A 144,179-nucleotide genomic window follows, 5' to 3' on the forward strand; every position below is an offset into this window, starting at 1 on the left:
GCTTGAAGGATTTTGAGCATTACTTTGCTAGCATGTGAAATGAGTGCAATTGTGTGGTAGTTTGTACATTCTTTGGCATTGCCTTTCTTTGGGATTGGAATGAAAACTGACCTTTTCCAGTCCTGTGGCCACTGCTGAGTTTTCCAAATTTGCTGACATATTGAGTGCAGCACTTTATAATAGCATCATCTCTTAGGATTTGAAATAGCTGAGCTGGAATTCCATCACCTCCACCAGCTTTGTTTGTAGTGATGCTTCCTAAGACACACTTGACTTCACACTCCAGGATATCTGGCTTTAGGTGAGTGATCACACCGTCGTGGTTATCTGGGTCATAAGATCTTTGTACAGCTCTTCTGTGTATTCTTGCCACCTCTTCTTAATATCTTCCTCCTCTGTTAGGTCCATACTATTTCTGTCCTTTATTGTGCCTATCTTCGCATGAAATGTTCTCTTGGTATCTCTAATATTATTCAGTCCTAAAAAGGAATGAAATATATATATCGCAACATAGACGAAACTTGAAAACATTTTGCCAAGTGAAAGAAGTCAGATAACAAAATATTATATATTGTGTGATTCTATTTCTATGAAATGTCCAGATGAATCAAATCCATAGACACATAAAGGAGATTATTATTTGTCAGCAGTTGGGGGGTGGAGCAATTGGGAATGACTGCTAATGAATAATTTTTGGGGGGAGTGGATAAATATGTTCTAGAATCAGATAGTGGTGATGGTCACACAACATTTCATATATACCAAAAAAAAAAAAAAACCCACTTAATTGTACTCTTTGAAACAGTGAATTTTGTTACATGTGAACTATATGTCAATAAAAAACAAAACAAAAACAAGAACAGAAAAAGCTGTGTAAGTGAAGTATTGGAGATATGGAAGGATTCATGGAAAGGCAGACTTCAAAGTAATTTTTTATTAGGAGCATGAGTAAGAAACAATTGCTTTTCATTATTAGACCTTCTGTATCTTTTTTTTTTTTTTCTTAACATGTTCGTGTTACTTTGGTACAAGAAAATTTAAAGGAAAAAAGTGGCATAAGAATATTTCTTTCTTTATAGACTTGGCTAAGCTAGTGACTCGAGTAAGGAAGAATTTTCTCATTTCCAGGCAGGTTGCCAATTTACATCCCTTTCCTTTCCCTCTGGTCTCTGCCAATATGGTGTCAGACACTGAAAACTAGCTTCAAATTAAGAAAGCGTCTAAGAAAAATAAAAAGCACATGCTTAACTAAAATCACACACTTGTAATTCTTCAGGTCCATGACGATCACAATGTTTTTCACAATGGAGAAAAAGTGAGTCCCTAACTCAAAAATAAACTCCACATCTCTTTAAAAGCTTTACACAAAAATTTAAAAAAGAGCATGTTGAATAGCAAAAACCTGTCACCCCAATCCAGAGCTCAGTTCCAAACCAGTAAGGACCAGTGTACATGGACATTAAAGACAGACCTCTGCAGATGTCAAAGCAAAAATGCAGGCTCCTCCTGGGCGATCTATTTTCCTGAAGAAGGTACTTTGCCCCTGCAAATAACTATGAAAGTTGTATAATCCAAGGCTTTTAATCAATTGATCCTTAATGAATTCACAGCCTCAACTTCTTACAAGCTGCAATTCTAGAAGGAAAAAAAAAAGACACACTTTCATAAGATACCCTATGATTTCAGCAGCTGATTGAATGCTTGATGGCTGGGAGTGACCATGGAGTGGGATGATGTGTTTCTCCTCACCCCTCACCCCTGATTCTGTCTCCCTGTGAGTTCTGCCACATCCATAAGTAGAACCTAAAGCAAATGGATTCAAATGTAGATTTAGTTTCTCCTGGCTACTTCTGGTGTTTGCCCAACCCAGAAGCACAAACGACTCCCTGCTTAGAGTGAGGAGCAAAAATCTCTGGCTTCTAACATGGATGAAGACTCCCCCGAAGTCAGTCTGTGCCATTTTAAATTTTCAGGCCCAGCAAGATTTTTTTTTCATTCAACCCGCTTTTTATATCACAATCTCACATTTTCTCTCTACTTTCTTTAAGCATCCTGACTCTCATGTGCCTTTGCCACCCGCACCCACCCAAGGGAATTTTTCATATTCTCAAGGAGTTACAGGGGATAGACCGAGGAACTCGGATGCTGTCAATCGGTCCCTCATCTGCCAACCTCACTGCCTGCCTTGGTCTTATTTTCATCACACACCACAGCAAGCAGGCCCAGATTGGAGGATTCTGATTTATTTTAGTCACTAACCCATATAATGCTTCCCGAGGGCATCGCCATTTTGAGTCTAGAAAGCCTATATGAGGCACAGGAAAAATGATGGTAGAATGTCCCATGGTGTGGTTAACAGTCGGGCAGAATTTGGCTCCCATTTCGCACAGCAGCCCTCATAATGAGGAAGAGGGTAACCCCCCTACACACACACCTGGAATGAGTGTCAGGTTGGCTGCAGACAGCACCAGGCTCACCTGCTAGCTTTGTAACAACTGTGAAAACAAGCCTCTCTTTCCCAACGAAAGTGAAAAAGAAAGTGAAAGTCGCTCAGTCGTGTCTGACTCTTTGCGACCCCGTGGACTATAGAGTCCATGGAATTCTCCAGGCCAGAATACTGGAGTAGGTAGCCTTTCCCTTCTCCAGGGGCTCTTCCCAAGCCAGGGATCAATCTAGGTCTCCCGCATTGCAGGTGGATTCTTTACCAGCTGAGACACAAGGGAAGTCCTACAGAAGCCCTCTTTCCCAATAGTTTCAAAATCGAATCCCCTTGGCTTAGTTCAAGTCATATGAACTAATCACTGTGGCCAAGTCAGAGGATCCTGATTGGCCGTGCCCAGGTCACGTGCCTGGAATACAAGTACTGATTGAGTGGGAGGGAAACCAGGGTTGAGTTATCAAAAAGGGTGGGGATGAATGTCAGACTAGAACATTGGCTTTATATATATCTACTTAAAAAACAAGAAGGAGAAGAACTGAGGACATGCTGGGAACATGAAAGACATTCATGGTCCCTAGACAGATGTATCTTTGGGAACAGTCTCTATATACCTTTTTGTAACATGGTCTTTTTCACATATTTATTGAACATTGAGTGTATGCAGTAATCTAAGCCTAGCAAGAAGTGTTGCACAGAATTGGTCTCTTCCCAGGAAGCCATTTTCAGGAGTCTCTACCTTCACCTCACATCTCTGAGGCTGACAAGTTGGGGAGGCTGGAACAAGAGCCTCTCACACCCTTTCACCTCTTTGTGGGAGGTAGCAGGTCCCCTTCTGGTGACCTTCCCTCCTGCTCCCCATCCCAGGTTGGCTGGGAATGGTTTAAGGGGGACCTTTCCAGGGCCATTTACATTTTAATCACAAGACCTGAGAAAGCTAACTCGTGGAATTTCAGACATCAGAACTGCCATGGAGGAAACCCGATCATTTGATGTTAGGCAGCCCTGAGTTTGAGTCTTAGCTTTGCCACTTTTTAAAAGTTTGTGTCTTTGGGAGAAATGTTTAATCTCACCAAGCCTCCAGTTATTCTGAGGATTAATTTAAAAGAATGGCTGTATTTCAAATACTCATCAGAAGATTTGGTTTAGACTAGGCACCCAGTAAGAATGATGTTCTTTTCTCATTAATAGTATTTATTTACAGTGGAGTACACTGGGATCTGAACCTGCTTTGCTGATTGACCTCTGCCAAGTACCTGCCCGTCTCTGGGCAATGAGGCTTGAGCTAGATGTATTGCCTCCTCTGAGAACCTGGGACTGCCAAGTGCAGGGCGTGATGGAAGCCCAATGCCAGAGGATGGCATGGTGCACGTGTGTGTGTGTGTATGTGTGTGTGTGTGTTTTCGGGGATAATGAGTATATGTGGGTCCTTTTGCACTGGGTGGATGGAGCTGTTACTCCCAGAAACCCCCAAATCAGTGTAGACAGAGAGCCATGGCAATCACTTCAGAGTTTGGGAAAACCTGGGAGGCAGGCAGGGAGACCAGTCTGCAGAAGACAAAGGTTGAGTTGCCAGTGAGTGCTGGTTGCTCCCTTTCCTTCCCTGGGCTGCTGGGAAGGTGCAAGGCGGCTAGGTGGGTCAGGGTGAACCCTCAGCAACTCTATCTCCGTGGAAAAGGGAATGGCAGGCTCAGGCCTCCTGCGGGATGCTGGCAGGCAGCCAGGCCTCGCTGTTGATGTTCCACAGCTAAATTGGGTCCAGCTGTTGCCCTGGAATCTGATATTAACAAATGTGTTCCCAGGGCAGCCCTGAGCTTGCAGCCCAGTTTTGGTAGTTTTAGAGGGCCCTGGGCCCACTGGACCCCATGTGGGTCATTCCTTCTGTGGGCAGTGTTCCCCAGCTGGGCTGGTATATGGCCAGGTTATCATATTCATCAAGTATCTGGTCAAGATGATGGGCTGGTCTCTTTCAAAGGTGATTGAATCTCACTTCCTCATCTTGGGAGTCAGCTCCAGACCAGCTTGATTTCTTATTTCTTTTTTTAAAATTCCACTATATTTATAATATTATATATATTACATATATAATATGTATTTTTTCTTAATTTTTATTTATTTATTTTTGGCCACACTGGATCTTCGTTGTTGGTCAGTCTTTCTCTAGTTGCAGAGATTAGGGGCTACTCTCTAGTTGCAGTGCTCGGGCTTCTCATTGTGACGGCTCCTCTTATTTCAGAACACAAGATCTAGGTGTACCGGCTCAGCAGTTGCAGCACACAGGCTTTGTTGCTCTGTGGCATGTGGGATCTTCTCAAACCAAGGATTAAACCCATGTCTCCCACACTGGCAGATGGATTCTAAACCACTGGACCACCAGAGGAGTGCAACTAGCTTGATCTCACGTGTCATTCAATGTGCTTTCTTTCACGCAAGGCTCTCTCTCCACCAAGCTTGGGAGGGTCAGGCTGCTTAGAGCCAGGGATTTGGAGTGGGAGTGTGTGTGAATCCAGGAGCCCTGAGGTGGTCAGGGTTGACACTCCATTGCATGCCTAGGTTCTGAGCTCTACTGGGCATCCTTCTTCTTTCTCACTCCCTCGAATCCTCCCTCCCTTTTTTATTTCCTGCCTTCCTTCCAGGCTATTATGTGCCAATACCTAAGTCAATACTCACAGTGCTCCTGCAGGGTAGGCTGTATTATCTGCTCAGAGCTACTGCTGAATAACCTGATGGAGGGCATGACGGCAGAGGCTGGTGGGTCCACAGTTTAAACCCAGGTCTGGCTGACTCCAGGTAGGTGTTTCTTCTACTCTTCTTGATGTGCTTCTCAAGCTCTGGTCTGGCAGTGGGGATAACAAGATGACTCAGATCCCTGCCCTGGGGAACTGGCAGTGCAGGGAATAGTGAATAACCATGAGATAGAGAAGGGGGCAAAGCAGGGCCAGAGATCATGGCACAGGTTCAAACCCAGGGCCGTCCACACATCCATGTGACTGAAGCCACTGCTGGGCTGCCCTCGGTGTTGATGGCTCTCTGAAGAGGAGCAGGACATGATAGCTCAGTGCAATGTGAGGATCCAGGTTGGCTGTTGGATCAGGAAAAAAATGTTTCAAAGGACATGAATTAGGGCAATTAATGGTTTTCCCAGTAGTCATGTATGGATGTGAGAGTTGGACCATAAAGAAAGCTGAGCGCCAAAGAATTGATGCTTTTGAACTGTGGTGTTGGAGAAGACTCTTGAGAGTCCCTTGGACTGCAAGGAGATCCAACCAGTCCATTCTAAAGGAGATCAGTCCTGGGTGTTCATCGGAAGGACTGATGTTGAAGCTGAAACTCCAATACTTTGGCCACCTGATGCGAAGAGCTGACTCATTTGAAAAGACCCTGATGCTGGGAAAGATTGAGGGCAGGAGGAGAAGGGGATGATAGAGAATGAGATGGCTGGATGGCATCACCAACTCAATGGACATGAGTTTGGGTAGGCTCCGGGAGTTGGTGATGGACAGGGAGGCCTGATGTGCTGTGGTTCCTGGGGTCGCAAAGAGTCAGACACGACTGAGTGACTGAACTGAACTGAATGACATTTAAATTTGGACTGTAGTTTCAATGATAGTAAAGTTTCAATATCAAATTCCCTTAATTAATATTTAAATTGTGATTACATAAGAGAATTTCCGCTCTTAGGAGATACAGCTGAAGCATTTCAGGATGGTGGGTCATGATGGCTCTAACCTCCTCTCCAATGGTTCAGCACATACTAGTAGTAAGTATACACATGTAGAGATAAAGCAAAGAGGCAAAATGTTAACAATTGGTGAATTTAGATGAAAGATATACAGGTATTCACTGTACTGTTCTTGCCACTTTTCTGTAGACTTGAAATTCTTCCAAATGAAAAGTTAAAGAAAAGAAGGGGGAATAGTGAGAGGAGGCAGCAAAGGAGAAGAGCAGCAGGGAGAGGGCCGGCTCCTGGCAGCCAAGAGGGGACGTGAGTCCACAAAGGCAGCAAAGGCTGCAGGTAGGTGGGAAGGTGGGGGGCAACTGGAGAGCAGACTGAGGGACTGCGGAAAGGACGCTGCAGTCTCGGAGATTAGGGAATGTAGGAGAACCGGAGGCACCAGGAGTCGTGAGCATGTTCTCAAGGGTTTCTCCAGAGATGGGATGGTGGATGGCTGGGCAGGCAGGATTGGGCAAAGAACTTCTTAGATTGGGAGAGTCTTAAGCCATTTGTTCAGGAGAGGCTAAGGGCTGATGGGGAGAGAAGTGATGAAGAGCCAAAGGAGTCCACATTTTATTGCCTTCAGAGCTTTCATCAGTATGGAATTATTTCATCTTAAGATATGTATTATCTTCCTGTGTAAGCCTCATGAAATGTAAGCCCCTTGAAGGCAACCCCTTCACGTTATCTATCATCTGCCCCTTATGTTAATCTTCACTGCTGTATCCCTTGCAAACGTCAGGGGCTCAGTGTTTTTGAATAAATGAATGACAGGGTGTGTTTGTGTCTGCAGTTACCATAGCAAGGACCACACTGGGAGTTTAAACAGCAGGAACATAGTCCACTCCTGGAGGCTGGAAGCCTGAGGTCAAGTCCGAGTCGGAGGGCTGATTCCTTCTAAGGCCAGTGAGGAAGCAGTGCTCCGGGCCTCTCTCCTTGCCTCACAGATTGGCGTCTTCTTCCTGTGAATCTTCGCAGCCCCTTTCCTCTATGTGTGTTCTCCTCTGGGTCCAAATCTCCCCTTTATATAAGGCCACCAGTCATATTGGATTAGGACCACCCTAATGATTTTGTCTTAACTCACTTTCTCTACTACCACCCTATTCCCAAATAAGGTCACACTCTGAGGTACTGGTGGTTGGGACATCACTATATCAGTTATGTATTAGTTGCTCAGTCATGTCTGACTCTTTGTGACCGCATGGACTGTAGCCAGCCAGGCTTCTCTGTCCGTGGAATTCCCCAGGCAAGAATACTGGAGTGGGTTGCCATTCCCTTCTCCAGGGGATCTTCTTGACCCAGGGAATGAGCTGGGACCTCCCAGAATTGCAGGCAGATTCTTTTACTGTCTGAGCCACCAGGGGAGCCCAAACAGCGAACAGAGGATGGTTATGGGAGGATGCAATTCAGCCTGTAAAGGGAAACGGGAAGGACGGGGGAGGGAGGCGGAAGTGCGTTAGGGTGAGAGGACAGGGGGAAGGCGAGGCCTGGAGGGGAAGGCGGGGCCTGGAGAGGAAGCCAGGGAAGCTGGGGGTGAAGCTGGGGCACCCACCTGAGCCTTAAAAGAAAAGACCTTTTTGTTGTGTGTGGCTCCAGAAAGTTGAACTAAAGCCGAAGGGAGAATGTTTGGGTTCAATTAAAGGGAAACCTGTAAGTTAAGAGGTGTGTATGTGAGCTCAGTCGTGTCCGACTCTTTGCTATTCCAAGGACTGTAGCCCACCAGGCTCTTCTGCTCATGGAATTTTCCAGGCAAGAACACTGGAGCAGCTTGCCACTTCCTTCTCCAGGGATGTTCCCGACCCAAGAATCAAACCTGTGTCTCTTACGCCTCCTGCATTGGCAGGTGGGTTCTTTACCACGAGCGCCATCTGGGAAGCCCAAGTTAAGAGACCGGACCCTGCAAAAGCAGAGGCAGGTGCTCTGAGAGTGGGAAGCGAGCACCCCATCTCTAGGAAGGAGGAGGGATTGGTGGCACACCGGGGCCAGGGAAGCTGGCATTCCAGCCTGCAGGCAGTGGATTGACTTGTTCACGCCTCAGTACTGTGCGCACTGCTTTGCGCCAGGCTCGGGCTGTGCTGAGGGAGCAGCTGCGGACTGACACCCCTAGGCTCTCCGGGGTCTGGGGAGAGGTGACTGCAAAGGTCCTTTCTGGTTCCTTTGCTGCTGAGGTGTGGCTGGTAACGCTGATCGCACTTGGGCAGCCCTGCAGGGAGCAGAGGGACAGGACCACCAAACTAACGAGGCTCCACTCACATATGCCTTGCCCATGAATGCCACCTGGTGGGCCGCTTGCCAATTGCCCCTCAGACCACACCCCAGTGCCCCAACACTGACCCTGGGTGGATCAGGACACCTGGACTCTGTCCAGGTCTGTTGGTAAGGCTGTGAGCCTGGGCTTCTTTATCTGTATACATGAGACCAGTGGTTGTAAGTTAATGTGCATAGGGGGCTGTGTAATAGAGAAAGCCTGGAACTGAGTCAGGTCATATCTGGATTCTGAATCTCCATTTTCTCATTTCTCAACCTTGTGACTGCATGAGTCACTTAGCGTCAGTAAGCCCGTTTCTCATCTGTGAAATGGGCATGTATTGGCCTGCGCCGGGGCTACTCACAATAGCTACTTGACCTCAGTGCTGGGCTCTGGGGCAGCTTTTCTAGTGATTCATTTTGTTATTAATAAGAATCCTTTGTAAGTTCTGAAGGGCTGCACGCATGCCATCCATTGTTATTAATAATCAACTTAAGGTCATGAACTTGAGTCGCTTGGGAAGGAAGTGTGGGGGGCAGATGTTGCCCTGGGGGATCTCCAGTCTGGCAGCATCCTTTTTTCTCTTCTCTGCTGGTCTGAGAAATCAGCTGGTACCAGGAGTGTCAATAGGAACCAGACAAGCTCCTTCTCTTAAAGGAAGTCCCAGTTCTTGGTTTTCCTCTACCTACTAGATGTTGCCTCTTCCAGAGGGGCTCAACCCCCACCCCATAGCCTCAGCCTCATCATGAGAAAAACTTGAGGCAAATCCCAGCTGATGGACATTGTATAATTAGTATGGCCAGTTCTCAGAACTCTCAAGTTAATTGAAAACAAGGGAAGTCTTGAGAAATTATCATAGCCAAGAGGAACCTAAGGAAACGTGGCAGGTAAATCCTGGATGGGATCCTAGAATGAAAAAGGAGTTAGGGAAAACTAATGTGAATCTGAGGGAAGTATAGGCTTTAGTTAATCATGCGTTGGCTCATTAGTTGTAACAAATGTGTGAAACATACAAGTTAGATGTTAACGATAATAGGAGCAATTGCTTGTGGGGGTGTATAGACTGAATATTTGTGTCCTCCCCAGATGGGATGATATTAGAAGGTGGGGCCTTTGTGGGGATTAGGTCATGGGGGTGGAGCCCTCCTGAAGAGGATTAGTGCCTCATAAGAAGACACAGCTTGTTTATAGTCTCTGCTCTCCTCCAGCTCTAGTACTCTTGCCTGGAGAATCTTATGGGCGGAGGAGCCTGGAAGGCTGCAGTCCATGGGGTCGCAAAGAGTCAGACACGACTGAGCGACTTCACTTTCACTTTTCACTTTCATGCATTGGAGAAGGAAATGGCAACCCACTCCAGTGTTCTTGCCTGGAGAATCCCAGGGACGGGGGAGCCTGGTGGGCTGCCGTCTATGGGGTCACACAGAGTTGGACACGACTGAAGCGACTTAGCAGCAGCAGCAGCAGCTCTGCTACAAGGGGAAGACAGCTGTCTGCAACCTGGAAGAGGGCCCTCATCAAGACACTGGATCTGCCAGTACCTTGATCTCAAACTCTTCAGCCTCTAGAACTGTAAGATATAAATGTTTATTGATTAAGCTACTGGTCTATGATATTTTTGTTATACCATCCCAGACCAAGACAGGGGCAATATATAGGAACTACCTGGATTATCGTTACAGACTTTCTGAATATCTAAATCCATTTTTGAACAATTTATTTTAAAAAAATGCTGGTTTTTAAAAGAATAAGATTGTCACCAGAATGGTAATTATCTCAGGGAGGGTGGGTATTAAGAGATTTTTATTTTCTTCCTTATTCTTTTGGATTGTTTTTTTGTGTGTGTATTTTTTATACTAAATTTTTAAAACTTAAAGAAAGAAAGGGAGGGAGGGAGAAAGAGCAAGGGAAGCAGAGAGGGAGAGAAAGAGAGGAGGGGGGATGGAAGAAAGAAAGGGAAGGAGGGGACAGATGAAGGAAGACAGAAGGGAGGAAGGAAATCTAAAGTTAATGCAGTGGCAAACACCAGCCAGCTCACCCATCAGCTGTCTCAGGTGAGAGGCAGGGAGGCTCAGGTCCCTTCCTGCCAGATGAGTCCTCAGAGGTTCAGAGGTGCCTCAGCTGTCCTGATCTTGGGCTCTCACCCCAGGGCAGGTGTGCTCAGGGGCCTGATGAAGCCTTAACTCAGCATGTCCATCCTAACTACAGCAGCATCCTGGGCGTTCTCCTTCACCTTGCCTGGGAAAGCTGCACCCCCAGCGCCCAGAGGGCTGGGGGTCCAGCCAGTGCAGGTAGATGACTCAGTAGTGCTGAGAGGACCAAATGCTCCATCAGTCTGGCCCCGGGGCTTTTCAAGTTTTCCTAAATCCCTCTCCCAGCCAGTGACTCACCCTTAACCCCCACCTAGTAGACAGGCAGCTCAGAGCTGCATCACCGACTGTGAGCGGCGAGGGGGCATCTGGCCTCTGAGGTCCAGACAAGCCAGTTCACAGCCCCACCGTGCTCTGGGGAGTCCAGTGTTCTCGAGTCTGGGGCAGATTCCCAGAGGCCTCACTTTCTTGTGGTTGGTTTTGGCCTTGGCTGTCCCTTCTGTCTGTTGTCTCTCTTCTGCACTTTGGGGACCTCAGAGAAGCCCTTTGTCAGTTTCTGTGAGAAAAGATAAAAGGACAATCTCACCAAGGGCTCAGGAGTGAGAGCTTGTCCGAGGCATCAAGAGAAAGGGTCACACGGGGCCACAGCCCAAGCCCTTAAAGTGACCAAGGGCCTTCCTGGCCCTCTCCCCACTCCTCCCCTTCGCCTCCTCCAGGCCTGTCCTCTTCATGCTCTGATGTCTTCCCCTCACTCTGCTGGGCTGGGGCTCTCCTGCACCCCAGTTCTCCTATTAGCATCCCATCCTCGCAAAACACACTGCAGACAGCCTGGCTGCTGCGCGCACACCATGCGCCGCTTTCCAGGGACTGTCCTCCATATTGCTTTGAGGAGCAACACTGCCTTTGCAGTGGCTGGTGTGGTCTGGCCCTGCCTCGCCTCACATCGGGCGGTCCCAGCTCTGCCCGTGGCCTCCCTGTCCCTCTTCTACGGCCCCTCCTGCCGCAGGGTGTTTCTTTATGCTGCAACCATCTTCAATTCTCCCCTTGCTGGTGAATTGTCTCACCCTTCAGATTGCTGCTTCCGTGTGGTTTCCTCAGAAACCATGCATTGTCCACCCTCTGGGCACATTTGTACTTCTCACTTCTGTGTGTGCTTTTCTCATTGTTTCTGGCCTCCACCAGACCAGAAGCTTCAGGAGGGAAGGGGCTGCATGCAGTTCTACTTTGTTTTATCCCCAGTGCAGAGTCCTAAGTCTGGTGTGTAAATGGCTCTCATGTCAACTAGGATTGGGTTTAGCAGTGAGTGACAGAAAACCCAGAATAATAGTGACTTAAAGAAATACACACTGATTCTTGTCTCATGTAATCAAAGGCTGCTGGTAAGGAGTCCCATTGCTTACACCATGGTTGTGGAATGGTGACCCCATGATGGTCAGGAACCCAGGCACCTTCTACCTTGACTTCAGTGCCATGGTCCATGGTGGTCACTGTAGCTATCACGGCCAAATTCTAGCCAGCAAGGAGGAGGGAATGCAAATCATGCTCTCTTGTCAGGCTTCTCAGAAGTTTCATACACCACTTCCACTTACCTTCCTAAGTCTCATCACCACACATGCCAGGGAAATGTAATCTATGCCAGGCAGCTGTGTTCCCAGCTAAAAGAGGGGTTCTGTCTAGGAAGAATAACTAGCAGAATCTGCCATGCTGCTGCTGCTGCTGCTAAGCTTCTGTCGTGTCTGACTCTGTGCGACCCCAGTAAATACTTATTGAATGGGGGAATCATTTGATACAGTAGTCCTCTAAGGTAGATATTATTATTCCCATTTTATAGATGAGTGCACCGAGGCTCAGAGAGGTTAGGGCAACCTTCTAAAGATAGTAAGTGGGTGGCCCTGGTGTCCTGGGACATTGGTCCCAGGTTCAGATTACCTGCTGCCTTCCTGTGGCACCCTGGACATTGTCTTACTCACTCTAGGCCCGTTTTCCCATCTATACATTGAGCATGTGGGTCTCTGGGCTTCTGTGTTGCCACAACAAATCTGAGGTCTCATACATGGAAAGAGCCAGAACCTTGCAGTCCACAGCATGGGGCTCCATCCACCGGCTGGCAGAAGCCTAAGACTAGCTCCTTGAGAGCCTGGCCTCTATTCCTCCCCCTGAGGGCTCTGACCCCCCAAGGAGGACCTGCCCCTGACCTCAGCCTCCCCCACCAGGATCCTAAGGCCCCCATGAGCCTTCATCATCCTATCAACGTTTGCTTCCTACAGCCAACTAGGATACGAAACTCCCCACCAAAGCAGGCCCCAGACGCTGGGTCTACAGGGCCCATTTCTGCCCCTTGCCTAGAGGCTGCCCATGAGTCAGTGGCTGCTGGGAACACTGACTGGTTTCTCGGTGTTTGGTCCCAACAAGCTTTCTTCCCACCCGGGCCTGCCTTTGACATGAGCTGCAGACTGGGGTAAAACACTTCCTTTCTCCACCACCCCAACACATCCACCAAAAAATGCTTTTGCATAATCCACAAGGTATTTGGCCTCCAGGTGCAAGCTTGTCTTGCTGACAGTCTCCCCAGAATACCAGTGAGTTCATCCCCACACAGTGCTTTCCCACCCCTGCTGCCGTGTATGTGACATCGCCTCCCAAACACGTTTAAACCCCTCTGTTCAGTGAGGGCTCAGTTCATCTCTCATCATTTATCCACCCATCCACTCATGAACTATTTGTTGATTGATTACTATTAATACATATTACATTGGGCTAAATGTAGGGAGTTCAATGATGAAAAAATAAATCTCATGGCCTAAAGGGAAAGATGGACATTATATATAATAGCCTCAGTGAATGTTTGATTACAGCAGGAGCTACACCCACTAAAGGAAGGAAACACAGTTCTATGCACTCATTTCTACCACAAAGAATTTTTAAAAATATTTATTTATTTATTTTGGCTGTGTCAGGTCTTAGTTGGGCTTCCCTAGTAGCTCAGCTGGTAAAGAATCTGCCTGCAATACGGGAGGTCCCAGTTCAATTCCTGGGCTCTGAAGAACCCCTGGAGAAGGGATAGGCTACCCACTCCAGTATTCTTGGGTTTCCCTGGTGGTTCAGATGATAAAGGATCCACCCACAGTGTGGGAGACCTAGGTTCAAAAGATCTCTTGGAGGAGGGTATGGCAGCCCACTCCACTACTCTTGCCTGGAGAATCCCCTGGACAGAGGAGTGTGGCAGGCTATGGGGTTGCAAAGAGGTGGACATGACTGAGCGGCAGCATAGCGCAGCAGGTCTTGGTTGCGGTACACAGGATCTTCGTTGTGGCAGGCGGGCTCCAGAGCGCATGGGCTCTGTTAGTTTGAGGCACATGGATTCTCATGCTGAGGCATGGGCTCAGAAGTTGTGGTACATGGACTCAGTTACCCTGCCACATGTGGAGTCTTAGTTCCCTGACCAGAGATCGAACCCATGTCCCTTGCATTGCACAGCGGATTCTTAAGCACTGGACCACCAGGGAAGTCCCTCTGCCACTAAGATTTATTGAAGGCCTTCTACAGTCAGGCTTTGTTCCGTGACAGTGTATCAGAAAATCCCAAACTAGACTGGGGTCCAATCTGAGTTATTCTGGAGGCTGAGTCAGAGCTAATTAGGAAAGTTAGGAGGGAGCCTGGGGTGGGTGAGTGTGTGTGCAGAGTACTTTAAACTGAGAATGTACAGGTCCTAGAACTTAGTTACCTCCCAGAGGAAGGCAGTGGAGCCCAAGGATGGAGAGTGGAATGGGATTGGGCGTGGTGCTTGTTCTGTGTACCACCTGCCGGTCCATCTCCCTGGTCAGATGTAACCTCCCCAGAAAGTGCTCTTCCCTTTTATGCTTCAGACCCCAAAGATTCACCTGCATGGGCCTGTCCATGAGTGGGGAGGAGTTGCTGGAGGGCAGGCATTGGAAAATTCTGAAAGAGATGGGAATACCAGAGCACCTTACCTGCCTCCTGAGAAACCTGTATGCATTTAAAGAAGCAACAGTTAGAATCAGACATGGAACAATGAACTGGTTCAAAATTGGGAACGGAGTACATCAAAGCCATATATTGTCACCCTGCTTATTTAACTTATATGCAGAGGATATCATGCAAAATACCAGGCTAGATGAAGCTCAGGCTGGAATCAAGATTGCTGGGAGAAATATTAATAACCTCAGATATGCAGATGACACCACTCTAGTGGCAGAAAGTGAAGAGGAACTAAAGAGCCTCTTGTTGAAGGTAAAAAAGAAGAGTGAAAAGGCTGGCTTAAAGCTCAACATTCAAAAAACTAAGATAATGTCATCTGGTCCCAATCGCTTCATGGCAAATAAATGGGGAAACAACAGAAACAGTGACAGACTTTATTTTCTTGGACTCCACCTGCAGAGGGTGTCTGCAGCCATGAAATGAAAAGATGCTTGCTCCTTGGAAGAAAAGCTATGACAAACCTAGAGAGGATGTTAAAAAGCAGAGACATTACTTTCCAACAAAGGTCTGTCTAGTTAAAACTATGTTTTTTCCAGTAGTCATGCATGGATGTTCAAGTTGGACCATAAAGAAGTCTGAATACCAAGGAATTGATGCTTTCAAATTGTGGTGTTGGAGAAGACTGTTGAGAGTCCCTTGGATGGCAAGGAGATCAAACCAGTCGATCCTAAAGAAAATGAACCCTGAATATTCAATGGAAGGACTGATGCTGAAGCTGAAGCTCCAATATTTTGGCCACCTGATGTGAAGAACTGCCTCATTGAAAAAGATCCTGATGCTGATAAAGATTGAGGGCAGGAGGAGAAGGGGGTGACAGAGGATGAGATTGTTGGATGGCATCATTGACTCAATGGACATGAATTTGAGCAAACTCTAGGAGATACTGAAGGACAGGGAGCCTGGTGCGATGGGGTCTCAAAGAGTTGGACATGACTGAGTGACTGAACAGCAACAAAGGCACTGGAAAGCAGAGGAAGGAACTTTGGGTTTCTAGTCTGGCACAGAAGGAGCTTGGAAGTTGCCACTATGTCCTAACAACAAGTTAAAAAACTAAAGAAACTGAAAAATCAGCAACTCTTCTTAAGACCATCAGAGAAGTAAGGTTGCAAAACTGGAAACTCAGACAGGTTGGATACAGAGAATTACAAGTTATTAGAGCAGAAATGTCTGCAAGAACCAGTGTCAAGGAAAGGAAACCTGAACTGTAATTAGTGAATAGTTGGAGGCTCAACGTGAACAACTCTTGAGGGTTAAAAACTCCAGGGGGACCCTGTCATGGGGGATCTACCACGCTTTTGTGAATTTTATCTCCAGGAGCTCTATCAGGGTCTCCCAGTGAATGCTGGAGATAAAAAATCCCCTGTGCTTCTGGCAGGGGGAAGGGAAAAGACATCATTTTGAAATATCCCACAGCACTCTGTTCTCTAGGAGTGAGGCAAGGAGACTCTATTTGCCAGACCCTAAATTGGGGGTTTTATCAGAGCCTAATCAACCTAATCAATCTATCCAGGAGATAGTGGAGGACAGAGGAGCCTGGTATGCTACAGTTCATGGTGTTGCAAAGAGTTGGACATGACTTAGCAACTGAACAGCAACCACCAACCTGGGAGAAGGGAAATACCTGTCTCAGGCTCACTCTAGCCTTACATTCGGAGGAAACGAAACACACAATTCCAGCCCCTTCCAGCCATTGTGCCACCTAAGGCAGGGGGTGGGGGACAAATGAGAAACACTGATAGTTCATAATTCAGGGTGCAGGGTCGCCAAAAGACCAAGATTTAATCACAGGACTACAGAGTATTTTCCTCCTACATCTCACTGCTACATTACTAAAGGCCTATTTACTACAGTTCCTTTTACCCAGTATATCATGTCTGCCTTTCAACAAAGAAAATACAAGACACATTAACAGGCAGGAACCACAGTTTGAAGATACTGACAAGCATCAGAACCAGAGTCACATATGGCAGGAATGTTAGAATTACTAGAACAGGGATATAAAAAAAAAAGAACTATGGTAAATATGGGAAAAGTAGACAACATGCAAGAACAGTTGGATAAAGTAAGCAGAAACATGTAGTTTTTAAGAAAGAACCAAAAAGAAATGCTAGAAATTAAAAAAAAAAAAAGTAACAGAAATGCTAAATGCCTTTGATGGGCTCATTAGCTAAGGAAAGAATCTCTGAGCTTGAAAGCATGATAATGGAAACTTTCAAAATTAAAAAGCAAAGAGAAAAAAGACTTAAAAAAACCCCACAGAACAAAATATCCAAGAATTGTGGAACAACTTAAAAAGTGCAACGGGACTAGCAGGAAAAGAAAGAGAGACAGGAACAGAAGCAATATATGAAACAATAATGACCCAGACTTTTCCAAAATTAATGTTAGACAATAAACCATGGAGCCAATAAGCTCACAAAACAGCAAGCATGATAAATGCCGAAACAAAACAACACACAAAAATTACACCTAGGCTTATCATTTTAATCTTCAGATAATTAAAGACAAACACAAACTCTTGAAAGACACCAGAGGGGAAAAATCCTGCTTACAGAGGAGCAATGATAAGAATTACATCTGACTTCTCTCCATGCAATCTAAAAGAAAGTAGAGTTAAATATTTAAAGTGTTGAGAGAGAAAAGACTCCAACCTAGAATTCTGTGTCCCGCAAAATTATTCTTCAAAAGTGAAAAAGAGATTAAGACGTTCTCAGATAAATAAAAATTGAGGAAACTAGTTATCATAGAACTGTCTTAAATATTAAAAGAAGTTTGTCATAAGAAGGAAAATGACATAGGTCAGAAGTTCTGACTTACATAAATCAAGAGCATTAGAGAATGAGAAAGTGAAAGTGAAGTTGCTCAGTCGTGTCCAACTCTTTGGGATCCCATGGACTGTAGTCTACCAGGCTTCTCTGTCCATGGGATTTTCCAGGCAAGAGTACTGGAGTGGGTTGCCATTTCCTTCTCCGGGGGATCTTCCTGACCCAGGGATCGAACCCAGGTCTCCTGCATTGCAGGCAGATGCTTTACCCTCTGAGCCAGAATAAGAAGGTGGATGTAAAAAAAACTTACTATTTAATTGATCTAAGAGGCAACAACTTGCTCAAAATAATAATAACAACAATGCATTTGAATATATATATATATATATATATACACACACACACACATTATATATTTTTGACAGCACTGGGGCTTCTCTGATGGCTCAGTGGTAAAGAATCTGCCTGCACTGCAGGAGACCCACTCCAGTGTTCCTGCCTAGACAATCCCATGGACAGAGGAGCCTGGCTGGCTGCCGTCCATGGGGTCGCAAAGAGTTGGACATGACTGAGTAACTACGCAGAAGCAGCAGGACAGCAATGATACAAGGGATGGGAGAGAGAAATAAAGAACATTATAATGCCCTTGCAGTACCTTAGGTGAGGTGGTGTAGTGTTGTGGGCTTGGATTAATTGTAATTAATTGTAAACATATATTGCAAGCCCTAGGCCAACCATTAAAAAAAGAAGTATAATTCATATGCTAAGGAGAAAAAATAGAACTATATAAAATGCTCAATTAAAACCACAAAAGGTAGAAAAAGTATAGAAGGCAAAGATAGAAACAAAGAGCAAGGGCAACAGATAGAAATCAGTAATAAATATGGTAGATATTAATCCAATTACATCAGTAATCACTTTAAATATCAATGACTTAAATATAATAAATCAATTAAAAGAGATTATCAGAGTGAAGTAAAAAAACAAGACCCAACTATATGTTGTCTACAACAAACCCACATTAAATATAAAAATACATGTAAATTATAAGTAAATGAATGGAGAAAGTTATACCCTTCTAAAAGGTGCTTACTCCTTGGAAGGAAAGTTATGACCAACCTAGACAACATATTAAAAAGCAGAGACATTCCTTTGCCAACAAAGGTCCATCTAGTCAAGGCTATGGTTTTTCCTGTGGTCATGTATGGATGTGAGAGTTGGACTGTGAAGAAAGCTGAGCACCGAAGAATTGATGCTTTTGAACTGTGGTGTTGGAGAAGACTCTTGAGAGTCCCTTGCACTGCAAGGAGATCCAACCAGTCCATTCTAAAGGAAATCAGTCCTGGGTGTTCTTTGGAAGGACTAATGTTAAAGCTGAAACTCCAACACTTTGGCCACCTGATGCAAAGAGCTGACTCATTTGAAAAGACCCTGATGCTGGGAAAGATTGAGGGCAGGAGGAGAAGGGGACGACAGAGGATGAGATGGTTGGATGGCATCACCGACTCAATGGACATGAGTTTGGGTAGACTCTGGGAGTTGGTGATGGACAGGAAGGCCTGGCGTGCTGCAGTCCATGGGGTCGCAAAGAGTTGGACACGACAGAGTGAAAAAACTGAACTGAACAGTAATCAAAAGAAAGAGTAACTATATTAATTTCAGAAGGAGCACACTTCAGAGCAAGGAAAATTATCATGGATAGAGAGAGGTATCACATAATGATAAAGAGGTCAGTTCTCCAAGAAGACACAGCTATCTTCTGGTATATGAATCTAACAACAGATCATTGAAACATGTTAGGCAAAAACTAATAGAATTACAAGGAGCAAAGGATTATCCACTACTATAGTTGGAGACATTATCACTCCCTAAGAGAAATGTGCAGATTCAGCAGGAGGAAAATCAGTAAGGACATAGTTGGACTCAACAGCACCATCAGTCAACTGGATATAATTGACATCTATAGACTAATTCATCCAACAACAGCAGATTTTACATTCTTCTCAAGGTCACATGAAACATTAATCAAGATAGACCACATTCTGGGCCATAAAATACAACTTAACAAATTTAAAGGAGTATAAATCATGCAATGTCTGTTCTCAGACCATAATAGAATTAAACTAGAAATTAATAACAGAAAGATAGTTGGAAAATCCCAAAGTATTTGGAGATTTAACAACACACTTCTAAATAGCACATGGGTCAAAAAGGAAATCTCAAGAGGAATTTTAAAACATTTTGGACTAAATGAAAATGAAACCAGAATTTATCAAAATGTATGGGATGTAGCAAAGGTAGTGGAGAAGGCAATGGCACCCCACTCCAGTACTCTTGCCTGGAAAATCCCATGGATGGAGGAGCCTGGTAGGCTGCAGTCCATGGGGTCGCTAAGAGTCAGACATGACTGAGTGACTTCACTTTCACTTTCCACTTTCATGCATTGGAGAAGGAAATGGCAACCCACTCCAGTGTTCTTGCCTGGAGAATCCCAGGGTTACGGGGGAGCCTGGTGGGCTGCCGTCCTTGGGGTCGCACAGAGTCGGACACGACTGAAGCGACTTAGCAGCAGCAGCCGCAGCAAAGGTAGTATTTAGAGGAAAATTTATAGCATTGAATGTATGTTTTAGAAAAGAATAAAGATTTAAAATCAATAAGATAATCGTCCAACTCTTTGCAACCCTATGGACTGTAGCCCATCAGGCTCCTGTGTCCGTGGGATTCTCCAAAGGCAAGAATACTGAAGTGGGTTGCCATGCCCTCCTCCAGGGGATCTTCTCAACCCAGGGATCGAATCTGCATCTCTTATGTCTCCTGTCTTGGCAGGCAAGTTCTTTATAATTAATGGTCCCTGGGAACCCCCACAAGTCATTATACACTTGTCCAAACCCATGGAATGTCCAACAGCAAGAGTGAACTATGGGTTTGGGGTGATAATTTAGGGTCACTGATTGTAATAAATGTACCTCTCTGGTGGGGGCATAGGTAGGTGTGTAGGGAAAGGGAGTATATGGGAAATCTCGGTGCTTCCTGCTCAATTTTGCCTTGAACATAAGCTGCTCTAAGAAATGAAGTTTATTCATTGATAGAAGAAGGAGGAGGGGTTGGGGAGAGCGAAAAGGTGCAGGAGGAGAGACAGGCAGACTGTCCCATCTCAGGGCACTAGCAGCAGCCACCCCAACTCCCTGGACTATGGGGGCCACCTCATTCATCCAGCCAATGCTGAATGAGACTGAAGTGCCAGCCCTGGGACAGATCAACATGGATCAGCTCCAGTGCGCTGTAGCAGCTCTCAGTCCTGGCTGTACACGCTAGTCGCCTGAAGAGCTTTGAAGCTGCCCAGGCCCAGGCCACACTCCTGAACAATTGGATCAGAATCTCTGGGGGTGGGATCTGAGCATCAGTATTTAAAGTTCCTCAGGTGTAATTGGGCTTCCCTGGTGGCTCAGATGGTAAAGCGTCTGTCTGCAATGCAGGAGACCCGGGTTCAATCCCTGGGTTGGGAAGATCCCCTGGAGAAGGAAATGGCAACCCACTCCAGTATTCTTGCCTGGAAAATTCCATGGACGGAAGAGCCTGGGAGGCTAAAGTCCATGGGGTTGCAAAGAGTTGGACACGACTGAGTGACTTCAATTTCACTTTCAGGTGTAATGACACAAATGAATTTATTTACAGAACACAGACAGGAAACAGGCTTCAAAAACAAACACGGTTACCAAAGGGGAAACATGGGGGTGGGGTGGGGATAAATTTGGAGATTGGGGTTAACATTACACGTTACTATATATAAAATGGGGCTTCCCAGGTGGCTAAGTGGTAAAGAATCCACCTGCCAATGCAAGAGATGCAGGAGACTCGGGCTTGACCCCTGGGTCAGGATCTCTCCATTATTTTTGCCCGAAGAATCCCATGGACAGAAGAGCCTAGTGGGCTACAGTACATGGCATTGCAAAGAGTCAGACATGGTGCATGACTGAGCACGCACTCATGCATATAGAAAATGGATAATCAACAAGGACCTACTGTATAGCACAGGAGCCTCTACTCAATACTCTGTAATAATCTATATAGGAAAAGAATCTCAAAAGGGATATATGTAGATATATAACTGAATCAGTTTGCTCTACACTTGAAACTAACACAACATTGTAAATCGACTATATTCCAATATAAAGTAAAAACTAAATTTAAAAAAAAAGATCAAAAGAAAAGTGATAGGGACCCGGCAGGAGACTGGTTTCCAAATTTGAGGAAGGGAAGTCAGGAACAGAGTTTCGTGATGTGCAGGGAATGAAGTGGGAGTCCGTTCCCTCACCACCCGCCATCCCCGGGGGCAGGAGGGCAGGGCCCAGTAGCAGAGGGAACCAGAGCACATAGTGGAAAAGTCACCTGGAAGCCAGCAGGGCCTGGTGGCTGCAGATTATCTGGCTGACCGCTCTTCCTGGAGCCCTGTCCTAACCTACAGGGGGTGCTGCTTTCTCCAAAGGAGGCACCTGGCCACCACAATAGCCAAGCTGGGGTGCAGAGGGCTAGGACTCAGCTGAGGCTCAGGGGTGGGTTGAAGTGAGGAAAGGCTGTGCAGAAGAGAGAGAGAAAGAGAGCATGGCCTTTGGGGGTCAGACAGACCTGAATTGAATTCCCATTGTGTCTTCTTGGGAGAAACACTTAACCCCCTGAGCCAGGTGAAACAGAAATTCATAAGACATAAGTGGTCATCACTTTGCTGATCATCAGACACATGAGAGGCACTTGAGACATGAGGGTCTGTTATTTGGTCCCAGGAGAGGGTCTGAGGGTGCTGGCATTGCCTTGAAAGCCAGGAGCACTTCCAAGATCCCCAGCTGGAAAGACACCAGGGCTCCAGGCAGCAGCACTGGGTGGGAGGGTGACTTTTGGTTGAGGGTGGAGTGGGAGTTACCTAGAGGGGCGATCAGTCCATTAAAGGAGAGGTGACAAGGATGAATGAAAGGTCAAGGGGAGAGAGGAGCCTTGGGCTCTAAACTGTTCAGAACTTTGGAACAGCTCAGGGCTCTGGGAAATCAGTCCTAGCAGTAAGGCTTGGCTAGGAATCCAGAGCAGAACTCCAGCTTAGGGCCCGCCATGCTGAAGACAGACCCGGCCATGGGAGGGTAGCCCCCGGCTCCTGGCTCTGAACTAAGCTCCCCTCCGTCTTAGGCAGGGAAATATTCAAGTGACCTCTGCTGTCAGGCTTCACCCAGCTTCAGGGATGCTGTTAGCCGGCCTGACTCCCACCAGCTTGGAGCCCTGACTCCCCACTCCAGAGCAGCCTGGCTGGATGCAGGTCTTCTGGGATCCCTAGGGACTCCAGGGAAGGCCGCCTTGTCTGGCATCTAGGGAGGTGACTTGCAGGGGCAACCAGGTGGTTGGAAAGAGCATGTTGGATTTTGTTTTGTTTTGGGATCGCGTGTGGGAAGACAAGAAACGGCAGCCTTTGTTGGGGAGGTGAACTTTCCCTGGGCGGTGGCTGTCTGAGCTTTGGGAGCCCCTGGGGGTGCTGTCTGCGCCCTGCCCAGCAAGCCTGGGGGAGGGGCTCCCTCTGATGCCATGGCCTCTGCATGTAGCTCTATTGTCCTGGAATCTCAGAGCAGCAGGGCTGGAGGGGATCTCTGAGATCAGGTGGGCCAACAACTCCCTCCACCCTTGGAAAACCTGAGGCCCCACCACGCTGTCCTCTAAGGGCAAAGCAGCCGGAGGATTTATGTAAACATGTAGCCTGGGGTCTGCTCTCCACTGCTGTTTATACTGGAGGATGTCTAAGCATCCCCAGAATGCAGAGGTCAGGTCCGTGACTCACCTGAAGCCCAGGGGAGGAAATGAGTGGCTGTCTGATTTCCAGGCAGAGTTCCTCAGAGAGGCTTTGTGGATGAATAGGGGGCTCTTTGGCAGGACTGCGTGCTAGACGGTCAGCCAAGGAGGGGAGGGGCTGGGCTGTGGGCTTTGAAGGAGGAAGAGGGAGGGGCCCCAGAATGGGAAGCTGGACTTCTGGAGGATGGCGTATTCCCCTCATCCTGGAGAACCGGCTCCAGGAAGCTGCTGGTCCTCTGTGGCCCTACTGTGGAGCCACACTGTTTTTGGCATGCAGACCTGGGTCTAGAGATGTGGGTCTGTCTTTGAATGGCCCTCATCTTCCTAAACCAGGGCCCCCAGCAAGGAACACCCCAGCTGGGTAGTGGGACCTTGTCCCCATGGATCCAGATGGCAACATTCTGCAGTTCTTGTACAACCAGAGGCAGGGGAAGACACCTTGATCATGGCAGATAATCTGGTCTCTGCAACCTTAGCAAATGGGGCCCCAAAAGGACTTAATTTTATTTAGAAAGACCAAGAGATGTCATCACGAAGTGCCAAGAAATACAGTATTCCTTTTACGCAGGGGGCCTCGGGGGATTTGCACCTGTCAGAGAGATTTTACCAGGTTCTTCACCAGGTCCAGGTCAGGGGATTTCTCGGGGCAGCTCTTAGCTCATGCTTAGCTTAGGTTCCCTTCTGGGATCTCCCTCTTTGCCTGGCACCACCTTGCCCATCCCACCCCCTGCCTTCTCTGGGGGTCTTTTTCGCACCCCTGGGTGGGCTCAGTCCTTACTCCACTACCTCTAGGCAGGTGGTTCTCAGACCAAGGGGCATGGATGCTTCTGTCTCCCATCACCCACTCTTGCCCCATCCAGCCCATCTCCACTCAGCAGCAGATGAAGCCTGTTGGAACATCTGTTTGATTGGGTTACTCCCTGGCTTCACAGTGCCCTCAGGCTCAGAGCCCAAGCCCACACACCCGACCCCAGATCCCTGTGTTCTCTGCCCCACCCACCTTCCTGGCCTCACTTTCTGACCCCGCACACCCTCGTTCTAGGAGCACAGGGCTTCTCCTTGGTGCTCACATGCACTCGACTCCTTTCTACCTCAGAGTGGTCCCTATGCTCTCTCTCTGCCTGGAGTGTTCCTTCCTGGAATCTGGCTGACTCCAGAGCATCCTGCAAGGCTTGCTTCTGGGATGTATTGACTCTTTTCCAAAGAAGGCTGCGTCTATATATCATATACATACATATGTACATTAATATTTTATATATATATATATATATATATATATATATATATAAAATAGGCTTCCCTGATGGCTCAGCTGGTGAAGAATCTGCTTTCTATGCAGGAGACACAGGTTCAATCCTTTGGTTGGGAAGATTTCCTGGAGGAGGAAAATGGCAACCCACTCCAGTATTCTTGCCTGAAAAGTCCCATGGACAGGAAGCCAGGCAGGCTACCGTTCAAAGGGTCACAAAGAGTCAGACTGAATAACTAGGCATGAGCATACTCTATGTATTATATATATCCATCCCTCAGGTTCTTACCAGATGCCACTGATGCTTCCTTTCCAAGGGGTCAGAGTCTCTGTCTCCTGCACTTGGACCTGGCTCCATCTTTATAACTGCTTCAACCAGAAGAAAATGTCAAAGTGACACTATATGATTTCTGAAGATCCTTTCAGAGCCATGCGGTTTCCTCCTGGCTCTTTCTCTCTTGGGGTGCTTATTCTTAGAACTCGGGTATCATGCTGTGAGGAAGCCCAGGCCTCAGAGAAAGACCACAGGAGTGTCCTAACCAACAAGACAGGCTCACATAAGAGTGAGTGAGCATTCAGATACTTCCAGCACCCAAGCTTCAAGTCCTCCAGCTGAGTCCCCAGGCATCATAGAGATAGGCCACCCCCACTGGGTCCTTTCTTTCTACATTTCTGATCCAAAGAAACCATGAAAGATAGTAAAAGATCATTGCTGTTTAAGCCACTGTATTTGAGGGTAATTTGCTGTGTAGCAACAGATGCATTGGCCAACTCCGTGGTCCTGCCCTCCCTGTCACGTGCACACAGCAGCGTTGTCAGGATGGCTATTTGCATGCTTTTGTGAGCGATGCTTCCTTTTCCCACTGGAACGTAAGCTCCACGAGGCCAGAACCCTGTCTGCTTTGTCTGTTTTGTCCCCGCAGTGGGCACAGTGCTTGTCTCTGTGTTCACAACATGAGACTTGAACAAAGCTGGTGAGAGGCAGGGACCTGCTCCAGCAAACTCTGGGCAGAATGCCGATGCTTCCAGGAATCTCCTGGGCACCGGCAGGTGACAGTGAGTGAGGAGGTGCCCCAGGATGGCTGGGGACCAGTGGGTGGCAGCAGACGGCAGACCCTGGTGGCCACTGGAGCTGATAGACTTCAGACTCTGGTCCACTTGGCAGCTCCCCCTCATGGCAGAGGATCCTTTGGTCTCTTCCCAGGGCATTGCACAAAACTTGCTGATTCCTGCAGGGGCCTTGGTGCCCCCTCACCCTGGAGTGCTCTGTCCCTCTGCATGCTCCCACAGCCCATGGCTGTTACAGCCTGGCCCAACCCACATGTGTCTTCTCCAGGAAGCCTCCCACCATGGAGTCCCTTATATTTTGGATCACCCTTGTCACTTGTCACAGGATGGTTCATGCACCCAGTGGCCCCTGGTCAACACTAAGGGAAGGCCGGGTAAAGTCCTCAGATCATTGTGGGGTACACAACAAGAAAATAGCCTCCCCCAGCATCTTCCCTTGAGACCTTTTCCCAGTCTCCTCTCCTCGGTTGGACCTTGCATCCCCCCATCACCATGGCAACCTGCATCTCATGACAAGCAAGCAGGCCTTTGCCTCCATCTGTCCTCAGAGGTTTCTGCCCCATCTCTTACCTCCAAGGTCTTCTGAATGATTGGATGCCTGCCTGACATCTTGTTTAGGACCAGGGAGAGTACGGTGACCCCTTCTCCTGCATAGTCCCTGTTTTCTTTCTTCTACTTTCCTAGCTTGATGAAGGCCACAGGAAAAAACAAACTGAGATTTACTTTTTGTGATCGTTGAGCCAGCTTTTGTGTCCTTTGGACATTCGAGGAGGAGTCATGGTCCCCACCCCACCCTGCTGCCACCCACTGCCCATCAGGAAGCCAGCTAATCCTTCTATTCTGTTCTTTCAAGGCTGTGCTTATATAGACTTGACTGAATCACCAGCCTGGGAGAGAGGGAGGCAGAGTGTTCTGAGAACCTTGGGGGCTTTGTCCATGAATGAAAAAACACAGGAGGGTGTTTGTTGGGGGGCTGTGTCAGGGACTGATCTGGGTAGATTAGCCAAAGCAGTGTAAAACTCAGCCCCTCTTAAATGGGGAGCCCAGCACCCTCTACCTAACTTTGGTTCCACAGGACCCTTTTGCTCTTCCCTCCACAAATGGTGATACTTGCTTGGCTCATGAGTCGTTCTCTTCAGTTACTTGAGTCCTCCCATCTCCTGGGCCCTGCATCACTCTTGCACACAGACACGCTGCTGAAATCACTCCGCCCGGAGGCCCCTGGGAGCCAGCTGGCGGTGGTGACTCAGGGCAGCACTGCCTATTTCCCCAGAGCATCTTCTCAGAAAGGGACGGCCCTGCCCTTCCTGGGTAGCTTTCTGCACCACCCCCGCCCCAGCTTCTCACACCTGTCTCTGGGTCGCCTCCCAGCCTTCTCAGCGGGGCTTCCGGCAGCTGCAGCTCGCCTGAGCTTGCAGCGCAGCAGGAGTAAGGGCGTGGGGGGGGCACCAGAGGACCATGGGATCCCTGGCCTGTGTCCCTCTCCAGGGAACCTCAGAACGATGGCACAAAGGGACTTAGGCACAGAGTTGTGTCTTTCTAATGAGACAGTCACAGCATCTGCATCATCTGGTGTCCCTCCCGCGGCCCCACTGGGAGGTGGCAGTGGTTGGCTGAGCTCAGGGGTGGAAACTGAAAGAACGAGGGTGGCATTGAGCCAGGCCGTGCATCCATAGGTTGGTCAGTCACCTACGATGTGGCAAAGAACTCTGATGTCGGGGTGGTGTTAGCGAAACCAATCAGATTTGGACTAGATTAGAGAAAGCAGAAGGACTGGGCAGCTGGGAGCAAGAGGAGACCAGAGATGCCCCCAGAGAGATCCCAGGGCTGAAGCTGCTGCTATTCATGTGACACCTGGGCAGCTCTGGACCTTGAGTCCTAGTGGGTCACAACTGCGCTTCCCTCCATCACTGCCTCTGCCCTGCCCCGTGGCTCCTACCTTGTCCACTGTCTGGCCAGATATACCTGTGTTCAGTGTTTGTTTTATCTGGAAGTTTTATGCTTTTGCATCGAGAGTGGACTTTTGTATATGATATGAGATTTAGGTAGAGGTTTTATTTTTAAAAATTCATTTATCAATGTTGCTGCATGGGCTTTCTCTGGTTGCAGGGAGCAGGGACTACTCTTTGTTGTGTGAGAGCTTCTTATTGTGGCAGTTTCTCTTGTTGCAGAGCACAGGTTCTAGGCACACAGTTTAAGCAGTTGCAGCGTGTGGGCTCAGTAGTTATAGTCATGGGCTTAGCTATTCTGAGACATGTTGGATCTTTCCAGACCAGGGATGGAACCCATGTCTTCAGCATTGGCAGGTAGATTTTTAACCACTGGACCACCAGGGAAGTCCGGAGGTTTTATTTTTTGGCTTATGGATTTTCTGTGTTGCATCATAAATTATCACAAAATTAGAGGCTTAAGACAAAACCCATTTATTATCTCACAGTTTCTGTGGGTCAGGAGTCTGAGCTCAACTTAGCTGGGTCATTGTAGGGTCTCGTTGGACTATGTTCTCATCTGGAGGCTTGACTGGAAAGAATATGCTTCCAAGCTCATCCAAATTGTTGGGGGAATTCATCTTGCTGGTGACTTTCAGCTCCTAGAGGCCACCTAGTTCCTAGAAGTCTCTCTCCTGCAGTTCCTGGCTTTGCAGGCTTTCCAAACACAGCTGCCTACTCCATTAAGTCATCAGGGAGAGTCTCTGGAGCAAGTGGGCAGCAAGATGGAGCCTCATACAACATGATGTAGCCATGGGAATGACATCCCATCACTTTGCCATATTCCATTGGTTAGAAGCAAGTCACAGGTACCCACGTACACTCAAGAGGAGGGGTTTACACAAAGGTGTGAACACGAGAAGGCAGGAGTCATGAAGGGCCACCTAAGACTCCATCTGTCACACTGTCATATCATTTAATGAAAACATGATCCTTTCTTCATTGAATTCTGTTTGCACTTTTGTCCAAAATCAGTTGACCATATTTGTGTGAGTCTAGTTCTGGACACTCTTCTATTCCACTGATCTATACGTCTGTCCTTTGGCCAGAAACATAATGTCCTGAGACTAGATTTCTACCAAATCTTGAAATCAGGTATTGAGATTCTTCCAACTTTGTTGTTCTTTTCCAAGATTGTTTTTGGATATTCTAGGTTCTTTTGCTTTTCAACCTAAGTTTTAAACTCAGTTTGCAAATTTTTTACCAAAAAAATCCTGCTGGAAGTTTGATTGGAGCTGTTCTGAAGTGATTTATAGAAGTGATAAATCTATAAAAGTGATTTTAAAATGTGACAAGAGTTGAAAACTGATTTGAGTTTACATTGAAAAAACTCCAGATTTCTAGGTTTTCTTGAAAAGCAAAAATAGGAAGATGGGAGCACACCAGGCCTGTAACAACCGCCGCACGGCAACGATCGCCGCTGCTTTGTCCAACGCTCTGCTCCAGCAGTGTTGCTGCCCAGCTGGCCCCTTCAGCCCTGGGGTATGTGGTTGCTGCGTTAAGTTCTGGCTTTGGGGAAAGATGCCCTCTTCGGTACTCTGCATCTGGTTAATATCTTGCAGTCGTTCAGAACTCAGCTCTAAACTCAGGGTTCCTGAGTGACTCTTCTGGACCTGAACAGGGGGAGGACTCCAGGCTGCTGATCTGGGCGCTCCCTGTGCTTTCTCAGTCCTCGGTCCGGGGCTGAGGGGCTTGTTGGTGTGATTCACGCGGCTCAAGGTCTCTCTCTCACAGAGCTCCCAGAGGGCAGGGACCACGTCTTCTGGTCACTGCTGTACCTTCAGTGCCTGCCATGGTGTCTGCATGGGGAGAGCTCCATGAACGTCCAATTCAAGGGCAGATGAGCCCTTCTCCTGGGCTGTAGCTAATGAAACTTTAAGCTGCTCCTCACGTCCCTGCTTCCCCTGCACCCCCACCCTCTTGGTCTCACTTGGTGACGTTGTGCCTGTGAAAATGGCCCACCAGGATCCTCGTGCCTCCAGCCTGCGAACTGTTCACTTCTAACAAGACAAACTGGACGCCCAGCCTGCGGCCTCCCTGCCTGACCTAAAGGTTTTAGCTGCTTTTCCTTCTTTTCCTGTTTTAATTAATTTTTAAATTAAGGCAATATTTATGTACATTAAAACGTAAAAATCTTAATTGTTTAGTCAGTGTTTTGACAGTAGTATACACCTATATACCCACCACTCAAAACAAGATATAAAACAGTTCCAGGGGACTTCCCTGGTGGTCCAGTGGCTTAGACTCCGAGCTCCCAATACAGGAGGCCCAGGTTCCATCCCTGGCCAGATCCTGCATGCCACAGTTAAGATCTGGTGCAGCCAAATAAATATTAATATTAAAAAAAAACAGAGTTCCATTGCCCCAGAAAGTTCCCTCAGGGCTTCCCTTCACCACTACTTTCTGATTGCTACTCCCATAGAGTAGTTTTGCCTGTTCTAGAACTTTCTATATGTAATTCATGCAGCATGTACGCTCCATCTGGCTTTTCTCACTCAGTGCAACAACTGTGGGATTCATACATCCTGCTCCATCACCTGTACAGCCAGAATGGTATTGTCTGAGTATCTGCTGAGTAATATTCCATCGTCTGGATGTTCCACAACTGGTTTGTCACGTCACCTTTTGGATGCTTGAACTGCTTCCTGTTTGGGTGATTAGGAATAAGGCTGCTATAGATGTTCTTGTACAAGCCTTTTTGTGGACATACGTGTTCACTCTCTTCAGTAAATACCTAGGACTGCAATTGCTGGACCATAAGGTAGACATTCATTTAACTTTTAAGAAACTTCTGCTTGCTTTCTAAAGAAGTCTCAGTTTATTCTTCCTGCTCTTGGCCTCCTGTTCTCTGGACGAGAAAAACAGATTCCAAGAATCAGCAAAGATCAGACCTGGACAAGTTTTCAGAGGTCAGCCCCCCACTGCTCACCCTGAAGGGGGAGGGGTGAAGTGTGTCCAAGGAAGCCTGGTGAGACCTGGAAGAACCAGAACTGGACTGGTGCTTACGTGCTAAGTCGCTTCAGTCATATCCAGCTCTTTGCGAAGCTATGCACTGTAGCCCTCCAGGCTCCTCTTTCTCTGTCCATGGGATTCTCCAGGCAAGAATACTAGAGTGGGTTGCCATACCCTCCTGCAGAGGATCTTCTGGACCCAGGGGTCAAACCCAGGTCTCCTTAATCTCCTGCATTGGCATGTGGGTTCTTTACCACTAGCGCCACCTGGGACTGGTGGCTCCAGAAAAATTTGCTCCTCTTTTCAGCCAGGTTGAGCGCATCTGTTCTTGGAACCAGGTTTCTTGAGAGAAATATATGAATAGAATTGCAAGCTCAAGCTCTGGCCTACTACTCACAGAACACTCACCCGGAAGGAGTAATGGGAGATGCCAGCCAGGTAAGAGACCCAAGCCACAGCTCCAGCAGGACGGATGCCATAGCGCCTTGTGCACAGGTGTGTTCTCCCTGCAGTGCATGTAGGACCTGCTGAATACACAGGACTAGCTGCCAGACGCTGATGTGCTGAGGGACAGGGGCCTTCCTGGGAGACTTCCTGGAAGAGTGGGCATGGAGCTGATGCCTGGAGAACTATCCCTCCCAAATCTTGCAGCAATCTTACTTCCATGGGTCTGTCTCACAGAAGGCCAGTCCAGTAGCAGGGTGGGGGCTCACTTGTTTTACATCTGGGGATACTGATACTCCAAGAGGGAAAGGGACAAGCCCAAGGGAGTTCACAGAAGAGCTGGAACCAGAACTGGTGGTGGTGGTGGTGGTGGAGTTCCTTGACCTGAGAGGAGATGGGCTTGGGAGTGGCAGGGGACTTCCGCCTTCATAGACACCCAGAGAGCAGCCTGCATGGACCTGGAAGTGTGAATTTCCACTCTGGACAGCTGGTTGCAATTACCAAGGGCAGGACGACAGGCAGGCGAGGGGTGCCCTGCCTTCAGAGAAGGGTGAGGGAAGGCAGGGTGCTGAAAAAATGTCCTGGAATGCAAGCCAGCTGGATGGCTCTTCCTTGTATGTTCCAGCTTTTAAAAAAATGAAACTTTGCTGCTTTTCTCTGGTCCACACCAATTGGGCATGTGATTCTGAAGACCTCATACAATTTTTAAAAACAAGAAAAAAGTGCTTTTTCTTGGAAAGCAATGGACAAGTGTTTTTCTGTAGATTCACTTGCCAGAGGGGACTCCTGGGGACTCCTGGGCACAGCTGGCTGGAAAAGCCCCAGAGTCCATAGGGCCCCAACCAGCTCTAGGGCACGAGAGTGCACAGGAATCCTGGAAGCCGCCTTTCTGCTCTTTCTCTCCCCTTCTTTTCAAGGGTCCTGGTCTACCCTGTACAGAAGGAAGAGGGTGATGCCTTCTTAAAGCCCATTGGAAATCAAGGTCGTGGTTACCTTGGTGGGGTGGGGAGGGCACTGGGGGCTCCTGGGAGCTCACGTGTTCTGTTTTTTGTCTGGATGCTGGCGGCATGGTAGCAAACTGACTGTTTATGACTTGTGTGCTTATCTACATGTCAGCCACACTTCAAACAGTTAAAAAAGAAAAAAGAAAAAAAACAAGGCCTGATTTAAATCAATAAATGTTAGCTTCATTTAAAAGAAATAATGTTTCAACATGAAAAAAATCAGATTTAAAATATTTTATTAACAAAAGCTTATCCGAAATCACTTGGTTTGCAAATTTTGCAATGAAACTGCTTTATGAATTAGAGTGATCTCTTTCTTGAGCTTTTTATTTCCCTCATGAATTATATTGAATTTAGCAAAACATGCTGCTTGGCACATAATAAAAACCCAGTAACTTAATAAACAAATGAATTTGGTTAAAACAAAAAAGTTTAAAAAAAGGACAAAGGAATTAAGTCTGTTTGATTAATATAAGGCAGACAACAGGCATTATCTTGCGAAATGGAGATGACCAAAACCGAGGCGTGCAGAAGTTAGGGAGGTTATACACTGTAGTGATTAGGAACGAATCTCTGCCCCTAGAAAAGCCAAATTGCCCTTTTCCCAGAGAGGAGCCAAAGTGCCTTTCTTATACCAGGGAAGGCCCTGCAACTCGGCAGTCACAGGCGGCTGGACAGAACACCCCTTGGTCCTGGCTCTTTAGGGAAGCGACAAATGGAGGGCTCAAGGTGTTGCTGCCCAGCAGTCTTGGGGGAAGGTCCAGGCGTGACCATTTGGTGAAAGGCCACCACATGCTGCTAACAGGTGGGGCTCCTGGGGTGTCTCCTGGGAGCCCAGTGGGGATTCCTTGGGTGGAGCCCATCCCCAGTGACCCCTTCTACCCACCGCAGGAGCAGAGCTGGGTCAGCCAGAAACTTAGGCCAACTTTCCGTTCCAAGAGCCAGGAAGGGCTGGAGCAAGGGCTGTCTGCAAGGTGCGGGTACAGGCTTGGGGAAGGCTTTTCCCAAGAGTGGACTGTGTACCCCAGCTGGCCCAAAATTCAGAGAAATAAGAAGGCAGAACACGTCCCTTAGGACAAAGCAAGCCCTCTTCCCTGATGTCATCAGCCTCCCCTATGGTCTTCCTCTCCAGCTGCTGTTCCTCTGCCCTGAGCGCTCTCCATCCACAGCCCCACCCCCTCCACCAGGCTGACCCCCATCCACCACACTCACACTTCTGTCTCTGGTCTCCTCGCCCAGGTAGGCGGTCAGCCCCCTATCATTGCCCATTCCAGCAGAAAAGTCATACTCAGAAGGGACTAGAGACTGACATCAGTGAGTGGATGCATGGACACCCCACTGTGGCTTCCGGAGTTATTCACTGGATAGTCATTCACTGGACAGTTATTCACAGGCGTGTGGACACAAGGGTTCAAGTCTTGGCCCTGCAGGTCTCATCTCAGAACAGCCCTGCCTCTGTTTTCACATCTGTAGGATAGGGGAATCATTCTTGCCTGCCCCAATGGGGAGTTGTAGAGACCCACCCAAGTAGGAAGAGGGTGAACAGCTGCGGATGGGACTGTGAAGGACACCTGGAAAGACCAGACAAATGGGGTCTGGGTTCAATCTGGATGGGGCCGTGGGGAAGGGAGAGGGTCGAGGCTCATGTCGTCAAGTCACTTCCTGTTGGGAGGGCTCTCAACCCCAGGCCTCAGACTTTCCTGGGAGTCACCTTGACAGTGATGGCGGATATGGAGGCCCCAAGGTGGGTGAAGCTGGGACAGTAATTCTGACGGTAATTCTCACGTGGCAGCGGCAGACGGCTTCGGGCTGGATGCTGAGACTTCCGAGGCAGGAAGCCCCCTGATGCCACCAGCGCTGTGGCGGATGAGGGCCTCTTCCCATCAGCTGGCTTGTGCCATCAGCCAGTCACCTTCCATTGTCCCCACACAGCACAACTTCCATCTGCTGGTGATGCTCAGACTGATGCTCAAAGCTCATGTTCAGGCCCTGGGCCAAGAAAGCTGGAAGTGTCAGACGACTAGAAACAATCTGAAGGAAGACACCGCCTCTCCCAGCGGGGCAGCAGATGAGATCTGGACGAGGGCTTGCTTCACCTAGCAGCTGGGGGCTGCTGGAGCCCAAGCCCGCTGGCCTCTGCCTGTTGAAATAGGAGGTCTTCATGTGGCGGACTCCTCCTGTCTTCAAGGCATGCATTGACCCTGCTGGGCTCCCAGGCCCTGTCAGCACGTGTGGAGCAGTGACAGGGGTCTACAGGGCGGGTAACGGGTGGCAGGAAGGCCCCTGCTTGGTAGAAAAGAGGCCGATGTGCTAGGAGGTCACCAGGAGCTCCACTCTGTCCTCGTTCAAAACCGTCCCCAGGTGTAAGTAGAGCCGGGAAGCGAGGACACACAGCTGGGCTGGTGGTGGGAGAAATGGCCAAGCCAGCTCCAGCCACTGGTCACAGGAGAGAGGGCCCCATCCCCCCGCTCCCTCTGCTCTCCTCCTGCTCCGAGTGTTGCCTCTGCGGGGCCGAGGATTTGTAAAATACTGGAAGTTGGATGAGACTTTGAGGACGAGCCCTTGCTGGAGCCACATGCGGGAAGGAAGGTGGGTGTCAGGAAAGGGAAGGACTGTCAGGGGCCAGGCCCTTGTCTTGGGATTTCATCCTGGAGGGACCAACTCTTCACAGGATGTCGGTTCTCAGTCAGGGGCTCGCTGGGATCCCTGGGCTTCCATTCACTGATCTCCCCAGTCTGGGGTGAGGCCTGGGTGCCAGCGTATTTACAGCCCTTCCTCCAGGTGGCTCTGATGCACATCAGGATTGAAAACCACCCATTATGAGGGTGGTGCCCTCACTTTTATTCAGAGATGAGGGGACTGGCCTCATCTGAGAGGGTGAGTAACTCCCTCTAGATCACACAGCAAGAAGGGCCAGAGCAGGGCCCACACACCTTCACTGCTAGGGCCGGCGGAGCATGGGGTGCTTTGGAAAGGGCCCTTCTGGCCTCCTCCCCTCCCTCAGCACTGCCCCAGGCACGCAGTGGCTGCTCGGGACAGCTGGGGGACGGGGGAGAGGGGCTGGCAAGCAGAGCAGAGGATTTGGTGCTGGGGCTTCAGCCCTCCGCCCACCACTTACCATGGCCTCAGGTTCCTTAGCCTTAAAATGGGAGTAAGCGGCAGGGCCCTGACCACCTCAGTGGGAAGGGGCTGCAAGGTGGGGGTGGGACCTGCTGTCGCCGTCGAGGGACCCTCTGGTCTGGGAGGTCGTGTGAGCCAGTGTCCGTAGCTTCTCCCGGCCAACCACAGGAGGCCCTCTCCTTCCTGCAGCCTTTTTTGGTGGCTGAAACCCTAGACTGATCCCGGAGCCAGACAGGCGGGCAGACAAGCGCATTCTTTTCAGGGGAGGCCCCCTCCTCCTCTCTCTGAGAGCCGCGAGGGGAGAGGGCAGGGCCTGCCCAGGCCTGACCCCAGACTGGGTTTCAGGCTGCGAGGCCAAGTCGGGCTCACTGGGGACCAGTGGAGGGAGTGGGAAGGAAAGCCCCAGAGGCCACTGTCTGCGGCGCGGAGTCTTGTGGGAGGAGGTGGCAGGGGGCTGATTCCAGAAGCCCTGGGGCTCGGGTGCTGCAGCTCCAGGGCTTACTCTGCGTGCTGATGACCAGTTTCTGGGCAAACCCCCTGCCTGCCCAGGCTCCGTTTCCCCGATGACTGTCACCAGCCCTGGAACCACATATGACACGAGACTGGAACCCGAGCTGTAAAAAAGGCTGCTTTCAGTTTCAAAAACCATCAAAGGTCATTCTACTGCTCTGCATCCCCGTAAAGGAAAAGAAAGGAGGGTATGACGCACACAGAGGCGTACTCCAGACAGCGCTTCTACAGTGCTGGTCAACTTAAAAAAACAACAACAACAATGTGTTCCCAGCACCTCCCACAGGAACCAGGCTGGACACGGGCCCCACGCCTCAGGAACGGGGGAGGCAGCTTCCTTCCACAGCCTCCCTCTGGCCAGCGGGCTGACCACCTTGACCCAGGTCACAAGCCCTCTACTCTGGTTACTGGATGGAGGGAGGCAGTCCATCTCGGGTGCCATTCTGGTGGCCAAGTCACCTTGGCGGAGTCTACCTCTTGGGGAGGTGAAATGGCCTGCAGGAATTCAAGTCCTGCATCCTGGAGAGAGAGACACACACACACACACACACACACACACACACACACACACACGCTTTGAGACACACACACACACACACACACACATGAGCCTCCAAGATGGAGACTTCAAAGGAGCGTGGAAGGGGCGGATGAGTCAGGGCGCAGCCTGGAGGGGCTGTGTCAGCCAGGGGATCAGCGCTCCCTCACTCTGTGGCCAAGCAGTAGTTCTGCTGGCATCCTCCTGTGTCCCTCCCTGCCGAGACCCCACCAGGCACTCAAGGGCACCGAGCGTTATCAGAGGACTGACGTCCTGCCTGGGGGACAGCAGGACCTCTGCGGCCCTGAGGAGGGTCTGGACCACACTCAGGATGAGCTGGCAAGAACAGAGAACATTCAGCATCCGGAAGACAAGGTCTCTGCCTCTGGGATGGCCTACAGGGTGTGAACAGTTTCGTGAAGTGTCCGCCGGGCTGCGGGGCAGAGCCGGTCGTGACTGTCACTGAGGTGGTTCTGTCAGGCGCTGCTCTAGGCCCGTTTCTTCCTCGTGGCAGCCCTGGACTAGCAGGGCTGGCCCCGTCACGGCTGTCTTACCAGTAAGGGCATGGCAGAACATGGAAGGTCTAACTCCCAAGCAGCCGGCCTGGCCTCTGTCCAGATAGGGGACAGAGCAAGGAAATCCACATGAAGGCGTTTGTGAGACACAACCGCAAGAGGATGAAGATGCCCTGGAGGAGCCAGTCTGTGTGAGTGTGGGGGTGGAGTCTCCTGAGATTCCTTGAAAACTGACCAGGGGGACACTTCTGCAGCACCGATGCACTGGTCTTGCTGTGTGTGTGGTCAGTCGCTCAGTTGTGTCTGACTCTTTGTGACCCCCATGGACGGTTGCCCACCAGGTTCCTATGTCCATGGAATTTTCCAGGCAAGAATACTGGAGTGGGTGGCCATTTCCTCCTCCAGGGTGTCTTCCCAACACACGATCAAACCCGGGTCTCCTGCTTGGCAAGTGGATTCTTTACCACTGAGCCACCTGGGGAGCACTGGTCTTTGGGATCTCCCTAAAGATGTGATGAGCCTCCCTTATTTAATCTGCCAAGTGTATGGACACTGATATGTATTTCACTTAAGAGTCTTTGATTTCAAGGGATATAAACCCAACATAAAGAAAAAGTGAAGCATGTCAGGGTAACAGGCTTCTGGGGAAGAGTGTGAGTGCCATCATGTTTCCATGACAACAGGAATCACACTGTCAAGCTTCCGCTTCTCTCCGCCCTGCCTCCCACCCAGGGCAGAAAACAGCCTCCATCAGATCTGAGCATGACACGTCTTAGCCCCCACCACCAGAGGGGGCAATCACAAGGCGTACTCTGACTGGCCTAGATTGGCCACCATGTGGGCAGCAAGTCAGAGCACACTGGCTCAGCAGGGGGCAGGTGCCCATTCCCGGACCTGGTGGTGGTAGAGACTTGACAAGAAGGAAAAATGAAGAGTAGTGGGTTCCAGGGAGCAACTGCCGAGAATCTGATACTTGAAGGCCTTCCTGGCTGCTAGATGCCGCTGTCAAGAAGGCACCATCCTCCAGTTCAATTGAGCAGACTTTATTGAGCACCTATTAAGTGCAAGGCACTGCGCTAGGTGCCGTGGGAAACACAGAGAGTGAACACAGAAAGCCCTGCCCACGAGGAGCTCACAGTCTAGAAAGAGAGGTAAGACAGAGCACACAATCAGCCACAGCGACACCAACCAGAGCGGCAAGTGCCGAAAGCAAGACAAGTGCTGTGGGGTCACAAGACACCATGAGGCTGCTTCTGCTCAGAAGCTTTAGGCAAGGGTACAGAGGACCCAGGGCCGGGCCTTTGAGGGGGAAGCCATCTGGGAGAAAGGGCATTTTTAGCAGAGAAGAGATTCACTCGGAGTGGGAGCCCACAGGTAACTGAGGAAATTGTGCGGCTGCAGTGAGTGGGCAGATGGGCTATACAGAGTGGGCCATCATGTACGACTGGGAGGTAGACTGCCAAGGATACTAAGCTCAGGAAGGTCTAAACTTGATACTCTGGTCAAGAGAGCCACTGGTCACTGCAAGAAGAGGGGTGTGCAGAAGCGTATCTTCAGAAGATAAATCTAGCAGCTGTGCAGTCTCAAGGGGGTAGTTACAGGCAGGAAAGCTGTGAGGTGGGCTGACAGGTCAGAGGCTGATGCCCACAGGGAGGCCATGAGCACAAGATGCGGGGGGGGGTGGGGGGGGGCAATGGCCAAAAAGGGACAACGGTGGGTGTGGGGACCTTGTGGCAGAGTGGGTGGGAAAAGACAAGAGAACAGATGCAGGCAGAGGGTCTGGGGGGCAGTGGGTCTGGGGATGTCTCAGGGCTTCTAGGTAGATCTAAATATGCACTCATAAGGGGCAGGGCTGGAGCTGGGAGTCACTTCAGCAAAGAGGGGGCGGTTCGAGTCAAGGAAGTGTGCTGATCTCTAAGGGTGAGCGCGTCTCAAAATGTGGTCCATGGACCACCTGTGTGGGAACCATCCAGGGAATTTGCTGAAATGGCAGATTTCCATGCTTTACGCCAGAGCTACTAAATAAACCTTTCTGGGTAGTGCCCAGTCATCTGTATTAAGAACTGCCCTCCCCATCATGCGTCCCATAGCTGGTCTGAAGTTTGGAAACCACCTGTTGAGCTGGTCTTTCTGCTGAACTGGCCTTTAGGTAAAAGAAGGAAAAGGAATGAAGACTGTTTAGGAGTGAGGGAAATCTCAGAAAATAGGGAAAGTAAGGGTCAACAGATGCAAAGAGTCGGACACGACTGAGCGACTGAACTGAACTACTCCTTGGAAGGAAACTTATGACCAACCTAGATAGCATATTCAAAAGCAGAGATATTACTTTGCCAACAAAGGTCCGTCTAGTCAAGGCTATGGTTTTTCCAGTGGTCATGTACGGATGTGAGAGTTGGACTGTGAAGAAAGCTGAGCACCGAAGAATTGATGCTTTTGAACTGTGGTGTTGGAGAAGACTCTTGAGAATCCCTTAGACTGCAAGGAGATCCAACCAGTCCATTCTAAAGGAGATCAGTCCTGGGTGTTCTTTGGAAGGAATGATGCTAAAGCTGATACTCCAGTACTTTGGCCACCTCATGCGAAGAGTTGACTCATTGGAAAAGACCCTGATGCTAGGAGGGATTGGGGGCAGGAGGAGTAGGGGACGACAGAGGATGAGATAGCTGGAAGGCATCACTGACTCGATGGACATGAGTTTGAATGAACTCTGGGAGTTGGTGATGGACAGGGAGGCCTGGTGTGCTGCGATTCATGGGGTCGCAAAGAATCAGACAGGACTGAGCGACTGAACTGAACTGAACTGAAGGGTCAACAATGTCATGCTATGGTTACTGAATGTGGACATGCAGATTCAGGATTGGGAAAAGGTTTCTGAATTTGGAAACTGACTGGTCTCCAATGACTTCCCTTGATTCATCCCATGTGATGGGGTGGAGGCCAAGTTTGCAGACACAGAAGTGGAAAGTGGGAAGGGGAAGGAAGGTAGCAATGAACAGAGATCCTTAGGGAAATCAGGTTGTTTTAATCTCAGGATGTGAAATATGTAGGGAATAATGAGAGGTAGATAACGAAGAAATGGAGTAGTCAGAGTAACTAACCAAACAAACTATAGCTGGGAGATGAGAGGAGATGGGCTGAGGGACACAGGATGGAAGAGGACAAGTGGGGACGTAGAAGGGTTGCTGGCGAGGTAGAGGTGGGGAGAAATTCCTTAAGGAAGGCTGTGTCTCAGAGATGTGTGGGAGGCAGGCTGGGCCTGAGTTGGGAGTGGTGCCAAGGCCCAACTCCAGGGGGCCCAGTGCCATTTGCCATGGTGGGGGTAAGGGCATGAGACTCAGTGGGGGTGGGGGTTCAGAGCATCATGGATTCTATGTGAGGATCATATTCCACAAATGCCACAATAAGCCTAAGCAATAAAGCAAGATTATCCCTCCTCTCACTGACACCAAAAGCTACAACAGGTCAGTGGAGTCCCTGGTGACAGTCACACCCTGCTAAGCCTGCCAGAACAATGCTGACCCTTCATCCAGGACGGCTGAGCCTTCTTACTGTTTTTCTAGCCACTGGACTGTAGGGTCTCAAACACTGGCTACTCGACAGAAAGACCAAACCAGTCTTTCTGCTCCCAGGTGGCAGTCTAGGGTGTGGGGAAGAATGTAGGCCCAGAGATCATTCAGCATCACTGCCTACTTATTCTTTTCCAGACAACTTCTCCGAGTCTACTGAAGGAGGGTGGCACCCTCTGCCCTGCCTCCTGCTTCACAGGAATGCCATGGAATACAGGATGCAGAGTCACCTGGAGGAGTTACAGGAAACACTGCTGCAGACAGTCCCCAAGGTGGTTCCAAAAACCTACCAGGGGAGGTAGACCGGGAGTATCAACACTGAGCCTAGTATTAAGAGGAGTCTGAGAACAAGTCATGACTTCTTAAAATAATGGTTTGAGAATTGAGCTTTAAAATATTAAATTTAACTATACTTGATAGATTTCAGAAAGAACTGTGGATTCTGTTTCATGTTATAATTTACCAAGGTAAGTAAGTAATGCTTTTCTGAAACTCCTCCCACTTACCTTCTGCACTCTTCCTTCCTGCACCCAAGAAAGAGGAAAGGGGCTGGTGGAGCTCTCAGAGACAATACTAAGATCACAGAGGCTTATGTAATTCAAAGGTCAGGTCACTTCTAGAGCCTAGAAAACTCCTGACCTCTAGTCCTAGCCAGCTCTACCTAGCATCAGTGGTGCCTCAGCCCCCCTCCCAGGAAGACCAGTGGGTAAGTCCTGGCAATCAAGGCATGCCCCTCAGGTCCTTCTCTGAACAGGAGCAGTGCTGGATTGGCAAGGCCACTTGACCTGGAAGGTAAAGTCACTGTGAGAGGGACCCAGCCCTCACACCTCTGCTGTTGTTTTTTAAAACCATCATTTGTGAAGCTGAGGCACAGGGGCTGTGATTGAAGTTGCCTTCTGGCCTCCACGTGCACAGCTGGATGACTTGGGTATCCTACCCCCAGCTGACAACCAGCTCCACACCAGAATGCATCTTAAAGGCATCCAAGAGAAAAAGTGACTGAAGTCCGAATTTGGCCACCTGAGGACTCTGGACTCACCCCTGGAGGGATGCAGGATCATATGTGCCTAGAGGGAGCACTGGGGGGGAGCCAGCCAGGTCTGCTCATGGCCAACTAAGTCCCTTCACCATGAAGAACAAATCTGCACTGAGTCCTCTGGAATTGTTTCTGGGGGCCACAAGAGATGTGATCTACAAGGCAGATGTGAAACTGATCGTGAGCAGCCTGGGGAAAGAGCAAATATAAAATACAAAGCCCTTTGAAGGTCCAGAGAACAAGAAAGATGTTAACAGTTAATTATCCAGAAAAAGAATTTTCACTGACACAGAATTTAGGCAACACTGAAAACACAATACTAAGATATCAATTCTGAGACAGACCCATAGGAAGGGCAGCTTAGGAGAACACTAAAGAGATTAACACAGGAAAAATAAATACAGGGCTCTGGGCCCCCACAGAAGCTACTAATGCTATTTATTGGCTTGGGTCATTCTTGAGAATAGAAAACCAGTTTTTTGGCAAAGCTGCACAAACTTCACATGGGGCATCTCCCAAGGTTGTGGACACCAAACGACTGTAATAATGATGCTCTTCACTAAACTTCCTCACATCCCACTAGCATCTTCAGAAGCTAAGATGTGACTTCTAGAGTCAGTCAGGGACTGAGTGGTGCGTGTCCCAGCCATGCACGAGGGATCCAGTTCACAGCTGTGGACTTGGGCGCGTCCAGACAGAGGGCACTTGGAGCCTCAGTTCCCTCTTCTGCCAGGTGGGAAGGGAGGAAGGGCTGGACTACGTGGGCTCTCAAGTTTCTCCCAGCTGGATACTCCGTGCGTCTAACTCTGCCCTGGTCATTAACAATGGCTAGGCACAAGGTGCCATCTAGTGGCGTCACTTGTCCACTCTCACAAATGGCTCCAATGAAAGACCCCAGAGGAGCAAAATTAACTCCTACAGACTCTAATTCCAGGGGTGAGGGTAGAGGAGGCCAGGAGGGTGAGCACACTTCATGTCAGTGGACGTGACATAGTCATCTCAAGAAAATATACTTTAAAGAGTTCTTGCTTTCCCTAAGAAAGCAACTTTTTTTTTTTTTAAGAAAGGCTAATCATATTCATTTGTCAATATTTTCAGCATTAAGGAAAATAGTTTAAAAAACATAAAAATGTAAGTGCACTCAAGAGTAACTGCTATTAAACAGTTCTGAACAGGCAGAAAATGTAGACTTTCCTTTTACAGAAAATGTTAAATCCGTAATAGCAGCATAATGTATATATATAAAAAAGCTGGTTTTGAAAACCCAGATTTTTTTTATACACAAAACATCTGTGTTTTTTTTTTCTCCTATACACTACAACAGCATTTCCACTGGGAAATTGGTTTTTTCACATTATGTCACTTCCTGCTGGCACATGCAGATACTAGCTTGAGTGTGTGTCTTCAGCCCAGAGCCCCAGTTCCCAACAGCCTTTAGTCCAATACCATGGCGGAGAGCGCGTTCAGGTCTTTCATGTATGGATGAGCTGCCAAGATCTGGTCGATTTTCAGTTTTTGCTCCGAGTCAGGGAAGATCTTCAGAAGGGCTTCCCTCAGCTCGTTGGTTTCTGCAGGAGATCTCTGTGCTGGCATGGGCAGATTCTGCTGGATGTTGGAAAGGTTGGGCAAAAGTGGGAAGCGGGGTTGCTGAGGAAGCCAGTGGCTGGGTGGGGTGCCCTGAATCCGGGTCGGAGGCTGGTGGCTGGTGCTGGCTGCCTGGGCGCCAGGGACTCTGAAGCTGGGGTCAAACATGCCCACATTTGGCAGGGCGTTGAGTAGGGGCTGCATATCTCTGTGAATGGAAGCAAGCCCTGGTGAGCTAGGTTAGGAGACAAACAAGAAATCTGTCTAAAAATATCTGCTTCTGACTCCAAAACTCAAGGAGCTACTCCCTGGCCTCTGAAGGCAAGAGAAGACGGCAGCCATGGCAGGGAGGGCAACCACCCACAGACAGGCCCGTGGGGATGCCGCTAACACCAATTCCAGCCCAGTCGTGACAGGGAATGCTGGCTCTTTATGAGCCACTCCACTTCCTGGCCTGCTGCTGTGAGGACTGACCCCATCCAGCTGCTTGGCTCTGAACCAGGGTGTACCAGGAAGCTTTCAAAAGATCTGGACGCAGGACCATACTCTCTTGCAGATTCAGATTCTCTGTGGGGCCAGGCTGATGGGGATCTTTGGGCAGAGAGGCTGCCTCCCCAGCCCCTCAAGTCTGAGTGAGATGTTGGTGTCCACAACTTGAATGCACATGAGTGTGTCTAGGGCATCTCTACCATTAAAAAGACCCCCACCTGATTCTGCTTGCAGTAGAGAAATGGGGCTGCTGAACACTTTTCCCAACTTCAAAAGCTCAGTCCCTCTGTTGGGGGAGGGGGGGTTGCGGCAGGGGGTGCAATGACTAACTTTGTATTCAATGGGTCTTATGTGAGTAGGCAAGACTGACCCTGCTGCCAGGCTGCTGAGGCTGGAGAAGGAGACAGAACTCTCCATTAAGTTTGACCCATGGACCCTGATGCTTGCACACAGGCCTGAGGTCTTAAAGCCTAGCAGAGAATTTCCAAGTTAAGACTTTGGAAGAAAAAATAAGATGTATGGCCATTCAGCAGGTGTTTAAAATGGCTACCATTCTCTTGGTGGAGGTAGGTAGAGAAGCAGGACCTTTGGGAACGGAGTGTGTAATAAAACACAAAGGCTCAAAAGAGAAATGATTCACAAGACCTGGGAGTGGAAGTCATGCCAGTCTCGTGTGCTGAAGACACTTCTGTGTGAGCCACCTGCCCTTTCCAATCCAAACCCAGAATCCCCCAAAGGCCCTGTCATAAACGGAGAGGATCAGCTCTAAAGTCTCACTGTCTTGAAACGCTGGGGGAGCTGTCTCTCACTTCTTTCAGCTTACACCCCTTTCAGCTGAGAAATACACAGAAATGTAGCTTATTTCACTTTTTAAAAAGAGAAAAGGCCTATCACTGGGGAATATGATCTGTCCACTTAAGAATGGACAATGTCCATTCTTGAGAATTCTGAAAATGGAAACACGTCTTTAAACACACACAAACAAAGAAACCCCAATCTACAAGAAAGAAAACCTAAGCTATCAAATTAATTTCAGACAAATATAGAATACTTGCTTCTCTACTCAGTGAGGTAGATAGTAACAGTTTCCCAGGTAGTGATTCCTGAATAGTAAATAAATTCATATAAGCATAAAATATTCAAAGTAAATGACTTGGCAAAATGAATTTAAAAAGATACTCTCACACACACATAGAACCTAATTAGCATTCACTAGTAAGTGACCCCTAGCAAAATCTGCTCTGTCTTCTTTGGCCTACAGAAAGTCTGGCTCTCCATCCTCTCTTCTGGGATTAAAACCAAATGGACCACAAATGAAGATTTGGTCTCTGGGAGACATTCCACCAATATTTCACCAGCACTAAATTTAAGGCTAGTTTTTAAAATAAAAGACCATTTATAATATTCAGGGAGAGAGTGCACTTGCACTTGAAGCACAAAACAACAAACAAATTTGTAAACACAAGACAATCTGGAAAAGGAAATATATACCTAAGGAAGACTTCCTTCCGAAGAAATTCTTCTAATCGAGGTCCACTTCTTCCCAGAGGGTCATCAGGAACCATAAATATGTCCCCCACAAAGGTATACTGGAGCAATCTACAACAGGGAGAATAATTACAGTGTGGGAGAAAAAAGTAAATTAAAAGACTGCTTAACCGAATCCATCTGCAATGCAAGAGAGCCCGGTTCAATTCCTGAGTTGGGAAGATCCCCTGGAGAAGGGATAGGCTACCCATCCCTTCTTGGGGTATTCTTCTATCAGTATTTCCTTCTGCCAGTATTCTTGGGCTTCCCTTGTGGCTCAGCTAGTGAAGCATCTGCCTGCAATGTGGGAGACCTGGGTTTGATCCCTGGGCTGGGAAGATCCCCTGGAGAAGGGAAAGGCTACCCACTCCAGTGTTCTGGCCTGGAGAATCCCGTGGACTGTATATGTATAGCGCATGGGGTCACAGAGAGCTGGACGTGACTGAGAGACTCTCACTTAACCACTAAAGCAAAGAAAACCAACACACCCCAGTGAAACCACTTTCTCTTTTGGATACAAATACAACAGAGTAAGAAACTTTTACCTACTGGCTCTCATATTTCTTATCAAGACTTTCAGATTTTTATCTGGGCTTGGGAAGCAGCTTCTTTTCCTAATATAATGTTCAATATAACTTTGAAAAACAAGATGGAAAGACTGTCACCTTAGGATACAATGGGTGCTCAACAAAGGTTTAATTTTTCAATAAGTGAGCTCATAAGCAAACCTACTGATGTCCTTTTAAAAAAGGGAATTAGTGTATGAAGAAATACTGAAGGTCAGTTGAATATGATTTATCAAGTCTAGAAAAATGTTTTAAAAAAAGTCCAAATGTCTGATTTGCTGCCTGGATCCTGGTTTCTGTCTTGCTTTATGACTTCTGAAGGCTGGTGTGTGAGGGAGTCTTCACTGCACTTAAACCTTCTATGCACACAGATGAGTGTCTGATAAATACTGACAGTGAGCTCAGGGCACAAATCCAACAGAAACATGTGCTAGAAGATTAATGGCTTGTTAACTGTGCCCAGAAGGTCAAAGACCAATTCTCACTTCAGCTATCACCAAAGTTTCTTAACAGCATATGGGTCAAATGCATATAGTAACTAACTTTCACCTGGGTATCATATTCTAAAACCCTCTAATCAAAAAACATAAATATCAGACAAGAGGCAACCATGAAACCCCCTAGACAGGTAAGTATGTAGTTACACTGGTTATATACCAGTTATACACAATCTCAAGGTATGTTTTTTAGATTTCCGGCATTTATGACTCATCCCTGGCACTACCATAAGACTACTGGTTTTTGGTAAGTACTTGTCAGATGATGCTTGTTTACAGAAAGTCCTGGAAGCCTGTGCTCACTGATCTTAATGTAGCTGAACACACTCAGGGTGTCATCACAAACAGAAAACTTTGTTATTTTGGATATTCAATGTGCTTTCAATTCAGATGACTAAACTTTGATGGTAAAATGCTCAAGAAAAGTATCAGATATTAAAAACTAGAAATATTCTTTCCTTTCCCCAAAGTGAAAACCCAGTCCGCATACTGATTTTGGTACTATCCTCTTGCTGAAATCACAGCTGTTATCAAACTTAGCCTTCATATTTCACTGTTGAGTAAAGCCTGGGGGAGGCCCAATGACTTGCTCAAGTGTCCCTCGGCATCAGGCCACGGTCAAGCTAGGTAGTCATTTCTGCTCCATCACACAGTTAACAGAGTTAACTGGGCCACAAAGATACGCCTCTTGCCAGGGGACACTGGTCTACAGAAGACACCTGTGGGCACCAGAGCACGTTCACACATCACTTGCTGGTGCTGCTCTGTGCCCGGTCCTCCCGCTTCCTGACGGGGGCCAGCTACCCTGTGGATTGGAAGCACAGTCGTATGATACCTTTGGTCTCCTGAACTGCTTCCAAAGTGGACAAAAAACAAACAGTAAACAACAAAAAGCATCTCTGACCAAAGACAAAGAAAAAAGTATTACCTTTTTGTAATTATTTCTCTCCAGGAGACTGACTCGGTCACAAACTCTCTGAAGTTATCATTTGTTACAATTATGCCACCAGTTTTGTCCGCTAAGTGTAGTAGAAACCTATGGTAATATAAGAGTGGTTAAAACAGGCAAGCAGGCATCCCTGGTTCAGAGTAGCTTTACTATAAAAAACAAAAGGATTTCCTCTCCACAAGGAAATCAAAGAATTTAACCAAGGCTGGGATGCAGAAAAGTTAAGCCCCTGTCAAGTGAACATCAACCTGAAATACTGAACACCTGAAATAACTAGAATGATTATAAATGAAGGCCTGGTTTTCATAAAATCTTTTTAAAAAATAATCTTAAGCATAATTTATACATTTTTCTAGACAAGTTGTATTATCAATAGAGTGGTAATATGATAATGCATGAGGACTAGAGAAGGAGTGACAGAATTGATGCCTGTGAAATCACTATTCAGTTTTCAGTTGCTAAGCTACGGTACTTTGGTTCTAAGATTAGCCTTGCCACAGTCAGCCTTGCATTTTTTTTTTTTTAGCCTAAATGCACATTTTCTGCCCTGACTTAAGAAGAGATGTCCAGAACTGCCATTAGGTTTAGTCCAAGTTATAGATCCATGCAAATGAAAATTATGAGAAGATATATGGCGATCATACGGGCTTCCCTGGTGGCTCAGAGGTTAAAGCGTCTGCCTGCAATGCGGGAGACCTGGGTTCAATCCCTGGGTTGGGAAGATCCCCTGGAGAAGGAAATGGCAACCCATTCCAGTATTCCTGCCTGGAAAAGCCCATGGACGGAGGAGCTTGGTGGGCTACAGTCCACAGGGTCATAAAGAGTCAGACACGACTGAGTGACTTCACTTTCACTTTTCACTTTCATATGGTGATCAAAAAGTGTAACAAGTAAACATTACAGAGAATTCTATTTCATTATTCAAGATTATTCATGTTCAAACCCTCTCAATGAGAGATTTGTGAGGACAATATGAGTTTCATCCCCTAGTCAGGATGACCACATTTGTCTGAGGCAACGCAGATAATGAAACAATAAAATAAGTGAAATCACTGAATTAAAGGTGCAAAACAACTGCTTTTATTATCAGTAGGGGGTACTTAAAAGGAGATCAAAAAACAAGCCTCATTAGTTTCAGAAATCTTACGAAACCTTGATAAGTAAATATGATTTAGCATGAGTATCTTAAATTATTTCTAATTGGCATGAACAGTGAGCAGTAATGTTTGTCCACAAGTATTAACGAAAATAGGCAGTAAAGCTTCTGGGTGTGTACTGTGAATCAGGACACATGTTCACATCCGCTAAAAACCCAGAGAGCCATATAAATTAAGTGAAAACCTAGCTGACATACTTGTGTATGCATTCAAATTCTGTAGGTGTGAGAAGGAAGCTGCTGCGTTAAAAGCATCTGAAGGCACTTCGTGAGCCTGGCAGTCCAACCTGCCTTTTCACGTGAGCTCTCCAGGGTCCCTGCCCAGAATCTCTGGAGCAAGGGTAGTCCCTCCACCCCAATCTCCCAATACTTTCTCACCTATGCCCCTACCCCCAGGTGCCTCCTCCTGCACTCTTTCATGCCATCTCGGATTCTCCCCAGATCTGCTCTCTCATACCAGCCTGGTGAAGGGCAAGGGGTTGTCAGTGAGGAGGCCCTTTAGACCTTTTGCTGAATGTCTGTTCACTCCAAGTTCTCTTCCCCTGCCAAGCTCCTCTTTTCATCTCTCACCCATCTGACCATCATTCACTACCTTGGGTTACAAGCTAAGCACTGTCTTCAACGTGAGGCAGCGCTGTGGTAGAACAATGAGGCAAAAGCACCAGGAAGCTGTAAGTGCTGGAGGTCAGAGTGAAAGAGGGTGAGGGCAGGAGAGCAAAGAGCAGGAGGCCAGCACTTCAGTTCCCAGACACTCGTCTCAGCACCTGCTATCTGAGCAATGTACCAACCTAAGAAACGCAGCTTATTCCTTTAACATGAGGGGCAGCTGAGACCATCTTCTATTATATGGAAGAAATACTGAGGGCTCAGGCATCACAATGACAGACTAAGTCACCAGCCAGATATAACCAGGAGGAGACAGAGGAAGTGTGAAAAGCACTCTTGAGGCTGCCGCACTAAGACAAGACAAACATTACTTCTAGGAAGTATTTAAAAAGACTACAACTCAATATGGGCTTTTTACTTACAGATTCTCAGCCATGTTTTATTAAAAAAGTTTTTTAACTCAATAGCTTCTTTGGTAATGTCCCTGAGTGTATTAGTATAACCTTAAAGACTATGAATGTTAAAATTCTCAAACTCGGGTCAAGCATGTCCTTTTAAGATGTGGATTCAGGTGCCTGATGAACTGTCTGGTGGAGCAGGTGGCTGGCTCCTCACCACCCCACACCCACTTTAAAAAGGAAAACAGCCTTTCATACCTGTCATCATGAGAAGCAATTCTTTCTCCAAAGACCATCCGTGCAGGAGTTAAAGATAATATTCCAAGCTCCTGGAGCTGGGTTAAGAAGTGCTGTTCTGTTTATGGAATAAGTTGAATACACATTCAGAAAAAGGCTATCTACCCAGATGTTTGAATAAATGAAAGCATCCCCAAATGTTTCACTTGGAGACTTGTGGGTAACTTTTTTTCTATTGACTCACAAAGATTGCATTTTATGAACTTACTGGGAAGGGGGGAAAAATCAAGGAAGACATATTCCAAAACAAATGTAATGTAAAAATTGACTTTAGCTATTTTTTAAACTTAAAAATGTTCAACTTATTTGCTTTGTAAGAAGAATAAACCATAAACCTATACATAAAGGATCTTACTATTAAGAACTTTTTCTCAGCTACATTACAAGCAACAGAGGACAAAGAGAGTGAGGGCCCAAGTCCCTGAGAGAGGGCAGGGGTTGGAATAGAAGAGGGATGCCAGAGAGGCAGACAGACTGTTCTGTCCTGATCCCAAGAAAGGTCTGCTTGGTCCCTATTCCAAAAGTCTGTCAAATCTCCCTCTGATTGCTACCCTATCTAATCTCTTCTGTTATTGGTACAAATATTTACTGATTTTCATGGGAGTGGGTCATGACAGAGAATAAAAGAGGGCCAAAACCACAAACGAGTAATAGGCAAAATAGCAGCTACAGGCTCAGGGTCTGAGATTCCCACTACTGCATTCCCTACAATGGTACTCACCACTGACTTAGGCTGAAATGTTCTAACACAGTGCTTTATGGCTCTACAAATGCAAGCACATAAGGCTTACAAGACTCTTTCAGGGATCCTACTGCAAAACGACTGAAATGAGTAGTTCTGCCTCATTCTCAAGGACCCTCTGCTAGGACAAATACACTTCCCCTGAGGAGGGAAGTTGGGATACCTGGGAAGTGTACTTTTACCATTTCTACCTCAACAGCGACTAAGTTTTATTACTTCCTGCTGAATGTGCTGGGTGAGTCCTGTTCTCACCCTTCCTCCTCCCAGTCTACCTTTATTTCCAGGTAGTCTGATGCATCAAGCTGCTTGGCACAACCCTTTCACCAATCTTCCTATTAAGACCCAAGAAAAGAAAAACCTTAACTTTCTCTGGATATTTCAGGATCCACAATAAGTTCAAATCTTTCATGTGTGGCCTGCAGGTCAGCCATGCAGTACCACACAGTGAACATAAATGACTTATATTAAGCTATTAAACAAACTGTTAAAAAGACATCCTATGGGAGGGTTCCAAATTTATCAAATGATCATTTTCAAAAATACTATTTAAAGAGGAAGAAACCTAGCCTCGTAGAAAGACATATTTAATCAACTTTTTAGAAAGTCAAAGAAAATTTTTGTGATATATAATGAAGACTAACATAACTTTTTATATAAACATCTATTAAACTTTCCATCCCTCCCCCAAGTATGTCTTATGCTCTAAAACTCTCTTCAACTGATTTTTTTTTTAAACTGAATGCAACAAATTTAGTTTTGTTTTTAAAGCTGCTGCCTATGGCACATGGCACTATTCTAAGTAGTGTGTGTTGCAATTAAGAGCCAACTGATTACCTAATTATTAGTAACCTGGAAAAATCAGTTTGTCTCACCTGTGACATTAGGATCCCGCCTTGTTCTCCACTGTGGAACAAATACAGTGATGTTTCTGTTGCCGAGCTTCCAAAAATATTCAACCGCAATTGCAATTCCACGACAAGAAAAGAACTTTTTCAGACCATGGCTATATGAAAATAAGTAAAATTTATTTCAGTTGAAAGCATGTTTAAAGCATGTTAAGTTTTACCAGGATAAAGTGAAAAAGTAAAATCCACAAACAACAAAAACAATTAGGACAATATTTCCTTTAATAGTTTGCTGCTTTGCAAAGCCAAGAGAAACCACGACAGGAGATGTGACTCAATAGCTTTATGATTTCGGTTTTATTTTATTCAGTTGATTTGAGTGTGCTTCTGTGGTAGAGGGCAGTTTGAGCTTCGGGGCTATACTTGTTTACTACACCTTTTATGTTTGGTTTTAGATGAAGAGCCCATTCTAGAGAGTCCTAGTTTACTGGCCTCCAAGAATCTTTGATGAATGTTAGAAGGAATTTGTGGCCATAGCAGAAGCAGCTATGATCAGAACGATCCCATGACATGTTCTCACCACCACAGCTTCCAGGGGTTTCAAATACATCTGCCTCCATCCAGGAGGGCTGCATCCCCTCTCTGGACAACTGGGAAACCAACTCAGTTTACAGCTTCCAGGAAACAAGCTGATGGCAAGACTCACATGGAACTACCTGGGGGCCATGGCACATGATTCTTGTGACGGAAGCAGACAGCAAGGGGAAAGTAATTAAACAAGGGACAGTACTGAACATGAGTGAGCGCCAGACACTGCTGCACCACAGAACTGCCAACTCTAAGAGAGGGGCTGGAGCTACGTTCCATGTTTACCAGAACATGGTGGCCAGATCGGGCCCTTACTTTTTAACTCATGGTACAGAGGATTAAAAACTGTTTCCCCACCCCAAAACCAATTTCAAAAGAAATGAAGAAAAATATTTTAAAATTATTCTCCAGCAGTTAAGGAAAAGCAGAGGTTTTAACCCTTTCAACTATCCCCAGTGGTACTGTCCCCAGCTAACTCTACGTTTTCATGGAGCAAGAATGGGGTGGACCTGTAACAAGCATCTAACATCCAGAAGAGTGGCTCAGAAATGCCTCCTTTTAGAGGCTAAAACCCACTCTTCTCAGTCAATCATAAATCAGACTCCACAGGCATCAGCTCCACTCCAGGAAATGTACACAAGTAAACAAACCCATTCTTGATGAAATAACTTAACAGTGGCTTGTTTATCTAAAAGCATTTAAATATGGCAGGAATGTAGCAATATGACATTTGTTACTGGAAAATAGGCTTAAGGCGGGTAGTTTTTGTACAGAGGGTCTTAGTCTTGAGAGACATGCACTAAAAAAGCTTATTAAGTGCCTTCTTAGCTAATTCATCAGACACAAATGTATAAGAACTCTTTTTCCTCTTTTCCTTAAATGTTTCTGTCGACAGCAACAGCAGAAACTAAGTGGAAATAAAGTCTCAGTCCATTCCTTTGGGTCCTGGTGGTTCAGATGGTAAAGAACCTACCTGCAATGCAAGAGACCTGGGTTTAATCCCTGGGACAGGAAGATCCCTGGAGAAGGGATAGCTACCACTCCAGTATTCTTGCGTGGAGAATTTCATGGACAGAGGAGTCTGGTGGGCTACAATCCACAGAGTCACGACGAGTTAGACACGATCAAGCGACTAAAGCTTTTCAAGGAAAAGGAGGGAAATGACAGTAGATAAAATTCTACTGCCCTGGAACTCCTCCCAAGCTTAGAGAGGGAAAGTGGAATTTCTAGAAACAGCACGAAAACAAAATTCCAGGGGCTTCCCTGGTGGCTAAGTGGTAAAGAATCCACCTGCCGACACAGAAGACACGGGTTTGATCACTGGTCTGGGAAGACCCCACAAGCCTAGGGGCAACTAGGCTCTTGACCCTGTGCTCTAGAGCCTGGAAGCCACAACTACTGAGCCCATGTGCCAAAACTGTTGAAGCCTGTGTGCTCGAGAGCCTGTGCTCTACGCAACAAGAAAAGCTACCACGAGAAGCCTGCACACTGCAACTAGAGAGTAGCCCTGCTGTCCACAACTAGAGAAAAGCCTGCGCAGCAAAGCCTATCAGCACAGATACAAAAATAAATGAAAAAAACAATAACAACAATTCAAAGGGTTAGCTATCCTCAGTGATAAGAGCAAAACATTTTTAATACCCTGAAAAATTTCTAGAGCTGATTCAGGAATAAATAGCAGTTCAAACTTCTGGTAAAGAACATATGGACTAATTCAGAAGACAAAGCAACAGAAATAAAATCAAGTAGAGCCAAATTATTGGATTTAAAATAATAAGGTCCCACTTTTATTTTCATATCATAATCAAGCAAAAAATGCGCTGTCTCCTAGCCTCTCTGTAATCACAGAAAAGCAACTTGCTGACAGGTAAACACAGACCAAATGTCTTTTTTGACTCAGAGACAAAGGGTACACATATAATAATACCTCTCTACCCAGGTGAAGGCCAAAGCTCTGGGGCTCCCAGATGCAAATAGAGAATTAACAGATATTAAGCCTGAGAAGCCAGATGTGCAGGCTCTCAAGGGAGATTTAAACTTCTGTTTCCATATACTTGGAGACAAATTACACCATTGTGTTGTTTTCCTCTTCTGTATTATAGCAGACAACTAGAAAGAAGAGGATTCAAAGCAGAGAGGAGATGGGTGATAAATACCTGATAAAACAGATTAAAATGCAGGGCCATCACAGAAGCAGGCAGGGCAGTGTGGGGAAACAGAGAAAAACCCTTTCTGAGATACCCAGGAAAGAGGAATTCTTTTCTGTAGCCTCCATTTAATAACAAGAGCCATGGAACCCTGATATACAAGACTACCATGAAAAAATGGTTACAATATATAGGCAAGTGAACGGACAAACCTCATCTACATGGAAAATGATCTATTCAGATAAGTCAGGTGCTCTTTGCTGAAGTTTCAGACTGACAGAGACGAAATGTTATCTGGCCACTGCGGTGATGTCTAGCCATACACCACATACAATTTCCATTTACTCATCGTTTGACTCATTCACGGTGACAAAGGGGAAAAACCAAGTAGAGATATGCATAATCAGCAGCATTAAATAGGGTATTTCGGAATTTCTCACGGTGTGTTAGAAACTGCAGACATCACACTGGCCTGGCAAATAAATGAGGCTTTGCAGAAACCCAGGGATGAGTGGGCTTGAGTGGCTTTAAGGAAGGGTTCAAACCTATTGCTCAAATACTCAAGTTTCCTTTTTAACTACTTCCCCAACTAGCTGGGTCAAGCTAGTGAGGTTTACTCAGCAGTGCTTAAGCAACTCAGGAGTAATGTATCCAATGGCTCTAAGGTCTAAAAATTTAATCTCAACTTCTGTGGGAAGAGGTGGGGTGTACGATGGCTCTGGAGAACTGTATCATGGGTCAAAATTTTGTAGCTGCATAATCTTGGACAAGATTTTCAAGCCATTTCATGTTATGTATATTACAGATAATTTTTACCTCACAAAACTGGTGTAAAGGTTATGTTTAAAAGATAAAGTCAGTACCTGATATATAACAAGTGTTTCAGTTTTAAGATTCCAAATATTTGTTGAAATGTAATCCAAATTGATTTACTACAGCAACTGGAAGACCAAGCTATAAATAGGTGGTGAAAAGTCATTTAAACAATCCCAATCTTCATTAAGTCTTTAATTCATTCATTCATTCAACACATTGTCACCGAGTGGTTACTATGTGCCAGGCACCATGGACCTTGGGGATAGTTCAGTGAGCCGAATACACATGAATCACTTTTATGGAATTTATAGTCTGTAATTCCCATTTAAACTGAAGCAGCTGATTTAGAATGATAATTTTTTTTCTGACTCAAAAAAATTGAGGTGAAATTCACACAATGTAAAATAATCATTTTAAAGTGAATTTAGTATATTCACAATGTTGTGTGACCACCATTTGTATTTTGTTCCAAAACATTTCCATCACTCCAAAAAAAACCCCCTGTACCCATTAAACAGTTTCTTCCCAGAATAAGAGTCAATTTTAATTACTGACATTTTGAGATCTCCATCAAATTAAGTATAAGTCTGTCTGCCTAGGATAATATATCCTTTGTAAAAGAGTTGCTTTTAATTGAGATGTCTATAAATTCAAAGAAAATTAAAATCCTCTCAATCAGCCTATGGTTTCCCTTAGTGCACTAATTCAGTGGTTTTCAAAAGAAATGGCACTGTACTGAACGAGGTTAGGAATTATGTAACAGTGTTTTGGGGTGTCACAATGGCTTGGGAGCATTATGGGCAAAGTAGGAGGGACCAGATATGCAAAAACATCCTGTTCTGTACAGCCAGTGTGACTATAGATTTCAACAGTAGCTCCTCTGAGAAGTACACTAGTTACTACAAAAAGGCTTTTTAAAAGTATCATTATCACCGTTCATTCTATCTTAATTTGCATTTCTTAGTCTTTGAACACCAATTTGGGAAATCTCTCCACATACAGAACAATGAAAAAGGATTACTATTACTCATAATCGTGACCTAAATTTTATATCATCATTAGGCTCAAGAAATTGTAACAATGAGGAACTGCTGTAGGGCTTGGGCTGTGAGTAACTGAAATTGTACTTTACATTTTTACTTAGATAATGCCATACAGTTGTGGGCCATTTGCTGGGTTTCCCCCAAAAGAACTGCCAAAAAACAAAGTGAAATGACAATAAACAGCATTATTTGGAAATGAAGACAACCAGATTACATATTTTTACTGCCTATATTCACTTTTACATGTGAAGTGCTGGCATTTTCTTTTCTTATTTTTGAAAGCAAAGAACAGCACCATTCAAAAAATAAAAATCGAGAATCTTTATATTTAAAAAATAGATACTAAAATATTAAAATATTTATAGATGGAAATGAGATATCTGAAAATTCCTTCAAAATGGGTGAAAGGCAGCAGGTGGGGCACAGATGAAACAAAGTGAAAGGACAGAACGAGACAGGCCTGAGCTGATAATCACTGACGCTAGGAGACGGCACACGCGCATCTCAAATGAATGTGAATCCCAACACGTGTGGAATTTATCATATCATCTTCTTGTGAATTTCTCTGAAAATTGTAACAAAAAATAACAAGTATGTAATAAATGCATAATTTAATAACAGTTTTCAATTCATTTTTCAATTTTAGCAAGTATTCCTGAAAAATCAGGGGATTAATTGATGTTTTAGAACTCCTAGGAAAGAGGTTATATAAGTATCCAGCAATTCAGGAAAGTACATATGACCCTTAAACAACACAAGTTTGAACACAGGGTCCACTTAAACATGGACCTTTTTTCAAGAGTAAATACTACAGTACTAAAAGATACAGAACAGCTTTATGGAGGGCTGACAATAAAGTTAATTCTGACCATGCAGGGGGTCGACAGCCCCCAACCCCACATCATTAGAGGGCCAACTGTATTTCAATTTCTCCTTCATTCCATGTCCAGGTGCCCCTTTTCTTGAATTGCAGCTACTTAAAATGCTAATCCCTTGGACTGCAAAGAGATCCAACCAGTCCATCCTAAAGGAGATCAGTCCTGAGTGTTCATTGGAAGGACTGATGTTGAAGCTGAAACTCCAATACTTTGACCACCTGATGTGAAGAGCTGACTCATTTGAAAAGACCCTGATGCTGGGAGAGATTGAAGGCGGGAGGAGAAGAGAACGACAGAGGATGAGATGGCTGGATGGCATCACCGACTCAATGGACATGAGTTTGAGTGAACTCCGGGAGTTGGTGATGGACAGGGAGGCCTGGCGTGCTGCGGTTCGTGGGGTCACAAAGAGTCAGACACGACTGAGCGACTGAACTGAACTGAACTAAAGGCATCTTCAAAATCAGTAGAGTGACTGGTTTTGAAAACCAGAGAGAGATTTTACCTAGCAGTTGTTGAAACAGCATGATAAAGACGTCCTTTATCTCAGGGCAAAAAGTTGTATCAAGTGAAACCAAGCAGGCTGAAACCCATCTGAGGTCAAACAGCTGGTTCCCAGTGGGCGGAAACCCTGACTCTGACCCCTACATTCTCTTTATATCAAACTGCCCCTTAGAGCTCTAAGACAGGCTAAATAGAAATGATCATTTAACTTAACTATACAAACTTTCAGTAAGAGCAGAGGCCCATAAAGAAACTCAAAACCGAAGAATTCCTTTGAAAGGAAACTGCTGTCACTCTTATCAACAAAAGTATAACAGAAGTACATCATGCCTATTATCACTGCACATTCTAGGGTAAAGACCTGGCATGTTGTACAGAAAAAGAAAAAGAAATCTCATTTTTGTTTTAAGCTTCATCCTTGTATTCAGAACCCAGTGGTGTTAAGACAACATTAAGAACCTGAGGATTTAAGTCTCTATACTGCTTATCACTGGGAAATGCAATGTGAAAAGCCAAATTTTCTATCATTCCCTGTCCTCAGAAATATAGGCTCAGCAGAGTGAAGAAAGAGTCTACAATGCCAGAGAATGGGGTCAACTACACACAGGATAGTTCCTATAAACACTGCAATTCTGAGACACGGCTAAGAGCCCTATTGAAAGCTATAATTTGAAGAGAGTGGACTTACGTAATTGCAACATTGCTTCCATCTATAACAATGTGCTTCAAATCCGTCCTCCCTGGTTCATTTTTTAATTCCAGCTTGTAGGGCACTTTCAGAGTATCTCGAAATCTTTGAACCCCTGTAACTGAGCAATCAATATGCTCAGAAGGTCCCGCCAACCTAGCATCAGTAACTGAAGGTAACAGCTGGGAGAGCGGCATCGGTGGAGAAAGGGGTGGACAGCCGGGCTTAGACTGAGGAGAGCTACAACACCTCGGGCGGTTTTCACAGGCAGACTTCATACTATTTGGAAGCAAAGGTTCTGCTTGCTGCTGCAAACCATTTTCAGGAAAAACCGGAATTCTGGGCTGGTGACTTGAAGCTCCTCTTGAAACAAAACTGACAACTTCTTTGGGACTTGAAGGGACAACAGCGGGTAAAGGGCCATCGGTCTCAAGGTCTATGTTACAAATGTAGTTCTGATTTGAACTCCAGGTTTCTTGTTTCTGTTCTACTGGCACTGTTCTGAAAGTATTAATTTTGCAATTTGAGGTACATGGTTTTGATTCAACTCTGAATGGTAACTGAGAAAAATTTTCCACCATATTTTGCTGTGTGTGAGTTTGTGTTTTCTTTGGAGTGGAATCTGCTGTAAGCTCATTTATGCTGCTACAGACACCTTTATTTTTGGTTCTGCTGGTCTCTGGATACACAGTACCAGGTGAAAGTTCTCTGTCTCCTTGGAATCTTTTATTTTCTTTTTCAATTTCCTCCAAGAGTAATAACGGTTCAGTAGATGGCCCATACTCCCTAATGACCTTTTCAACAATTTCTTGGGAATAGCCCATGGTTTTAAAAAAGTTCACAAGAATGTTGTACTCCATTTCCTCAGTAGTGTCTTTTACGTCTGGACTTAAATTTTCGGCCTCAGTAGAAGAATCAGAGACGTCAATGATTACACTTCCAGCTAATGTCTTACCATCATGTAGAAGCTCTCCCTCTTCAACATTTTCCAAAGAAAACTGTTTCTTGGTATGCCTTTCTTCAGAATCAGAAAACCTCCTTTTGTGACAAACTCTGTCTTTGGAAAGTGCCTCTTCATCTGGCGTTACACCATTTATTGGAACAAAAAGTACATCTTGTGAACTAGAAAAGACTGTGTCCATTTGTTTTGTGAGCTCAGAAACGGGAGTCCCCGCTTTATTTCTTGCATCTTCCTGCAAAACAATTTCATCTCTGGAAATAGTCAGCCCTGTGGCAGCATTCTGCATAAACTCTGCTTGTGTAGAATCTCTAATTTCAACAACATCATCATCTCCTGTTTCAAATAGATTCTCCTCACCTTGGGTGAGTGCCAAGAGTTCTTTTTTCAAGGAAGTGGGTAAAATTAACAAATCCATTGTGTAACTGTCTGCACGGGCTTCAACAAATTGTTTAAATTCCCTTTTTACCTCTGATTCTTTCTGGCTGTTGGGTAGGTTCTCATTATTCTCAAAGAGCTTTACAAACTGCTGAATGTGACTCCGAGCCATGACCACAGCTTCTGCACTTCCTCTGATGCCAAGGAGACCGATGTCGAGAATGCAGAGATCGGCACAGGTGTCCTGAATCAAGCTCTTCAGAAACAGGCTCTGTGCCCCAACAAAAATGCAGTGCATGGCCTTGGGGTAACATTCTCTTTCTTCTAGTTCAGGTTCACAGATTCCTTTAATATATTCCTGTAAAGAGAAGAGAAGAAATTAGATCAATTTATAAAAGCACTTTACAGCACATATGATGTTACATACGAAATACAAATACCAAACCTTACAAAAGTCAAAAGCCTGCTAATATCTTTGAAAAAAATACCATGTTTTTAAAATAAAAGATATAAGCTGTTTAATTGTTTTCAGAGGAACTGAAAACTCTGCATCTAAGCGTAAAAGGCAGGTATTTGTAACATTTTCAATAGTGTATCTTGCAATGCAACCTTTAGGAGTTTGCCCAGCTGCACAGTCGACAATGACCAAGCCTGGATTTATTTACGCCTATAAAGAATAAACATCTTTGCTTGCTACTAGCTGTCATTTATTACTACTATGACATAATTCAGAGAGGACTTAAGTCAAAGGATTTACTCTAAAACAAACCCTGGCTTTTTCTTTGCAACTACTGTTTCCAGATAAAACAGACTGACTTTTGAAGGCATTTAAAACAAGATCAGTTTAACAACAAAAATTTTTCTAGCTGGCTGGAACAATGTATATACCCTATGTAATTTTATGTCTGTTTTCTGTCATTCTTAGATGTAGATCTAAATATAAAGAACCAGAGAATGCTGACTAGTACCACCATTCTCAGATATAAAGCTATAGTTTCTAGTGAAATCTGGTACTGAAAGAGGCCTGTACGAGGTAAGAAAGGGAACTGGGTTCTTGAGCAATTTGGTTGCCAGTGGAAGGAGAAGTGTGAATCAAGTAAACATGTGAGCCCTCAGATCCACAGTGGAACATAGTTGTTAGTAACTTGGGCACTGGAGTCAGTTCCCAGGCTCAAATTGCAGCCATACAACTGGTGACCTTGCTCAAGTTACCTAACCCCTCTCAGCCTGGTTTCTGCAACTATGAAAGAGAGAGAGGGAGGCTAGTGCAATTTCAGAGGTGCTGTGAAGAAATTCAATTTAATAATGAATGTAACGTTCTAACAACAGGGTATCATAAGTGCTTTCCAAATAATAAAAACAGTTACTTTAAATTACTAGTGAAAGCTTTCTGGACAGACAGCCTGGGGATACCCAATCTAAACTTTAAACTAAAATTAGATTGGTGTTATCCAAAATGATGCCATTTAAAAGTTCAATCTATGTAGTTATGAGGCTTTACAAACCTGCACCCACCATGTATACGTATTACAACAGCCACATAACTTCTACTATAATTTATATACAAATGTGTACATATTCCATGCTTAAACAATTAGAATACAAAATTCCTGATGAGGAGATGAAACATAAGGAATACAAGGAAAACAACAAGGGGAAAAGCTCGACCTAAGTAGTATAATGTTCAGTCATGAGTTCTTTACTTCCTTAGGTTCCTTTGGATAAACCTGGAATATTTGTGGGCTTGTTAGTAAAGAATAAAAATAACTGATGCTGGACAGAGGAGCCTTAAAAAAAAAAAAAAAAAAGAACAATTTATTAGAGCTACTTTTGTGAGAGCTGAACTATAAAGAAAGCTGAGTGCTGAAGAATTGATGCTTTTGAACTGTGGTGTTGGAGAAGACTCCTGAGGGTCTCTTGGACTGCAAGAAAATCAAACCAGTCAATCCTAAAGGAAATCAGTTCTGAATATTTCATTGGAAGGACTGAGGCTAAAGCTGAAGCTCCAATACTTTGGCCACCTGATGTGAAGAGCTGACTCCTTGGAAAAGACCCTGATGCTGGGAAAGATTGAAGGCGGGAGGAGAAGGGGACGACAGAAGATAAGATGGTTGGATGGCATGACCGACTCGATGGACATGAGTTTGAGTAAACTCCGGGAGTTGGCAATGGACAGGGAGGCCTGGCGTCCTGCAGTCCATGAGGTTGCAAGGAGTCGGACACAACTGAGTGACTGAACTGACTTTTGTACCATGGTAATTGTGTTAAACACAAAATATAGTTATCAACTGTCCTTTTTCCCTAGATGTACAAGCAGTGTTAAATATTAATGTAAGCGTCTTTTTAAGATTTCCAAATGGGCAACATTTTACTATCACTTGTTTGAACTTATGTTGCATGTAGACTCTGGCCTGAAGTTTTTATTTTGAAATTGCAAAGATAACTTTATTTTGAAATCTCAAAGGAAGTTGTAAAGATAGTACATAAATGTTCTGTGTACTCTTTACCCAGTTTCCTCCAATTATTACATAATACATATTAATAACTTCAGTACAAAATCAAAACCAGGACATTTACATTTATACGGTGAGTGTATATAGTTCTATGCCATTTTATCACAAGTATTGCTGTTCAGTCACTCAGTTATGTCTGACTCTTTGCAATCCCATAGACTGCAGCACGCCAGGCTTCCCTGTCCTTCACTATCTCCCAGAGTTTGCCCAAACTCATGTCCATTGAGTCAGTGATGTCATTTAACCATCTCATCTCCTGTCGTCACCTTTTCCTCCTGCCTTTAACTGTTCCCAGCATCAGGGTTTTCCCCCCTATTGAGTCAGCTCTTCACATCAGGTGGCCAAAGTATTGGAGCTTCAACTTCAGCATCAGTCCTTCCAATGAATATTTGAGATTGACTTCCTTTAGGATTGACTGGTTTGATCTCCTTGCAGTCCAAGGGACTGTCAAGAGTCTTCTCCAACACCACAGTTTGAAAGCATCAATTCTTTGGCACTCAGCCTTCTTTATGGTCCAACTCTCATATCCATACATGACTAGTAGAAAAACCATAGCTTTGACTATACGGACCTTTGTCAGCAAAGTAATGTCTCTGCTTTTTAATACACTGTCTAGGTTTGTCACAGCTTTTCCTCCAAGGAACAAGCGTCTTTTAATTCACAAGTATAGATTTCATGAAAACATCACTTCAATCAAGATACAGAATTATCACTACAAAGATTTCCTTCATGTTATCCTTTTATAATCACACTTTACTGTACTTCCATCTACTATCCCTACCCTTGGCAACCATTAATCTGTGATTTTGAGAATGTTATATAAACAGATTATACCATATGTGACTTTTGAGACTGGCTTTTTTCACTCAATGTAACACTTTAAAGTCCATCCAAGTTGGTGCATGTAAAACCAGTTCATTTCTTGTTAATACTGAGTACTACTGTACAACATAGATTATTTACTTGGTTGCGTCGGGTCTCAGCCATGGGACATGGGATCGTCGTGTCACGTGGGATCTTTTGCTTCAGGCGGCACACAGACTCTTCTAGTTGGCGTATGCAGGGCTTAGCTGCTTTGTGGACCTCCCCTGCATCGCAAGGCAGATTCTTAACTAACGGACCACCAGGGAAGTCCTCTTAACTAGTTTTCTAATCATCTGTCTATTGAGGGACATTTCAGTTACTCCTATTTGGGGCTATTACAAATAAAGATGCTCTGAACAATCATGTACAGGTTTTAATGTGGACCTACATTTTCATTTCTCTGAAATAAACGCTCAGGAGTGCAACTGTTGGGTGGTATGGTAAGTACATGTTTAGTTTTACAAGGAACTGCCAAAGTATGTTCCAGAACGACTAAGCCATTTTATGTTCCTATTAGCAATGTATAAAAGATCCACTTTCTCTGCATCCTTCCCAGAATTTGGTATTGCCACTAGCTTTTATTTTAAAAATTCTAGTAAGAGTTTTTCCCATGTAGTTCAGTTAGTAAAGAATCTGCCTGCAACGCAGGCGAGCTGGGTTCGATCCCTGGATCGGGAAGATTCCCTTGAGGAGGGCATGGCAACCCACTCCAGTATTCTCACCTGGAGAATCCCATGGACAGAGGAGCCTGGCAGTCTACAGTCCATGGGGTCCCAAAGAGTCGGACACAACTTAGCAACTAGACCAAACCAGTAAGAGTGCAGTGTATCTCATCATGGTCTTTGCCATTTCCCTAATGGCAAGTGATGTTGAACATTTTGCATATTCTGTTTACCATCTATAGTCCCTCCTGGGTGAAGTGTTCGCTCATTTCTTTTAGTTCACTTTCTAAAAATGGACTGTGTAGATTTTACTACTGAACTTTGAAAGTTCTTCATGTATTCTAGACATGAATATTTTGTGAAGAGGCTGGCATTTTTCTCTCCTATAGCTTGTGTTTCATCCTCTTAACAGGATCTTTTGTGACGGGAAACATTTTTCATATTAATGAAGTCCGTTTATTGGTTTTTTCCTTTACCAAGCCTTAGCTCCCAAAGACTTCTTGTGTGTTAGCATCTGAAAGTTTTACGTTTAAATCTAGAATCCATTTTGAGTTAATTTTAGTATCAAATGCAAGGTTTAAGCCAAGGTTCATGTTTTTGGTTGTGGATATCTAGCTGCTCTAGCATCATTTCCTGAGAAGACTATCTTTTCTCTGTTAAGTTGCTTTTGTGTGTTCGTCAAATATCAGCTGGCCATACTTGTGTGGGGCTATTTCTGGGTTCCCAATTCTGTTCCATCAACTTATGAATTTATCCCTTCACCAACACTGCACCAATACCACACAGTATCAACTACTGTAATTATATAATGTCTTGAAATTGGGTAGTGACTGCTCCCACATTTTTCTTCTTTTAAAAGTTATTTTCAGCTATTCTACTTCCTTTGCCTTTCCATATCAAATTTTAACTTAATCTTATTTAGCAATTATGTTAAACTTGCACTTTGAGGATAAATTACATCTGTAGACTCTTGCATGAACACGCTGTCTCTTCATTTCTCTAAATCTTTGCTTTCTTTCATCAGTGTTTCATAGTTTTGAGCATACAAGTCCTATACATGTTTTGTGAGGTTTACACCCAAGTTTTTCATGTTTTTGAGTAACTGAACATGGCACTGCATTTTAATTTTGGTTGCTATGTGTTCAGTGCTAATAAACAGGACCATATATCCTGGACCCTGCTGATCCGATTTCTAATTCCAGGAGTTTTCTATATTCCCTGGGGTTTTCCAGTTAGACAGTTACATCATTTAGATTTTTTTTTTTCTCATATGCCTTTTACTTTCCTACCTTGCTGTCCTAGCTAGAACTTTCAGCACTGTGCCAAAGAGCAGTAACGAGAGGTGGCATGCTTCTTTTGATCACAATCTATAAAGAAAACATGCAGTCTTTCACCACTAAGTTAGATTTTTGTATATATTCTTTATCGCATTAAGGACTGTTGTTGTTCAGTTGCTAAGTTGTGTCTGACACTCTTTGATCCCATGGACTGCAGCACACCAGGCTTCCCTGTCCTTCACTATCTTCCAGTTTGCATAAATTCATGTCCATTGAGCTGGTGATGCCATTTAACCATTTCATTCTCTGCCGTCCTCTTCTTTTGCCTTCAATCTTTCCTATAGTCAGGGTCTTTTCCAATGTCAGCTCTTTGAAGCAGGTGGCCAAAATACTGGAGCTTCAGCATCAGACCTTCCAATGAGAATTCAGGGTTGATTTCCTTTAGGACTGACTGGTTTGATCTCCTTGCAGTCCAAGAGACTCTCAAGAGTCTTCTCCAGCACCACAATTCAAAAGCGTCAATTCTTCGGCACTCAGCCTTCTTTATGGTGTTCCGTACACGACTACTGGAAAAACCATAGCTTTGACTAGAGGGACCTGTGTTGGCAAAGTGATGTCCCTGCTTTTTAAAACACTGTCTACATTTGTCATAGCTTTCCTTCCAACGATCAAGTGCCTTTTAATTCCATGGCTGTAGTCACCACCCACAGTGATTTTGGAGCCTAAGAAAGTACAATCTGTCACTATTTGCACTTTTCACCCCATCTATTTGCCATGAAGTGATGGGACCAGATGGTACCATCTTAGTTTTCTGAATGTTGAGTTTTAAGCCAGTTTTTTTCACTTTCCTCTTTTGCCCTCATCAGGAGGTACTTTAGTTTCTCTTCACTTTCTGCCATTATTAGAGGAGTACCATCTGCATATGCGAGGTTGCTGATATTTCTCCCAGCAATAGTGATTCCACCTTGTGGTTCATCCAGCCCAGCATGTTGTGTGATATACTCTGCATAGAAGTTAAATAAGCAGGGTAATAATTACAGCTTTGTTGTACATCTTTCCCAATTTGGAACCAGTCAGTTGTTCCATGTAGGGTTCTAACTGTTGCTTCTTGATCTGCATTAAGTTTCAAAGGAGGCAGGTAAGGTGATCTGGTATTCCATCTCTTTCAGAATTTTCCACAGTTTGTTGTGATCCACAGAGTCAAAAACTTTAGGGGAGTCAATGAAGCAGATGTTTCTCTGCAATTCCCTTGCTTTCTCTATGATCCAGCGAATGTTGGTAATTTGATCTCTGATTCCTCTGCCTTTTCTAAATCCAGCCTGTACATCTGGAAGTTCTCAGTTCATGTATTGTTGAAGCCTAGCTTGAAGGATTTTTAGTAAGCATAACCTTACTAGCATGTGAAGTGAGCACAACTCTACAATAGAACATTCTTTGGCATTGCCCTTCTTTGGGATTGGAATGAAAACTGACCTTTTCCAGTCCTGTGGCCACTGCTGAGTTTTCCAAATTTGCTGGTATGTTGAGTGCAGCAATTTAACAGAATCATCTTTTCGGATTAGAAATAGCTCATCTGGAATTCCATTATCTCCACTAGCTTTGTTTGTAATTATGCTTCCTAAGGCCCTCTTGACTTCATACTCCAGAAGGTCTGGCTCTATCTGATCAACCACACCATCGTGGTTATCCTAATCATTAAGACCTTTCTTGTATAGTTTCTCTGTGTATTCTTGCCACCTCTTCTTTTTCTTGGGGACAGTTTTAGTCATCATCTCCTGTATAATGCTACAAACCTCTGTCCACAGTTCTCAGGCACTCTGTCTACTAGACCTAATCCCTTGAATCTATTCATCAACTCCACTGTATAATCTGGGGTGCCATCTGCTCCTGGGCAGCAGATTGGTCCTAAAGCAGCGGGCGACAGTGAAGAGGTGAGGTGCCCTCTGCTCCTGGGGAGCAGAATGGCCCAAGGTGGCCAGCAGCAGTTGTGGGGCTGGGGAGCCCTCTGCTCCTGGGCGTCCTCCAATATTGGCCCCAGCCTTCTCCAGATCCCTTCCCGGCGACTCCAGCAGGGCCTCTGCCTCGGCCCCTAGGTGGCACACTGACCAACGCTGAGCGCCAGTGGGGGTTTACGCACTCAAAAAGGCATGGGACAACCAGCGTGCCAGGCATGCCATCTAGCTACATGGAGTAGCTAAAAGGCATGTCCCTGCTAGTCAGGGCCTGATAAAAAACGTGGTCCACTGGAGAAGGGAATGGCAACCACTTCAGTATTCTTGCCTTAAAACCCTATGAAGAGCATGAAAAGGCAAAAAGATACGACACTGAAAGATGAACTCCCCAGATTGGTAGGTGTCCAATATGCTACTGGACGAACCTGCTGGGGAAGAGCAAGAAAACAGCTCCAAAAACAATTAAGAGGCTGAGCCAAAGCGATGACAATGCCCAGCTGTGGATGTGTTTGGTGGTGAAAGTAAAAGTCTGATGTAAAGAACAATACTGCATAGGAACCTGGAATGTTAGGTCCATGAATCAAGGTAAATTGGAAGTGGTCAAACAGAATATGGCAAGAGTGAACATCAATATTTTATGAATCAGTGAACTAAAATGGACAGGAATGAGCAAATTTAATTCAGATAACTATTATGTCTACTACTGTGCGCAAGAATCGCTTAGAAGAAATGAACTAACCCTTATAATTAACAAAAAGAGTCCAAAATGCAGTTCCTGGATGCAATCTCAAAAACAACAGAATGATCTCAGTTCATTTCCAATGCAAACCATTCAACATCACAGTAATCCAAGTCTATCCCCCAACCAGTAATGCCAAAGAAGCTGAAGTTGAACAATTCTCTGAGACCTACAAGACCTCCTAGATCTAACACCAAAAAAAAAAAGATGTCCTTTTCATCATGGAGGACTGGAATACAAAAGTAGAAGTCAAGAGACACCTGGAATAACAGGCAAATTTGGCCTTACAAATTGGTTACAAAATGAAGCAGGTCAAAGGCTAACAGTTTTGCCAACAGAATGCACCGGTCATAGCAAACACCCTCTTCCAGTAACACAAGAGACGACTCTACACATGGACATCACCAGATGATCAATACCAAAATCAGACTGATTATATTCTTTGCAGCCAAAGATGGAGAAGCACTATACAGTCAGCAAAAATAAGACCTGGAGTTGATTGTGGCTCAGATTATCAGCTCCCTATTGCAATATTTAGGCTCAAATTGAAGAAGTAGGGAAAACCACTAGGCCATTCAGGTATGGCCTAAATCAAATCCCTTATGATTATTCAGTGGAGGTAACAAATAGATTCAAGGGACTAGATGTGGTAGACAGAGTGCTGAAGAATTATGGATGGAGGTTTGTACCACTGTACAGGAGGTGGTGACTAAAACCATCCCCAAGAAAAAGAAATGCAAGAAGGTCCAGTGGTTTTCTAAGGAGGCCTTACAAATAGTTGAGAAAAGAAGAAAAGTGAAGGCAAAGGAGAAAGGGAAAGATATACTCAATTGAATGCAGAGTTCCAGAGAATAGCAAAAAGAGATAAAAAAGACTTTCGTGAACAAAGCAAAGAAATAGAGGGAAACAATAGAATGGGAAAGACTAGAGTTCTCTTCAAGAAAACTGGAGATACCCAAGAAACAGTTCCTGCAAAGATCAGCACAATAAAGGACAGAAATACGGCAAGGACCTGAGAGAAGCAAAAGACATTAAGAAAAGGTGGCAAGAATACACAGAAGAAACTGTACAAAAAAGATCTTAACAAACCAGATAACCACAATGGTGTGATCACTCACCTAGAGCCAGACATCCTGGAATGTGAAGTCAAGTGGGCCTTAGGAAGCCTCACTACGAACAAAGCTCATGGAGATGATGGAATTCCAGCTGAGCTATTTCTAATCCTAAAAGATGATGCTGTTAATGTGCTGCACTCCATATATAAAAAAATTTGGAAAACTCCACAGTGGCCACAGGACTGGAAAAGGTCAGCTTTCATTCAAATCCCAAAGAAGGACAATGCCAAAGATTGTTCAAACTACTGCACAACTGTGCTCATTCCACATGCTAGAAGGTAATGCTCAAAATCCTTCAAGCTAGGCTTCAACAATACATGAACCAAGAACTTCCAGATGTACGAGCTGGATTTAGAAAAGGCAGGGTAAGCAGATCAAACTCCCAATATCCAGTGGATCACAGAAAAAGCAAGGAAATTCCAAACAAAATCTACTTTCGCTTCACTGACTATGCTACAGTCTTTGACTCTGTGGATTGCAACAAACTGTGGAAAATTCTGAAAGAGATGGGAATACCAAACCACCTTACCTGCCTCCTGAGAAACCTGTATGCAGGTCAAAGAACAACAGTTAGAACTGGACATGGAACAATGAATTCATTCAAAATTGAGAGGAGTACATCAAGACTGTATATTGTCACCCTGCTTACTTAACTTCTATGTAGATACATCATGCAAATGCAGGACTGAATGAAGCACAAACTGGAATCAAGATTGCTGGGAGAAAGATCAACAAACTCAGATACAGAGATGATACCACATTAATGGCAGAAAGTGAGGAGGAACTAAAGAGCCTCTTGATGAAGGTAAAAGATGTGTGTGCAAAAGCTGGCTTAAAACTCAACATTCAAAAAACTAGGTCATGTCATCTAGTCCCACCACTTCATGGCAAATAGACTGGGGAAAAGAGAAAACAGCGACAGCTTTCATTTTCTTGGGCTCCAAAATGACTGCAGACAGTGACTGCAGCCACAAAATTAAAAGACGCTTGTTCCTTGGAAGAAAAGCTATGACAAACCTAGTGGCTTCCCTGGTGGCTCAGTGGGTAAAGCGTCTGCCTGCCATGTGGGAGGCCCAGGCTCAGTCTCCGGGTCGGGAGGTTTCCCTGGAGAAGGAAATGGCAAGCCACTCCACTACTTTTGCCTGGAAAATTCCACGGACTGAGGAGCCTGGTAAACTACAGTCCATGGGATTGCAAATAGTCGCACACAACTGAGCAACTTCTCTTGACAAACTTAGATAGTGTATTAAAAAGCAGAGACATCACTCTTCCAACAAAGATCTGTGTAGTCAAAGCTATGGTTTTTCCAGTAGTCATGTACAGATTTGAGAGCTGGACCGTAAGGAAGGCTGAGTGTCAAAGAACTGATGCTTCTGAATTGTGGTGCTGGAGAATACTCTCGACAGTCCCTTGGACAGCAAGGCGACCAAACCAGTCAATCCCAAAGAAAATCAACCCTGAATATTCACAGGAAAGACTGATGCTGAAGCTGAAGCTCCAATACTTTGGACACCTGATGCAAAGAGATGACTCATTGGAAAAGATCCTGATTCTGGGAAAGACTGAGTGCAAGAGGAGAAGGGAGTGACAGAAGATGAAATGGTTGGTTGGCATCACCAACTCAATGGCAATGAGTTTGAGCAAACTCATGGAGACAGTGAAGGACAGAGAAGCCTGGTGTGCTGCAGTTCATGGGGTTGCAAAAAGTCAGACACCACTTAGCAACTAAACAACAGCTACTGTATAATCATAAAGGATTTGTTTCAGGCTGAGTGGCCTAGTAGCTTTCCCCACTTTCTTCAATTTAAGCCTGAATTTTGCAGTAAGGAGCTGATGAGCTGAGCCAGAGTCAGCTCCATGTCTTGTTTTAGCTGACTGTATAAAATTTTTTCATCTTCAGCTACAAAGAACATAATCAATCTGATTTCAGTACTGACTATTTGGTGATGGTAAAGTCATCTCTAAAAGGATCTCCTGTGTTGCTGGGAAAGGGTTTTTGCCACAATCAATGTGTTCTCTTGACAAAACTCTGTTAGCTTTTGCCCTGCTGCATTTTGTACTCCAAGGCCTGGTATCTCTTGACTTCCTATTTTTGCATTCCAATTCCCTATGATATGAAAAGGACATCTTTTTTAGTGTTAGTTCTAGGAGGTCTTGTAGGTATTTATAGAACTAGTCAACTTCAGCTTCTTCGGCATTAATGGTTGGGGAATAGACTTGGATTACTGTGATGAATGGTTTGCCTTGGAAATGAACTGAGATTATTCTGTCACTTTTGAGATTTGTACCCAAGTACTGCATTTTGGACTCTCCTGTTGACTATGTAGGCTACTCCTTTTCTGCTAAGGGATTCTTGCCCACAGTAGTAGATATAATGGTATCTTATATTCCTACTTGGCTATGAGTATGAACATGAAACTCAAGTGTTGAAACTTGTTAAATGCTTTACTAAATGCACCGATGTAATCATGTCCTGATTTACTTTTTCAGCCTGTTAGCATGATAGATTGCATTAACTGATTTTTCAATACTGAACCAGCCTTGCATCGTGGGATAATCACCATTGGGTCATTGATGTATAATCCTTTTGTAGATTGATGGATTCTACTTGCTATTATTTTGTACCACCTTTGTCTGGTTTGGGCATTGAGAAAACACAGATTGCAAATGAATATAGGAGTCTTCACTCCCCTTGTATTTTCTGCACAAGATTGCATAGAGTTGATGTTAACTCTTAAAAACACCTTGCAGATTTCTCTGCTACAACCTGGGCCCAGTAATTTTTTTTATGAGAATTTTTATATTATTAATTCAATTTCCCTAATAGCTGTAAGTCTATTCAAATGATCTATTTCATATTGGGTAAGTTATGGTAGTTTATACTTTTTTAGGAATTGGCTGATTTCATCTAAGTTGTCAAATTTATGTGTGTAAAGTTATAGGATTTCCTTATCTCTGATGTTTGCAGGGACTGTAGTTGACATTCTGGTATTAGTAATTTACGTCTTCTTCGGTGTTGCTGAAGTCTGTCAGTTTCACTGATCTTTCCCCCAAGAACAAGCTTGTTATTTAATCAAGTTTATCTATTATTTTCAACTTCATTGATCTCCACTCTTTATTTCATTCCGTTTGCTTACTTTGGGTTTATTCTACTCATCTTTTTCCAGTTCCTAGAGGTGAAAGTTAAGATTACTGATTTGAGACTTTTCTTCTTTTCTAATTATGTGTTATATTTCCTTCATCACTGCTTTAGCTACACAGACCTTGTTTCCATAGTGTAGTGGTTATCACATTTGCCTCACATGAAAGGTCCCTGGTTTGAAACTGGGTGGAAACAGACTTTCTCTTTGGGCTTCCCTGGTGGCTCAGAAGGTACAGAATCTGCCTGCAATGCAGGAGACCTGGGTTTGATCCCTGGGTTGGGAAGATCTGCTGGAGAATGGAATGGCTACCCACTCCAGTAATCTGGACTGGAGAATTCCATGGACAGAGGAACCTGGCAGGCTACAATCCATGGGGTCGCAAAGCGTGGGACACGACTGACCGACTTTCACTTTAGCTACCTCTCACAAATTTTGACATATATTATTTTCATTTTCTCTTCAGTTCAATGTATTTTAAAATTTCTCTTCAAATTATCCAATATTTGCTGCTGCTGCTAAGTCACTTCAGTCGTGTCCGACTCTGTGCAACCCCATAGACAGCAGCCCACCAGGCTTCCCCATCCTTGGGATTCTCCAGGCAAGAACACTGGAGTAGGTTGCCATTTCCTTCTCCAATGCATGAAAGTGAAAAGTGAAAGTGAAGTCACTCAGTCGTGTCTGACTCTGTGCAACCCCATGGACTGCAGCCTACCAGGCTCTTTCGTCCATGGGATTTTCCAGGCAAGAGTACTGGAGTGGGGTGCCATTGCCTTCTCCGTGTCCAATATTTAGAGGTCTGTTATTGAGTTTTTAAGTATCTGGATATTTTCTTATTATCTTTCTGTTATTCTAGTTTGATTCCTTTGTGATCAGAGAACACATTCCATATGATTTGGTTCTTTCAAATTTGTTAGTTGTGTTATGCCCAGGTTAGGTCTATCTTGATATACATTCTGTAGGCTTTGAAAAAAACGTGTACTGTGCTGTTGCTGGGCAGAATGCTCTATAAACACTGATTAGAACCTTGCTGGTTAACGGTGTTGCGTTCTCCTATATTCTTGCTGATTTTCTGTCTAATGGTTTTATCATTTGTTGAGAAACATGTTGAAGCCTCCAACTCTAACTGTGAATATGTCAATTTCTCCTTTCAGTTCTACCAGTTTTTCATCTTTATTTTGCAGTTATATTATTAGGAATATACACATTTAGCACTGCTATGTATTCTCAGTGAACTGACTCTTCACTCTGAAGGGTATTTTGCCTGAATATTTTATCTGTGTATTGCCACTCCAGCTTTCTTTTGATTAATGTTTACACAGTATATTTTCCCTTTCTTTTAATTTTAACTCACCTGTATCAATGAAACAAGTTTATCCAAGACACCACATAATTTGGTTGTTTTTTAAATCCATTCTGACAATCTCTTTTTAAACTGGTATGTTTAGACTATTTAATTTTAATGAAATTATTGCTAAGTTTGGATTTAAGCCTACCATTAGTTTGTTTTCAGCTTGTTCTCTATTTTTAATTCCTTTTCCCCTCTCTGGACTTCTTGTGCCTTATACAAACATTTTTTAGTACTACAATTTAATTTATTGCATTCTTTTTTACTGTATCTCTTTATGTAGTTTTTATAATAGTCATGTCAACTACAATATACACTCAATTTTCATAGTCCACTTAAAATCAACATTCTACCACTTCAAGGAGAATGTATAAGCCTTACCACCCATACTATTTTGTTTTTTATTTCCTGTATCTCTATATGTTTTGACATCTTGGGAGGCCTTTCAGACATGGGGAGAGATTCCCCCACCTCCAGCCAGGGTTAGTTGATTCCTTGGAGTTGTGGGCAGCCTGCTTAGAGCTTCCCTTTCACATACACAGGCCCATTTTCCTTATCTAATTCACATACCAAGCCTTGTAACAATCCAAGGCCAGGTACCAAACAACTAAGGACAGCTGCTATGCCCCAAAGCCAACAGGAGTTATCCAGACTCGCCAGTCCTGCTGTGTCTTCCCCTCACTCCTGCTTCCGCATGTGTGCTCAGTTGCGCAGTTGTACCAACTCTGTGACTCCATGAGCTGTAGCCTGCCAGGTTCCTCTGTCCATGGGACTTCCCAGGCGAGAATACAGAAGTGGGTTGCCATTTCCTTCTCCAGAGGATCTTTTGACCCAGGGATCAAACCTGCATCTCCTACACTGGCAGGCAGGTTCTTTACCGCTGTGGCACCTGGGATTCCATCTCCTGGATATTGTCACCCTGCTTATTTAACTTATATGCAGAGTACATCATGTGAAATGCTGGGCTGGATGGCTCACAAGCTGGAATCAAGATTGCCAGGAGAAATATCAACAACCTCAGATATAAATGATACCACTCTAATGGCAGAAAGTGAAGAGGAACTAAAGAGCCTCTTATGAGGGTGGAAAAAGCTGGCTTAAAACTCAACATTCAAAAAAACAAAGATCATGGCATACAGTCCCATCATTTCATGGCAAATAGATGGGGAAAAAGTGGAAACAGTGATGGATTTTATTTTCCTGGGCTCCAAAATCACTGAGAATGGTGACTGCAGTAATGAAATTAAAAGATACTTGCTCCTTGGAAGAAAAGCTATGACAAACCTAGACACTGTATTAAAAAGCAGAGACATCACTTTGTTGACTAAGGTCCATATAGCCAAAGCTTCGGTTTTTCCACTAGCTGTGTACAGATATGAGAGTTGGACCATAAAAGCTGAGTGCCAACAAATTGATGCTTTAGAACTGTGGTGTTAGAGAAGACTCTTGACAGTCCCTTGGACTGCAAGGAGATCAAACCAGTCAATCCTAAAGGAAATCAATCCCAAATATTCATTGGAAGGACTGATGCTGAAGCTGAACCTCCAATACTTTGGCCACCTGATGTGAAAAGCTGACTCAATAGGGAAAAAAAACCCTGATGCTGGGAAAGACTGAAGGCAGGAGGAGAGGGTGACCACAGAGGATGAGATGGTTTAATGGCATCACCAACTCAATGGACATGAGTTTGAGCAAAGTCCAGGAGACAGTGAAGGACAGGGAAGCCTGGCATGCTGGAGTTGCATGGAGTCACAAAGAGTCAGACATGGCTTAGCGACTGAACAACAGCAGCAACCAAAAATGCCTAGCAAGGGGGAGGCATGCTCTCTTTTCTTGGAAAATGTAAGTAATCAAAATCTTCTTTTAACAGCATTGACTTCTCCATGCCATCACTCTGTCACCTCCATAACTCAAACTCCTGTAGGAACTCATCATATGAGTTCCTTTACCCTTGGTCTACCCTCCTTGTTCTCTTGTATGTTATAGCTATCTCATAAATTACACAAGTATAAAGTTGAAATCCTATCAGACAATGTCATAAATTTCACTTTCAACCACTAACTCAAAGAACTCAAGGGGAGACAGTAATCTATTATATTTACCAGATACAATGTTATCATTTCTGTCTGAAAAGCTTCCTTTAGCAATTCTTTTGTAGCAGGCTACTGGCAATGATTTCCTAGTTTTTTCCTCAGCCAAGAATGCTTTATCATGCTTTATTTTACTTTCATTCTCAAAGAATAATTTCACTGAACAGAGAATTCTTGGTCCTTTTCTTTCACCACTTAAATAATAATGTGCTACTTCTCTGGCCTCCATGGTTTCTGATCATTTACTCACTATAGTTGTTTCCTGAACTTTTTTGTCTCGATGCTTTTTTGATTTTTAATGTCTTCAGTTTTCAGCAGTGTGGTTATGGCATGTCTGGGTGTGGAATTCTTTGAGTTTATTATGCTTGCATTCACAACTTCTTGAATCATTATGTTTACATCTTCTGCCAAATTTGGGAAGTGTTCTGCTATTACTTCTCCAAATATTTTTTTTAGAACCACACTTTGTCCTCTACTCATCTTGTTCAGATTACAAAGTTCACTGAACTCCTCTGTCATCTCCACTTAAAATCTAAGTTCATCCAGAGAGGTGCTATTTAGGTTATTGTAGCTTTCAGTTCTAACCTTTTCATTTGGTTCTTCTTTATGTCTTCTACTTCTTTGCTGAAACTATTTTTCTAATAGCTTTAAGAGTACTTGTGATTAGCCTGTTGAAGCATTTTTATAATACATGTTTTAAATTCTTTGTTAAATAATTTCAACACCTGTGTTGTCTTGGCACTGATGTCCTCTGTCTTTTCTCATGCTGCTGCTGTTGCTAAGTCGCTTCAGTCGTGTCCAACTCTGTATGACCCCATAGACAGCAGCCCACCAGGCTTCCTTGTCCCTGGGATTCTCCAGGTAAGAACACTGGAGTGGGCTGCCATTTCCTTCTCCAATGCATGAAAGTGAAAAGTGAAAGTGAAGTTGCTCAGTCGTGTCCAACTCTTTGCGACCCCATGGACTGCAGCCTACCAGGCTCTTCCATCCATGGGATTTTCCAGGCAAGAGTACTGAAGTGGGTTCCCATTGCCTTCTCCACTTTTCTCATGAGAGCTGACATTTTCGAGGTTCTTCATATGCCAAGTAATTTTGTATTGTATCCATTTTCAATACTGAGTTCTAGCTCATTTAAATAAATCTGTGATGGAAGTCAGCACTTCTGTTCTAGCAGGTATTCAATCTAGTTAGACTCAGGCTGCAAGAGGTACCCAGTCTTCTGTGAGCTGTGGTTCCAATATCAGTTCATTTTTTAAAGCCTTTGCAGCGCTATTTGTATCTGTCCCACAGGTGTGGTACCCAGTGGCCAATCGGGGACCTGGGTGGTGGTTTTCCTATTAGTTCAGTACTCGAAAGTCTTTGCTGTGCTGACAGGGAGTAGATCCACGCATGTGTGTAACTTGGGGATGAGCCTGGGAGATCATAAACAACTATTAGGGAGTCATTTTTCTGAGCTCCTCCCTCTCTGCCATCTTTCTAGTGCTTTCTGGTTCCCTGGGCTCCTCTTTTCAGTCTTCCAGTCAGAAAGCTAGGGCTTTGGTTACCCCATTTTGTTGCACTTCTGCAACTGTGCCTGGGTCCAGCCAAAGGACAGAGAGGGAGAGAAAGCAACAAGACTGGCCCTATCCTCTCAGGACGACAACCCCACCAATCAGAGGGGAAGGTTCTCCTCCCCCAGAATTCTGGCTTCTGCAAGCTACTGCCACCATCATGGGTGTTCAGAACCTGGTATCCAATAGAACGAAGAAAAACATTGGAGTATCTATGATATAGACCTTCACATATCATAGATACTCCATTTACTGTCCCTTGAGTTAAAACTGGAGGGCTTCTCCTGGTGCTCTTTTTATGCCCTAGTGCCCATTTCCGCTTCCAGGTTAGGCTGTCCTGAGTCCAGGATGAGGGATAACAGAGGGGTAAAACTGGTAAACTCACCACTGGTTTGGTTGTACTGTGAACCATGGTCTTCTTTCCCGCTCTGCCTGCTGTTTACTTTTCAGAATTCTCAAGCAGCTGCTCAGTGCATTTTGTCCAAGTTTTAACACTGTATCAGTATGAGTGGCAGGGTGGAGTCTTACTCAGAACTGGAGTTGCTCCCTGCTGCCTGCTAATATGTAAATGCTGCTGCCTATTTAGCATAAGTAAGGTTGAATTCACAGGTGTCAAATATGCTGAGACTACTATGCAGCTACTGGATAAGAAAAAGTTGGTTACATCCACTCAGCAACAGTGAATCAACCTGGAGAGAAGTTTCTTCTCCAGATAACAGACTTCTAAAACAAATATCCTCTTAAACAAGGGCTGATTCTCTACTTGACCTAAAAAGGCCACTTATCAACAGATCCTGCCCAGACACAAAGCTTCCAATCAGTTTTTCAGATTTAATATGAAATATTAAAAAACAAAAAACCTGTCAGAAGAAAGTTTGGCAAACATGAAGACTGAAACGAATAAAGTAGAACACAAAATGGAGGGAAAGTAGGTAATTCAGGGTAGAAAAGAAAACTTCAACAAAATTTTAATTAGTGCTTTCAAACAGATGTAAGATGATAATGAATTCACAAAACAGGAATCAAATGTTTTAAAAAAAAAAGAAAAGAAAAATAATCAGAATAAGAGCATTAGCAAATTAAGAATATGATGACCAGGGACTTTCCTGGTGGTCTAGTGGTTAAGAATCCACCTTCTAAAGCAGGGGACGTGGTTTGATCCCTGGTTGGGGAACTAAGACCCCACATGCTGAGGGGCAACTAAACCTGTGTCACGACTGGAGATCCCACACGCCACAACTACTGAACCTGTGCGTCTAGAGCCTGTGTGTCAGAGAAGACCCAGTGCAGCCAATTAAATAGTCAAATGTTTTCAAAAAGAGTATAATGGTCAAAATATTAACAGAGTCAATAGAAGAACTGAAAGGCAAAGTGGAAGAGAACCCTCCAAAAGTATCAGAAAAAAATGAGAGAAAAGAAACTTTAAAGGTCTATCAAGGATATCCTAAATCTCAACAACTGGCATTCCAAAAAGACAGGGTGACACTTAATAAAGAAATAACACAAATCATTTCCTTGAACTAAACTATAGAAGACCCCAGGCATAGTTAGTCAAAAAATTACATTAAGTCTTGTTTGGAAGCCAATGCACCCAAATCCCACTTTGAAAGGGTCCACAGAGTATCCAAACATGATGAGTTTTTAAAGGTTCACTAGAGAAAAACCCTGGGTGCAGGGTGGGAACAGGACACGCATAAGAGAATGAACATCAGAATGTCAAATTCTCAATAGCAATTCTGGAAAATTAGGGGAAAAAGGTTAACAATGCATTCAAAACTCTAAGGAAAAATGATTTTCAGTCTATAATGTCCACATTACATACCAAATATAAAGCAGAATAAAAACATTTCTAGCATGCTACAGGCTGAAAAAATTACTCCCACAGATTCTTTTCTTGAGAAACTATTTTAAGATGAAGGCCACCAAAAACATGGGAGATGGAGTAATTAGTAAATTCCATCCAAGAGTAGAATAGAAGTCCACAGATTACAGCCGTGCAGCAGATAAGATGCGCAACCAGTTGACTGGAGGAGGGAAAAGGGCTCTAGGGGTGTTCTCCTGGAAAAAGAGACTCAAAGAATAGTTGATATAAAGGAATATTTATAAACTATTAGAGATGCGCTTAAAGCAAATTTCCTAAGTAGATGAGAAAGGGACAGATAAAAATCCTAGGAAAAAGGCTAAATCAGGAAGAGAACATAATGTAATATATATAGAACTTGCCCTTGCAATGAGTAGTATTCATATATCATAATTACATAAGCTTGCTTTAAGTGAAAAAAAAAAAAAGAAAAAAAAGTTGGTTTCTTAGTCTGTTTGAGCTGCTGTAACAAATACCACAGACTGGGTGGCTTATAAACAACGGAAATCTATTTCTCTCAGTTCTGGAGGAGGCTGGAAGTCCAACATCAGGGCACCACCATGCTCAGGTGAGGGCCTTCTTTCAGGCTGTGGACTTCGTGTCCTCATGTGGCGAAGGGCAGTGGAGCTCTCTCAGGCCTATTGTCTAAGGGTATTAATCTCATCCATGGGGGTTCTGTCCTTTTATGACCCAATCACCCGCCAAAAGCCACTCTCCTACCATCACAGCGGGCATTAGAATTTCAACATTCATTAATTTTGAGGAGACACAAATATTCAGACCAGAGAAACTGAGCAAATGGATCTGGTTTTTGCTTCATCATTTTTCTTAAAGAAAGTGAATAATGTCCAATATTGATAAGAAATAGCAGTATATTATTCATAATTATTTAGGTAAACATCAGAGCAAATAGCTAAAAACCGTAGATGCCTTTAGGAAGTTGGGGATGGGGAAGAAACAAAGGGACTGCTATTCTTCACCATAAAAACTTTCAGTAATATCTGATTTATTTTACCCATGTGCAAATATTATTTTATTACCCTCCCTTCTTCCTAATTTTATTTAAAAAATTTAAAAGTGGATATACAACATGCTCTGATGCTGTATGACAAGATTACAGAGGGCCTCAGGAGAGCTCCTGTTGTGTAAGCGCTAGGAAGGCTGGCAGAGACATGCCAATACAAGTAGAGCTGTCTGACATATCCCCAAATAACCGAAACTATTAATGCAAGACTAACTGCATAGGCTTGAGGAAGAACTGTGCTAGGAGCTAATGTGATAGCTTCACCTACCCAAAACTCCTTTCTGTTTGGGTGTTTCCCAAGAGGAATGAGTAGTTATCCTTGAGATTCAGACTCAATTTTTTTTCATAAATAATTTACTCTTGGGAAATTACTAAGTAGCAACAATTGATTTTTATACTCCAGGAGTGAGAAATAATGTATACAGGCATACAGTGTTATCACATTCTAGACGTTTGGCCATCAGCTGTATTGATAAGAAAGAGTCTGTGGATCCAAGCAGTCATCATTTCCATTTGACTGTATTTGGCATCCGAACATCTCAGTGTTAGTCAAAAACTGTTTTCTTCCATCCTGTAGTGTTAATACTGTTTTACTTTACTCAGGCTTTTAAGGAAAAAAGGTGGGGGGAGAGTATATAATATAATAATATATACAATAGTAACTTCCCTTGCATATGGCAAAATGGATTTCTATTATTCTACTTTCTACAAGTTCAGTTCTTCTTAACTCCATCATAACAATTCATGGATCGGAGAAGCTCCTGGCAACCCCTGCTACTCACAACAGCTAAAAACAGAAAGGATCAAAGTGGCTGTTCCAGAGTATGTGTGCCCTGGGGAAAGGGTTCTTGGCACCACTGTTCACCAGCTACCATCTCTTATTATGGGCACACACTTGAAGGACTTTATCAGCTTGTCTCCCAAATCACATATGGTTTGAAGCAGCTGAATAAAAGTATAAAAGGAACAGCATAGGGTGCTACCTGCAGAGCATGCAACTGCAAATAATTGACAGTACAGGTGCAAAAATAAGGAAGACACAACAGTTGAAAAATGTAGCAACGTGGGATCATCTGTCATGAGTTCGGAGATGACACACTCTGGCAGGTGCCAGGAGCGTAACTGTGCCCTGGTACAATATAACAGAAGATACACAAGTCAACCACACATCAGTGAGGAAGGAGAAACTACGCAGGCAACGAAGCTTTAATGTACTACGGGCAGAGCTCTAAAATCGTTCCAATCAGCAGTTCTCTACTTTGGCTGTACATTTAAGGATTCTAAAGTTTTCTTGTAACTCAGGATGCTCTTGCATAAATGGTTTGTATGTTATCTCTAAGAGAAAAGAAAGGAGGAAGAGTAATATTTTTAGACACTGACACATGATTCCTACAGAATATATGTAAATTAGAAGCATTAAAATGCCTTGCAGAAAACAAACATTTAATATAAATACCTACAAATCTCTAATGGATCATGATGGAGAGTTCTGACAAATGTGGTCCACTGGAGCAGGGAATGGCAAATTATTTCAGCATTCTGGCCTGGAAAATTCCATGGACTGTATAATCCATGGGGTCACAAAGAGTTGGATACGACTGAGTGACTTTCACTTTCTTCCAACAACACAAGAGATAATTCTACACATGGACACCACCAGATGGTCAATATCAAAATCAGATTGATTATATTCTTTGCAGTCGAAGATGGAGAAGCCCTATACAGTCAGCAAACATAAGACCAGGAGCTGATTGTGGCTCAGATCACAAACTCCTTATTGCAAAATTCAGACTTAAACTGAAGAAAGCAGGGAAAACCACCAGACCATTCACGTATGAGCTAAATCAAATCCCGTATAATTATACGGTGGAAGTGACAAATTGATTCAAGGGATTAGATCTGAGAGAGTGCCTGAAGAACTGTGGACAGAGGTTCGTGACACCGTACAGGAGGCAGTGATCAAGACCCTAAGAAAAAGAAATGCAAAGAGGCAAAATGGTTGTCTGAGGAGGCCTTACAAATAGCTGAGAAAAGAAGAGAAGCTAAAAGCAAAAGAGAAAAGGAAAGCTATACCCATCTGAATGCAGAGTTCCAAAAAATAGCAAGGAGAGATAAGAAAGCCTACCTGAGTGATTGATGCAAAGAAATAGAGGAAAACAATAGAATGGGAAAGACTAGAGATCTCTTCAAGAAAAGCAGAGATACCAAGGGAACATTTCATGCAAAGATGGCCACAATAAAGGACAGAAACAGTATGGACCTAACAGAAGCAGAAGATATTAAGAAAAGGTGGCAAGAATACACAGAAGAACTATACAAAAAAAGATCTTAATGACCCAGATAACCAAGACAGTGTGATCACTCATCTAGAGCCAGATATCCTGGAGTCTGAAGTCTAGTGGGCCTTAGTAAGCATCATTACAAACAAAGCTAGATGGAATTCTAGCTGAGTTATTTCAAGTCCTAAAAGATGATGCTGTTAAAGTGCTGTACTCAGTATGCCAACAAATTTGGAAAACTCAGCAGTGGTCACAGGACTGGAAAAGTTCAGTTTTCATTCCAATCCCAAAGAAAGTCAATGCCAAAGAATGTTCAAACTACCACACAACTGCATTCATCTCACACGCTAGCAAAGTAATGCTCACAATTCTCCAAGCGAGGCTTCAACAGTATGTTAACCGCAAACTTCCAGATGTTCAAGCTGGATTTAGAAAAGGCAGAGGAACCAGAGATCAAATTGCCAGAGATCAAACTGATCTGCTGGATCATCGAAAAAGCAAGAGAGGTCCAGAAAAACATCTACTTCTGCTTTATTGACTATGCCAAAGCTTCTGACTGTGTGCATCACAACAAACTGTGGAAAACTCTTAAAGAGATAGGAATACCAGACTACTTTACCTACCTCCTGAGAAATCTGCACACAGGTCCAGAAACAAGTTAGAACTGGACATGGACAATGGACTGGTTCAAAACTGGGAAAAGTGTACGTCAAGGCTGTATACTGTCACCCTGATTATTCAACCTATATGCAGAGTACATCATGCAAAACGCCGGGCTGGAAGAAGCACAAGCTGGAATCAAGATTGCTGGGAGAATCATCAATAACCTCAGATATGCAGATGACACCACCCTTATGGCAGAAAGCAAAGAGGAACTAAAGAGCCTCTTGATGAAAGTTAAAGAAGAGTGAGAAAGTCGCCTTAAAACTCAACTCAAAAAACTAGGATCATGGCATCCAGTCCCATCACTTTATGGCAAATAATTGGGGAAATAATGGAAACAGTGAGACTTTATTTTCTTGGGCTCCAAAATCATTGCAGATGGTGACTGCAGCCATGAAATTAAAAGACACTTGCTCCGTGGAAGAAAAGCTATGACAAACCTAGACAGCGCAGTCCATCTAGTTACCAAAGCTATGGTTTTTCCAGTAGTCATGTATGGATGTGAGAGTTGGACCATAAAGAAAGCTTAGCACTGAAGAACTGATGCTTTTGAACTATGGTGTTGGAGAAGACTCAAGAGTCCCTCGGACTGCAAGGAGATCAAGCCAGTCAATCCTAGAGGAAATCAATCCTGAATATTCATTGGAAGGACTGATGCTGAAGCTGAGGCTCCAATACTTTGGCCCCCTGATGTGAAGAGCTGACTCACTGGAAAAGACCCTGATGCTGGGAAAGATTGAAGGCAGGAGGAGAAGGGGACAAGAGAGGATGAGATGGTTGGATGGCATCAGGACTCGATGGACATGAGTTTAATCAAGCTCTGTGAATTGGTGATGGACAGGGAAGCCTGGTGTGCTACAATCCATGGGTCGCAAAGAGTCGAAACACGACTGAACAACTGAACTGACTCACAAATCTGTAACAGGTTAAGGTAACATTTTAACCTGTTAAGATAACATGTCTCTATCTGACCAGCAACATTAATAATACTGCTAGAGAATTAAAATAACCATTTTAACCATTTTTCCCAGTGCATTTCCAACATTTGCTTTCCGTTCCATCTTTCCTCTCAATTTTATTTCTGAAATGTCTACAAGTTCTTCCCCAGGAGGAGTACCTGAATTACCCTGCAAGGACTTCCTTGCATGCTCACTCTGAGTGTACTTCTAGGGACAGTGCTAGGAGCCACACTTCACCCTAGTGTTCACCCCCATTACAACTGTAGGTCTCTCAAATGCTACAGCTTCCAAAACTGTCAGTTCTCCTGAGCAATTTAATCTTCACTCTTAACCAAGTAAGCTCTTTGGGTCTCCAATGTCATTTCTGTCACTCTCCTTACTCTTAGTAAATGAGCCGGGAATGTATGAATTCCTTTGACTGCCTCTCTGCTTTCATCTAAACATTCTACCTTTCATAAACCCTTCTCCTTTTTTCTCCTTCAAAGCCATGCCATTTTCTTAGACCTTGATTCATCACTCCCCCTTCATCCACCCACCCATGTCCCTCTGTCTACAAACCGGCGTGGGTCTCCTTGATCCTAAAAAAAAAACACTTCCTTCAGCCCAACTGCGCATGCATAGAACCACTCTGTCTTTTCCTCTTCACACTTTCTGAAAAAGTATCCCAAACCCCATTCCCCATCAACCCCTTGAAATCTGGATTCTGCCCCCATTCAAACTGAAACCACTTTCCTGAATGACTAAAGCCTATCTTTCTATCCCCCCAAATCCTTTGCTGCCTTTCCCTACTGTACCTTAAATGCAGATATTACATAAGGTTCTGTCTTGGGCCTCTCCCTCAATTATACTCTAATAGGCTCTTTTAAGTTCCAAAGATAACTTTTACTTCTCTGGCAGTAACTCCAAATGTCCATCTCTAGCCCTTAATACTGTTAGGCTGCAGACTATCCCCTGGGCATTTCCACCTATTCAGTTTCACACATGAATCTAGTCTGTAGGAATCTGATTTTACAATCTGATCACGTGGCAACCTGTCAGGAGGTAACAGGGAACCACTTTTTGTGGCATGACAGACTACAGGAATATCTGGTTTTAGCTTTCTGTTCTTTTGTTTGTGCAAGAACATGTTTCAGGCCCACTGACAGAATAGCCCTTATGAAACCTGTACCAGTTTTGTGGTTTTGGATTACTTTTCGACCTGTGGCTAAGATCAGGGAACCAAAGCTAAAAGTTTTCTGTGTCTCTAAATAAGGTGGAATCAAGACTGCCGGAAGAAATATCAATAACCTCAGATATGCAGATGACACCACCCTTATGGCAGAAAGTGAAGAGGAACTAAAAAGCCTCTTGATGAAAGTGGAAGTGGAGAGTGAAAAAGTTGGCTTAAAGCTCAACATTCAGAAAACGAAGATCATGGCATCCGGTCCCATCACTTCATGGGAAATAGATGGGTAAACAGTGGAAACACTGGCAGACTTTATTTTTTTGGGCTCCAGAATCACTGCAGATGGTGACTGCAGCCATGAAATTAAAAGACGCTTACTCCTTGGAAGAAAAGTTATGACCAACCTAGATAGCATATTCAAAAGCAGAGACATTACTTTGCCAACAAAGGTCCGTCTAGTCAAGGCTATGGTTTTTCCAGTGGTCAGGTATGGATGTGAGAGTTGGACTGTGAAGAAGGCTGAGCACTGAAGAGTTGATGCTTTTGAACTGTGGTGCTGGAGAAGACTCTTGAGAGTCCCCTGGACTGCAAGGAGATCCAACCAGTCCATTCTGAAGGAGATCAGCCCTGGGATTTCTTTGGAAGGAATGATGCTAAAGCTGAAACTCCAGTACTTTGGCCACCTCATGCAAAGAGCTGAGTCTTTGGAAAAGACTCTGATGCTGGGAGGGATTGGGGGCAGGAGGAGAAGGGGACGACAGAGGATGAGATAGCTGGATGGCATCATTGACTCGATGGACGTGAGTCTGAGTGAACTCCAGGAGTTGGTGATGGACAGGGAGGCCTGGCGTGCTGCGATTCATGGGGTTGCAGAGTCAGACACGACTTAGAGACTGAACTGAACTGAAACGAGAAAAAGAATTTATTTCTTCATGGTGTGAATGTGAAATATATTCCTATCTCCAGGAGTTATTAATAAAGTAGATAATAAAGATTCCTAAAGAACTTCTGTTCAAGTTGGTTTATAGAGAACAACAAGCTTTCACATAAATCTATATTACTCCTAGAAAATAAAGAAACTAAACATCTGAACTTATAATGAGTTAACTTCTTAACGACAAAAACAACCTAAAATGCACAGAGGCTGAAACTGCAAAGGCATTTGTTTTTAGAATATAAATTCATGTTTAAGAAAAACAAACCCTGGTGGTCCAGTGATTAGGACTCAGCACTTTCACTGCCGTGGCCTGGGTTCAGTCCCTGGAAGAGAACTAAGATAATCCAGGTCATATGGCATGGCTAAAAAAAATCCTTATACAAATCTATCTGATTTGATCATTTTAATGCTAACTTAAAAACAGATGTCCTTTCTCTGATTTTATCAGTGCAGAGTACAATGCATGCATAAGTTTTTTTTTTTTTTTTTTACTTTAAGGTTTTCCTTTCATGAAAAGACTGATTATGCGGAAGAAAAATGTACATATTCAACTACACTGAATTATAACTTTTTTATATATATCAGAAGTTATATGTTGCTCAGTACTTGTCAGTTTAAGCATACTATCCAATATCCTTACTTAACTTTAAGCCCCTGGTTGGACTAACAGTAAATGGTTCCCTAATGGACATTCTTTGGATACATGGCTAATTTCCAAGTGAGAGACGCCAAGCATAGTTTAAACACACACACTACATGTTTTCTTTTTAATATAAGCACAATGTCATTATTGTACCCAACAAAATGAATAATAATTCCTTAGTATCATCTAATACCCAGTCTGTATTTAATGTCTTTTTCCAGTTGTTCTGCTCTAATTAGTCTGATTTTTTTCCCCACCATAATTACACAATTAAGTCTTGCCTTGCCTAGTACGTCACACATATAGAATTAGTATGCACTTGTCTTGTGTAAGACTGTTCTCACTTGGCATAATATTTCTGAGATTCATGCATGTTACTGAATGTCTGAGTAATTTGTTGTTTTCTATTACTTTGTAGTATACCACTCTGAAAGTCTTCTACACCTAAACTATCTTTGATGTTTTGCAAAGGTCACTAGGCAATCAATCACAGAGATTTCTCTTTCACCTCATAAGGATGCTAAAACTATTCCTTTCTTTGGGGCACTCGGAATTTCTTAAATTGCGAACATTTATTAACTGTGTCAAATCAAAAGGGAAACTTGGTCCACTTTTACTGAGTCTCCTCACCTTTCATGGCAATGTAGTTATTTGCACAGGACTGTGAAGAATCTGTCCTTCCTTCTACCAGGGCAAAATCAGACAAATTCATCATGCAACCCAGGCCATACCTACAAGGTCATATTTAAGAATAAATTTCATTTAATCAGGTATGGCAAGGTTACCATTAAAACACAAGGACTGTGGCACACATGCAATATAAAAACAAAAATCCCTTCCTGGTAAGCCAGAAATTCTAGCATATTTTGGAAATCTTGAGGAGAGAAGAATTCATCCAAATGTATAAATGCTACAGGTGAAATATGCAGAAACGATTTTCTTGATTTTTTTTTTTTTGGGGTGAGGTTTGCTTCCTAGCTTTAAAACAGAAGAGCCAAAAGAGGCAATTAAAAACAAAAACAAATAATAAGTACTCGGCTACTGAAAAGGCAACCTAAGGCTCCTTATGAAATTTCCAGAGAGGATAATTCTCTAGTCTTAGCTGTTGCCATATCTCCTGCCATACTCTACATACAATCAGGCTAGTCTGTAAGTATATGCATTCACGTGTGTGATCAAAAATAATCCTTGAGGCTATTTACGACTAAAAGGGGCACAAATAACACAAATTACAGAAACTCTGGAATTAAGATAAAAGAATAGCTGCAAGCTCTTTCAATGCCATACTAGAGAACTATCTAGCAGCTCTGTCCAACCAAGGGCCATTTAATAGCTGGAGCAGCACCATCCAACAGAACTTACTGTAGTGACACCTGTTCTGCATCTGCACGTCCAAATCGGTATTCCACTACTATGTATGGCCACTGAGCACGTGAAATACAATGACGAAATGAGTACTTCATTTCATTAATTAAACAGCCAAATGTGGTAATGGCCACATATTGGACAGTGTAAATCCAGACTTCAAAGTATTTTTGTACAGGCCCAAAGAATTGTTTCTAACTTTTAAAGGGTTGTAAAAAGAAAAAACAAAGAAAAATATGAGACAGAGACCCTGTCTGGTTCACAAAGTCTGAAAATTTATTATCTGGCTCTTTATGGAAAAAGTTTGCCCATGTATGTATGCTCTAGGAGTATGTGTTTTTTTGACATACTATCTTATATTGAAAAAAGCAAGAACACATTAACTTGCAGATTTTTGTCCAGTAAAGGCACAGATGATTTCTGAGATAACCTCCAAAATCACAGTTTCATTATCCTATACGATATGAACAAGTTTTGTATCCAGTCTAGCAGTCTTATTCCAACATTCTTTTTTCAGTACCTCTGATCATATCTTCTGTTTCTTGAACCAGTTCTCCTATGCAGCTAGTTATCTCACAGACAAGTTAAATAAATGTTTGATGTGTGCTCACTTTGTATCTTTAGAAATTACACTTAAAAAAAATGAAACTAAAGTGCTCATTTAAAAAATTCCTATTCATGAAAACAAAACTAAAAAAAACATTGGGGATTCAGGGCGTATTTTAAGAAGTAGATGACATGATGCAGCAGTCCTTCCTATTGTCTACCAATATCCATGTTCTGCTTCTTTAACAACAGAATCCAGATTTTGTTCAGGGCAGTAATGTAGCTGGTTAAAACTGAACATTTCCTAGCTCCTTTTCCATATTGGCCATATGACATCATCCTGGCCAACAAGACATAAGGAAAAGTCTGCTGGGATGCTGTTGAAAGCTTGTGTCTTCTTTCTTCCTTCCTGAAACAGAGACGTGGTGGCTGGAGCTGCACAGTTATTTTGTGACCGTAAGGGAAAGGCCAAAAGAACTGCAGAGGCCTTGACCCTGATAGCTCCTAACTACTACTCAGCTTGAATTATTGTTTAAGATTTCTTATTGTGTGAAAGAAAACTAAACCATTTTGTATAGATTTCTGTCACTTCAGCCTAATCTTGATCTATCTATCAGCCTATTAGAGATAATACCATCAGCATTAACCTAAACTATCTTAATTTTAAAAATGCCCTAAAAATAGGGTTAATAATGAAACACATTGTGAACTAAACATGCAGGTTCAAGAATGGATATGGATCCCAGGTGACTGGTAGACAGTTTCGAAGAAAAGGTGCCATAATCACAACTGACTTTTACACAGAAAATTCAGATGTGAATCTACACAGCTCTTACTCATCAATTAATGTAACTAATTCTATTAGCACTAAAATTGAACACAATTTTCTCTAAGTTGAAAGGAAACTCTTAAATTAACAAAAGAAATTATTCTGGACTTCCCTGGTGGTGCAGTGGATAGGAATCTCCTCCAAGGCAGAGGACACAGGTTTGATCCCTGGTCTGGGAAGATTCCACATGCCAAGAAGCAACTAAGCCTGTGCCCCACTAAGCCAGCAAGTCACAAATACTGAAGCCTGAGCACCCAGAGTCTGTGTTCCACAAGAGAAGCCGCCGCAATGAGAAGCCGGCACATCACAGCGACAAGGAAGAGAAGCCACCATTCACTGCAACTAGAGAAAGCGCATACAAAGTAACCAAGACCCAGTGCAGCCAAAAAAAGAGAAATAATTTGGTTTCTTTAAACAAAAGGATTTTCCTATGTTGTTTCCATAAGACATAACTGATTTTTTAAAAAGCAGATCTTTAATTACGGTAAGGATCTTCCCCCATAACTGTTTTTGAAATGCAAGATTTCTAACTTCACCGAACAAAATATCCCTGATTTAATTAAAACCCTACAATACTCTAGCTGGTAAACAAATCAGGAAGAGGAAACTACAGTCAGAAGCAATCACTTTGACCCTAGTACGAGCAGTGAGAGTATCCCGTATTTCAACATTCTGGTATAACCCCAAAATATTAACCATTAAAAAGAGAATGAACAAATCACTTTTTCTTAAGAAGATGATTTTCACAACCATAGTCAGTTAAAAATTATCATTCCAGGAAATGCAAAAAGGCCTCCTTTTCTGGTAAAATCAAAACAAAAACTGTCATACCCATTACATCTATGGATTATTTCCTCCATGAACAAATCTATTGTTCAAGAATCCGTTCATGAAACCAGATACCAAATTCCTCTAACAAAAAAGGAAATTAAACAACACAGGGTGCATTTTAACCCTCTGAAGTCAGTGAAGTAATATACACCACTTCTACTGGAATTACATTTTCTTTACCCTTATCTTTCTCCTCTCTTACTCCACAAATATGTGAGCAAAAACTCAAGTAAAGACAATCACCAACTCTTCGTAAGACTCTCTCTTTTTCCTCCCAAATTAAAAGCAGGTTGGATGTTAAGTTTACTTTACCACAGCTTCTCAGGTGTATGTATTTAAGATTGATAAGTCCTCCAAATTACCCTCCTTATAAGTCCTCCAGATTGATGGTTTTGGTAGGCCACTGGCTATGCTTTATGGTGGCTATTCATTGCCATGAAGTAATGCCTGAAATAACACCAACTGATGGGCAGCTGTAGGTAGCAAATTCAGTACCATAAAGGCTCATGGAGAAGTCATACAACAAGCAGCCATGCTGTTTACTTCCAATCACTCCTGTGTTAACCTCCAGGACAGGCTCCTAAGCTCACAAACTAACTCTAGCACCCAACTCCCTGCTATGGACCTCAGTGACCTCAGCACTGCATTATCTCTAGATGTCACACTCGATCATCCTTTAGCCTTTCATTTCTTTCTGTAAGTTAAAAAGAACGCTTTCGCTTTACCTGTGGCCACTGAGGTACCACCCCTTGGTCCTCAGAATCATCCTCAGAAATCTTCCATATCCAAGATTCTGATCTCTGAGCTGCCTCTCTAACGACCACCTCTAGAATTCTTCGACACTGACTGAACTTGTCCTCTGCCTGCAGGATCCCCTGAGTCTAGGAGGGGACTCAGTTGAAGGTCCTGTCCCTTCCTTGATTCTTACAGTTCTTTATGTCCTTTCTGCCTTCACCTCCCTCCTCTCTGGTCTGAATGTCTCAAGCTATTGGTCCACTGATAGTAGAAGGTAAGTCTTAAATTATTCTTGGACTGTCCTAGATGATCATTCAGAAACACTTCTTGGGCCCCCATTTGCTATGCTATGCTAAGTCACTTCAGTCGTGTCCGACTCTGTGCGACCCCATAGACGGCAGCCCACCAGGCTCCCCTGTCCCTGGGATTCTCCAGGCAAGAACACTGGAGTGGGCTTCCATTTCCTTCTCCAATGCATGAAAGTGAAAAGTGAAAGTGAAGTCGCTCAGTCGTGTCCGACTCTCAGCGACCCCATGGATTGCAGCCTACCAGGCTCCTCCATCCATGGGATTTTCCAAGCAAGAGTATTGGAGTGGGGTGCCATTGCCTTCTCCTTGGGCCCCATTTAGCCTTCCTCAATTGCACCTTAGACTCCTGCAGTCTTTATGTGTTGGCTTCATCAACATTCTGAGTGCCAGAAATCATCACCTACTTGAGAATTTCTAGATCAAGTGATACAATAAATTCAAACCATCTAATTTTCCCTGGTCCTTACTTCAATTCCAGTAGTTTTTTGGTTCCTTTCCAATGCACTTCCAACAGTTCCACTGCATCTATGCTAACTTACTGCACTGTCTTCAGGTTCTTACCCTCCCTCTTTGGGTGTAAACTGGTATCCTATTTTACTAAGACAGTACTGCTGCTGCCGCTGCTAAGTCACTTCAGTCGTGTCCGACTCTGCGACCCCACAGACGGCAGCCCACCAGGCTCCTCCGTCCCTGGGATTCTCCAGGCAAGAACACTGGAGTGAGATGCCATTTCCTTCTCCAATGCATGAAAGTGAAAAGTGAAAGTGAAGTCTAAGCCTTCAAATGCCCTCTTTCTCAAATGGAAAAAAATGTGTATCTTTATTCATCTTGTCTCCTACTATCTAAAGCAGAGGTCCTAAAAATGTAATCCAAAAGCTGAACCTGGTCCACTGACATGTTATCCGAGATTGATTTTTATTTTTATTTTTCAGAATATGTACTTTAAAAATATAGTGGTGTAGAACTTTTATTGAGCTGTAATTCACAGCATGTATGGTTTTCAAAACATAGATTAGTTGTCTCTTAAAACAGACTTCCCATTATGAAATGCAGACGTCTGGCTTCCTTTGGGTGAGCAGATCAGACATCACCAGGCCCACACTGTGCACGAGCACCCTGGTTCACCAGTTCCTTCCCACCAACCAGCCACTTCCCCATGCAGTCTCCTCACCTGGTCCCAGGGGCTCTTTGATTTAAAGGAAGGATCTAACTCTTTGCACTCTCGGGAGCTGAGATCTCTTCAGCCTCATGTCTCCCCACCAATGCCAGACTCCAAGGATCCCACCCTTGCTTTGCATCTTTGATTTCTTTGTCAATTGGGCAGCTCATATCAGTGCCTCCACTTCCTCTCTGAGAGTCAATCTCCTTTGTTTCCATGATGTCTGCCACCTTGGACCTCAGTCCCCTCCCACTGGTCCCTTACACACAATGCCCCTTCTGGTTTCCCTCTCACTTTCAGACACTGCTTCTCTAGCCCCTGTAGTACTGTCACATTGCTATAAAAGCTGCTAAACACTTATCCACCAGCAAGTAGTACTAAGCAGCATAAAACAAGTGGTACAAACACTGACGATGCAGGCAATGCTTAGAAATGTAAATCTGAGGGCCTTACACCCCCTTGGGCAGAGCAACCCTTCCTTTCCCCTATTAATATAACACACTGCACATCCACTCTAATAACGTTTCTAACTTTGTCTCCCATATTAGGCTTATTAGGCTGTGGGTTCCTTGAGGTCAAGAGGCAACCTAACATACTTCTTGGCACAGAAGTTTTAAGTATGGGAAAGCTGATCCCACCAACCTACAGATCAAACAATGTATCTGCCATCCATCCTTTCTGCACTGGGGCTTCAAATCTCTCCCTCAGTCCCTACATACACTTAGTTGCCAGTCCTAGTGAAACCTCCTCACCTATTCATGTCTAGTTCTAAATGGGATCAATGTTCTCTCCATAGTTGGGTCTTAACTGTCTTCAAATACAGAGTTTCAAGCAAATCCTTCCTTTCCCTAAATCCTCACTGACTCCCTACTGATAAGGCCCAACTGGCCTGCATTTGGGTCCCTGGAGGGTTCACCTCTCACCTTGACACTTCCTAACCAAACACTCCATGTTTTTCTGGCTTCTAGGTCCTTGCATGCAACCATTTCTACCTGGGAATGTCCTGGTTCTTCAAAGACCAGCTCAAGTGCTACTTCCTCCAACAAATTCCCCTTTGACAAAAGTGGTCACTCCTAGAGCATGTGCCTTTATAAAAAAAAAAAACTTCCCAGAACGTTATCACTTTCTACCAGAGGCCACACCTCACTTCTCCATGGAGCCCTAACTAAACCTCCACATTCTCCTTTACCTGAGCATTTGCTGAAGAGTAGCGAATTAACATTTTTAAAGCAGGAAAACAACATGAACCATTTGATGAGACCCAGAAAGTTGCAATTAATCAGAGACTCTACTTCCCTGGTGGCTCAGTGGTAAAAAAAAAAAAAAAAAAAATCTGCTTGCAAATGCAAGGAGATGCAGGAGACATGGGTTCTAATCCCTGGGTGGGGAAAAGCCCCAAGGAGAAGGAAACAGCACCCCACTCCAGTATTCTTGCCTGGAAAATCCCATGGACAGAGGAGCCTGGTAGACTACAGTCCATACGGTCGCAAAGAGACAGACAGAACTAAGCACATACACATATCAGCTAAAAAAGCTTCAAAAAGTCCTTCCCCTGAATCTTCCTTCTCCTAAATCTTTTCCTCCACAGCTTAACTTAAAATATTGATGTTGAAGTTTGTTCTCCTATTCGTACATTTTTTTGGCTGCACTGCATAACATGCAGTATCCTAGCTCCCTGGCAAGGAATGAACCACGCCCCCTGCCTACAGTGGACACACAGAGCGCTAACTACTGAAACGCCAGGAAGCCCCCGCTCTTAGTTTTTAGAAATCAAGTACATTTTTAAAAAATCAAGTCTTCTCTTCTCAAAAGAAGGTAAAGCAAACTCCAAAACGAATTAACGAGAACAAAGCCTTTGAGTACGGCATTCAACTCTTACCCATAACTCTCAAGGGGGAAAAAAAAAAGTATTTCTTACAAGTGGGAAGGCTGGATTATGCACAACACATATAACAAAGATAAATGGGCAGGTGACACATACTTAAAGGGCAGGTGACACATACTACCAAGATAAGGTAAGACACACCTTTTCCAATTAGCTTATGCTGAGTTGCACAGCAGGGACAGGCAAGAGGACTGGAGCTGGGAGGGTCTGGCAGGGTTTTTCTGCAGAGCAAAAGCAGCACTTTCCAGTGAGCCATGAGGGAAGCTGAACTTGGAGCAGGCAGAGTACGCAATAAAAGCAGTGTAGCAGTCAAACTACAGCTGAGTTTTAAGCTGAGAGATGCTAAGGCAGAAAACTGCAAAAATAAAGTAGGCTTGGATTAATAAGTGTTTTGTAAATCAGAAAAGTTTAGAGTGAAATGAGCTAGGCAATAGGAGACTTCTTGTGGGAAGATTAGTCTCATGCAAGTTGTAGCGGGGAGAGAGGGAAGGCAATGAAATAGAAAGGGCACATACCAAGAAAGAAGGTCTTAAATGCTGCAAAAGTAATGGAAAAGAAAGGAATGAATGCATGGAAGAGACTTCAGAAGTCTATTACACAACTTAGTCATGTCAAACTTTTCAGCCCTGGTGAGTGGGAAGAAACTGAGTAGCTGGAGGAGAAAACCAGGAGAGGACTGGGAAGAAGTTAAGACCAGCTGTCTGAAATCAGGAAAGTAATTAAAAGAAAATCAAGAACAGCAAAGTAAACTTAATTCAACATCTGCAGTGCTTTAAGCTTGGAGAAGAATCATACAGTTAAACGTCCTATCTTCTCTAAACACATTAAAAGCAAGCAACCAGGTTTTTTTTTTTTTTCCCTTTAAGCTAAGAAAAGTCAAGAGTTACAGCTAATCCGATTCTTCAAGGGCATTGTGAAATTTCTGAAGGAGGACACGAACAAAGGATCCCCCCACCCCCAGTGCTCATCATTTCGAAGATGGTATCAAGAACAAGGTCTCTGGAAACAAACTGCCTCTGTCCGAGTTGTGACTCTCCCACTTACTTGATGGGAAAAACTGGAGAAACTTGGCTGGTGGGGGTGGGGTAAGGGTGAGGGGAGGATATACTCTTGCAGTATTTTGGCTTGCGGAGGGAAGGGAGTAGCTGAAGATATCTAAAGTAGGTATAAGTCTGAAATGCTGATTTAGAGAGAAGGTGAGTCACCTCTCCGAAAGTTTCAGTTTCCCCAGCTGTTACAGACAGGAAGATAATAAAATCTACCTCACTGGATTTTTTTTTTAAGGGCTGCAACTGATAATCCTTCTGAAGTATTACACATAACGTCTGATGTGCTATAACCATTCGATAAATGTTAGTGGCACACAAGATCAATACGAGGAATCATGCTATTTTTAGCACCATTATTAAACATTCCTTCTCTTTTTGATGTTCTCTGAGTACTGCACTACTACGATGGTTTTGTCAGATTCTCAGAGGGACTGACATCCCTCGAAGGGTCAGAATCCCTGTAGCGGAGGCCTGGGAAGAGAAGAGTGGCTGAGGTGGTGGGCCCGGAGGTCGCGCGCCCAGCCAGCAGGCCCTACGCACCAGCCCGCGGGCTGAACAACAGGCAACACTCTCGACGCCTTCACTCCGGGCCAGCCTCTGCACATCGCCTAGGCGAATCCTCGCCACAGCCCTTCGAGTCAGGTGCTTTCGTCAACGCCAGTTTACACATAGGGAAACTGAGGCGCCTGGGATGAAACCGCTAGCCAAGGTCACATGGTTCGAGAGCCGAGGCTCGGAACGGCGCTCTCAACACAGCGCCTGGCTGCGGTCGCGCGGGGAAGAAGGGGGTGGGGCGCCCAGGGGACCCCCGATTAACCCAAGGCCGCGCGCGCGGCAGGGGGCCGGACCCGGGAAGGCGATCTGGCGGGGGCGGCGGCCGGACTCACCTTGGCGCTGTGCACCGCCTCCTGCGCCCCGCGGAGCTGCAGCCAGATGCGCGCGGGCAGCGGTTCCTCAGCTCCGAGCGCGCCAAGCACGGCCAGGCTCACGCCGAACAGGCCCTCGATGCGGCCCCGGCTCCTCTCCAGCAGCGCCGCCTTCTCGGCCGGCGCCGTGAACTCGTCCAGCACGGCCCGGGCCGCCATGGCGGGCGCGGCCTCCCGCGGCGGCGCCGGGGGCCGGCGGCGGCGACGCCCCCTCAGCGTGCTGCCGCTGCACCCGAGCCCGTCAGGCGGCGTCGGCCTTTTCGGCCGCCTCGCCCCGGCCCGCGCCCCGCCGCCTGGCCGGAAGGCCAGCTACACCATCCCGCTGCGGCCGCCGCAACTGGGCAACTGAGGGCAGATAGCCCCTTCACCGCCGCCGCCGCCGCCGCCGCGGGCCGGGCCCCGCCGCCGCGCATGCGCCCCGCCCGCCGCCGTCATTGAGAGTCGCCACCCCCTGGGGGTGGGGGCGGGCGTGGGGGCGGAGGTGATAGAAGTGGACGTCACGCTCAGTCGCCATGTTTGTTGTTGGCACAACGATGGCGCTCGAGAGCCCCGGGTGGTGTTTGGTGAGAGCACTGAGGCTTTTGAGTGGCCTGGTGGCTGGTGAATTAATGGTTTCTCAGATGGGGAAATTGAAGCCCCGAGACAGTACGGGAGACTGACCCAGTGTCACGCTAGGGATTTGGCTTGCTTTCAGACATTTTGAAGCCCAACCTAGGGCTCTAGCAAATTGAGTTATCCAGCTTCTCATGAGTTGATAGATGGTTCTCTTTTCCTCCCTCCTCCTCTCACTCGCCTCTCTCCTCCTCTCCTACCCCCTCCTCCCCGCTTCCTTTGTTTTCCCTCTTTCCGTTGTTATTTCAGTAAAAATGGTAACAGGAAGATAAGAAAGTGGGGATAATGTGTATGGAGAATTGAAAAAGAAAGGAATGATGAAGGAAAAGTCAAAACAGTGTTTTCTTTTGGGAGGGTAGGAGGAAGTGTTATAAGGAGAGGTACAAGACCTGGGGGATTAGGGGCTCCTGTGTGATTTTTTAACGTGGGACGTGGGCAAGGACACTCTAAACCCTCTTGGGCTTTAGAAATCTGAGTTGCTCCCAGGTATCTCCGAAGTCTTTTCCAGATTTTATGTTCTCTGACTCCATGAAAACAGATTGTGGAAGATAAAGTGGTTTCCTTTCTCTGTCCTAAATGTTGTCATATAATAGAGACTTCGGGACTGTGAGCATATTACTTGTCTAACCCCACATTTTCTCATCTGTCAATGTGCATAGCAACAGTACTTCCTGCTGTTACGAAAATGAATATAGTACCTAAGTGAGCATGCATTATTAGCTATTATTATTGTTAAATTAGCAATATATTTAGGGCTCTATTTTCACAGAAAAGCTTTGTGTGGATTATGCAGCCATGTTGAATTAGTGAGCCTGGGGGCCCCCTTGCTCTGTATGGATTACCCCTTGAGGAGAAAGAAGGGGATCTAAACATGTTGCCGTTGGAAAGGCCAAAGGGGAAAGGTCTTGGTGAGAGGGATTACCCAAGGTAAAACCTCTCAAGAATCCTGGCTGCTGGGGTTTTCCATATGCCTCAGAAGTTCAGACAGGTGTGGCCCCCTGGTACCCCGCCGAAGGATGACTCAGCACAGGGAAGAGAGCCACTAGGCTTAACAGACGCACAACTTCCTGCTCCCCTGGGCTTTTCCCTAGGTATCCGCACAGCCCGCCACCTTCATCCATCAGGTGGATGACCTGAGATTGGCTGAGGCAGGTCAGGTGGAGAGCAGTGGCCTCCCAAATAGACTGCTCTCAGAGCTGGAGTCAGCACAGCGTGTTATTTCCTGTCTTCTCAGTGTCCTCACCTTAAATGGAGTTGCTATTGTTCAGTGATCCGAAAGGGCTTTCCCCGGGTGGTTCCTGTTAGCTCCCAACGACTTCCCTGCTGGTGAGTCTTAATTGCTTGTTAGGACTGAGAGAGACACTGCTTTGAAAAGCATACTACAGCTTCTTCTCTTTCCCCCACCAAAACTCACCCTGAAACAGCTTAAGTAGTGCATACACACAACCATGAAAGAAAGTTGGGCATTTGGACTCTGTTCAGAAGTCACTGGGTTCGTGTATCAGCAGAGATACAGCTTTGGTGTTTTTTTTTTTTTTCCCCTGGTTAGCAGACTTGCCAGTTCCCATCCTGGTCAGCATTTCCCTTTAGGGAACTCTCAAGGTTTCCTGAGTATAGGGAACAAGGAGAGAGAGAAATCCCCTTTTAAGAAACTCCCTTGCTCCCTGCAGTTTCTGAACCACAACTTCCATCTGTTGGTCAGCCTTGACTACCTGGCTGGTTTCTCTCACCCATGACAACTGGCACCAGGGAAGAGACCTTCATGGAGTCTATTCTACATTACAGATGCTGTAGCAGTTTTTCTCTAGTCTCCATAGCAACCAGTGAGAGGGTGTTGAGGGAATCACTTCTTTCCCTTTGCCACGTTTTCACGGGAGGGGAGGCGGTGTATTCCCCTTTTTTCCAGCAGGGTTGACTGGAAGAACAGACGCAGTGCCACTTGCCCACGCTCCACCAGGGCAGGAGCAGAACTTGTCAGACCCCACCAATTGCCAACTTTCCGAGAAGATCTCTGCTCCCAGAGAGGGTGTGTCTGCTGTCTGTGGTTGCTGACTATGTCAGTGACTGGGTGAAGTATTGTCACCTCAGCCACATCCTCCAGTCCAGCCTTGTCAATAGTAAAGACGACTCTTTGATCTCTACCTGTCTGACACCTGCTTTTATTTCTCAGTTCTGAACGCAAGAGGGGCAGAAAGAGTGTTTATTGGTTTCTGAAAACTCCAGCAGTGGTTGCTCTTTTTATCGTGCTTATTTTAAAGATGAGGAAAGAGAAGCATAGAGAGATTCTGGAATGTTCCACAGAGCTGGTAAGTGAAGTAGTAGGAATAGGCATTTGAATCTAGGCAGTCTGACTCTGTACTGAGTGCTGTTATGTGCAATGGGCCCCCTTTTCTGCCCCTATGCAAAAGTAATGAGAAATGAAGTATTTCCTGCCATATCAGTAGACAAGGATATCACTGTCTTCAGTGATTGCAGCCACCACTGATGGTGAGCCCTGAGGGAACTCAAGAAGGAAAGAATACCTGCCACCTAGTAGCCATCAGACCTACAGTGAGCCCTGAGGAAATTCAGGATGTGAAAACAGGATACTGACCCCAGATAGGTGAGGTGCATGTCAAAGGAATGATTCCAGTGAGCCTTGACTCTTGCATCTTCCTTTAATTAACAATCTTTTGATGTTCACATTACCTGCCCTTTGTTGCAGAACTTCTATATAACTTGGTTCCTGCCTTCGCCTCTCTCAGGGCTACTTGAGATGCTGCCTGTCCTAAATATTCCTGCCAAATGAAACTTAACTCTCAGCTTTTAGGTTGTAAATATTTTTTTTACTTTGACAGTAAGCAAGAGAAGACAATATAATCTCATGTGTGTGTGTTAGTTGCTCAGTCATGTCTGATTCTTTGTGACCCCACTGACTGTAGCCTGCCAGGCTCCTCTGTCCATGGAATTCTCCAATCAAGAATATTGAAGTGGGATGCCATTCCCTTCTCCAGGGGATCATCCCAACCCAAGGAATGAACTTGGGTCTCTGCATTGCAGGCAGATTCTCTACTGTCTGAGCTACCAGGGAATCCCAGCAACCCCCTAATGTTTCGATCCTTCTTACCTCAGGATGCTGTCAAAATAGACAGACTTACACCTGTCATATTGCTTGGTTCACCCACTAATCTGATAAACAGACTCAAGATGACAGGTCTTCCTGGGTTCTTTACTTTGGTGTAATAACACCCAGGACTTTAGAGTAAGAAACAGGAATACAACTGTGCTTAGCCACACACAAATTTTAATACATTGGCAAATTGTTCAGTGTTTCTGATTTCCCTTGTCACTAGTCCAAGTCATGTCATCTCTCCCATTGACAGTTGTAGGGTCTCCTTCACAATTCTTCCTGGCCTGTCTCTAAATTTCAGGAGCGATGACTGTTATAAGATTGGGAGAAATTATTTACAAGTATTGATGCTGTGTCTAGAGTTCTCTTCTCAAATAGCAAATTTCGTCAGTTAATCTCATGCTTAAGACCTTACAAGAGCTTTGCAATATGCTCAGAGTAAAATTCAAATTTTTTACCTTGATTTGCAGCACTTGCAAGATCCATCTGCTTACTCCTCTGCTCCTGGCTCCACTTGGCCTAGCTTACACTGCCTGGGGGTATTTGCACAAGCCATTACTTCCTCCAGCTTTTTTTCCCACCAAGTTAACTCCTGCCCATCCATCAGATCTCAGTTCTGGAGTGATTTGTTCCATAATTCATTCACTGGTCTCTGATGAGTCAAGTCCCCTGGTCCCAGGCTCCCGGGTCACTGTGGCCCTCTCACAGCACTAGGACCAGTTTTTACACGTATTTGTGTGACATGATTGGCCCATGCCCATCTCCAGGTGTCATCAGACCTTCAGTTTCATGGGGGCAGTGACTTGAGACTGGATTGAGCTGGAAGTAGTCCAGGAATGGTGAGTAGCCCTTCATGGCTGGAGTGTGCTGTGAGGCAGGGGGCACCCACAGGTAAAATAAGGCTGTGCTATGCTGTGCTTAGTTGCTCAGTCATTCAGTTGCATCCAACTCTTTGTGACCCCATGGACTGTAGCCCACCAGGCTCCTCTGTCCATGGGGATTCTCCAGGCAAGAATACTGGAGTGGGTTGCCATGCCCTCCTTCAGGATATCTTCCCAACCCAGGGATTGAACCCATGTCTCCTGCATTGCAGGTAGATTCTTTACCAGCTGAAGCACTAGGGAAGCCCCAAATAAGTTTGGATCCTTCAGAACCTGGTGGGCCAGTTACAGATGCTGTGTTTCATTTTTAAGTGCATTGGGAAGCCTTCCCAGGTTTTTAAACAGCAAGCGCATTTGTTTTATGTTCCACGATCTCTCGCCTTTCCCTGGGGGAGGAAGCCTGGGGGAAAAGGCAGCGGGGTGAACCTGGGACAAGCATTCAGGGGATATGGGTCTAGGCATGCTCAGTCACTTCATTGTCGGACTCTGTACAACCCTATTGACTGTAGCCCGCCAGGCTCCTCTGTTCATGGGATTCTCCAGGCAAGAATACTGGAGTGGGTTGCCAATGCCCTCCTCCAGGGGATCTTCCTAGGGATCAAACCCATGTCTCCTGTGGCTCCTGCATTGCAAGCGGATTCCTTATCGCTGAGCCAGCGGGGAAGCCATGGGTCTAGGAAGGAGATGACAGTGGCTTGGACCAGGAACGCTGGAATGGAGACAGAGAAGGGGAATCTGAGTGGGATTTTAGTGGTGGAATCTTGGCATTAAAATGAAAGGACTTCAGGACTTCCCTGGTTGTCCAGGGGCTAAGACTCCAGTTCCCAATGCAGGGGCCTGTGTTTGATCCCTGATCATGGAACTAGATCCCACATGCTGCAACTGAGAGTTTGTATGCCAAAGCCAAAGGATTCCAAAAGTGAAGTGAAGCTCACTCAGTTGTGTCCGACTCTTTGTGACCCCATGGATTATACAGTCCATGGAATTGTCCAGCCCAGAATACTGGAGTGGGTAGCCTTTTCCTTCTCCAGGGGATCTTCCCAACCCAGGGATCGAACCTAGGTCTCCCGCATTGCAGGCAGATTCTTTACTGGCTGAGCCACAAGGGAAGTTCCCAAAAGATTCCAAGTGCCACAATAAAGATCGAAGATCTCCTGTGCAGAATCTAAGACCCAGTGCAACCAAATAAATAAATCAGTTCAGTTCAGTCGCTCAGTCATGTCTGACTCTTTGCAACCCCATGGACTGCAGCACACCAGTGTTCCTTGTCCATCACCAAATCCCAGAGCTTGCCCAAACTCATGTTCACTGAGTCGGTGATGCCATCCAACCGTCTCATCCTCAGTTGTCCCCTTCTCCTGCCTTCAGTCTTGCCCAGCATCAGGGTCTTTTCCAATGAGTCAGTTCATCGCATCAGGTGGCCAAAACTTCAGCTTCAGCATCAATCCTTCCAATAAATAGATAAAAATAAATATTTTTTTAAAGTGCAAGGGGCTCTTTCCTGCTTCTGCTACTTCTCATCATGTACTTTTCTGCCTCTATAACTCCTTTGCATTTTTATTTTCCATGCTATTGAAGCTCCCTTAACATCAATTTAATGTGCTACAACTGGTACAATATTGAGGAGGAGTTATTTATAAAACTCAGTCATCTTAAGTGGGAACACAATTTCTGGACCATATGCTACTACAAATATTGCCTGCCAGCTCCCAGATGCTCCTAATTCACAGTATTTTCCCATCATTCTTTACAGCAGGGTTTCTCAACAATGACGCAGTCAGTATTTGGGGCAGTTAATTCTTTGTTGTGGGGGCCTATCCTTTGAATTATTAAATGTTTGGTAGCATCCCTGGCCTCACTCACTGGATGCCAGTAGCACCATCCCACCTCACTTGTGACCACAACAAAAGTGTCTCCAGATATATTGCCTGAGGAAGTGTGTGTGTGTGTGGTGCGGGGGCTAATCCCACCAGTACCTCTAATGAGAATGACTGGGCTACACAACAAGTTCAGGGAAAGCCCTGTCTCTGGGGCTAAGCTAATGGAAATTCAGATTCCATCTCCTCCTGCCTTCTGCATACTCCCTGTGGGACACACACACACACACACACACACACACACCCCGAGAGTAATGAAAGCTCCCTGAGTTGCTTTTAATTTGCTCTCCTGTCTGTATCAAATGTAGAACAGCAGAGTTCAAGAGAGTTCTGGTCAGTCATGTGTCCACCAGGCAAGTGGCTGAGCAACTCAGCTCTTATCACTGCATCTCCTCAACTTGTCTGTAGAACATGTTCTTGCCAGGACTACCTGCCTTTAAATACAATCTTAAATCGCACTTCTTTCTTGAATTCTTATTGGCCTGTTCAACTTCCTGTAGTTGGTGAGGGCAGTTGCATGACTGTTTAATTCATTCATTCCGCAAATATTTACTGAGCTCCTACGATGTGTCAGGCATTGTTCTGAGTCCTGGGATTACAGCAATCAACAAAGCAACGTGTCTGCTCTCATGAACTTAGTAGAAGGGAAGAGACAATGAATGAATGAATTATTGAATGATACAGTGTGGGGAAGTATCTGTAGGCGTTTGGAGGGCTCAATATTCCATCCGCCATCTGTGGTAAGCAGTCTTCAATTCTGGCTCTTCCCTCCCTGTCTGCATAGACTGCTCTTCACATCAAGACTCTGGGCTGGCTCTGTGCACTGACCCATAGAATTCAGTAGGAGTGATAATCCAGGGCTTCTAGGACCAGTTCTTAAGAAGAGTGTTGGCAGACTTCCCTGGTGGTGCAGTGGATAGGAATCTGCCTGCAAATGAAGGGGGCATGGGTTCGATCCCTGGGCCAGGAAGATTCCACATGCTGTGGGACAACTAAGCCCATGCGCTGCAACAAGAGAAGCCACCACAATAGGAAGCTCAAGCACTGCAACGAAGAAGAGCCCCTACTCACTGCAACTAGAGAAAGCCCGCTCAGAGCCACAAAGACACAGTGCAACCAAAACTAAAAACAAATAAATATGTAAATAAATTAAAAAAAAAAAAAGATTGTCGACTTCTACTTCCTTCCTATTTGAACACTTGCTTGTGGAAAAGTCCTTCTTGGAACTTGGTTACCATGCTGAGAGGAAGCCCAAGCAGCTATATGGAGGAAAGCCAAGACCCTCCCCCAGAGCCCCCCATCCAGGCCCAGCAGACAGCTCCAGATGAGTTCCCAGCTAGTGGCTAGTGCCAAATACCAACCATGCAAGTGAGGCCATTTTGGACTTTCCAGCTGGTCCATTGTTCCAACTGACAACCTGGGAAGCAAAAGAACTATCTGGTCAACCCACAGACTCATGAAAAATAGTACATTCTTAATTTAAGCTCCTGAGTTTGGGGTGATTTGTTGTGCAGTGATAGGTAAAAGAAACACATCTAAATCCATAACCAATTGACAGGTCAACATAAGAGCAATAGATACTTAAGCTTATAACTAGCAATGTTGACTGAAGGCTATGTCTAGATGTTGCTTTACTCATGAACTACAGAGTCCAGTGGCTGGCGCGGCTGGATGCCCTCGGGCCTGCTCTTCTTCCCCCTCCATCCAGGGTAGGTGGGAAGCCTCTTTTGTGAGACCGAGACCAGAGAAGAGGGCTTACTTCCTGCAGAAAGGTTGGCTCCCCAAGAAGGGGACAGAGCCGGGCCTCCTCAGTGTCTTCCCCCAAACTCATCCGTCAGGCAACTCAATCCTTCCGTGGGGAACAGGGAGTGACGGGTAGGGCGACAAGCCAAGAGAGATAGTCTGCTGATCTCCCTCTACATGGAAGTATAAAAAATGGAGAAAAAGAGTTTCCCGACAGTGACAAGGATTCTGCAAAGGAGAAGCTGTGTTTGTGCTATTTACACAGCTATGGTTTTTCTAATAGTCATGTATGGATGTGAGATTTGGACCATAAAGAAGGCTGAGTGCCAAAGAATTGATACTTTTGAACTGTGATGCTAAAGAATACTCTTGAGAGTCCCTTGGATAGCAATGAGATCAAATCAGTCAATCCTAAAGGAAATCCGTCCTGAATATTCATTGGAAGGACTGATGCTGAAGCTGAAGCTCCACTACTTTGGCCATCTGATGTGAAGAACCCACTCACTGGAAAAGACCCTGATGGTGGGAAAGATTGAAGGCAGGAGGAGGAGGGGACAACAGAGGATGAGATGGTTGGATGGCATCACCGACTCAATGGACATGAGTTTGAGCAAACTCAGGGAGATAGTGAAGGACAGGGAAGACTGGCGTGTTGCAGTTCATGGTGTCGCAAAGAGTTGGACACGACTTGGTGACAGAACAACAACAACACACAGGCTGGGCAGGGAAGGCCTCTTGGAGAGGCTGACATTTGAGCAGAAACATGGATGGGGGTGCCATGGGGACATCTGGAGAAGAGCTTCAGATGTCTATCTTCTAGACAGAGATAGTGGTTAGTGTGTTTGCAGAGCAACAAGAAGACCCGTGTGCCTGAAGCTGGGGAGTAAGGGTGAGAAGAGAAGGGATTGAAGTTGAGAGGTGGGCGGTGGCTGGAGCATGGGGGGCCAAGTGAACCGGGGAAGGATGTTGGATTTTATTTTACATGAGATGGAAAGTCTTCGGAGAATGATCAATGTTCCTTGATAAATGAGGTCTCCAAATCACAGAGGCAAGGGCTTCAGCATCCTGGTAATTAGATTTTCCATTTGTGGGAGGCATGGTTGAGCTGGGGAAGTGGGAGGTAGGAGGGGCTGTAGGGTTCAAGTTCTGGGGAGGCCACCAAGTTGGGGGTTGGATGGGGAGCCTCTGGGTGCTCAACCTTAATCAGGTTTAACACCTGGCTGGTTAGGCTTTCGGAACAAAATGGCCCAACAAAAGGTGTTTGCTTTGTGGGACCTCTGGTCTGAGCTATATGGGCAGTGGAATTTCAGACAAGAAACTTCACACGAGTGCCTGTAATGTTCAGGGTGTTCTACAGGGTGGGAGGGAGGAGGCAGCGATGACTCAAGTGGGCTCTGCTTGTCTTCCTGGAGAAGGAGAGGGAAGTTGATGTCTCCATAGTGGAAGGGAGGGTGCTGTCACCGCCATGAGGGAGTGCTGAGGGGCGCTCAGAGGATGCAGACCACATATGAGGAGGGGATTGGCCGAAATTGCTGTGGCGTGGAAGATACACTATACAAACTTATATGTATATTATATACGCTATTTTTCCAAATACTTCTTGCATGCTTAACCCTACATGAGGAACTGAGCTGTGCACTCAGCACTTAAAATAGTAGGTGTTCTGGAAATTGTTGATTGGCTGACTCTACACAAACAATTCTATTTAGCCCCCACAAACAACTCTAAGAATCAGGCATCATGCCCATTTTACAGATGAGGAATCTGAGACTTAGCGAGGTGAAGGAACTCGTCTGGTTTCCATCATGAGGAAGGGATAGAGACAGAACTGGCAGAGCAGGTCTGGAATATTGGAGACCTCTCTGCAGAAGCAGAAGGGTGGAGGCCTGCCTTCATTCCACTCTAACACTCTGGCTGGGCGACTCTAAGGATCTCCTTACCCTGAGATGTTATCTTGCTTTCCATAAGAACTCCAGGGTGGGGCAGGCTCACAGGAAGCCAAGCCTCCACCCTTTTCCTCCAGCTTTCCAGAGTAAAAAAAGAACTTGCAGTTTCTGGAAATATGTGCGCACTGCAGGAAGGACATGGGCTATCCATCAAGGCTCTCTTTGTTCTGCATCCGGGTAAAAAGTGTAGCTTCCTCTCTCTCCAGCTCCCCCTGCCTCCTTCTCCTCCATCCCTGCTTCTGTCTCCTCTCATTCAGAATTCCTGGGCTAGCTTGTGCTGGAATCTCAGTTTTTCCTAAAGTGTGGAAAACATGATGCTGCTGCTATGGCAAAAAATTTTCATTGGGGAACAGCCAGACCTCTAAGTAATCATAATTGTTAAGTATTTATTTTTACAGTCCTGTTTTGGCAAGAAATATTGGGCTTCTAGTTATTATAGCAATAAAATGTTTCCTGTATAATTATATTTAACTTTAAAAAGTGAGTTGATTTTAAGACGGATGATAACCAGATAATAACTTGGGTGATGTGGAGATAACGGCCAGAATCAAGAAGAGGGATGTAAAGGGCTGGATGTGGGAACTGCTCATCTTAGTTCAGAACCCAGCACACCTTCCGGTAAGCAGGGATGGGCGAATAGTGGAAATCTTTGAGCCCAGTCGGTGGGTCGTATAGCCTGCTCCATAACTGGAATCTGGGCTCTGCCCTTCCTCTTGGGGGCCCAACTGAGCCTCCCTGTCCTGTGCTGAGTTCCCCTTTTCTGCAATGAGGAGGTTGGCGCCCTTCCAGCCGACGCCTCCTTCTTTCCCTCTCCTGCCAGCTCTAGAGTTTAGACCAGGAGACGGTGTAACGGGAACCGACTTCACGGTTCACATGCACACTGGCTTCCTTTATAAGGTCCCTCCGCACCCGGCAACTCTGCTCTCTCTAGGAAAGGCTGGTACTCAAGGCCTTCTAAAGCACAGGGCGCCACCTGCCGTCTCTATGGCGCAGTGCAACCGCCAATTTCGAGCGCCCTTCCTGCGGAGGCAGAGGATGAAAATCCCAGGGAAATTCCGAGGCGCAGATCTTTTGGGAGCAGGTGGCAAGGCCGAAAGGGAATGCAAAGTAAACAGATCCGGGTGATAGGCAAAAAAGCCTCCCACGGCGGGACGGGCCTCGGAGGGAACCGAAGAAAAGTGGGCGGCAGCAGCAGCAGCAGCCCCGTCCCGCCGTACTTTTCTCTGACATAAACGCTTACACCTGGCACCCGCAGGCGAGCAAGGGGGCACTGGGTCTGTTCCCCACCACATCCTCCGTGTGGAGAGAGAAGCTGGGGAGCTGCACCAGAAGCTCAGTAAGTGGATGATGAATGAATTTAATTGGGACAGTGCATTCTTTTTGCTACTTTAAGTGGAGAGGAAGGCGATGCAAGATCCAAGGTACAGAAACGGCAACCCCCCTCTCCACCCCCGGCAACACACACTGAAATCGTTCCCCAAAGCTCTCTTTCTTAGCAACCTCAGCTAGCAGGCTGGAACTTCTCTGCATCCAGAGTGACATCTCCATTTCAGTCCGCCTGGGCCTGCCACCTCTTGCCCCGCTCCCCCCAATCCCACCCCCAGCACCCCACCACCTCCACTTAGTGGTAACTTGAGCAAACAGCTCAAAGTCCAGTTAGGTTTTGCAGCTGTAGGCCGGGATGCCCCCGGGAGCACGGGCTTTCCACCTTAGGCGTTCTCTCACTTTGGTCTGAGTTGTGGTGGGGATGGGAGGGTTTGGCATTTCGATGGAATGAGGGTGGGGGGCGGCGGACGTTAGAATTGGAGTGTTCTGGTCTCACCCGTAGATTATGGGGCAGTGGGTTTGGGTCCCGGAAGTCACCCCTGCAATGATTCTTTGCAGTGTCCTCCAAAGTTTGCACACCACTGCACTGGCCTGAAAGGCACTTCTTTGTCCAGGCTTCTTCCAGGTATGGTGAAAAAATAACTGATTGTGGATGGGAAACTTCCTACGAGGTAGTACACCAGGACATTATGAGAATTCTCATTTAAAACTCACCACTGCCCTTTGAAGGGGCTTCCCAGGTGGCTCGGTGATAAAGAATTCGCCTGTCAATGCAGGAGATGCGTGTTTGACTCCTGGGTGGGGAAGATCCCCTGGAAAAGGAAATGTCAACCCACTTGAATATTCTTGCTTAGAGATTCCCCATGGACAGAGGAGCCTGGTGGGCTGCAGTCCACGGGGTCACAAAAGAGTCTGACACGGCTTAGCAACTAAACAACAACTGCCCTTTATGTGGGCACCTTCTTTCTGTACATTTTAAAGAAAGAGGAGATCTAAAGCTTAGAGGATTACTTGATTTGCCCCAGACGAGTAAATGGCAGGGGGAGGCTTGGAATTCAGTTCATTTTGATTTCAAGGCACATGTTCTTTTCCCTCAACTTGTCCCAATACAGTGATTTTCTTTATTCATATTATTTGGGTATAATGATTTTAAAGTTAGTTTTTAAAACAGTCAATACAGGTATGTGGTTCAACAATGTTTTAAAAGATGTATTTATTCGTGTGTCTATGGCTGTGCTGAGTTTTCAGTGCTGCATCGGCTTTTCTCTGGTTGCAGTGAGAGGCCTACTCAGGCTGCTCGCTAGTTGTGGTGTGCGGGCTTCTCGTTTGTTGCGGAGCACGGGCTCTACGGTGCATAGGCCTCAGTGGCTGCAGCTCCTGGGGCTCTAGAGCACAGGCTCAGTAGTTGTGGCACTCAGGCTTACTTGCTCCCAGGCTTCTGGGGTCTTCCGAGACCGGGGATCGAACCCATGTCGCCTGCACTGGCAGGAGGATTTTAACCACTGAGCCACCAGGGAAGCCGTCAGCAATTTTCTGAAGCATTAATACTAAAACGTATTCAGCACATTGCAAAGCAATGTCAATACACTTAACAGTCCTAACCACTGTGCTTGAAAATTTTAAGATGGTGAATTTTATATGTGTTTTTTTATCTATTCCTTTTTATGTATTTATTTTTTAATATGTGTTTTTTTTTAAACCACAATTTTTAAAAATAAGCATTCTGTGGAAGGATTCTCTCTTGCCATTGTCCCCTGTTGTCTAGTGACCCCTCACCATGGGTAAGCATTGCTGTCAGTTTCATATAAATCTTTCCTTTTTGAAGCACACAGGAGTAAATACAAATACACCCTATTCCTTTCCTTTTTGCACAAAGAATAACAAACTATACATACCAATCTGCATCTTGTTATTGTCCTGGGACACTATGTCTTGGAGATCTTTGTAAATCAGAATAGCAAGGCCCCTCATTCCTTTTTAAAATTAACTAATAATGAAAAAATTTAAATTAAGGTATAACCAACATATTATGTTAGCTTCAGGTGTACAACATAATGATTCAACATCTGTATACATTAACTACAGTAAGTCTATAAGTTAGTTACAATAAGTCTAGTTAACATCCGCCACCTTACAGGAATTTCTTGTGGTGAGGACTTTTAATATTAATTCTCTTAGGGACTTTCATATATGTTCAGTACAGTATTAACTAGAGTTGCCATGCTGTACATTATACCCCTGTGAAAAGTGAAAGCGTTAATCGTTCAGTTGTGCTGATTCTTTTCGACCCCAAGGACTGTAGCCCACCTGGGATTCTCCAGACAAGAATACTGGAGTGGGTTGCCATTCCCTTCTCCAGGGGATCTTCCTGACCCAGTAATCAAACCTGGGAATCCCACATTACAGGCAGATACTGTCTGAGCTACCAGGGAAGCCCCATATCCCCACGACATCTATTTTATAACTGGAAGTTTGTACCTTTTAACCCCCTTTGCCTGTATTTTCCACCCTCCCACTCCCTGCTCTGCAGATATGGGTGTGGTTTTTGTTTTTGTGTTAGATTTCATATATAAGTGAGATCATATGATGTTTGTCTTTCTGACTTATTTCCCTTAGCCTAATACCCTCAAGGTCCACTCACGTCAAATGGCAGGATTTCCTTGTTTTTTTTAATGACTGAGTAGTGTTCCATTGTGTACATACAAATTCACATCTCCTTTATCCATTCATCCATGGACACCTGAGTTGTTTCCACATCTTGGCTATTGTATAATGAATAATGCCGCACCTCCTTGCCTTTGTAGCTGCTTGAGTTGGTCACTGTACAATGGTTGTGCTCACCACTCCCCTGCCGATGGGCGTTAAGGTTATTTCCAGTTTCCTGAAGACACAAGAAACTAATAACCCAAAGGAAACCATTCAGCTTACCCAGAGTTTAAACCATGACATCAGAATAAAATGTACTGTTTAGACTCACCCTTGAAAATGGACAGGCCCACGTTCAAGCCTTGACCCCTTCCCTCAATAAATCCCAGGTTGGTTTTCCTCCAGTACTGGAATGGATCACGTGATATAGGGTATCAGCTGTGCCTTTAGGGACCTTGTGGTCCAAACCAAGCGTCTTCACACGGTGCAGTCACCCCACACCATGAGAGGCTTATGCCACAGAGGCTCCTGCAGATTCACAGGCCCCCTCTCAGGCTCTCTCTGGGCTTGTTGTGAGGCAGGAAATAGACGGGTCCTAGGCTGCGCACCAGAATTCATCCCCTGTGGACAGATTGTCTAAAATAGCAGGAGGGAGGAAAAGCTCAGCCTTGCCCAGATAAGAGGTAAAAGACCACATATTCTTCATTCTCAAAGTCAAGGAGACCTTCCTGACCACACAAGTGCAGAAAAGCTCCTTGAAGATCAAAAAGGGAGAAGGTGCCACCCCATAGTAGGTGATGCCAACCTACTCATAGGTCTCTTTCCTAGAATCCGTCTTGGCCAAGAGATGCCCAGGCACACATGGAGGAGCCTGCGTGTGTTAGTCGCTCAGTCGTGTCTGACTTTTTGCGACCCCATGGATTGTATAGTCCATCAGGCTCCTCTGTCCTTGGGATTCTCCAGGCAAGAATACTGGAGTGGGTTGCTATTCCCTTTTCCAGGAGATCTTCCCGAACCAGGAATCGAACCTGGGTCTTCTGCATTGCGGGCAGATTCCTTACAGTCTGAACCACCAGGGATAGACCAAATACAGGCTCAGAACCAGGCAAAGCATGATGATTGGCCAGAGGACACTGGAAGAAATGCCCATAAGTGATTCAAACTATCACAAGAGTGCGGCAAGTCTCTTTTTCTGAGCCCACCCCTGTGAGTTTACCCACGGGTACGCTTTTTCCTCCTAATAAACACTTGTTTCACTACTTTCCATCTCTACGTGGAAATTCATCTCTACACAGCTGATGGGTCATGGTCTTGTCCCTGGCCGTGGATCCCTGGTGTTCTCGTGGTTAGGATGCAGTGCTCTCCCTGCCTTGGCCTGACTTCAATCTCTGGCCAGGAATCGAATCCTGCTTTAAGCCACTGCAGGCCAAGACTGCCAGAGATCAGCTGGGTGGGGTGGTGGGTGGAGTCACTCAAGGTATTAAACGTTTTTTGTAGGGGGAGGATGCACACAAGTGAATTCATATAAACTGCTCGCAGACGTGCTGGGGTGCCACCTCTTTCAGTGCCACATGGGGTCACTCCATGAGTGCTCTGATGGCCCTTCCACTAGCACTTTCTTCCACAGCTCCCACTGAACTGTGAGCTCCTAAAAACCTGAAGTGGAGACTCTGTTGTCCCTGCTGTTCTCTCAGCTTTGGAGGAACCACCTGGGCACAGGCAACATTGAGCCCTGATCATGTTCCGGGTGCCTGCTCAGCACCTTATTCAAGCGCCTCACTTTGTCCTTGTAACAACTCCCTGAAATAGGTGCTATCGTTAGCCTCAGTTTTGAAATGAAGAAAATGAGGCACAGAGAGGTCAGGCCACCTGGCAAAGCCACCCAGCTCCTAAGTGGTAGAGCTGAGGTTGTGAGTCTGGGGAGTTTGGCTCCGGAATCCGTGCTCTTCACTGCTCTGCTGCCTCTGTGGCCTCTCCTGTTTGTCCCGGAAAGTGAAGGAGGAAAGCTGGGCCACGTTTAAACTTTGCTTTAGCAAAAGTGTATTGCGAGCCTCGGATCTGGGGCTAATTAGCTGTTATGACTCTGGGATAGTTACCATTTTTGTTTCTCATCCATAAAGGAGGGATGGTAGTACTGATTGCATGGTGCTACTGTGAAGCCTTGAAGAATCAATTCCCATCAGGAGCTTACACACAGTAAGTGCTCAGAGTGCATGCTGCTCTCTTCTCCAGGCAAAGGGCCAGGTCCTTTAGGGTCTTGGTACTCAAGGTTCAGCGGTGCAAGGACCAGCAACGTAGGCATCCCCTGAGAGCTTGTTGTTGTTCAGTTGCTCAGTAGTGTCTGACTCTTTACAACCCTGTGGACTGCAGCACACCAGGCCTCCCCATCTCCCGACGCTTGCTCAAACTCATGTCCATTGAGTCGGTGATGCCATCCAACCATCTCATCCTCTGTCATCCCCTTCTCCTCCTGCCCTCAATCTTTCCCAGCATCAGAGTCTTTTCTAATGAGGCAGCTCTTCACATCAGGAGGCCAAAGTATTGGAGTTTCAGCTTCAGCATCAGTCCTTCCAAAGAATATTCAGGACTGATCTCCTTTAGGATGGACTGGTTTGATCTCCCTGAAGTCCAAGGGACTCTCAAGAGTCTTCTCCAACACCACAGTTCAAATGCATCAATTCCTCAGCACTCAGCTTTCTTTAGGGTCCAACTCTCACATGCATACATGACTATTGGAAAAACCATAGCTTTGACTAGATGGACCTTTGTTGGCAAAGGAATGGCTCTGCTTTTTAATATGCTGTCTAGATTTGTCATTGCTTTTCTTCCAAGGAGCAAGTGTCTTTTAATTTCATGGCTGCAGTCACTATCTGCAGTGACTTTGGAGCCCAGGAAAATAGTCTGTCACTGATGGGCTTGTTAGAAATGCAGAATTCCAGGTCCCCATTCCCAGACTAGCTGAATCAGAACCTGCATTTTAGCAAGGTCCCCAGGAGATTTGCATATGTATTAATGTTTGTGAGAGGGGCTTCCCTCCTGGTCCAGTGGGGACCTGCTCCGGATGTAGGGGACCTGAGTCTGATCCCTGGTCAAGGAACTAGATCCTGCACACTGAACTAAGTCATATGCCACGACTAAAGATTCCACAAGGAAGATCTTGCATGGCACAGCAAAGATCCATGTGCCATGGCTAAGACCCAACCTGGCACAGCCAAATAAATAAATAAAGGTAAATATTAAAAAGAAAAAAGAAGAAGAAAAGTCTGAGAGTCTGCTCTGCGGCAGTGTCTTTCAGTCGCCCTTTTCAGTCACCCTTTTCGGTCACCCTTTCGGTCACCCTTTTCCCTCAGACTCCTTCCAGGCCAGACTCCTGACCCCTCACCACGGGGTGTGTGTGTTTGGCGGGGGCGGCTGGACCATCTAGTTTTACCAGCTCCTTCAGCCTTTTCTGAAGCTTGGGGACCAGCCAGTCTTGGGAACATAGTTGTAAGAGCCAGCAGAGATAAATGAATGAAGCAGTTTTTTCACTTTTGATGTGAGCAGATTCTTCACTTTTGGCTGTAGTACCCAGACTTTTTCATCTTTTTCTGTGTGTCTTTCATCCTTGCCCAATCTGGCATTTTGAGAAATGAAGCTTTAGCTGTGACTCAGGAAAGAATGGAGGCCAGAGACAAGAGTGCCACCCTGTGGCAAGAGCCTGGCATTACCGCTCAGAATGCCACTGGGGAGAATGAAGTCGGTCTGTGGTAACAGGATAGTTGATAGCTACATCCTACTGAGCCTTTCGTATACGTCATACTCTGTGCCAGGTCCTCCTCGTGGATTAGCTTATTTGAAGCAGGTACTGTTGCAACAGGTAATGTTGCAGGGCTGCGGGAGCAGAGATGAAGAGGGATGAAGCAATTTGCTCAGGCTCCCTGGGAGGTGAAGGCCGGATCTAGGCGGGAACTCAGGGTAGCCTGGCTCCAGAGCAAACAATTCTTACAGTTGTTTGTTTGTTTTTGTTTTTTTGAATGCTTATGTATTTATTTGTGTGGGGTCTTGGTTGTGGCACACAGGACCTTCAATCTTCTTTGCAGCATGCAGGATCTTTTTTTTTTTTCTTCTTCTTCAGTTGCCACACATGATCTTTAGTTGAGACATGTGGGATCGAGTTCTCTGGCCAGGGATTGAACCCTGGCCCCCTGCAGTGGTAGCATGGAATCTTAGCCTCTGGACCCCTAGGGAAGTCCCCAGTTCTAACAGTTTTTGATATATTCCCTCTGTAGCAAGAGAAGGAGGCCTTTCCGGTGTCAACCCCCACATTTTAGACTGTCATTAGACCTGTGCTATTCTATTTACTGGAGCCATACCGTGAGCACTGGGCCAGGAGTCAGAGACCTGGGTTATGGCATGAGTGCCCTTCTCTCCTACCCAGGGAGTCGCAGGCAAGTCATTCACCTGATCTTTCTGAGTTTGTAGGACAGCGGGTAATAAATACTATTTGAGCTGTTGACCTCATAGAATCTCTCCCTGTTCCACAGGAAGGCAGCATCCACACACCAAGGCGAGAGGCCTCGGGAGAAATCAGCACCGCCAACAACTTGATCTCAGACTTACAGAACTGTGAGGAAATACACTTCTGTTGTTTAAGCCTTCCAGGCTGTGGTAATTGGTTATGGCAGCCCTAGCAGACTAATATAAGCCCCCAAAGCAAAAACCTCAGTCTAGACAGAGCATGTACAGTGGAAGCTCTATTTGAAAAATGAGAAAATGTGTTATTAACACATATACCCATGATTTTGTGGTTATTATTGTTTAGAGTACATTAAGTTAAAAACTAATAAACTGGAGACTTCTCTGTCCAAATGGCTAAGACTCTGTGCTCCCAAGGCAGATGGCCTGGGTTTGACTCCTGGTCAGAGAATTAAATCCCACATGCTGCAACTAAAGATCCTTGTATGCTGCAACTAAGACCTGGTGTGGTCAAGTAAATTGATATTAAAAAAATAATAAATTGATATGAAGTTGATTTAAAGAAAATTAGGTTAGTTGGAGTCCAAAGTCAAGTGGGTCTTATGAAGCACCACTATGAACAAAGCTAGTGGAGGTGATAGCATTCCAGCTGAGCTATTTCTCATCCTAAAAGATGATGCTGTAAAAGTGCTGCATTCAATATATCAGCAAATTTGGTGGCTCAGACAGTAAAGAGTCTGCTTGCAATGTGGGAGACTGGGGTTTGATCCCTGGGTTGGGAAGATCCCCTGGAGAAGGAAGTGGCAACCCACTCCAGTATTCTTGCCTGGAAAATCCCATGGATAGAGGAGCCTGGTGGGCTACAGTCCATGGGGTTGCAAGGAGTTAGACATGACTGAGCAACTTCACTTTCTTCTAGCAGTGGCTGCAGGACTGGAAAAGGTCAGTTTTCATTCCAGTCCCAAAGAAAGGTAGTGCCAAAGAATGTTCAACCTACCACACAATTGCACTTATTTCACATGCCAGCAAAGCAATGCTCAAAATTCTCCAAGCTAGGCTTCCACAGTACATGAACCAAGAACTTCCATATGTTTAAGCTGGATTTAGAAAAGGCAGAGGAACCAGTGATTCAATTGCCAACTTCCGCTGGATCACAGAAAAAGCAAGAGAATTTCAGAAAAACATCTACTTCTGCTTCATTAATTACACTAAAACCTTGACTGTGTGGATCACAACAAACTGTAGAAAATTCTTCAAGACATGGGAATACCAGACCACCTTACCTGCCTCCTGAGAAATCTGTATGCAGGTCAAAAAATAACAGTTATAACTGTTTATGGAACAATGGACTGGTTCGAAATTGGGAAAGGAGTATGTCAAAGCTGTATCTTGTCATCCTGCCTATTTAACTTATATGCAGAGTACATCATGCAAAATGCAAGGCTGGATGAAGCACAAGCTGGAATCAAGATTGCCAGGAAAAATATCAATAACCTCAGATATGCAGATGATACCACCCATCTAGTCAAGGCTATGGTTTTTCCAGTGGTCATGTATGGATGTGAGAGTTGGACTGTGAAGAAATCTGAGAGCCGAAGAATTGATGCTTTTGAATTGTGGTGTTGGAGAAGACTCTTGAGAGTCCCTTGGACTTCAAGGAGATCCAACCAGTCTATTCTAAAGGAGATCAGTCCTGGGTGTTCTTTGGAAGGACTGATACTAAAGCTGAAACTCCAATACTTTGGCCACCTCATGCGAAGAGTTAACTCATTGAAAAAGACTCTGATGCTGGGAGGGATTGGGGGCAGGAGGAGAAGGGGATGACAGAGAATGAGATGGCTGGATGGTATCACCGACTCGATGGACATGAGTTTGAGTGAACTCTGGGAGTTGGTGATGGATAGGGAGGCCTGGCACGCTGCAGTTCATGGGGTCGCAAAGAGTTGTACATGACTGAGTGACTGAACTGACTGACCACCCTTATGGCAGAAAGCAAAGAGGAACTACAGAGCCTCTTGATGAGGGTGAAAGAGGAGAGTGAAAAAATTAGCTTAAAACTCAACATTCAGAAAACTAAGTTCATGGCATCTGGTCCTATTACTTCATGGCAAATAGATGGGGAAACCATGGAAACAGTGGCAGACTTTATTTTCTTGGGCTCCAAAATCAGTGCAGATAGTGACTATAGCCATGAAATTAAAAGACGCTTACTCCTTGGAAGAAAAGCTATGACAAACCTAGACAGCATATTACAAAGCAGAGCCATTCCTTTGCCAACAAATGTCCATCTAGTCAAAACTATGGTTTTTCCAGTGGTCATGTATGGATGTGAGAGTTGGACCCTAAAGAAGGCTGAATGCCAAAGAATTGATGCTTTTGAAGTGTGGTGTTGGAGAAGACTCTTGAGAGTCCCTTGGACTGCAAGGAGATCAAACCAGTGAATGCTAAAGGAAATCAACCCTGAATATTCTTTGGAAGGACTGATGCTAATGTTGAAGCTTCAATATTTTGGCCACCTGATGCGAAGAACTGACTCATTAGAAAAGACCCTGATGCTGGGAAAGATTGAAGGCAGGAGGAGAAGGGGACAACAGAGGATGAGATGGTTTGATGGTATCACCAACTCAATGGACAAGTTTGAGCAAGCTCTGGGAGATGGTGTAGGACAGGGAAGCCTGGCGTGCTGCAGTCCATGGCGTCGCAAAGGACTGAGCGACTAAGTGCAATACAAGGGAATATGCAATAGCAGTTCAGCAGAATAAGGAAGGTGTATTCACATGACTGCCGCTGGAATGCTAAGCTGAGGACTGGCTGTTTCTCTGAGAGGCTTAGTGTCGAGTTGTGCCCTCCCCCACAAAGGGCTACATCTCTGCTTATGGGTCTGAATGAAATTGAATATTAAAATGATTGAATACAATGAATGTATCGAAGCTGCTTCAAACTGCCAATTCCACCATAGACTGGATTATACAGAAAAGAGGAAACAAGGCCAAAGAAAAGGAGTTGGAGTGTTAGAAAGGGAATTCCCGTGAAATAAGGTGCCTGCTCCATGTGCAGGCACACGCATCAAGGGAGGAGAAAACTGTCCTGTCAAGATCCGTTGAGGAAACAAGCTAAGAGAGAAAATGCAGGAGGAGTGGGGCAAAATGCCAATCTCTTACAATTGCTTGTGCTAGTCGCTTAGTCATGTCTGACTCTTTGGGACCCCATGGACTGCAGCCCACCAGGCTCCTCTGTCCGTGGGATTCTCCAGGCAAGAATACTGTAGTGGGTCACCATTCATGTCTCCAGGGAATCTTTCCGACCCAGAGACTGAACCTGGATCTTCTGCATTGCAAGCAGATTCTGTACCATTCGAGCCACTAGGCTCTTCACAATTGACAAAGGGCCCACAGGTCTGTTTTTTTTATTTTTTAAAAGAATTGACTTATTTATTTAATTTATTTGATTGTGCCGGGTCTTAACTGAAGCATGTGGAATCCAATTCTCTGACCAGGGATCAAACCCTGGCCCCCTGCATTGGGAGCGAAGAGTCTTAGCCACTGGCCCATCACAGAAGTCCCAACTGTTTTCTTGACTGGATTCATCGGTATTAATCCCCTGAATTAAGAACCGTGAGTTCTGTGGTTAAGCTGGATGAGACGGGAACACAGAGCACTGTGCTCTCCTGCACCTCCCTTCTCAGTCCCCTTGGTCCAGCTCCAGCCTTGTCACTCCAGCAAGCTGTCCTCTCCAAGTCACCAGGGCTTTTACAGACGAGAAGCCAAGGGCCACAGAGTAAAGCGCCTTCCTTGATTAAGGCTGCCCAGCTGGGGGTGGGAGGTGGGTGGTTAACGCTGAGGGGATTTTGGTTCCTCACTCTAGGTCTTGTTGCTGCTGCTGCTACTGCTAAGTCACTTCAGTCGTGTCCGACTCTGTGTGACCCCATAGACAGCAGCCCACCAGGCTCCCCCGTCCCTGGGATTCTCCAGGCAAGAATACTGGAGTGGGTTGCCATTTCCTTCTCCAATGCATGAAATTGAAAAGTGAAAGTGAAGTCGCTCGGTCGTGTCCGACCCTCAGCGACCCCATGGACTGCAGCCCACCAGACTCCTCCATCCATGGGATTTTCCAGGCAAGAGCAGTGGAGTGGGGTGCCATTGCCTTCTCCACTAGGTCTTGTTACAACCTAGTATTTTCCTTTCTTTACATATTTGCAAGACAATTTTTTTTTCTTTTTTTTGGCTGTCCCACTGGAATTATATGACTTTAACTCCAGGAATTGAACCCATGCCCTCAGTGTGAAATTACAGAGTCCTAACCACTGGACTGTTAGAGAATTGGCTGCAGGACTACTTGTATGGATGAGACACTCCTCTGTCTGGGCAGCTGGAAAATCTGGACTCACTGGGAGAAAAGGCCAGAAGAGGGTGGAGCTTGCAGGAGAAGGTAGGGCCAGAGGCAAGTTTCAACTCTCTTACCTCAGAAAGGAAGTTGTCCTGACTTCCTTATTTCAGTGGCGTCATGCTTTAAGTCTCTGGGCCTGAGATATTTTTAAAGCCAGCTTTATTGAGGTGTAGTATTCATACAATAACATGCATCCCTTCTCTGTGTGCAGTTCCACGGGTGTTGGCCACCGTTTACACCCAGGCGTCCACTGCCACCATACTCAGATATAGAACACTGACATCACTCCACACCTCCTTGTGTTCACGGATCTCCTTTCTGCTACTGAAGATGTGATTCGCCATTTCTAGAGCTTCTGTAAGGAGAATCCTGCATAACGTACTCTTTCATGGCTGGCTTTACTCTCCCAGCATGTTTTGAGACTCATATAGATCCTGTGTGTTCATTTTGTTTCTGACTGGATTCCGTTGTATTTTTCTAATTTGTTTATTCATTTATTTCTTGGTAGGCATTTAGGTTGTTTCCAGTTTTTAAACAATATGAGTGAAGCTGTCATGACCATTCCTTGTTTAAGATCTTGCGTGGACACGCACTTCCATTTCTCTTAGGTAGGTACCCAGGAGACATATGATAACAGGTAGCCTTTAAGGAAAATGTGAAACTACATTCCAAGGAGACTTTTTCCATGAGCAATGTATAAGAATCTTGGGTTGCTCCACATCCATACTGATGGTGCGTAATGTTGGTCTTCCCTCCCCCCCATTCCGCCCTGCTTTTATTTATTTGGTTTGGCCATGCTGCACTGGCATGTGGCATCTTAGTTCCCTGACCAGGAATTGAACCTGCCCCACCCTCCACCGCCCCCTGCCCCCTGGCCCCGGCACCCCCGGCCCCCCGCCCTGCCCATCCCCTGCCAGAGGAAGTTCAGAAGTCCCCAGTCTTTTTAGTATTAGCTGTTTTATTGAATGTGCACTGATATCTTTCCATTTTGATTTTAATTTGGACTTTCTTGATGACTAATGATATTGAGTATCTTTTTGTGGGCTTATTGGTTATTTTTATGTCTTTTTTTGTGGTGTGTCTACTCACATTTTTTTTTTGGCTCAGTTTTTATTGGGCATTGTTTTATTACTGAGTTGTACGCAACTTCACTTTCACTTTTCACTTTCATGCATTGGAGAAGGAAATGGCAACCCACTCCAGTGTTCTTGCCTGGAGAATCCCAGGGACAGGGGAGCCTGGTGGGCTGCCGTCTATGGGGTCGCACAGGGTCGGACACGACCGAAGTGACTTAGCAGCAGGAATTTTTTAAAACATTCAGTTCAGTTCAGTTCAGTCACTCAGTCATGTCCTACTCTTTGCGACCCCATGAATCACAGCACGCCAGGCTTCCCTGTCCATCACCAACTCCCAGAGTTTATTCAAACTCATGTCCATCAAGTTGGTGATGCCATCCAGCCATCTCATCCTCTGTTGTCCCCTTCTCCTCCTGCCCCCAATCCCTCCCAGCATCAGGGTCTTTTAAACTCTTCACACGAGGTGGCCAAAGTATTGGAGTTTCAGCTTTAGCATTAGTCCTTCCAATGAACACCCAGAACTGATCTCCTGTAGAATGGACTGGTTGGATCTCCTTGCAGTCCAAGGGACTCTCAAGAGTCGTCTCCAACACCACAGTTCAAAAGCATCCATTCTTTGACGCTCAGTTTTCTTCACAGTCCAATTCTCTCATCCATACATGACTACTGGAAAAGCCATAGCCTTGACTAGATGGACCTTTGTTGGCAAAGTCATGTCTCTGCTTTTGAATATGCTATCTAGGTTGGTCAGAACTTTCCTTCCGAGGAGTAAGCGCCTTTTAATTTCATGGCTGCAATCACCATCTGCAGTGATTTTGGACCCCCCCCCCCCAAATAAAGTCTGACACTGTTTCCACTGTTTCCCCATCTATTTCCCATGAAGTGATGGGACCAGATGCCATGATCTTTAAAACATTATCTGGATACTAATCCTTTTTCAAAAATATATGCTGTATTTTCTCTCACTCTGTGGCTTGCACTTTCATTTTTTAAAAAATATCTTTAGAGGAGCAGGAGTTAAAATGTTTCTTTTCTTTTGCCAAGTGGATTCTCAAGATTTTATTTTCACATTTTCTTTGGGTGTTTAGGAAGCGGGAAGGCTATTTATTTTGTCACATAACATGCTCTGGTCCCCAGTCGTCCTCTGGCCAAGTCCCCTTTGCTGTAAGTGTTTCACTGCACTGTGTGGGAGGGAGCCATCTGTCCCCCTGACTCTCTCCTGGTCAGTAATGCCAGCTAGGAAGTGCCTTGGCCCAGACATCTTGGCTGCAGAGGAGAGGGACCAAAGATGAGTCCTGGGTCAGCAGGGTAGGCTCCTTCCCTGCTGGGGCCCTACCTTTGCAACATCTGACACTGACACTGTGGATCAAAATAGAAACATCCTCTTCTTTTTCTCCATAGCACTTGTGCTGCTTTTGTAATCTTATCTTGGTGGGTTTGTGTATCTGTCTTTCCCCCCTTGACTGTCTCTGAGGACAGGGACCTTGTCTATTTTTATTTTTATTTATTTGGCTGTACCAGGTCTTAGTTGAAACATGTGGGATCTTCTCTCTTCATTGTGGTATATGGACTCTCTAGTGCAGCGTGTGGGATCTAGTTCTCTGACCAGGGATCAGACTCTGGCCCCCTGCATTGGGAGTGCAAAGTCTTAGACACTGGACAACCAGGGAAGCCTTCCTTGTCTGTTTTAATGTCCAGAAATTTGCAGAATAGTAGTGAGTTTCACAGCCCTACTTGCCTAGCACTGTGGTAAGCAGGCTGACAGTTCCCATTCTCAAAGTCCACAAGGAGTTCTGACTTGTGACTGAGAAGGGTCCCTCATTTTTCTCTGTCCTTAGACCAGGGCACACATGCTTGTCATTTATAAGCAGGAGTCAGGGAGAACCCCACCTCTTGGGCATGTGCCTGGGGTCCTTTCCTTGGGAAACACTGATTTTCATCTTTCCCCTTTTCCCCTTGTGGATCCCCTGCTGGTCTGTTAGGTGATGAAGGGTCTCATCACACTTATTTGCTCTTTCCCCGTCCTCTGTCTCCACTCTTCTTTTTGTCTTTCTTCTGGGGTCTTTTCCTGCCTGCAGCAACTCCTTGCTTCCCTCTTTCCAGCTATAAGATGTGAGGAAGACCTCAAAGACCCACCAGTAGACAAATTCATTTGCGAAGACAATAAATTTAAGCATGGATGACTATATGTACAAATTCCAAAAGGATTATTCATTCTTTTCAAAGCAACCAATTAAACAGTGTTCCTTGCCTGTATTATTAACTTCCTTAACATTTATTGCCATCTGTTACAGTGCAAATGTCAGCCTCAAATTTCACATCAAGTGCACAGGGCTGAGACTTAGACTTTCTGGGTGGGTTAACCTCAAGTAATTCCAAAGAACTTCAGAAATGGAAAGTGAAGGCACATCTAAGGAATTTTTACATAACCCTGGAGGAGTTTTTAATTTTGATGAAGTTTAATTTTATCTTTTTTTTTTCTTTTAAGATTTGTATCCTATTGAAAAAAAATTTGCCAATTTACTTCAAAATTATCCATGTCTTCTTTTAGAGCTAATGATCTATTTCAGGTTATTTTTTTGTGAATTTTGTGAGGTTGCCTTTTCGTTTTGTTGATTGTTTCTTTTGTTTACAGAAACTTTTTAGTTTGATGTAGTTCCACTTGTTTATTTTTGCTTTTCTTTGCTGTGCTTTTGGTGCCATATCCAATAAATCATTGATAAGACCCAAGGAGATTTTCCCCTGTATTCTTCTAGGAGTTCTGTGGTTTCAGATCTTACATTTAAGGCTTTAAATTATTTTGGATTACTTTTTGTGTATTATAAGGTCTAATTGCATTCTTTTGCATGTGGGTATCTAGTTTTTTTTTTAAACATCATTTACTGCATAGACTATTTTCCCCTATTGTTGTTCTTGGCCCCTTGGTCATAAATTTGTTGACCATATATGTGTGAGTTTATTTCTGGGCTCTCTATTTTGTTTCATTGATTTATGTGACTACTTTTATGCAAGTACCACACCATTTTGATTAGTATAGCTTTGTAATATAGTTTTGAAATCAGGATGTGTGATACTTCCAGGTTTGTTCTACTTCTATAGATTGCTTTGTCTATTCAGGGTCTTTTATGGTTTTCTCATGCATTTGGGGATTTTTTTGTGTGTGTGAAAAGTGCCCTTGGAATTTTGATAGGGATTGCATTGACTGTAGATTGCTTTGGGCGGTATGGACATTTTATCAATATTAATTCTTCCAATTCATGAACATAGAATATTTTTATATTTATTGTGTTTCTTCAGTTTCTTTTATTAATGTCTTACAGTTTTCAGTGTATAGGTCTTTCACATCCTTGATTAAATTTATTCCAAATATTTATAGTTTGATGAAATTATGAATGGGATTATTTTCTTAATTCCTCTTTCTGATGGTTTGTTGTTAGTATATAGAAACACAACTGATTTTTTAATATTAATTTTGTATCGTGTAACTTTACTGAATTAGTTTATTAACTCCAACAATTTTTAAGTGGAGTCTTTGGGGTTTTCTGTGTCATATCATCTGGAAATAAAGACAGTTTTATTTCTTTCTTTTTCATTTTGATGCCTTTTATTTATTTATTGGGGAAACAGTGTCAGACTTTATTTTTCTGGGCTCCAAAATCACTACAGATGGTGACTGCAGCCATGAAATTAAAAGACGCTTACTCCTTGGAAGGAAAGTTATGACCAACCTAGATAGCATATTCAAAAGCAGAGACATTACTTTGCCAACAAAGGTTCGTCTAGTCAAGGCTATGGTTTTTCCTGTGGTCATGTATGGATGTGCGAGTTGGACTGTGAAGAAGGCTGAGTGCCGAAGAATTGAGGCTTTTGAACTGTGGTGTTGGAGAAGACTCTTGAGAGTCCCTTGGCCTGCAAGGAGATCCAACCAGTCCATTCTGAAGGAGATCAGCCCTGGGTGTTCTTTGGAAGGAATGATGCTAAAGCTGAAACTCCAGTACTTTGGCCACCTCATGTGAAGAGTTGACTCATTGGAAAAGACTCTGATGCTGGGCGGGATTGGGGGCAGGAGGAGAAGGGGACGACAGAGGATGAGATGGCTGGAAGGCATCACTGACTCGATGGACGTGAGTCTGAGTGAACTCCGGGAGTTGGTGATGGACAGGGAGGCCTGGCGTGCTGCGATTCATGGGGTCACAAAGAGTCGGACATGACTGAGCGACTGATCTGATCTGATCTATTTATTTTTATTTTTTATAGCCTACTTGTTCTGGCTAGGACTTATAGTACTATGTTGAATAAAAGTGGTGAAAGTGGGCAACCCCATTTTATTCTTGATTTTAGAGGTAACATTTTGAACTTTTTCATTATTGAGTGTGATGTTAGCTATGGGCTTATCATATTGGCCTTTAATATGTTAAGGCACATTCATTCCATCTGTACTCAGTTTGTTGAGTTTTTTTTTAGTATCATTAATGGATACTGAATTTCATCAAATACTTTTTGTGCATCTATTGAGATGATCATGTGATTCTGCTTTCTTAGCATATTAGTTATACTTCTTTTTCAATAATTTGTAGTGATTACCCTAGAGTTTGCAATATACGTTTATAGTCAATCCAACTCTACTTTCAAATAACAATTTTTCACCTCGTAGGTAGTGTAAGTACTTAAAATAATAATAAATTAATCTTAATTTCCCTCTTCCCTTCCTTGTATTATTGCTTTCATTCATTTCACTTGTGACTAAGCATACATAGCATGTATATGTTAAATATATGTAAGCATCCATAATTGAATACATTTTTGCTATTATTATTTTGAATTTTTTTCATAAATCAATTAAATAAGAAAAATGATTTAAAAATTACCTTCACTAATCCCTTCTTTTCATACTGTTCATACTGTTCATGGGGTTCTCAAGGCAAGAACACTGAAGTGGTTTGCCATTCCCTTCTCCAGTGGACCACATTCTGTCAGATCTCTCCACCATGACCCGCCCATCTTGGGTTGCCCCACGGGCATGGCTTAGTTTCATTGAGTTAGACAAGGCTGTGGTCCTAGTGTGATTAGATTGACTAGTTTTCTGTGATTATGGTTTCAGTGTGTCTGCCCTCTGATGCCCTCTTGCAACACCTACTGTCTTACTTGGGTTTCTCTTACCTTGGGCGTGGGGTATCCCTTCACGACTGCTCCAGCAAAGCACAGCCGCTGCTCCTTACCTTGGACAAGGGGTATCTCCTCACCACCGCCCTTCCTGACCTTCAACATGGGATAGCTCCTCTAAGGCCCTCCTGCGCCCACGCAGCCATGGCTCCTGAGACGTAGGGTTGGTCTTCCCTGCCGCCGCCCCTGGCCTCGGGCGTGTTGGGCTCCAAAATCATTGCAGATGGTGACTGCAGCCATGAAATTAAGATGCTTACTCCTTGGAAGGAAAGTTATGACCAACCTAGATAGCATATTCAAAAGCAGAGACATTACTTTGCCAACAAAGGTTCGTCTAGTCAAGGCTATGGTTTTTCCTGTGGTCATGTATGGATGTGCGAGTTTACCTCCAGGAGAACCACCAGGTTCTTACAGTAAATAATGGACAGAAATTCTTTCATGCTTCCAGCAGGGGATGCCTTAATAAAACCTACCCTCAGGAGAAACAAGTTAGCAGGAGTTGAACCTGCTGGGGTTTAGCAGAGCTCAAGGGACCTGGAGGAAGAGAAACACCCAACTCCAGACCATTTGAGCCATTCTTTCCCAAATAAGGGGTGAGGATGGTGGGGAGAATTCAGAAACATTTGTGAATTCATAGTCCAGGTACATAGTCTCACTAAAACACCGGAACATAATTGTAGGACTACAGAATGTTTTCCCTCCTCCTCGCATACCTTACCACCATATTATTAAAGACCAACCACAGCAGTTTTTTATCCAGTACATCATGTCTGGCCATCAAGAAAAGGTTAAGGTATACTTAAAGGTAAAAAACACGATTTGAAGAGGCAATGCAAGTATGATAACCAGACATAACAGGGATGTCAGAATTACAGACTGGAAATTTTAATCAACTATAACTAATATGCTAAGGGCTATAATTGATAAAGTAGACAGCATGCAAGAAAAGATGGTCATGTAAACAAAAAGATGAAAATCCTAAGAAAAAAATTAAAAATGCTAGATATTAAAAACACTAACAGAAACTAACAAAAATCTTTGGTGGGCTTACCTATACTGGATCCAGATGAGGTAAGAACCTCTGAGCTTGAGGATATAGCAATAGAAATCCTCAAAACTGAAAAGTAAGGAGAACAAAGATTGAAAAGAACAGAATATCCAGGGACTGTGGGACAACTACAAAAGTTGAAGCATGACCTGTAATGAGAATACCAGAAGAAGGAGAAAGAGAAAAAAAGAACCAAAGAAATATTTGAAAGAACAGTAATTGAGACTTTCTTAAAATTAGTGTCAGACAGCAAACCATAGATCCAGAGAGCTCTGAGAACACCAAACAGGGTACATGCCCAAAACAAAAACAACAAACAAAAAACTATACATGAGTATATCATTTTCAAACTACAGAAAATCAAAGAAAGAACCTGGGGGTGAGGGGCAATCTTACCTTATGAAGTTAATCATTACATCCAACTTCTCCTCAGAAAGCAGGCAACCAAGAAAAGAGTGAAGTGAAATACTAAATGTTGACAGAAAAAAAAAATCTAGACTTAGAATTTTGTACACTGCAAAACTATTCTTCAAAAGTGAAGAGAAAATAAAGACTTTCTCAGACAAACAAAAATTAAGAGGATTTGTTGACAGTCGACATGCTTTGCAAGAAATATTAAAAGAAATTCTTTTGAGAAAAGGGAAATACTATATGTCAGAAACTCAAATCTGCATAAAGTAAGAAAGAGCATCAAAGAAGGGATTCAGTTCAGTTCAGTTCAGTCGCTCAGTCGTGTCCGACTCTTTGCGACCCCATGAACTGCAGCACGCCAGGCCTCCCTGTCCATCACCAACTCCCGGAGTTCGCGCAGACTCACGTCGGCGTCCCTGTCCATCACCAACTCCCACTCGCAAGTGTGGGAGCCCCTTTATGACTGGATCCCCCTGAAGTTTTTAACTCTAGAGTTGTCCTCACCAAGTCTCTAGTAATTAACTAATTATAGCAAAGGTTTTTGTTCCTGTCCCTGCACTTCTTCACACTGGTTCTCACCACAGTTTCCGTTTGTGAGTTTCTGCTGCAGTTCACCTTGATTCTTTTTATCTGCCTATCTCTCTAATTTTTGGGACAGAGTTTAGCTTTGAACCCACCTCTCTTAGGGATCCAAAGAGAGATGCTAATTTTTCAATTAGCACTGAAATTAATTGAAGTTTTTCAGTGAACACTGGAAGTCTCCTTTCTCCAATTTTTAGTGGGATATTTTGTGGTTGTTTTTGAGTTGTACTTCTTTATGTGTTCTGGGTTCTAACCTCTTTTAAGGTATATGATTTGCAAATATTTCCTCTTATTCTATGAGTTGCTTTTCCACTCTGTGGGTAGTGCCCTCTGATGCACAAAGTTTTTAATTTTGATGAAGTCCACCATATGTATTTTTTCTTTTGTTGTCAGTGCTTATAGCCAAGAAATCATTGCCAAATGTCATGACACTTTACTCTTATGTAAAAACTCTAATAGGGGTTTTATAGTTTTAGCTCTTATATTAAAGTTTGATTCACGTTGAGTTCATTTCTGTCTATTGTGTAAGGTACGGACGTGTCCATCGTTGTTCTTTTGCATGTGGATATTCGGATTTCCCAGGACCATTTATTGAAGATGCAGTTATTTCCCCATTGTGTAGTCCTGGCTCCCTTTTTGAAATTAATCTGACCCCACATATGAGGGTTTATTTCTGGGATCTCTGTTATATTCCGTTGGTCTGCTTTTACGCCAGTACTACAGTTTTGAATACTATAGTTGTAATACGTATTGCAATCAGGAAGTGTGAGGTTTATAACTTTATTCTTTTTTAAAAGATTTTAAAAAAGATTGTTTTGACCACTTGGGGTTCCTCGAGATTTTGGATAGACATTTCCATTTTTGCAAAAAAAATTGTTAGGATTTTGATAGACTTTGCATTGAATTTATAGATTTCTTTGGGTGGTAAGGATATTTAAACAATATTAAGTTTTCCAGACTATGAACGTGCATTTTCATTTGTTTATATATTTAATTTCTTTTTTTTAATATTTTATTTTATTTTTAAACTTTACATAATTGTATTAGTTTTGCCAAATATCAAAATGAATCCGCCACAGGTATACATATATTTAATTTCTTTCAGCAGTGTTTTGTAGTTTTCAGTGTGTAAATCATTCACCTTTTTTGTTAAGTTTATTCCTAGTTATTTTATTCTTTTTGGTGCTATTTTAAATGAGATTGTTTTATTAATTTTCCTTTCATATTGCCCATTGTTAGTGTATACAAATGCAACTGATTTTGTATATTGATTTTGTGTCCTGCAGCTCTGCTGAATCTGTGTATAAGTTCAAACAGTGTAATATTAAGTATTACATATTAGTAATATTTAGTAGTAGTATTAGTGTGTAATATTTAGAATTTTCTAGAAAAAGCAAGAGAGTTCCAGAAAAACATCTATTTCTGCTTTATTGACTATGCCAAAGCCTTTGACTGTGTGGATCACAATAAACTATGGAAAATTCTTCAAGAGATGGGAATACCAGACCACCTGACCTGCCCCTTCAGAAATTTGTATGCAGGTCAAGAAGCAACAGTTAGAACTGGACATGGAACAACAGACTGGTTCCAAATAGGAAAAGGAGTCCGTCAAGGCTGTATACTGTCACCCTGCTTATATAACTTATATGCAGAGTACATCATGAGAAACGCTAGGCTGGAAGAAGCACAAGCTGGAATCAAGATTGCCGGGAGAAATATAAATAACCTCAGATATGCAGATGACACCACCCTTATGGCAGAAAGTGAAGAGGAACTAAAAAGCCTCTTGATGAAAGTGAAAGAAGAGAGTGAAAAAGTTGGCTTAAAACTCAACATTCAGAAAACGAAGATCATGGGATCTGGTCCCATCACTTCATGGGAAATAGATGGGGAAACAGTGGAAACAGTGTCAGACTTTATTTTTCTGGGCTCCAGAATCACTGCAGATGGTGACTGCAGCCATGAAATTAAAAGACAGTTACTCCTTGAAAGGAAAGTTATGACCAACCTAGATAGCATATTCAAAAGCAGAGATATTACTTTGCCAACAAAGGTCCATCTAGTCAAGGCTATGGTTTTTCCAGTGGTCATGTTGAACTGTGAAGAAAGCTGAGCGCTGAAGAATTGATGCTTTTGAAGTGTGGTATTGGAGAAGACTCTTGAGAGTCCCTTGGACTGCAAGGAGATCCAACCAGTCCATTCTGAAGGAGATCAGCCTTGGGTGTTCTTTGGAAGGAATGATGCTAAAGCTGAAACTCCAGGACTTTGGCCACCTCATGTGAAGAGTTGTCTCATTGGAAAAGACTCTGATACTGGGAGGGATTGGGGGCAGGAGGAGAAGGGGACGACAGAGGATGAGATGGCTGGATGGCATCACTGACTCGATGGACGTGAGTCTGAGTGAACTCCGGGAGTTGGTGATGGACAGGGAGGCCTGGCGTGCTGCGATTCATGGGGTCACAAAGAGTCAGACATGACTGAGCAACTGATCTGAACTGAACTGAACTATAAGATTATGTCATCTGTAAACAAAGATAATTGTACTTTTCCCCTACTTCCTTTAGATGCCTTGTATTTCATTTCCTTATGTGATTGCTCTGGTTAATATTTCCAATATTTCTATAGTATTTCCAATACTATGTTGAATAGAAGTTATGAAAGTGGAAATCTTTGCTTTGTTTCTGTGTCTTAGAGGAAAATCTTTTCATCCTTCACCATTGAATATGACATTCAGTTCAGTTCAGTTGCTCAGTTGTGTCCGACTCTCTGCGACCTCATGAATCGCAGCATGCCAGGCCTCCCTGTCCATCACCAACTCCCAGAGTTTACTCAAACTCACGTTCATCAAGTCGGTGATGCCATCCAGCCATCTCATCCTCTGTCATCCCCTTCTCCTCTTGCCCCCAATCCCTCCCAGCATCGGAGTCTTTTCCAATGAGTCAACTCTTGCATGAGGTGGCCAAAGTACTGGAGTTTCAGCTTTAGCATCATTCCTTCCAAAGAACACCCAAGGCTGATCTCCTTCACAATGGACTGGTTGGATCTCCTTGCAGTCCAAGGGACTCTCAAGAGTCTTCTTCAACACCACAATTCAAAAGCATCAATTCTTTGGTGCTCAGTTTTCTTCACAGTCCAACTCTCACATCCATACATGACCACTGGAAAAACCATAGCCTTGACTAGACGGACCTTTGTTGGCAAAGTAATGTCTCTGCTTTCGAATATGCTATCTAGGTTGGTCATAACTTTCCTTCCAAGGAGTAAGCGTCTTTTAATTTCATGGCTGCAGTCACCATCTGCAGTGATTCTGGAGCCCAAAAAAATAAAGTCTGACACTGTTTCCACTGTTTCCCCATCTATTTCCCATGAAGTGATGGGACCAGATTCCATGATCTTCGTTTTCTGAATGTTGAGCTTTCAGCCAACTTTTTCACTCTCCTCTTTCACTTTCATCAAGAGGCTTTTTAGTTCCTCTTCACTTTCCGCCATAATAGTAGTATCATCTGCATATCTGAGGTTATTGATATTTCTCTAAGCAATCTTGATTCCAGCTTGTGCTTCTTCCAGCCCAGCGTTTCTCATGATGTACTCTGCATATGACATTAGCTGTATGTATATGACCTTTTGGATACTGAGGTAATTTTCTTCTATTCTGAGTTTGCTGAATTATTTATTTTTCCATACAAGGGTACTGGATTTGCCAAATGCTTTATCTGTCACTATTGAGAGGATTGTTGTGTGATATTTTCCCCACTTCATTCATTGTTTTTCATATGTTAAACCATCTTTGCATTTCAGGAATAAATCCCACTTGGTCATGTTTTATAATTTTTTCTAATCATTTTAACATGTTGATGAATTTGGTTTGCTAGTGTTTTATTGAGGATTTTTCAGTTCAGTTCAGTTCAGTCACTCAGTTGTGTTCAACTCTTTGCGACCCCATGAATCGCAGCACGCCAGGCCTCCCTGTCCATCACCAACTCCCGGAGTTCACTCAGACTCACGTCCATCGAGTCGGTGATGCCATCCAGCCATCTCATCCTCTGTCATCCCCTTCTCCTCTTGCCCCCAATCCCTCCCAGCATCGGAGTCTTTTCCAATGAGTCAACTTTTTGCATGAGGTGGCCAAAGTACTGGAGTTTCAGCTTTAGCATCATTCCTTCCAAAGAACACCCAAGGCTGATCTCCTTCACAATGGACAGGTTGGATCTCCTTGCAGTCCAAGGGACTCTCAAGAGTCTTCTCCAACACCACATTTCAAAAGCATCAATTCTTCGGCGCTCAGCTTTCTTCACAGTCCAACTCGCACATCCATACATGACCACTGGAAAAACCATAGCCTTGACTAGACGGACCTTTGTTGGCAAAGTAATGTCTCTGCTTTTGAATATGCTATCTAGGTTGGTCATAACTTTCCTTTCAAGGAGTAACTGTCTTTTAATTTCATGGCTGCAGTCACCATCTGCAGTGATTTTGGAGCCCAGAAAAATAAAGTCTGACACTGTTTCCACTGTTTCCCCATCTATTTCCCATGAAGTGATGGGACCAGATCCCATGATCTTCGTTTTCTGAATGTTGAGTTTTAAGCCAACTTTTTCACTCTCTTCTTTCACTTTCATCAAGAGGCTTTTTAGTTCCTCTTCACTTTCTGCCATAAGGGTGGTGTCATCTGCATATCTGAGGGTATTGATATTTCTCCCAGCAATCTTGATTCCAGCTTGTGCTTCTTCCAGCCCAGCATTTCACATAATGCACTCTGCATATAAGTTAAATAAGCAGGGAGACAATATACAGCCTTGACGGACTCCTTTTCCTATTTGGAACCAGTCTGTTGTTCCATGTCCAGTTCTAACTGTTGCTTCTTGACCTGCATACAAATTTCTCAAGAGGTAGGTCAGGTGGTCTGGTATTCCCATCTCTTTCGGAATTTTTCACAGTTTATTGTGATCCACACAGTCACAAGCTTTGGCATAATCAATAAAGCAGAAATGTTTTTCTTGAACTCTCTTGCTTTTTCGATGATCCAGCTGATGTTGGCAATTTGGTCTCTGGTTCCTCTTCATTTTCTAAAACCAGCTTGAACAACTGGAAGTTCACGGTTCACGTATTGTGGAGGATTTTTTTATATCAGTATTTATAAAAGATACTGTTTATTTATTTTTTTCTGGTAGTGTCTTTGGCTTTGGTATCATGGTAATGCTGGCCTCATAGAATGATTGAGGAAGTGTTCCCTTCTGTTAAATTTTTGGGTAGAATTTGAAAACAGTTGTTAGTTCTTTAAATATTTCATAGAACTCACCATTAAAGCCACTTGGCTCAGGGGTTTTATTTGCTGCTTCTGCTGCTGCTAAGTTGCTTCAGTCGTGTCCAACTCTGTGCGACCCCATAGACGGCAGCCCACCAGGCTCCCCTGTCCCTGGGATTCTCCAGGCAGGAACACTGGAGTGGGTTGCCATTTCCTTCTCCAATGCATGAAAATGAAAAAATAAAGTGAAGTCTCTCAGTCGTGTCCGACTCCTAGCGACCCCATGGACTGCAGCCCACCAGGACCCTCCGTCCATGGGATTTTCCAGGCAAGAGTACTGGAGTGGGGTGCCATCGCTTTCAAGTTTTAAATTATACATTCAAGTTCCTTAGTAGGTGTAGATCTGTTTAGATTTTCTTGTTCTTTAATATTCAGCTTTGGTAGGTTGTGTGTTGCTAGGCCTTTGTCCTTTACATTGAGATTATGCATTTCTTTGGTATACAGTTTTTTGCTTTTTCATCATACTGTGTGGCGTGTGGGATCTTAGTTCCCTGATTAGGGATCAAACCCAAGCCCTCTGCAGTAAGAGCATGGAGTCTGAACTACTGGTGTATGAGTGTACTAAGTTGCTTCAGTCGTGTCTGACTCTGTGCAATCCTATGGGTGTAGCCTGCCAGGCTCCCCTAACTACTGGACCACCCAGGGAATTCCCTGGTATACAATTTTTCATGTTACTCTTTTATAGTCCTTTTTGTTTCTGTAGAATTGATAGTAATGACTCCATTTTTACTTATGATTTTAGTAATTTGAGACCTCTCTCTTTGTTTCTGTTTAATCTAGCTAAAGAGTTGTCAATTTTGTTGATATTGTTGAAGAACCAGCTCTTGGTACCATTAATTTTCTTGTTGTTTTCCTGTTCTCTATTTTATTTATCTCGATTTTGTTTATCCTTATTATTTCCTTTCTGCTTCTTTTGGCTTAATTTGCTCTTTTCTTTATTCATTCCTCAAGGTATAACTTGTATTCTTGATTTGAGATCCTCTTGTCTTTTGTGCAGCCATAAAGATTCCCCTTAGCAATGCTTTCATCACATCCTGTGTTTTGGTATGTTGTGTTTTCACTTTCATTTGAATCGAGATATTTTCTAATCTGCCTTTTGATTTCCTCTTTAGGCCATTGGTTGTTTGCTACTGCTAAGTCGTTTCAGTCATGTCCGACTCTGTGTGATCCCATAGAAAGCAGCCCACCAGGCTCCCCCATCCCTGGGATTCTCCAGGCAAGAACACTGGAGTGGGTTGCCGTTTCCTTCTCCAATGCATGAAAGTGAAAAGTGAAAGGGAAGTCGCTCAGTCGTGTCCGACTCTTGGTGACCCCATGGACTGCAGCCTTCCAGGCTCCTCCGTCCATGGGATTTTCCAGGCAAGAGTACTGGAGTGGGGTGCCATCAAGAATGTGTTATTTAATTTCCACATATTTGTGAATTGGTTTTCCTGTTGCTATTGATTTCTAGATTCATTCTTCTGTAATCAGTAAAAATATCTGGTAGTATTTCAATCTTTTAAATTTTAAGACTTTTTGGCCATAATATATTATCTATTGTGGAGAATGTTCCATGTGTACTTGAGAAAAATATATATTCTTCTACTATTGGGTGGAGTATCCTGTATATGTCTATTAGGTTCAGTTGGTTTATAGTGTTGATTAAGTCCTCTATTTCTTTTTTCATTTTCTGTCAGCTGTTATATCCATCATTAAAAGTGGGGGTATTGAAATCTCTTATATTGTAGAATGTCTATTTCTCCTTTCAGTTCTTAATGTTTGCTTCATATATTTTTGAGCTCTCATGTTTGGTAATTGTTATATCTTCTTGGGAAATTGACCCTTTTATCTGTAAATGATGTCCTTCCTTGATTCTTGTAACAATATTTTGACTTAAAGTCTATTTTGTCGGATATTAATGTGGTCATCACTACTCTCCTTTAGTTATTATTTATATGAATTATCTGTTTCTATCTTTTTTACCTTCAGTCTATGTATTAATTATGTATAAAGTGAGTCTCTTGTAGATATCATGTACTTGGATCATTTTTCAATCAGTTATTCATTCTATGACTTTTGGTTGAAGAGTGTAATTCATCTCATTTAAAGTAATTGCTGATAGGAAAGGACTTACTTTTGCCACTTTGTTATGCTTTCTGTATGTCTTATGACTTTCCATCCCTCTTTTTTTCATTATTGTTTTCTTTTGTGTTTAGTTTATTTATTTATTTATTTTTCTATTTTCTGGCCACAGTGCATGGCATGTGGGATCTTAATTCCCTGACAAGGGATCAAACTTGTGCCCCTGTAGTGGAAGCATGTTGTGTTAACCACTGAACCACCAAGGAAGCCCTTAGTTTATTTTTTTTAATAGTGAAACATTTGATTTTCTTATTTCCTTTGTGTATATTCTATAGATACATTCTTTGAATTACTGTGGCGATTACAAATAACATCCTAAATTTATAACAATCGATTTTAAATTGGTACAAATTTAATTTCAGTTGCATACAAAGACTGCTCCCTTACAGTTTTTCCTGCTACTTTATATATTATTGATGTCACAGATTATATCTTTGTATATTGTGTACCCATCACATATATTTATAATTTTTAATGCATTTGTCTTTTAAGTCCTGTAGCAAATAAGAAGTGGGGTTCCAAATTCTTAAAGTAGAATCTTAGATCGTTAACTTTAAAACATTTAAAACCATAAATTTCCTTCTCAGTATTGTCTTAGCTGTACCCTCAACATTTTCATATGTTTTGGTTTTATTTTCATTAGATCCAAATTTTATTACTATTTTTATTTCTTTTTTTACTCATATGTTATTGAGAAATCTGTTCTTTAATTTTAAAACATTCTGGGAATTTCCCACATATTGTTATTGATTTCTGATTTAATTTCATTGTGATTAGAGAACATATTTTGTATAATGTCAATACATTTAAACTTAATGAAATTTGTTTTATGACCTAGTACATGTTGCTTCTGTGCTGTGCTTAGTTGCTCAGTCATGTCCAACTCTTTGTGACCTCATGGGCTGTAACCCACCAGGCTTCTCTGTCCATGGGGATTCTCCAGGCAGAAATACTGGAGTGGGTTGCCATGCCCTCCTTCAGGGGATCTGCCAAACCCAGGAATCAAAACCAGGTCTCCCTCATTGCAGGTGGATTCTTCACTATCTGAGCCAACAGGAAAGCCCAAGAATACTGGAGTGGGTAGCCTATCCCTTCTCCAGAAGATCTTCCCAACCCAGGAATTGAACCATAGTCTCTTGCATTGCAGATGTATTCTTTACCGGCTGAGCTACCAGGAAAGCCCCTAGTACATGTTATCTTGTTGCAAATTCCATATGCCCTTGAAAAGACTGTATTCCACAGCTGTTGGATGACTGTTGTTCAGTCACTCAGTCCTGACTCTTTATAACCCAATGGATTGCAGCATGCCATGCTTTCCTGTCCTTCACTATCTCTCAGAGTTTGCTCAAATTCATGTCCACGGAGTCACTGATGCTATTTAACCATCTCATCCTCTGCCACTCTCTTCTCCTTTGCCTTCAGTCTTTCCCAGCATTAGTGTCTTTTCCAGTCATTTGGCTCTTCACATCAGGTGGCCAAAGTATTGGCACTTCAGCTTCAACATCAGTCCTTCCAATTAATAATCAGGGTTGATTTCCTTTAGGATTGACTGGTTTGATGTCCTTGCAGTAGAAGGGACTCTCAAGAGTCTTCTCCAACACCACAGTTCAAAAGCATCAATTCTTCAGCGCTCAGCTTTCTTTTTAGTCCAACTCTCACATCCATACCTGACTACTGGAAAAGCCATAGCTTTGACTAGATGGACCTTTGTTGGCAAAGTGATGTCTCTGCTTTTCAATATGCTGTCTAGGTTGGTCATAACTTTTCTTCCAAGGAGCAAGCATCTTTTAATTTCATGGCTACAGCCACCATCTGCAGTGATTTTGGAGCCTCCAAAAATAAAGTTGTCACTCTTTCCACTGTTTCCCCTTCTATTTGCCATAAAGTGATGAGGCCAGATGCCATGATCTTCATTTTCTGAATGTAAAGTTTTTTACAAAATTAATTAATTTATTTTAATTGGGGGATAATTGCTTTACAATATTGTAGTGTTTTTTTTGGCCATACATTGACATGAATCAGCCTTGGGTATACATGTGTTCCCCATCCTGAACCCACCTCCCTCCCCATCCCATCCCTCTGGGTCATCCCAGTGCACCAGCCCTGAGCACCCTGTCTCATGCATTGAACCTGGACTGGTCTGTTTCACATACGATAATATACATGTTTCAATGCTATTCCCTCAAATCATCCCACCCTCGCCTTCTCCCAAAGAGTCCAAAAGACTGTTCTTTACTTCTGTGTCTCTTTTGCTGTCTACCATATAGGGTTATCATTACCATCTTTCTAAATTCTATATATATGCATTAATATACTGTATTGGTGTTTTTCTTTCTGACTTACTTCACTCTGTATAATAGGTTCCAGTTTTATCCACCTCATTAGAACTGATTCAAATGCATTCTTTTTTATAGCTGAGTAATATTCCATTCTGTATATGTACCACAGCTTTCCTATCCATTTGTCTGCTGATGGACATCTAGGTTGCTTCCATGTCCTGGCTATTGTAAACAGTGCTGTGATGAACATTGGGGTATATGTGTCTCTTTCAATTCTAGTTTCCTTGGTGTGTATGCCCAGCAGTGGGATTGCTGGGTCATATGGTAGTTCTATTTCCAGTTTTTTAAGGAATCTCCACACTGTTCTCCATAGTGGCCATACTAGTATGCATTCCCACCAACAGTATAAGAGGGTTCCCTTTTCTCCGCACCCTCTCCAGCATTTATTGTTTGTAGACTTTGATAGCAGCCATTCTGACTGGTGTGAAATGGTACCTCATTGTGGTTTTGACTTGCGTTTCTCTGATAATGAGTGATGTCGAGCATCTTTTCATGTGTTTGTTAGCCATCTGTATGTCTTCTATGGAGAAATGTCTATTTAGTTCTTTGGACCATTTTTGGATTGGGTCATTTATTTTTTTGGAATTGAGCTGCATGAGCTGCTTGTATATTTTTGAGATTAATTCTTTGTCATTTGCTTCATTTGCTATTACTTTCACCCATTCTGAAGGCTATTTTTTCATCTTGCTTATAGTTTTATTCATTGTGCAAAAGCTTTTAAGTTTAATTAGGTCCCATTTGCTTATTTTTGCTTTTATTTCCATTACTCTGGGAGGTGGGCCATAGAGGATCCTGCTGTGATTTATGTCGGAGAGTGTTTTGCTTATGTTTTCCTCTAGGAGTTTTATAGTTTCTGGTCTTACATTTAGATCTTTAATCCATTTTGAGTTTATTTTTGTATATGGTGTTAGAAAGTGTTCTAATTTCATTCTTTTACAGATGGTTGACCAGTTTTCCCAGCAGCACTTGTTAAAGAGATTGTCTTTTCTCCATTGTATATTCTTGCCTCCTTTGTCAAAGATAATGTGTCCATAGGTGCGTGGATTTATCTCTGGGCTTTCTATTTTGTTCCATTGATCTATATTTCTGTCTTTGTGCCAGTACCATACTGTCTTGATGACTGTAGCTTTGTAGTAGAGCCTGAAGTCAGGCAGGTTGATTCCTCCAGTTCCATTCTTCTTTCTCAAGATTGCTTTGGCTATTTGAGATTTTTTGTATTTCCCTACAAATTGTGAAATTCTTTGTTCTAGTTCGGATAAAAATACTGTTGGTAGCTTGATAGGGATTGCGTTGAATCTATAGATTGCTTTGGATAGTATACTCATTTTTACTGTATTGATTCTTCCATGAACATGGTATATTTCTCCATCTATTTGTGTCCTCTTTGATTTCCTTCATCAGTGTTTTATAGTTTTCTATATATAGGTCTTTTGTTTCTTTAGGTAGATATATTCCTAAGTATTTTCTCTTTTTGTTGCAATGGTGATTGGAATTGTTTCCTTAATTTCTCTTTCTGTTTTCTAATTGTTAGTGTATAGGAATACAAGGGATTTCTGTGTGTTAATTTTATATCCTGCAACTTTACTATAGTCATTGATTAGCTCTAGTAATTTTCTGGTGGAGTCTTTAGGGTTTTCTATGTAGAGGATCATGTCATCTGCAAATAGTGAGAGTTTTATTTTTTCTTTTCCAATATGAATTCCTCTTATTTCTTTTTCTGCTCTGATTGCTGTGGCAAAAACTTTGAAAACTATGTTGAATAGTAGTGGTGAGAGTGGGCACCCTTGTCTTGTTCCTGACTTTAAGGGAATTGCTTTCAATTTTTCACCATTGAGGATAATGTTTGCTGTGGGTTTGTCATATATAGCTTTTATTATGTTGAGGTATGTTCCTTCTATTCCTGTTTTCTGGAGGATTTTTATCATAAATGGATGTTGAATTTGTCAAAGGCTTTCTTTGCATCTATTGAGATAATCATATGGTTTTTCTCTTTTAATTTGTTAGTGGTGTATCACTTTTGATATGCAAATATTGAAGAAATCTTGCATCCCTGGGATGAAGCCCACTTAGTCATGATGTATAATCTTTTTAATACATTGTTGGATTCTGTTTGCTAGAATTTTGTTGAGGATTTTTGCATCTATGTTCATCAGTGATATTGGCCCATAGTTTTTTTTTTTTTTTTTTTTTTTTTTTGTGGCATCTTTGTCTGGTTTTGGTATTAGGGTGATGGTGGCCTCATAGAACAAGTTTGGAAATTTACCTTCCTCTGTGATTTTCTGGAAGAGTTTGAGTAGGATAGGTGTTAGCTCTTCTCTAAATTTTTGGTAGAATTCAGCTGTGAAGTCATCTGGTCCTGGGCTTTTGTTTTTTGGAAGATTTCTGATTACAGTTTTGATTTCCATGGTTGTGATAGGTCTATTAAGATTTTCTATTTCTTCCTGGTTCAGTTTTGGAAATTTATACTTTTCTAAGAATTCATCCATTTCTTCCAAGTTGTCCATTTTATTGGCATATAGTTGCTGATAGTAGTCTCTTATGATCCTTTGTATTTCTGTGTTGTCTGTTGTGATTTCTCCATTTTCATTTCTACTTTTGTTGATTTGATTCTTCTCCCTTTTTTTCTTGATGAGTATGGCTAATGGTTTGTCTATTTTATTTATCTTCTCAAAGAACCAGCTTTTAGTTTTGTTGATTTTTGCTATAGTCTCCTTTGTTTCTTTTTCATTTATTTTGCCCTAATTTTTATGATTTCTTTCCTTCTACTATCCCTGGGGTTCTTCATTTCTTCTTTTTCTAGTTGCTTTAGGTGTAGGGTTAGGTTATTTATTTGATTTTTCTCTTGTTTCTTGAGGTAAGCTTGTATTGCTATGAACCTTCCCCTTAGCATTGTTTTTACTGAATCCCATAGGTTTGGGGTTGTTGTGTTTTCATTTTCATTCGTTTCTATGCATATTTTGATTTATTCTTTGATTTCTTCTGTGATTTGTTGGATATTCATAAGCGTGTTGTTTAGCCTGCATATGTTTGTGTTTTTAATAGTTTTTTTTCCCTTTAGTTGACATTTAATCTTACTGCATTGTGATCAGAAAAGAGGCTTGAAATGACTTCAATTTTTTTGAATTTACCAAGGCTAAATTTATGGCCCAGGATGTGATCTATCCTGTAGAATGTTTTGTGTGCACTTGGAAAAAGGTGAAATTCATTGTTTTGGGGTGAAATGTCCTATAGATACCAATTAGGTCTAACTTGTCCATTGTATCATTTAAAGTTTGTGTTTCCTTGCTAATTTTCTGTTTAGTTGATCTATCCATAGGTGTGAGTGGGGTCTCCCGCTATTATTGTGTTACTGTTAATTTCCTCTTTCATACTTGTTAGCATTTGCCTTACATATTATGATGCCTCTATGTAGGGTGCATATATATTTATAATCGTTATATCTTCTTCTTGGACTGATCCTTTGATCATTATGTAGTGTCCTCCTTTGTCTCTTTTCACACCCTTTATTTCAAAGTCTATTTTATCTGATATGAGTATTGCTACTCCTGCTTTATTTTGGTCTCCATTTGCATGAAGTATCTTTTTCCAGACCTTCACTTTCAGTCTGTATGTTTGTATGTCCCTTGGTTTGAGGTGGGACTCTTGTTGACAGCATATATAGGGATCTTGTTTTTGTATCCTTTCAGTCAGTCTTTGTCTTTTGGTTGGGGCATTCAACCCATTTACATTTAAGGTAATTATTGATAAGTATGATCCTGTTGCCATTTACTTTGTTGTTTTTGGTTTGAGTTTATGAACCTTTTCCATGTTTCCTGTCTAGAGATCCTTTAGCATCTGTTGAAGAGCTGGTTTGGTGGTGTTGAATTCTCTCAGCTTTTGCTTGTCTGTAAAGCTTTTGATTTCTCCTTCATATTTGAATGAGATCCTTTCTGGGTACAGTAATCTAGGTTGTAGGTTTTTCTCTTTCACCACTTTAAGTATGTTCTGCCATTCCCTTCTGGACTGAAGAGTTTCTATTGAAAGATCAGCTGTTATCCTTATGGGAATCCCCTTGTGTGTTATTTGTTGCTTTTCCCTTGCTGCTTTTAATATTTGCTCTTTGTGTTTAATTTTCATTAATTTGATTAATATGTGTCTTAGGGTGTTTCGCCTTGTGTTTATCCTGTTTGGGACTCTCTGGGTTTCTTGGACTTGGGTGGCTCTTTCCTTCCCCATTTTAGGGAAGTTTTCAACTATTATCTCCTCAAGTATTTTCTCATGGCCTTTCTTTTTGTCTTCTTCTTCTGGGACTCCTATGATTTGAATGTTGGGGTGTTTAACCTTGTCTCAGAGGTCTCTGAGGTTGTCCTCATTTAATTATTTTTTCTTTCTTCCTCTCTGATCCATTTATTTCCACCATTCTATCTTCCACCTCACTTATCCTATCTTCTGCCTCAGTTATTCTACTGTTGATTCCCTCCAGAATGCTTTTGATCTGTTATTGCATTATTCATTTTTGATTGACTCTTCTTTATTTCTTCTAGGTCCTTGTTAAACATTTCTTGCATCTTCTCAATCCTTGTCTCCAGACTATTTATCTGTAACTCCATTTTGTTTTTAAGATTTTGGATCATCTTTACTATCATTATTCTGTATTCTTTTTCAGGTAGACTCCCTATCTCGTCCTCTTTTGTTAGATTTGGTGGGCATTTATCATGTTCCTTTACGGGATGAATATTTCTCTGCCTTTTCATCTTGTTTAGATTGCTGTGTTTGGGGTGGCATTTCTGTATGCTGGAAGTTTGTGGTTCCTCTTTATTGTGGAGGTTCCTCCCTGTGGGTGGTGTTGAATGAGTAACTTGTCAAGATTTCCTGGTTAGGGAAGCTTGCATCAGTGTTCTGGTGGGTGGAGCTGAATCTCTTCTCTCTGGAGTGCAATGAAGTGTCCAGTAGTGAGTTTTGGGATGTTTATGTGTGTGTGACTTTTGGCCGCCTGTAGTTTAATACTCAGGGTTATGTTCCTGCGTTGTTGGAGAATTATCTTGGTATGTCTTGCTCTGAAACTTGTTGGTTCTTGGAGCTTGGTTTCAGTGTAGGTATGGAGGCTTTTGGATGAGCTCTTTTCGATTAGTATTCTGTGGAATCAGGAGTTCTCTGCTGTTCTCAAGTTTTGGAGTTAAGCTTCCTGCCTTTGGCTTTCAGTCTTATTCTTACAGTAGCCTCAAGACGTCTCCATTCATACAGCACCGATGATAAAACATTTAGGTTAATGGTGAAAAGATTCTCCACAGAGAGGGACACCCAGAGTTACATGGAGAAGAGAAGAGGGAGGAGGGAGATAGAGGTGACCAGGAGGAGAAGAGGTGGGATCAAAAGGGTAGAGAGAAATCTAGCCAGTAATCAATTCCCTGTGTGCTCTCCACAGTCTGGAACACTGAGAGAGGTTCACAGAGTTACACAGAGAAGAGAAGAGGGATGAAGGAGATAGAGGTGACCGGGAGGAGAAGTTCAGTTCAGTTCAGTTGCTCAGTTGTGTCTGACTCTTTGCGACCCCATGAATTGCAGCATGCCAGGCCTTCCTGTACATCACCATCTCCTGGAGTTCACTCAAACTCACGTCCATCGAGTCGGTGATGCCATCCAGCCATCTCTTCCTCTGTCATCCCCTTCTCCTCCTGCCCCCAATCCCGCCCAGCATCAGAGTCTTTTCCAATGAGTCAACTCATCGCATGAGGTGGCCAAAGTACTGGAGTTTCAGCTTTAGCATCATTCCTTCCAAAGAACACCCAGGGCTGATCTCCTTTAGAATGGACTGGTTGGATCTCCTTGCAGTCTAAGGGACTTTCAAAAGTCTTCTCCAACACCATAGTTCAAAAGCATCAATTCTTTGGCGCTCAGCTTTCTTCACAGTCCAACTCTCGCATCCATACATGACCACTGGAAAAACCATAGGAGGAGAAGAGGGGGAGTCAAAAGGAGACAGATCTAGCCAGCAGTCAGTTCCCTAAGTGTTCTTCACAGCCGGGAACACCCAAAGAGATTCACAGAGTTAGGTAGAGAAGAGATAGGGGAGGAAGGAGATAGAGGTGACCTGGGGGAGAAAAAGGAGAGTCAAAAGGGGAGAGAGCAATCAAGCCAGTAATCACACTCCTAAGTAAAAATGGGTACTGAAGATTAGATTTTAAAGGTACAAAATTCCAACAAATACCACAAAGCAAAGATTAAAAATCTAGAGTATAGGTTAGACTCTTGAAAATACAATATTAAAAAAAAAAGCAAAATCACAAAAATGATAGAAAATATATATATGAAATTTGCTTTAAAAATAGGGTCTTTTTTTGGCAAGGTAATAGTAGGTTATAAAAATGAAAATTAAAGGAGTAATAAAGAACTTAAAAATAAAAAAATTTTTAATGACAATAGCAAAATATATCTAGGAATTTCTCTGGAGCTGTTGCAGACAGTGTGAGGTCAGTTCAGCTTCAGATAGTTCCTTGCTCCAGCTTATACTTCTTCTCCTCAAGCTCTATAGGCTCCTTCCAATGTAGTCAGTGCTAACTACAGGGTTTTCATTTGTTGCACCTGTCACTTCTAAAGCGGTTCCCTCTTCTTTGTTTATTTTGGCTTCTTCTGTTTGCAAGTCTCTTCAGTGTCTAATATCCACCCTGACACAAGGGGTCAAAAGTGGTCACTTATTTAGGGTTACTTGTTCAGTTGTGCTGTGGGGGTGGGGTGGGGAGAGGAACACTGCAAACAAATATCACTGGCGTGTTTGGGGAGTGCTCACAGTGTCTGGGTCACACTGGGTTTGCCCCCACACATGGCGTGTGTGCTTTTCCCGTCTACACTGCTCAGGCTTCCAGGTTGCTCTGTAGGGGAACTGTCCAAAGCAGACCCTGTGTTTCATGCACTTCCCAGGTCTAAACTGCTCAGGTTCAGGTTCTTGGGTACTCCACAAAGGCACAGACTCAGTTGGGTCTGTGTTTTGTGCCCTTCCCAGGTCCGAGCAGCTCAGCCGACCAGGTGGTTGGTGAGCGCACTCTCTCAGGTGTGCAGTGCCTCTTATCACCTCCTGGGTCCCGGCCGCTCGGTTTCCTGGGTGCGCAGCAAGAGCGCCATCTCAGGTGTGCCATGTGTCTCTTCTGGGGAGCTGATCTCGGACTGTGACCCTCCTGGCAGATGTCAACCGTCCAGGGTCCCAAGAAGACGGTTAGCAACTGGGAGCTTGCTTGCAGTTTGGTAGAGGATACCATCTCTGGGGCAGAGAGTACCCCTTGCCTTCTGGCTCTGGTGCTGCCAGCCTGCCTCTCTGCCTCCTGTGGGGGGAGGGCCCGGTCCAAAGTCGGCTAGCTCTCCTCTGGTATTTGCTCAGTCCTTTGTTCTGTGAGCAGGCCCTGCAGTGCCTTAGGTTAGAGCTTTTCACAGGAAAATTCTCTCTCTCCTTTTTTTCCCTCCTCTCTCTCTGGCTATCCCACAGTTTGGGTTGCTATCTCATATTAGCTCCCTCAGATTGTCCTCAGGGTATTCAGGCCCAGTCCTTACCCTAAGCATGCAGCCCGTGCTTCCCTGTTCAGCCCCCACTCGCTGCTGGCAGACGTGAGCGTCTGGGCTACTTCTCCGCTGGGAGTTGCAGTTAGGCGCGTATTCTGTGGGATTTTTTTTTTCCCTCCTGTTTATATTGCCTTCTGAGATTCTGAAACTCCTCACAGACCTGCTGGTGAGAGCGTTTCCCGGTGTTTGGAAACTTCTCCTCCTTCACGACTCCCTCCCCGGGACAGGCTTCCATCCCTAACTCTTTATTTATTTATTTTTTTAAATTTAAATTTATTTATTTAGAGGCTAATTACTTCACAATATTGTATTGGTTTTTCCATACATCAGCATGAATCTGCCACGGGTGTACACGTGTTCCCAATCCTGAACCTCCCTCCCCCTACCATCCCTCTGGGTCATCCCAGTGTACCGGCCCCAAGCATCCTGTATCCTGCATCAAACTGATTCGTTTGTTATATGATATTATACATGTTTCAATGCCAT

The 144,179-nt window shown here is 44.1% G+C and overlaps 1 protein-coding gene and 1 long non-coding RNA gene across 9 annotated transcripts; one reads left to right on the plus strand and one right to left on the minus strand.

Moving 5' to 3' along the window:
• Window positions 1-3,028: 3,028 nt before the first annotated feature.
• LOC123330252 lies at window positions 3,029-7,400 on the plus strand. Its single transcript, XR_006546011.1, has 3 exons — window positions 3,029-4,412; window positions 5,074-5,227; window positions 6,946-7,400. It is a non-coding gene; the product is annotated as an uncharacterized LOC123330252 (long non-coding RNA).
• Window positions 7,401-32,001: 24,601 nt separating this feature from the next.
• N4BP1 (NEDD4 binding protein 1) lies at window positions 32,002-95,534 on the minus strand. Of its 8 annotated transcripts, none has more exons than XM_025268609.3 (8): window positions 95,099-95,534; window positions 93,678-93,698; window positions 57,388-59,081; window positions 50,751-50,881; window positions 49,098-49,194; window positions 46,659-46,766; window positions 44,632-44,739; window positions 32,002-35,516 (listed from the first exon to the last, which is right to left on the minus strand). In XM_025268609.3, exons 1-8 carry the CDS (start codon window positions 95,294-95,296, stop codon window positions 34,958-34,960), a joined length of 2,916 nt encoding a protein of 971 aa, XP_025124394.1. In that variant the 5' UTR covers window positions 95,297-95,534; the 3' UTR covers window positions 32,002-34,957. The 8 variants fall into 8 exon arrangements, with proteins under 8 accessions (XP_025124394.1, XP_025124395.1, XP_025124396.1 ...); XM_044931219.2 differs by lacking the exon at window positions 32,002-35,516 and adding an exon at window positions 41,489-42,886 and having other exon boundaries at window positions 95,099-95,531; XM_025268613.3 differs by lacking the exon at window positions 32,002-35,516 and adding an exon at window positions 41,489-42,859 and having other exon boundaries at window positions 95,099-95,530.
• Between the last annotated feature and the right edge of the window lie 48,645 nt (window positions 95,535-144,179).

This window comes from Bubalus bubalis, chromosome 18 (genome assembly GCF_019923935.1).
Source record: "Bubalus bubalis isolate 160015118507 breed Murrah chromosome 18, NDDB_SH_1, whole genome shotgun sequence".
NCBI classification, from domain to species: Eukaryota; Metazoa; Chordata; class Mammalia; order Artiodactyla; family Bovidae; genus Bubalus; species Bubalus bubalis.

Bases quoted from the DNA above. Each gene is read 5' to 3' on its own strand.
- N4BP1 (XM_025268609.3), bottom strand. From the start codon at position 95,296: ATGGCGGCCCGGGCCGTGCTGGACGAGTTCACGGCGCCGGCCGAGAAG. The intron at 93,699-95,098 runs GTGAGTCCGGCC...TTACTTTTGCAG, and splicing joins AGGCGGTGCACAGCGCCAAG to CATTTAAGACCTTCTTTCTT. The intron at 59,082-93,677 runs GTATGTGCCCTT...TTCTCTTTACAG, and splicing joins ATTTAAGACCTTCTTTCTTG to GAATATATTAAAGGAATCTG.